At 39.2% G+C, this 122645-nt stretch overlaps 7 protein-coding genes across 11 annotated transcripts; 4 read left to right on the plus strand and 3 right to left on the minus strand.

Moving 5' to 3' along the window:
• Positions 1-2785: 2785 nt before the first annotated feature.
• Positions 2786-11185, minus strand: gtpbp2b (GTP binding protein 2b). The gene is made up of 12 exons (XM_056269669.1): positions 10804-11185; positions 10081-10107; positions 9794-9978; positions 8842-8947; positions 8062-8259; positions 7752-7926; positions 7357-7576; positions 6968-7103; positions 6827-6885; positions 5068-5239; positions 4815-4979; positions 2786-3520 (listed from the first exon to the last, which is right to left on the minus strand). Exons 1-12 carry the CDS (start codon positions 10978-10980, stop codon positions 3332-3334), a joined length of 1809 nt encoding a protein of 602 aa, XP_056125644.1. The 5' UTR covers positions 10981-11185; the 3' UTR covers positions 2786-3331.
• A 4898-nt stretch (positions 11186-16083) lies between these two features.
• On the minus strand, positions 16084-21492 carry cbx6a (chromobox homolog 6a). 2 transcript variants are annotated; one of them, XM_056269673.1, is made up of 6 exons: positions 21293-21484; positions 20642-20685; positions 18865-18930; positions 18426-18492; positions 17262-18272; positions 16084-16777 (listed from the first exon to the last, which is right to left on the minus strand). In XM_056269673.1, exons 1-6 carry the CDS (start codon positions 21365-21367, stop codon positions 16775-16777), a joined length of 1266 nt encoding a protein of 421 aa, XP_056125648.1. In that variant the 5' UTR covers positions 21368-21484; the 3' UTR covers positions 16084-16774. The 2 variants fall into 2 exon arrangements, with proteins under 2 accessions (XP_056125648.1, XP_056125647.1); XM_056269672.1 differs by having other exon boundaries at positions 16084-18272; positions 21293-21492.
• Positions 21493-23623: 2131 nt separating this feature from the next.
• Positions 23624-39747, plus strand: pla2g6 (phospholipase A2, group VI (cytosolic, calcium-independent)). 2 transcript variants are annotated; one of them, XM_056269667.1, is made up of 17 exons: positions 23624-23732; positions 25593-25807; positions 26146-26361; positions 27775-27955; positions 28035-28222; positions 28306-28402; positions 29270-29452; positions 30784-30892; positions 31685-31801; positions 32826-32916; positions 32997-33160; positions 33325-33475; positions 35844-35980; positions 36419-36573; positions 37659-37826; positions 37911-37984; positions 39603-39747. In XM_056269667.1, exons 2-17 carry the CDS (start codon positions 25599-25601, stop codon positions 39745-39747), a joined length of 2385 nt encoding a protein of 794 aa, XP_056125642.1. In that variant the 5' UTR covers positions 23624-23732; positions 25593-25598. The 2 variants fall into 2 exon arrangements, with proteins under 2 accessions (XP_056125642.1, XP_056125643.1); XM_056269668.1 differs by lacking the exons at positions 36419-36573; positions 37659-37826; positions 37911-37984; positions 39603-39747 and adding an exon at positions 36154-36412.
• Positions 39748-41330: 1583 nt separating this feature from the next.
• Positions 41331-52311, plus strand: baiap2l2b (BAR/IMD domain containing adaptor protein 2 like 2b). 2 transcript variants are annotated; one of them, XM_056269670.1, is made up of 15 exons: positions 41331-41422; positions 41540-41600; positions 42045-42120; positions 42643-42729; positions 43873-43934; positions 44014-44085; positions 44166-44255; positions 46641-46772; positions 46896-47000; positions 48798-48879; positions 49482-49689; positions 49771-49833; positions 49907-50309; positions 51697-51743; positions 52061-52311. In XM_056269670.1, exons 2-15 carry the CDS (start codon positions 41544-41546, stop codon positions 52134-52136), a joined length of 1560 nt encoding a protein of 519 aa, XP_056125645.1. In that variant the 5' UTR covers positions 41331-41422; positions 41540-41543; the 3' UTR covers positions 52137-52311. The 2 variants fall into 2 exon arrangements, with proteins under 2 accessions (XP_056125645.1, XP_056125646.1); XM_056269671.1 differs by having other exon boundaries at positions 49910-50309.
• An 806-nt stretch (positions 52312-53117) lies between these two features.
• On the minus strand, positions 53118-99312 carry pvalb7 (parvalbumin 7). 2 transcript variants are annotated; one of them, XM_056269678.1, is made up of 5 exons: positions 99134-99312; positions 60917-60985; positions 55263-55395; positions 53737-53846; positions 53118-53593 (listed from the first exon to the last, which is right to left on the minus strand). In XM_056269678.1, the coding sequence occupies exons 2-5, from the start codon at positions 60975-60977 to the stop codon at positions 53568-53570; spliced, it is 330 nt and encodes a 109-aa protein (XP_056125653.1). In that variant the 5' UTR covers positions 60978-60985; positions 99134-99312; the 3' UTR covers positions 53118-53567. The 2 variants fall into 2 exon arrangements, with proteins under 2 accessions (XP_056125653.1, XP_056125654.1); XM_056269679.1 differs by lacking the exon at positions 99134-99312 and adding an exon at positions 63093-63186.
• ncf4 (neutrophil cytosolic factor 4) lies at positions 76755-105651 on the plus strand. The gene is made up of 10 exons (XM_056269677.1): positions 76755-77001; positions 77921-78005; positions 78346-78499; positions 82831-82901; positions 83333-83460; positions 86469-86517; positions 99241-99339; positions 102203-102378; positions 102558-102623; positions 105280-105651. Exons 1-10 carry the CDS (start codon positions 76970-76972, stop codon positions 105485-105487), a joined length of 1068 nt encoding a protein of 355 aa, XP_056125652.1. The 5' UTR covers positions 76755-76969; the 3' UTR covers positions 105488-105651.
• Positions 105652-109434: 3783 nt separating this feature from the next.
• On the plus strand, positions 109435-115221 carry LOC130103430 (cytokine receptor common subunit beta-like). Its single transcript, XM_056269676.1, has 11 exons — positions 109435-109592; positions 109690-109790; positions 110420-110561; positions 110650-110785; positions 110860-111011; positions 111145-111275; positions 112172-112361; positions 112448-112553; positions 112627-112693; positions 114378-114475; positions 114599-115221. The coding sequence occupies exons 3-11, from the start codon at positions 110492-110494 to the stop codon at positions 115017-115019; spliced, it is 1371 nt and encodes a 456-aa protein (XP_056125651.1). The 5' UTR covers positions 109435-109592; positions 109690-109790; positions 110420-110491; the 3' UTR covers positions 115020-115221.
• Positions 115222-122645: the final 7424 nt, after the last annotated feature.

A 122645-nucleotide genomic window follows, 5' to 3' on the forward strand; every position in this document is an offset into this window, starting at 1 on the left:
CAATATTAATAATTATTTGTGTAAGCACAACATGCACTGTTGACCAATAGCTGAATTTGTGAAAGAAATTGGGCCTCATTTATGAAACGCAAGCAGAACAAATTTGTAAAATGTTCGTAAAACCATTCTTGACATTGTTCGTGTGAAAATCTATGCAATACAGGTAAATTACACTTGCATTCTGCTTAAGTATCATGGATGATGCCAAATGTTCAATATTATTGAATGAAATGAGCTTTTATGCATTAGCGGTCACATTTTTAGTTTAGTAACTTTAAATGGTCACTCATATCTATGATCAATACATTCAATGTTTTAATAATTGCACTGTATATCAAATAGGACGGCACAGGTGAACGAGACGCAAAACACAATCCTTATCTGGGTTCCTGTACATGCTCACGACGAATGCGATCACGCAAATCTGCCTTAAGATTTCAGTTAACCCTCTACGCGGGGCCGTCCCGAGCATGGTCTGCCTATAAGCCATCTGAAATCACCTAAACCTCGCTTATATGCAATATGCACAAATTTGTTTTTGGAGTCATATCAGTGAAGATTAATGTATAATTAGGCACAATGTCATCAGGATTATAAAATCCCAGTCATGCCTCACTGGTCTTACAACACCAGAGCTCCAAAAATCCCCTTTCAGTTAACTCTTCTGTCCTGAAGATGAGGGCGAATCGCATCGCACCTACAAACGCACTGAAAAGAAACTAAATTACGTGAACAGTAACAAGGCTGTGGTCATGTATTCATGAAACGCAAACAAAATCGATGTAAATTGTTCATGAAACCATTTGTGAATTGTTCGATTCATTAAATTAAATCAGTGCATTTTGTTTCGTTATCACTTTAAGTTTGTTACAACACATCAAATGGATTGTACTTTTGTCCCGTTACAACCTTGTTTTCATTGCGACTACGGCAAGCGTCGCACTGTAAAATAAGGGCCACATTTCTTCCATTCAAGACAATTTTGGGGAATCGTTACTAGTTGCCTTTCTGACAAATCTTAGCCTCCGATAAAGTACTGGCGCATCATCACAACTGCTCCTACAAGCAGGAAACAGGACAACCAAACTCTTTGCTACAAAATTGTACAGTCTGACAAGCAACAACCATAAAGGATCATAAAAATCATACAGTGAGAGCTCAAAATCCCTCTGGCCACTGTGAAGGACTTGTACTTGTCATCCCTAAGACGAATTGATGCTGTGTTTGCCGCAAAAGGAGGGCCAACACCATACCAATAAATGATTGTGGTGTTTCATTTTCATTGTCCAACTGTAACAACAAATCAATAGACACCTGTGCTGATGAGCACTTGTGTGAGGGGGTTAAGAGAATAACATTTTTATTGGTCAAAACTTCTGAAGAGAAATAGCACCAGCACACACACTGCCAGTGGGTTCACATCAAAACTGAAGTATACTTTGGGCTTAAAGGATTAGTTCACTTTTAAAAAAACTTTTGCTGATAATTTACTCACCCCCATGTCATCCAAGATGTCCATGTCTTTCTTTCTTCAGTCGAAAAGAAATTAAGGTTTTTGATGAAAACATTCCAGGATTTTTCTCCATATAATGCACTTTGCTGGGCACCAAACGGTTCAAGGTCCAAAAGACAGTTTCAGTGCAAACTGTTCAAATGGCTTTAAACGACACCAGACGATGAATAATGGTCTTATCAAGCGAAACGATCGCTCATTTAAAAAAGAAATAACAAAGTTTAAGTTTTATAAGCTCAAATGTTCGCCTTGCTCTGTTCTGTGTGACTCTCCTGTTCGAACTCGTTCATCAAAATGAACGAATCTTTTTCCGAGTCAATTCGTTCATTTCGTTCGCTAAATGGACCAAATGACTCGAAAAAAGATTTGTTCATTTTGATGAACGAGTTCGAACAGGAGAGTCACGAACGTGCATCACAGAACAGAGCAAGGCGAGCATTTGACATTATTAAACTTAAACTTTGTTATTTATTTTTTAAATGACCGATCGTTTCGCTTGATAAGACCCTTATTCATCGTCTGGAATCGTTTAAAGCCATTTGAACAGTTTGCAGTTTGCACTGAAACTGTCTTTTGGACCTTGAACCGTTTGGTGCCCAGCAAAGTGCATTATATGGAGAAAAATCCTGGAATGTTTTCATCAAAAACCTTAATTTCTTTTCGACTGAAGAAAGAAAGACATGGACATCTTGGATGACATGGGGGTGAGTAAATTATCAGCAAAAGTGTTTTTAAAAGTGAACTAATCCTTTAAGGCCTACACTAAGGAGGCTTTCGCACGTTTGCTGCGGCCCGAGTGCGATTGCGCTGGTCTGGTTTCACACTCGACTTGATTCTATCGAACACTGGTGCATTTGCGTTCACCTTACATCATCACAAACATGCACGCCGCATGATAGAAAATATATTGTGTTTTTTTATTAATTTGATGCTATTATACGCAGCAGAGTAAACGACACTTGGGTTTACTGTATGTGTGTGGCTTTCTGCTGCTTGCAAACTGAATCTTTCGAGGAGACAGCGGTTTTCCATTCGTTTGCCGCCCTGATTGCGCTCGCTATCCGCGAATACACTGCAGGCTTACTTGTATCCAAGGTATATCTTCAACACTAACATCCCTTACATGTGTTTTATTGAACGAAATATATCGTCGAAAGTGCGGACTCGTAGGAAGGTCGCGAGTGTTTAGGTGCCATTTGGGACAGGGGTTCGGTACCCAGGTTCGCACGACAGTTTTCACATTAGCAATTTTTCAGGTGAACCGTGCACCGTTTCGAACTAAACTGCCAGTGTGAACGCACCCTTGCTTTTAGCCTTTCTGTGTGAATCTTTGTAAAAAGAAAAGATCCGAGGTGTGTGCACCAGATTTACTGTACATGTTTAATACTACTGAGGATCTGAAAAAGTAATACTACTGCTGAAAAAAACAAATTTTCTACGATCTACTACGATTGTTTTCTTATCTATAATGCAGTCTGCAGGCAGGAGTTTTTCCTGCAGAAATCTGCTCCACATACCCAACTTAGCGACTGGAGATCCCACATGCTTTCCTCAAGGTCAGCCAGCTTTAAGCTAAGATGTGAAACGCACGTGTGCAAAAATACGAGAGGTTTCCAAGCACCATTACACCCAGCAGACGTAAACCCTAATCGTTAAATCGCTGTCCCACAACCCTCCAAATGTCACAGGAATGAAGAGCATTTACACACAGGCAAATCTGCTTGGAAAGGAAAGGTGTGTGATAAAACTAGGGGATGCGAACTCAAGGCAAGTACAGAAAGTGTCCTCATTTGACGCATGGTCTCACTCCCGCCATGTCTAACTGTGGTTCTGGTTGCGGTTCTGATCAGGCACGTGGTTCTGGGTGGAAGGAAGGAGGTGCGTCACGTGTCCTATGCCTTTGGTCACCCCCTCTCTGAAGAGCAGTTTGGCTCCCACGCGCAAGTACTCGGGGTGCTTCAAGAATCTGAAACACACTACGGCTCTCTCGCCTGTCCGCAGCTCCTCCTAGAAGACAAACACACACACACACGTATATGTGACGATAAGCAAACAGAGCAACACTCTTCAAAACACTGTTTGTGTTCCACAAAAGAACCGGGTTTAAGACATGATTCTTTTAGCATTGTCCACAATCACAAGCACTTTCAGACGTTTCAGTGTGAATGAGAAACTTTTGGAAAATGCTTAAAAAATGCTTGTATGGAAGGAGAGCATTTTGAAACTAAAACGCTGTTTTCAAATGTATGTGGATTAATGCAGACACAGCCTTTAACGCAGAAATGGGCAATGTTGGTCCTGGAGTGGCGATGTCTTGCAGAGTTTGGCTCCAACCCTAATCAAACACACCGGAACAAGCTAATTAATGTTTCAGGATTACTAAGCCTGCTAGGTTTGCACAAAAAAAAAGCCTACTAACGCTGCGGTATGCAGGGAAGGAGTCCGGAGGCAGCATTTTTTTAATGGAGGCTTCACTACTCTGAATAAGCTGCTTTACTGGGAAAACGGCTTATAAATTAATGAATCGATAGCCCATCAGCTAATCTTCAACATGTTTGTTCTTAAACATTTGTTTTGGATTGATCTATTTTTAGACTTTACACTGAAAAAAAATGCTGTTTTATAAGAGAAGTCACGGTCATTTGCGTGATAGGTATGATTCAGTTTAAGGCACTTCTCATTCATTTTAAATGATAATTGCGACTTTTTATCTCACAATTGCAAGTCAGAATTGTGAGATATAAATTCGCAATTGTGAGAAATAAACTCGCAATTCTGCATGTTTTGCAGAACATTTCTCACAATTGCGTGTTATAGTCACAATTGCGAGAAATAAACTCGCAATTCAAACTTTTTTCCTCAGAATTGCAAGTTTATATCTCACATATCTCTCGTGTACTTTATACCACGCAATTGGGAGATATAAAGATATATCACGCAATTTTGTCATAGGTAAAAAAATAGTCCGAATTGTGAGATAAAGTCGCAATTACCTTTTTTTATTTTTTATTCTGTGGCAGAAACAAGCTCCCATAGCAAACAGTGATTGAACTCTCAACGAAATTCAATGACGTCAAGGCTGTAATGTGATTAGGCACATGTGATCCAAGTTAGCCATTACGCTTTCTCCAATAGTAGAGCCAAGGACCCTCCTATCTCCCGATAATAAGACCATCTCTGGTAAGGCTACAGCCAGGTGAGTTTTTTTTTCAAGGTTGGAGCTAAATTCTGTTGGACAGCGGAACTCCAGGACGGACGTTACCCATCCCTGCTTTAATGTCAGGAAGGAAACAATCCACACCTTCCCAAGGAGGCACTCCACCGTGGCGGTCTGCCTCACGTTCCCCACATGCACCGTGACCTGGAAACCACGGCGGAAAGTCTTGGCGTGGAACAGGAGGACAATGGCAGCCTCAAACTGCCAGCAAATTGTAGGGTTCATTTTAGGACTCACCATAACCATGCCCTAAAAACATAAACACTCTTTAAAAGAGATCATCGTAGTGAAAGACAACATTAAGATATGACTATGTAACCTCATTTTGAGATCAGACCTTTCGTAGTAAAGAGCGATCAAAGTTCCCAAGCGCAAGCGTGGCGGCCTGTCCGGCTCTCAGCACGCGGCAGCCGGAGCGATTCCTGTGAATGCTGCACACCTTCAACCTCAGGAACCTCCCATCATCCGTGGGACCAACAACCAGCCGGTCTCCTTCACGACACACACCGCTGCGTATGAATGGAAAGTCAATTAACTAGAAGAGGAAGTTTGTCAAGACAAATTGAATATTGATTGGCTTGAAAAAGCCTTGAAGTGTGAAGGTTATATAGGCCTTAAGTTGCGGTCAAATTGGCTGTCATACGAATCCATGCAATCTGAGATTTCGCATGAGGGAGAAAGATTTCCTCATGTAACAATGAGATCTCCTCATGTGACTTATCTGTGTTTAGCTGTGCTTCACACTTCGCTACACTATTGACAATAGACAATGGACCTTTTTTGCAGGAAAATTTAGCAAATGTGATTGTGATCACACCATTATGGAGTTTAAATAATATAGGAAGAGATATTAAATGTTTACAGATTAAGTTTTGAAGCTCTGTTGTGGCTAGGGTGTTCTAGGAGGTTGCTAGAGTGAGGTTAAGCAGTTGAAAAGATGTTCGGAGTGGTTGCTAAGGTGTTGCTAAGCAGTTGATAGAGTGTTCTGGGTGGTAGTGAGAAAGTTATAAGACTGTTGCTGGGGCGTTGCAAATGTGTTGTAGTGATAGGGCAATGAAATGTAGGTGCAAAGCACATGCTAAAATGGTAAAACATTGTTAGGCAGTAGAAAGTTGTTCTGAGTGGTTGCTAGGGTGTCGCTAAGCAGCTGTTAGAGGGTTCTGGGTAGTGTTTTGAGTGGTTGCTAAGCTGTTGCAAATGTGTTTTGGTGCTAGGGCATTGAAATGTAGGTACAAAGCAGTTGCTACAATGCTAAAACATTGTTAGGCAGTAGATAAGGTTATTAATGGCTGCTAGGGTGTTGCTAAGCAGTTGCGATGGTGTTCTGGGTGGTTGTGAGAGAGTTAAATGACCGTTACAAGAGTGTTATGAGTCGTTTCAAATGTGATTAGAGTATTGTGCTCTAAAGTAGTTGCAAAGATGTTACTATGTGGTTGATAGAGTGTTCTAAGGGGTTGAAAAGATGTTGCTAGGGTGCTAGGGGATTACTATAGTGTCCAGAATGGCTGCTAGGTCATTGATATGAGGGTATTGCTACAATGCTAAAACATTGCTAGTTAGCAGATAACCTGTTCTTAGTGGTTCCAATGGTGTTGCCATGTGGTTGCTAGGGTTTAAGAAGTTGTTCAGAGTTGTTGCTAGAGCATTGTTAATTAATTACTAGGGTGTTCTGGGTGATTGTAAGACAGGTATAAGATGGTTGCAAGAGTGTTCTGGGTGGTTGCTAAGGCTAAGCTGTTGCTACAGAGCTAAGGCATTGCTAAAGTGTTATGAGAGTTTGAAAGGACATTGATAAGTGGTTGCAAATGTGTTCTAGGTGGTTGCTAAGGCATTGATTGGGGTTGCTACGGTGTTCTGAATGGTTGCTAGGGCATTGATATGTGGGTGCCAATTAAGTAGTTGCTACAATGCTAAAACATTGCTATATTGTATATACGTTGTTATAAGTGGTTGCTAGGGTGTTGTTTTGTGGTTACTAAGGTGTTGCTATGGTTTCCTAAAGTGTTCTGAACACTTGCTAGTGCATTGCTAGGTGGTTGTTACACAGTAATTAAACCATCAGACAGACAAGATTGACACAACAGATGTGGACTGACCTGTACAGTGTTCCACCAACCACTGTCCCTACGTCAGGAACACTGTAAATCTCATCCACCTGTAAGAACACATCAATTTGACATCAAAGTGGCATCTAGAGTTCAGACAACATATGCGTGTTGGTTAGAGCAGGAGTGTACCTGGAACTCCGTGAGCTGCTGCATGAGCTCCTCTTGCTCTTTGCTGTTGCTCAGAGGAGGAAGAATGTTGAAAAAGACCTTCAAAAGGTCCAGATTCTCACCAGATACACTGGAGAGGGTGAAGATGGGCGTCACACTGTGGGGAGAGAGATAAGTCATTACACACACACACACACATACACAAACTAGTGTTGAACAGCTGTGGTAGGGTAGATTGTAAGGCACTCATTTTTACATATTTAAATCTTAAAGGTACAGTACTAAAAACAGCCTGTACAATGGTAAGGCTCAGAGAGAAGCAGGAAAGTGGTCAGGAATACGTTTATAAATGGACTAAAGCAATAAACGACGTGTATAAATAACCTCTCTCTTCTCACACACACATGTACCTGGAGGATTGTGCGAACTGCTGTGCCGCAGTGACGGCATCATCAGGGTTGGCCACCACCATGGGGACCTTGTTGCAGCCGGGCTGTTTGAGCACTCGCTCCAGCTGACGGACCGTTTTCTCCACTGTGCTTTTCCCACAGAGGTCCACTTTACTCACCACAATGAATATGGGCACCTTCAGCGCCATCGCCAAACCCAGGTGCTCCCTAGTTGTGCCAGCTGAGAGAATTTTACAGCGTGAGAATAATAAACAACAATATTTTATTGAATTTATTGTAAATATGTCATAGTTTGGTTCCACATATTATGGCTTATTCATCAAACATGTTCTTAAACCTCTTTCAAAACTTCTAAATCAATATAAATATATATATATATATGCATGAATACTAACCAATGCCAGTATTGGCTCCCACCACCAGCATGGCAAAATCTGGACAGTAGCTTGTCAAGCCAAATATGGTGGTCTTCAAGTACTTATAATGACCAGCCAGATCAATAAACGTGATCATCTTAGAAGAGCTCTCACAGATCTCCTCCGCTGTACGGGAGTCACTGTAGTTTACAACCTAAAACGATGAAAATTATTTCTCAAAACAACATGCGTATATGCTGGCAAGAAGGAGGTAGTTGATTTAAATCCCATTTAATGCTCTACTGAAGAAATAAAACGCACCAGAAATGAAAGTGTACTTTTGTCTCACCTCTCCTTTGCTGTTGAAGCCAAGGATCTCAAAACTGATGCTGGACGTGCGTCCGGTCTGGATCTCGTGCAAGTGTCTAAAGAGGTTGAGTCTCGCCCTGCCACGTCCATTATCCAGCTCGCCTTGAGTCAACACTCCCAGCAGAGTAGACTTCCCTGAGTCCACGTTACCCAGAACCGCCACACGAAGATCCAGGAACTACACACACCAATTTGATAATGCATAATACATTAAGGACCGTTTACACATAAACATTTTTCAGTTTTTAGTTGAAAATTGTGTTGTGTTTTGGCCGTTCATTTGCACGACAATGGAGTTTTGGGGGCCCTGAAAACGCAAACTTTTGAAAACGGGTTTCAAAGTCAAGGTTTTAAAAACCACACCATTATCGAATTTGTGAAAACGGTGACGTCATGCATATCCGTATTACGTGTTCAGTCTATAGGAGCGTAGTGTTTCTTTACAAAGTGACATCGCCATCTACTGGCCTGGCATGAATAATACAGCATTTTAGTCGTCTTCGCGGATCCGTGTGAACGGGGATAGTTTTGACAATGCTGTCTCATATACGCGAAAAACGCAAAAGAAAAACTTTTCTTGTTTTAGTAAATGACAAAAAAATGTATTTACTAAAAAAAAAATTATTATAACACAGGTGTATTCGTGAAATCCAGGTCATTGTATGTGCGAGCTACATTTTTGAAATGTCTGACTAAAATTACAACCACAATTCACAATGAAAATTAAATGGAAACTCATTGAGGAGCATCACAAGCTAACCTGCTGGTCATCTGGAACTTTCCTCACGAGAACTTCTGCGATTTTCCGTCGAGCTCTGTCGCAGTCCACCTCCCTCTCTCTCAGAAGTGTGATATCAGCTCCAACCCTGCGCAGAGTCACAGAGTCTTACCAAGACATCACAACACACTTGTAAGCCATTTCTAACACGTTGGCATTAAAGAATTAAAGAGGCCATATTATGCCCTTTTTCAAAGTCTTGATTTTGTGTTTGGACTCTACTAGAATGATTGAATGTTAAAAAACACATTTTTCACATATTTGACATTGTTGCGGCACCTCTCTTCCCAGTCTGTCAGTAACGCTCTGTTTAGTTCCTGTCTTTATGAAGCCCCTCCTTCAGAAAGTGCAGTGTGCTCTGATTGGTCGGCTGGCCCAGTGTGTTGTGATTGGTCAAGTGCTTCAAGCGTGTTTGGGAAATGTCACGCATCTTACCATAACTACGAGTTTCAACAAACTACTTACAAACTCAACCAGGCAACCATTTTATTTTCCGTATGACTTGGGCGGGAATTATTTAAATGAAGAATATTGTGACATGTTTGCAAGTGCTGGGTAGATTACTTACAAATTGTAGTCGGTTACTGACTCCAAATTACATGACAAAAATTGTAGTTAGTAATGTAATCCACCATTACATTACACATTTAAGGTAATATAATCTGACTACTTTTGGATTACTTTTAGATTACTTTTGACCCAACTCATTTACCACATTGATTTGAATAGGATGATATCGTACCATATTGATATAAAAATACAAAAGAGTAAGAAAATATATTACATTCTTTCTTATCAACAACATAAAGTGCATTAAATATTACATGACTGGAGTTTGTTATTAAATAGAAGGGGGTTCGTAAGTAATGAAATCATAAATATTCTAAATTAAAATAAATATTCTTAAAATAAAACCAATCAAAATAAAACATACTTTTCGGCCATTCTGCGAAGAGTCTTAAGTGATGCTTTCATATCTTCTTCTGTAAGTCCAACCAGCAGACCATTATCCTCCACCCCGATCTGATACACCGCCTCCCCCCGGCCCTCCTGCAGTCGCCATTTCAACTGCGTGGCCAAGTGCTCAAAGCGATACTGCGTGGGGTTTACCAGCTTCAACTGGGTGAAAAATTACATGATTGGATGAACTGAGATGATAAAAATCAGAATGAACTTCAATTTCACTTAATCAGATTGTGATTGACTGTAGGGTTTGCATACCTTATATTCAATGTTCCCCTCTTCAGCCTAAAAACATGAAGATATTTTGGGGGGAAAACAATCAATTAAATAAAAATATAAATCAATTCTTGCAAAAAATCAGTTCTTGCACATAACCTTTTTTTTTTTTACTGGCTATAAAAATAAATACCACAAAATAAATAATAACCGCATAAAATGTATTTATTTGAAACTGCATTAACATTAAAAAAGCGTTTTATTATTTACAAACTATTAATAGTTTGGTCAAATAGATTTGATAAACTATTATCTAACATAATTATTATTATAAATCTGTTCTTGCCTAAAAAGTGTACAATTTGGCCTGTTAATTCTGTCAGATGCCTTGGCCTTCTCTAACCAACTAAAATCATACAATTATTAATAATACTGTGGTAAACTAGAACTCACTAGCCAACCTGTCATCAAAAAGCAAACAAAATGTAACAAAACAAAACACACAGAGACTGTGTGAAACTTCTTCCACTTTAAATTGCTCTAATATTAATGTATTGTGATTTTACAGTAGCAATAACTGTACGATTTTGCAGTAGCAATAACTGCACATTTGCAGTTCTAAATATGCTGATTCCCTATAATGTAGAAAAGGCCTATGTTATACACCATATTCTGTCTGATATTGTGTTTATTGATACACGTACAGTAGGAATCATCTCCGCTGGCTAATGTTAGCATGATCCGACACATCTAATGTTGCTTTACCTCCGGTGGGAGAAACGGCGGAGGCTCGTTGGCCTTCTTGCCCCTCCGTCTCTTCCCTCTTCTGCCTCTTCTCGTCCGGGATTTCTTCTTTGGTGCGTTTTCTAGCCCGCATTCAGCTGCACTCTGCGGTTTCGCTGCAGACTTGACGCTGCAGTGGTTTGCAACCTGCACATCCATAGCTCACTCGCATATAAGGGAGATTTAAAAAGCTACGGTGTTAAACTAAAAATTTAAATATATATATATTTTTTTAAATGCACGTCTCTGCTATAAACAGAGGCAATGCTTTTCCTTTCATTGAAGTTATTTAGTATTGCACTGGGATACGCGGTCTGGGAGCCATGAGCGCAGCAACATCCTCCTCTAGAAGCCCCGCCTCCAACACTCGTCAAACATTCGTCATCCAACCTGTCAAGCACAAACTCTCTGTGTGTCTGTTTGTTGGCCCCAGAGCCATGGCTCTGGTTGGCCCTAATATTAGCTAGCAGATTGAAAACTGTTTTTGGATTCTGTAATTGATGAATCACAATCTGAATTAATGAAAAATCGACATATAGGCTAACAAATAATATAAGATTAGTTGTGGATGTTCTGGACTAGCTACTCAGAACTGATTAGTGATAATGGGTTTATATTATTCTTAGATTTGTATTCGACTCGGTAGAGCATAAGTTCATTTTCGACACGCTTAAGAAATTTGATTTTGGTCTTTTTTTTCTGCAGCAATTAAAACCCTCTATAAAAATGGTAACTGTAATGGTGGTAACCAGGGGCGTAGAATTTAGTAGGGACACTAGGGACGTGTCCCTACCAATAACCAGTGACACTGATATATCCCTAGCAATAATTTCGATCAAAACTTAAAATATATTTATATATTGATGTCCCCGTCCCCACCAATTTCAAAATCAAACCTACGCCACTGGTGGTAACTAAATGGTAGGCTACTTCCCCTAGATTCAATATTACTAGGAATTAGGCAGGGGTGTCCTGTCTCCCCATACCTCTTTTTATTAGTAAGTCAGCTTCTTTCTTCTCATATTAAATTAAGTCCAATGAAAGGTACTGTATTACTATCGCTGATAGAGAAATAAAAAATAACCCAATTAGCTGATGACTCTTCATTCAAAACGAAAACCAAATTTCTGTGGCTACTGAATTAATCTGGGAAGTTTTTGGCACATTATAAGATTCCTGTAACACCCGGGGACTATGCAAAAGTTTTTGAAGCAATATCTCCTGAAATCTGTATTCTGTTTAGACATCAGAACATACTTAATTCAACAATGGTCCACACCTATAAGTTCTTATAATATTTGTTTTTCCCCTAACTCCATCCATAAGAGCGCTATTTCAAAGAAGCAATGTGTCTTTGCCTTATATATACTCATACTGGAATCAAATGACAGAGAATATTGTGTGTGGGAAAAGGTTTGGCTTATACCTAATCAATATTTAATTACAAACAAAGTTGAGGAGGTATCATTCAAAATTATACATACAATTTACCCAGTTAAACATTACTATTTAAAAGCGATATTGATTTTAATTGCACTTTTTGTGACAGTTGCCCTGAAACTGTGTAAAACCCATTTGTAAGACCATTTTAGCTAAATATTTGTGATTTTATCACAAAGAACATTGATGACCAATTTGTGTTGTTTTTGGAAACATCTATTATGTGGTCTTTTGGAGAATTATAGAGACAAGCACAGTCAGGTTTATATAATAAATTGTATTCTTTTCTTGGCAAAAATCCATGTTCACAAATGTAAATTTTCCTGTAAAACCCCCTGTTTTACATTATTTAAGAAAAATGGAGCTTTACATTGAAGTCGTTTTTCTATTAAGCAAAAAGCAGTTAAAAAACGTAAATGTTTCAATGTCTTTATAGATCTACATTAATCCCCCTAATGTGCAACTCTTTTACTTTTGTTGTATTTTCTTAAATACTGTACTATTTTGCTCTTCTTTTTGTAAAAATAAAATCTGTCACAGTATGTGGGATGCTGACTGACTGATTCTATCCATCTATAGACATTTTACATTGTTATGTCTGTCTATCTATCTGTCTATCTAGGCCTGTATATATATCCTACACACAGTTTATTTCATTATGTCTATCTAGGCCTATATAGTTTATATCGTCGTTATGTCTGTCTATGTATCTATCCAGGTCTATATAGACAGTTTATATCTTTATGTCTGTCTGTCTGTCTATCTAATATATAGACAGTTTATATCGTTATGTGTATATGTCTTATCTATGTGTATAGTAGTTATATATCCAGGTCCTGCAGGAGGCGCAAGAATATCGTTTTTCATGCCTCTCCAAAATGATGATTAATTATAGAGTTTCTGTGGTCATTCAGAAATCGAACTTTGTGCTCCCATTAAGAATCATATAATGATTATGACATTTCTACAGCCAGAAATAAAGGCATAGTCCAGAAACTTCTCAGCTATTCATAGCATGTGGTTCTTCTGAGTGAAGCCCACAAGAGAGCAGAGGTGCACAGACGGGAAATCTCGCGAGAACTAGACTAGCGGTTGAAAACATGTTGCTTTCATAGCCTTTAGCTTTGTGATGAAAAACAAAACAATTCTTAATTGAGACCCACTTAATTGTGAATTGTTTTGTTTAAAGAGTGTCTCAACAAGAGTGTCTTTAAAGTAATTTTATTAAAAGCCTCTTTCAAGAAACACACAAAGCAACAACAACAGTATGACATTTAAATGACCTGTACAATTAGGGTTCTCAAATCATGCATCCGTTACATTACAATGTCATAACAACAAGTTCATCATTATCATAATCAGCTTCATCGATGGCATTAACCTTACACGTTACCAAAGAGATGACTCATATAAATCACACTTAATTCTGTTTTTGGGTTCTATACTCTCTCAAACCCAAATTAGACTAGTAAAATTGAACAACAATGGCTATAAAATAAAGGCAGCACATATCATTCACTTCTACGGCACGAAAAAAAAAGATAATAATAAAAAATTCTTAAAACAAACAAAAAAAACACATCAGACACTGATATTTGAGGATGTAACCTCCAGTATACCTTCATCCTTACCTTTTTAAACATAATCTCTTGCCTGTGCCGTGATGGTCCCTGGTGGCTACATCCCAGAAAACACAAGCCCTATTGCATGAAATGTAGGCCACATATTATCATAGTGCTACGCTACCTCTTTAGCAGAAACCATCTTGCATTGTTTCACACCATAGCAACATCTATTTTCTAACATTGAGGATATAAAGGTAAACAAAGACTTGGCTGTTTGTGGAACACCTTGTAGGTAAAGGGAACAACATGATGGGGTCGAACAGAGCAGCTAAATGCAACACATGCTTCGATATTAGATATATTACTGTACATATGAACCAAACGTGGCGCCCATCGTGGGGCAGCACCAGGGATAAGTTAACAACATGAATTATTTCAGACCTGGGATAAATGTTTGATGACTTTGATAAACAAAAATAAAGGACTTTGAAAAAGAAAATAAGAGTTCACATTAATGTTTGGAAGCCGGAAAACCAAAGCAGTTTAAAGTTTTTAAAAAAGTTTGTATATAAACACACAGTCACATTCTAAAAATAATAAAAATTGTCAATATTTGTAAATAATTTTGGGAAAAACTATAATAAAAAAAAGCCATATTTTTCTAAGGTTCATTTCTCCCTAAAGGCACAGTGATAGAGTAAAAGTGCTCCATTAGAGGATGGCTATATGACTACAAGTGGAACTTAATTGTGTTCTATAATTAAAACGTGTAATGAGGTTTGCCTTTGTCCTCCGGAAGAGTGTCATCCTTCAGTACAACCAAGTTAGCTGCCATAAACTGTGTGTTAACCTGTTTCTTTAGGCCCGATTCTAATATTGCTTGCTGGATTGCCCCCCACCCCCAAAAAAGCCTGTGAAAAGCTTCCCACAATTTTTAAATAAATTCTAAAATAAAGTTACACCATAACGCAACTAAACCATTTAGCTTTCGTTAAAAGTTTAAAATATTAAATTAATTGCTCTCAAAAATGTTCATCATGTACTCACTTTCTTGTATTTTCAAACCTTTCCTCAGTGAAACATAAAAGAAGGTATTCAGCAGAATGTCCAAGCTGCTCTTTATTTCTTATAATGAGAGTGAATGGGGACCAAGGCAACTTTTCTAAAAACAGATTTTTAAGGAATCCCTTACATTTTAGTCTATTCTTCACACAAAGCTATCGGATGCCTTCATACAACAAGGAATACAGCGCATGAGTCATTTGTTCATTTTGCAGTTTTACAGCTGCTGTTCCCCATCCACTTTCTTTGTATGGAAAATAGCATCAACATTCTGGTACGAGTTTGAAACGACATGATGGTGAGTAAATTATGACAGAATGTAATTTTTTTGGATGAACTATTCCTTTAACCTTTGTAACTCCACTCTACAACCCATGTAAAAGTGGAATAGACATGAGCGGTGTCTCTGCTCATAGATGTATATACGTAGATGCCACATTCGTCCGCTCCAGAGACGGCGCGCCTGCCATCGTGTAACGGTCAGCGTGTCGTTACTCACAGTAAGAATCAATGATGCCACGACATTGTGCAGCTTCTAGTTGCAAGAACCTTTCACAGGTGAGAATATGCTGGTTGTGTTTTTATATGCATTAACTCATATTACAGGTTTTTATTATGGTAACTTTTCAATGTTTTGTTAGCTGACGCCTTCCTCTTGTATTGTGTTAGTTTAGCAAAACCATCGGCTGAAGTCTATTGCAGATATAGATATTCATACATGCTTCTAACTATGGTTGCAGACGCTCAGTTAACTTGCTCTCGAATGTTCACGGACCGGCTTTGACCGCTTCAATATGGCGGACGGCTTAAGTATAGCGGCCCATAGGAACAGCCTCTAATGGGGAGCCTATGTATGTATATATATGTATCTGCTACCGATGCACAGATATCGTTTTCAAAACTAGATCGATATCTAGATTGATGTGATTGGACCAATACCAATATCGACACATCCCAAGCACCTACTAACTAAACAAGCTAGCTTTATCCCAGGTCTGTATTGGCAATTCTAGCACCTGGTCGGACCTGCAGACAAGCTCGCCAGCATAACACTCGCCATAAACATGGTCCCGGACTGTATCGTTTGAGAGTGCGAAAGAGGGTTTCATCAACCAAGGCAATCTGTTATATTTGGTAGGTTTGAGACCCACTTGCTCTAAAAGTCTCTAAAATGGTATTTGAACTCCTTCCTCTGGTTACCAACCCCCAAAAAATACAGTAACTATTCCATGAAACACAAACTATTGTAGTCAGAAGGCAAATGTGAGAAGGAACTTCTCCAATAAGGAAAGCGGGTTGTTGAGTGTGTGGAAGGTTTAACGTACAGTACCACACATTAGATGCAGTCCTCAGCATTCACACTTGAGTCAGTTTAGAGTCTCGGCAGACATCTGGATCAAAGCGTTCAAGTGGAAGGAAATAACTTAACTGTCCTCAGGATTTCGCAGCTTGGTGCATTTAAATACAGTCACGTCTACGCCCAGGTGATCTAGTGAGCGCAATGATGACATGGGTTCTTCATGAGCAATGGTTCTTCGTTAGCAAAGGAGACAGTTGGCGAGATCAATGCATGGGTTGGATGCCTAAATGGGCATTTTGCCACAATAAGTGTTATCTAACAAGTGCGTGTGCGGATACACGATCTTCACCCACACTGGCTGAACTTCCAAAGCAGGAGTGAAGCATCTTGTGGTCGGTATCCTAATAACAATGCACCTCAAAAGATAAAAAAAAACGTCTCGAGTCCAAGAAAGCTGTTGAGATCAACATTTCTTGGGTGGATTCTGAACTTTAGGTCTGGAGATATGGGAATGGCGGTCTCTACAGCACTGGTGGTGACAAGACAAGGTGCAATTACTGGGCAAAAAGGCTGTGGAAAGACAGGATCACTGGGGAAAAAAAAGAGGGGGAAGAAAGGCATGAAGCACTACAAAACCATCATAACATGCTGTTTAAAAAGTATAGGTCAAGGGAAGCAACCCTGCCTTTAAGTATTACTTCAATAATTCTTAATTTCACCAAAAATACATTTTAATTTCAATTACGCAACTATTTTAGGGTGCGTTAATATCATTATGGCAAGTTCTCATGGGGTTAAGTGGGCAGATATTTTGGCTGGGGGCATTTAGGGGGGACTTTTTAAGAGGCAGCTGTGGTGGGAGTGGGTGGGTTGTCAGCCTGGCAAGGGGAGGAGGGTTCAGAACCCGCTCCAGAATGGCAGAATTCCTTGATGGTGACTGTGAGAAGGTTTGTGGTGACGTCAGTCACCACTACATTGGCACAGCTGGGTGCCATTTCAGGGTGCCAATCGGGGTCCCCCTCTTTTGGCACCCTGTTATCTTCATGAAGTGGAGCAGTATTGCGGTCACTAACCTGGCTGACCGAGGCTTGACCCGGCTGGGTTCGATGTTGAAGTTTCCGTTTTCGGCCCCGAGAAGTGGTGAGATTCGGAGAGCCCTGGTCTTCGTCTTCAGGAGAGGATGATGGGTAGGACGAATAGGAGGGTGAGGAAGGGAGGAATGGCGTCAGGCTGGACTTTGGGTGAGGTTTGGAGGCATCTCGGGAACGTGATGAGGCTGGGGAGCCCAATTTAGTTGAAGTAGGAGCTTCAGGTTGGGTCAGTTGTTTCTGAGATGACGGGGAGCTGCCGTTAGACCCACTGGAGCTGGATGGAGAAGGTGGAGGCTGGTACTGAAACTTCTGCGCAGTTGCAGAGGAATGGCAACCACAGGAGCTTCCACCTCTTTGATTGGCTCCAGTATTGGACCCTTCATTAGCCATGGAGGACATTGGCCCACAGGGGTGAAGCCCGAATGGCTGGCCATACATTGGGAAGCCCAACATCTTCATAGGATGTTGGAATGGCCTATAAGGCATGTCCCCATGCTTTTTCCCAATGATGCGATTCCTGGATGGGACTTTCGCCCGCCCCGTGTACGACTGCGCTGACCTTCTACTGGCTACTCCACCATTTTCAGCTTTGTCAATGACCTTCAGGTTCAAGATTATGCGTCCCCGCTTAACCTCCCGAGGTTTGACCCTACGGTTGAGTATGCGGACAGTTTCGGAGAAGGGAGAGATGGGAGGACGGGGTGAAGATGTGGATCCTGTTGGGTCGGCCAGAGGGTCGGGTCGTGGCAAAGGTCGTCGAGACATTCTATGACAACGATGGATGTCTTTCTTCAGTTTATGAGCAGCAGCGAGAGAGTGCACTCTAGGGGTTGGAGCGGTAGAGTAGGAAGAGGATGGTGAAGGCTGAGGAGCAGCTGAACTTGCAGAAGAGGAAGAAGTGGGAGGCTTTGAGGTGGAGTGCGTCTGGGATTTGAGGAGTGGAGTGCGTCTGGGATTTGAGCTTCGAGGTCTATCACCCGCCTGTGCCCGTGCCTAGACAGGCAAAAAGCAAATATGACCGAGAAGTACGAAAGTATCAAACAGGAAGTTGTACATTTTAAAAACACCTAAGGCATAAACTTGTATTAAAAATTTTTAAATAAAAAAAGCATATATTTCTATGAACATTTTTAAGAAAACTCAAACCTTTAGTACAAAGTTTTTTGGTTTAGGTCCACGTTTCTTTGGGCCATGAAGTTCCAACTCCCGCTCCCTATGAAATGTGGGACAGCACCATTTAAGCCAAGGAAAATATGACATCACTTTAGTGTCAAGCCTAAACCATAACAATCTAAATGAAAGCCTTTGAAGTGTAATACAAATCTTCTTTGTTTAAAAATTCATCATAGAGGCTAGTTTCCAGACTGACTGGCAGCAAAAAGCTGCAAAAATAAAGCAAGAAAAGAAAAAGAATGAATGTAAACAATCTTTACATGGCTCTTACACTGAAAATAAGAACTGATGGGACATATATACACACTGTATATAAAATAAATATTTTGGTTCTTTTTATATTTTTATAACTTTACTTAATTTTAGAATTTAGGTTTTAAGAGGAAAAGGCAAGTCTTTAAGTGACACTCACTTTTGCTCAAAGGCCGCGATGAGACGATCATCCAGGATGTTCTCCTCTGGTTCCCATGTGCTGTGTCTATATTGCAAAACATTTGAATCTTTAAAATGGTAATGGGTACAAGGTTTCCCCATCAAGATTTCAGTTAAAATAAACGGATGTATTTATTAGAGATGCACAATACTACATGTCTCTGTCGAAACCGATAGCCGATTATTCAGAATGATCTCTCTACCGATAGTTTGATTTTCCTAAGGAAAAAGAAAAAAAATCTCTCCCAAATAATGCTGCAAAATATAAAGGGAATCCTCTCATTTGGTACATTACTATAATATTAGAGGTGAAAATTAACAACAGAGCTTTTATATTTAACTGGTATTTATTTTCAGATTTAATAATAATCACACTCAAATAAAAACTGAAATGTTTGTATGCAACTCAGTTGCAGATACAGTAGTTTTCATAAACACTTGTCTTCGTGACAAATGTAACCAAGCATACATGTATAATTAACAGTAAATTTAATAATAAGCTCCTGTTTTTATAGCCAACTAACAAACTGTGAACATTGGATAACTTTTCTGAGGTAAGAGCTAGGGCTAGGTATTTTTATGTAAAAAAAAATAGATTTTGAATAGACCACATTTTGAAAAACGATTAATCGGAAATTAGATTTTTTTTTGCCCAGCAAGCCCTAGTAAGTGCAGCCCTAGTAAATGGACAGAATTTAAAAGCTAAGACTTTGTTTCTTATCACAAGTAACAAAGCTCTTTGTGATTATTGGATGGGGGCGAGCTACAAATGATGTTTGGTGCAGGGAACAACTGCAGACCTGGCAACCCAGGCTTGAACAATGGTAATGTATAGGGTCAAATAGAGCCTGCTTTAACATAGCTATTTTTAAACTGTTAATGCGTTAATCTCGTGTTAACCTTCCTTAAATTCAACACGAGATTTCCTTCCCACACAGTATGGGTTGCAGTCTGACTCAGAACACATTTTTTCGCCCCCTTTTGATTGACACGATATAATCCTGATCGGCCGATGGTGAAAATAATTGCTTTTATCGTCCGGTACGGATTATTGGCCAGTACATCGTTCCATCTCTTATATTTATAGGTTTTTTTCTTGTTACAGATCCTTTCAATTGTGCTGTGGTGTGACAATAAATACATTTGTATAGCTCTTAATTTATATCAGTTCATCAATAATGCATGCATTATAATAAAAACTAATACATTTTTTATCTTAAAAAATAGTTTTAGATGTAGTATATCATGTCAAAACACTGCTTGACCTTTTTTAGCTACCCAAATGACACTTCTGCGATGATGAGGCCTATTTCACGATGCATGCAAAAGTGTCATGTAGTAACAGCAGGCACACAAACACTTTCTTTTCATTACACCAGAACTAATTCACAAACTGTTTGCGGATTGGGTCAATTTGTTGTAGTTTACTTACCATTAAAATGTAAATGTAATGTTCCTTATGTAAATTAGATTTGACGCTTAGGTTTAAAATAATTACCATAACCGTTTATAATTATACCAGTTATTAAATAAATTATTCAAAGCCGTAACATAAAAATCCCTTTATTTTCTTTATAGAGCTGCAGCTGTTACACAATACTTGTGCAGAAAATGCAAAAATGTCTCAAAGTAAAACCAAAAAAAGAAAGTCCCTTTGCATTCAAACAACAGAAAAGGTTAAAATACAGTTTGCATTGCAACTCTATGTGAAAGTATAGGCCTATCCATTGAAATATTTATATATTTTACACACTTACTTTAGAGCCCAACCTTTCCATTTCACCAGGTACTCGATTCGACCCTGCAAAGAGAAAGACAACGGAAAATCCTCTTTATTTCACTCTAACTAAAGAATGCATGAGCAATGCATGCTCTATTTCAACCTCATGCCCATTTATTTGATTTTTGGGGGTCAGTAAAGTGTTTATCTAAATATAACCTAATACAAGCACAACCAACGCTTTAAACCATGTGGCATGACACCGTGCAGTATTTAAACTACTCGATCCTCCTGCATTGTTGAGATCTTTGAATCTTGGGTCAGCCAGCATGCATTGATTTTGTCATGGACTTATGCCAGACACTTTGTCCCTTTTTAGCCTCCCCCTGCTGCTCTTTTAGCGGGCTGTTGTCAGTTCCCAGCACAGCACAACCCAATTTTACAACATAAACTCAAGTTGCATATCCAAATGACCCACATTTGACTTGTTATTTCCATTCTGACAATGTAAATAAACGCACTGGGTCGCTAAACGGGGAAACATCTGCAAGTAGGCCTCCCCCTCTTGTCATTGCAGGCGCCTTGAAGCTCCGCATCGCGGAACAAACGAAAGATGACCCCCCTCTGTGTACTTTACGTCGTAAAAAAACACCCCCAGTCACCCTAAACCTAATTGTTTCTTACTTACTTTTCTAACGCGGCTTTTCAGGATGGATTCCGCGGCGAAAACCCGGTCTCCGGTCGCCGACAGCTCCTGCTCCATCTTTTAGTGCGCGCGCTCCAGACGGCTCTGTCTCGCGGCTCTTCACTTTACAAATCTGTGACAGCAACAAAACCCCGCGCTGTCACGTGATCCGGGTCAACTAGCCCCGGTAGTCCTGGAAACGGCTCGAGAGGTAGTCAAATATTAGAACATTTCCTCATAATATATTTCTTGATATATAGGATGGATTAATAAACTCACAATTTTTAAAGATGTAAATCACAATCGTTGGTTTCCTATATCACAATAACAGAGAGTTGAATTATTAAAGTCACCATAAAGTAAAATTGAACAATTCTTGTTTTTAATGAAATATTGTAGTATTTTATATCTTTAATTCACCTCCCACTTGCACCGACGTCTCTTTTCTTCGAGAAGCCGTTTCACACGGATACACGTCACAATAGGGAAGAAAAGACTATCGCAACTTCCGTTTAATGCCTTCCAGCAAAAAAATTTAATAAAAAAATATATCTATGCGAAATGTTAGTCCAGGCTCAAGACCACATCATAGCACAGAAACTGCGCTTGTTAAAATGACAGATTCAAGACTTACTTCTAGCTGTTCTGGCCATGGATGTATCGCAATACTAGCTTTACTTGAGCTCAGTGCTGCTGTGCTGGCAAATTATGGAGTGCCACAGGGGTCTGTGTTAGGCCCTCTGCTATTTTCAATATGCTGCCACTTGGTAATATTATTGACCATGGAAACATGGAATTAGTTTCCACTGTTATGACGATGATACGACCAGAAATCTCTAAATTATTCAAGTTGACTGAATGTGCTAAAGATATAAAATATTGGATGACCAGTCATTTTCTTCAATTAAATTCAGATAAGATTGGACAAAAAACCTGTACAAAGAATCTCTTAAAATACTATTTGCATTTTGAAGGATGTACTGTTACTTCATCTTAGTTCCAGGCCTGGGAGTTATAGACAACAACTTGTCTTTCGAAAATCATATTTCATATGTTACAAAAACTGCTTTCTGTTTCTGATGCAGAAAGGTTAGTTCATTCATGCATTCATGACTTCTAGACTAGATAACTGTAATGCATTGTCCTGCTTCCTCAATAAACAAGCTACAATTAGTCCAAAATGCAGCGGCTAGAGTACTTACTAGATCAAGAAAATATAATCATATAACACCAATTTTATCATCTCTACACTGGCTACAAGTTCTGAATCAATTATAAAGTATTGCTACTGACTTATTAGGCCCTAAATGATTTAGCTCCTGTGTATTTAACTGATCTTCTATCGCCTTACAATCCATCACGCTCTTCAAGGTCACAAAACTCTCTTAGGGTCTAAGTCCACAAAAGGAGGGAGAGTGAAATTGCATTTGGCTCCTAAACTCTGGAATAGCCTTCCTGATAATGTTCTGGGCTCAGACTCACTTTCCCAGTTTAAATTTAGATTAAAGACACATTTCTTTAGCCAAGGATTCATATAATGCATCTCCTAAACTTATACAGTTATATCAGATCAAATGCACATGATTATCTTTTGCTGGAAATGTTATGAAATGTCATTTTCCATTTGCTTTTCTGTTTTATTTTGGGATGCCCATCCTGAGGAAACTGAGTATGTCAGCTCCAGTTTGGATCCAGCTTATGAAGACTTCTAGATTCTGTAAAGAGATGGTGCCAACTCCTGCAAAGACTTGAGGTGACACCAACTCTGAATCAACATACACAACTGCCAAATTTTCTATATCATTATTGTCACAACTAACTGCTTTAATGGATGTTTCTACCTAAATTAATACATGTTAGCTAACTGCATGTTAGCTAACATACATTTTCTGTAAAGCTGCTTTAAAACTATATGTATTGTGAAAAGAGCTTCACAAGTAAATGTGAATTGAATTTAATTATTTTGCTACTTTGGTTTGAGCAGACAAAAAACTAACCTCTCCAAAACTTTGTTGTTGCAGGGAGTTTTTTTTTTTCGTGACAACTTTAAAGGGAACCTCTCCAGAACGATCCCTACAGGTTATTTTTAGGTCTTATTTTTCCAACAATGATATGTGTTACTCCAAATACAGCATACAGGGTAATTAAATAATGGGCTGTTTGATTATTTAAAAAGTCTTGCTCGTATATCCCTTTTTAAATATTTAATATGCGTGAATCCTGAAGGGAGTGCTTTGGTCGACGAAAAACGCCCCCTCCCCCTCATTGGCTGGAATCGCGGTTGCGCGCTGGAAACTCGGATGCTTATTGGCTCTTGCGTCTGTCAGACAATCTTACACAAGGTTGGTTGTCATGTAGTGATTGTTGATGTCCTATCAAAAGTCAACGATCTGCTGCGTCTCAGTACATCAATAACCGTACGGAATAATGAAATAGCGCAAAGGTAAGGCGTTAAGCGTGGGTAACGATTTAATAAATGACTAAGAGGTTTTATATTTTAGTGAGGATTAATGCACACTTGTGGCGTTTAGTTTAAAACGAGTGCTGACTGTTGGTGTGGCTCTGATCAAAGTCTCGTGCACGGATGACACATCATGACAGTCATCTACATTGTTACTTTTGACTGTTAAACTGGTTTGTGGCATGTAGTTTTGACAAGCAAGTTTTGTGGGGGGTTTTTGTCAGTTGCTAGCTACTTGCTAGTGATTGTGAAAAGCCAACGATTAAACTGCGAGCGTCAAATGCTAACAGTTTAGGTGAGAGTTTCGGTTGCGAGATGAATGAATTGACTGCACGCACATAAACCATTAGTTTGTGTTGCCTCTATCAAACCAGTCAATGCAGATGTTCCTGCGGATGCCTGTGTTTGCAGTTTTACTCATAACTAATGTTGTTTCATCTTGCTTTAGTCACGAGTCGACACACACACACACACACACACACACACACACACACACACACACACACACACACACACACACACACACACACACACATATATACACTCACCGGCCGCTTTATTAGGTACCCCATGCTAGTAACGGGTTGGACCCCCTTTTGCCTTCAGAACTGCCTCAATTCTTCGTGGCATAGATTCAACAAGGTGCTGGAAGCATTCCTCAGGGAGTTTGGTCCATATTGACATGATGGCATCACACAGTTGCCGCAGATTTGTCGGCTGCACATCCATGATGCGAATCTCCCGTTCCACCACATCCCAAAGATGCTCTATTGGGTTGAGATCTGGTGACTGTGGAGGCCATTTTAGTACAGTGAACTCATTGTCATGTTCAAGAAACCAATTTGAAATGATTAGAGCTTTGTGACATGGTGGAAGTAGCCATCAGAGGATGGGTACATGGTGGCCATAAAGGGATGGACATGGCCAGAAACAATGCTCAGGTAGGCCGTGGCATTTAAACGATGCCCAATTGGCACTAAGGGGCCTAAAGTGTGCCAGGAAAACATCCCCCACACCATTACACCACCACCACCAGCCTGCACAGTGGTAACAAGGCATGATGGTTCCATGTTCTCATTCTGTTTACGCCAAATTCTGACTCTAACATCTGAATGTCTCAACAGAAATCGAGACTCATCAGACCAGGCAACATTTTTCCAGTCTTCAACTGTTCAATTTTTCATATATATATAAACAAGAAAAATCTGAAAAAGAAAAGAAAAATCCTATGATATAATTACCTTTATATCTTCAAATATAAAGTAAACATAATAATGTTAAAAAAAATATATATATATATAATATGTGTGTGTACATATGTATGTATATGTATTTAACTAAAAAAAACGATAATATTATGACCTCTGAATCTTTAAATATAATGTAAACTTTGCAGATTCTGTACATAAACCAGAGAAATATAAAAAAGGGAAATTAGTTCAATTTTATTTATTTATAAATCCTATGATATAATTACCTTTATATCTTGAAATATAAAGTAAACATAATATTGTAAACATAAAAATAAATAAAAACTATATATATATATATATATATATATATATATATATATATATATATATATAGTCCTTAAACAGTAATCTCAAATGACCAGTGAAAAAGCATGTGAAAAAAATACACAATATTCAGCGTTACCACAATATGCACGAGTGAGAGAAAAACCTTTATTATATACATTTTTAAACCAACCTCCTAGAAAAAAAAATTCTAATATAATATATTCTGTCTGATAATAAACATTAAATCAACCCGTGAAAATTCATTGGTCAGATAAAATGGAGAATCAGAGCATCAACACCCCACTTCCCTCTCTTCCCCCAGCTCACCATGCAGTTCCTGGGCCGTATATTGGACACGGTGAGCTCCGTGTCAAACCTGTTCTCCAACCCGTACCGTGTGAGGGATGTGCAGCTGGCGGAATATAATGGGAAAGTGCTACTGAGACAGGAGGGGCGGCTGGTCCTGTACAGGAACCAACAGAGCCAGTCGTGGGACTGCCTGCTTCTCTGTCCCGAGTCTTCCTCTGTGGCCCTCAGGTGAGACCCTTTAGTCAAGATATTCACAATATACCAGGACCCCACTTCAGTCAATAAATTGATTTCCTGTAAAAGTCTTGTGGTTTCATAGTGGTCTTGCAAAAACTCCCATATTGCTTCAGACTCCCATTCTGTCGAATTGATTTGCATTCCCATCAGCACATGACTGTAACCAGCAGTGGGAAGCCACAAAGAACCATTGTGGATCCAGGCTCTTGTTAAATAACGCCACCCCCCGGAATATAGCGTTTCATTGTCATCAACCACAATTTCATTAGCGCGTCATATGTGGGTTTCAAGAACGAAAGGAATTGGGATTTTGTTGTCTTTGTGTTCAGGTTGTTCCAGGTATCTTCAGAGGCAGATGCCATGAATTGGTTTCCTCAGTACACCCTCAAACTCCGCCCCTTTTATGAGATGCTCCGCCCACCTTTGAAACCCGAGATGCTCCAGCCAATCGTGGACTGTGTGCGGAATCACCCCGACTACAGCTCGGCTCACGTCGCTGTGGATATCGGACTGAGAGACTGTCTCAAGCACAATTACATTTTGAGGTATGATATCAAGAGGAAGACTAAGTTTAAAGGTCACCTACAGTATGGCTGAATCCGAAATCGCATACTTCCTTTATGTGACAAAAATAAGTGTGTCCGAATTCACAGTACTCATAAAACAGCAGGCAAAAGTCCCCGGATGACCTACTACTTCTGGCGAGATACTGAAGTGTGATGCATACGATGGACACTTTACTATCCCATGAGGCCTCGGGAGAGGATTTATGAATGGCAGCGACGCAACTGATGCTGGTAGATCACATGATAATGACAACATGGCGAATGTAGTACGTCCAGATTACATTCATACTATATAGAACGTACTTTTTAGCGGTCGTGAAGAGTAATTACAAGTTCCTACTCGAGAGTATGCGATTTCGGATGCAGCATATATGTGAGAAGTTTCTGCCAATTTTTTATAAAAAATTATTGTATTTAAATAGAAATATATAAGAATATATATTTATTAAAAAACAATAGTATGCTTTAATTCTAAATAGTGTGCTTTATTTCTCAATGAAGAAAATGAGGTCTGTACACAGGTCACAGGTTTCTTTATATTACGTAATAAAAATATATTTTATATTTAATATGTTAATATTATTTATATTTGGCATATTTATATGTATTTAATATGCATTCATTTTTTAAAATCTATTTATTTCTATAATTCACCAAATCACAAATATAAATGTCATCTGATACTGTAGGTAGTAGTGAAAATTATGTGTGCAATTTCAAAATCAGCTTACAGCACCTTTAAATAATGAGCAGTCTGATTATTTCAAACTAAAACTACTGTCATATAGCCCTTATTAATCATTTAATATGCATGAATCCTTAAAAATGCTTTTTTCAACTATAAATGGGAAACCTACAAAAGTCAAAAGCACTGTATCAGAAGTCGACATTCATTTTTTAATAAAAAAATTCTTTTTTTTAATGGAAGTTAAATATGAATACTATCCATTTTATATATGTCTTTATTATCAAAACCTCAAGTGAAAAATCGAATTAATTAATATGGAAAAATGATCATAGATGTGAATCTTTTTGTCACAGTTTATTGGTTCATTTTAAATAGTCCTGTGCTTTAGTCATTTTTAAAAGCAGAAATAGCATTAATAGAGGTCACCGAGCTAAATTAGTGATATAAAACTAATTTAAAATAGTTTCCTACAGTGTTTAGCATGTCTCGCCACACTACATTCCAACTTCCCTTTCCTATTTTGTACAGTTTTCTAAAATGGCATGTGAGAAGCTGCGCAACATGCAGCGTTATCACAACATGCACACGTGAGATAAAAACCTTAAACCAACCTCATGTTAAAAAATCGCTGAATCACTTTTCAGTCCGATGATAAACATTAAATCCAGAAGTTCTGAAATGTGGATTGCTGTGGTCCCTCACAGCCAGATGAACGCCCGCGACGCTCAGGGCCAGACGCCGCTGCACCTGGCCTGCGAGAGAGGAGACGTGGGCTGCGTGCGCGAGCTCCTGGAGGAGTGTCAGGCTCGCACCGACATCAAGGACAAGAACGGGGAGACGCCCATGCACTGCGCCGCTAAACAAGACTCCGCCCTTATTATAGAGGTGAGAGGTCAACTCAGGGCTCGCTTGCTGAATGACTGACTCCCATATTCGATGATTGTGTCTTTCTCGTTTCCGCTAGGTGTTGTGTGCGCAACTGTGCGCGGGTGTGAACGAGCTGAACGCCTCCGGGGAGACGCCGATGCACATCGCGTGCCGCCTCGGGAGGGTGGAGGTGGTCAAGGGTCTGCTTGGGGGCGGAGCCCGCTGTGACATCATGGGAAGTAGTGGCTACCCAATCCACGCCGCCATGAAGTTTAGCGAGAAGAGGTGCGGACCAGGAATCTTTATTGTTTCGTTGATAATTCAGTTTCAGTGAATCGATCTTATTCTTCTCGTTTCCTCTTCTTTAGTTGTGCCGAAGCAATTTTATCGTCTAATCCCAATCAACTTCTAGCGGAGGATCCGGTTTATGGCGGAACGCCTCTCCACTGGGTTAAGACTCCCGAGGTCAGGAATACTTACTTTGCTTTTTTAGGGTGTGTTCAGGCTTGGTTGGATTAAAACTAATTTATGTGTGATTGCTCTGTTAGTGTTAGTGTTCATTTGAGTAAGCGTGAACGCTGCCATCTGAACCCTGGTGCATCAAACAAGAGGACCGAGACGCTGAAAAGATGGGCCTCGCTCCGCTTCCTAACAAACTCTGGTGCGGTTCGACTGAAATATGAACGCATCACGGACCAAAGACATGTGAACGAACCAAACACAGGAAGATGAGACCCTAAAAAGGGCAGAATGCTCAAGCGTATCTGTTTTTTCTCATCATAGTCGTGATGTTACCCATCACAGATCGGTAGAGGCATCAGAACCACATCTCCTCACAGCAGATCTGTGTGTGTGTGTGTGTGTGTGTGTGTGTGTGTGTGTGTGACGGAGGGATTATATGTAGCTACGCACATATAGCGAACGCATTTATCCCAGAACACAGCATTGTGTTGGATGTTCAGTTGCAAAATATACGCTATAAAAGCCGTTTTTTGTTGTTGTTTTGAATCTTTAGACTCCGTTTTAAAGATGACAGTGTGAACGCTAAGCGAACCAGGACTGAATGTATCATTTTCTTTTTTGGTCTGGACCAAAAGAACCAAGAGAACCGAACTACAAGTGTGAACACACCCTTACTTGAGGAATTATCTTACGGTTTGACACGACACGCACGTCTCCCGGAAATCCTGTAGAATTCAACCAATCAGATGACGCCTTCGAAACTCCTGAAGTGTTTCCCATTGTGTGTGCCTTATGCATCAGACGTTCAGCCGACGGTCTGAGGCCGATACTATCTGTGTTCTGACCATCCTGCGTCTTCTCTCTCTCTAGATGAGCCGCGTACTGCTGGACCGAGGATGTAACGTCAACTACCTGAGTAAGACCGGAGAGAGTCCGTTACACATCCTGACCAAGAGGGGGCGCTTTGAGGCCGCAATGACTCTGCTGACACACGGAGCCGACCCCAACATTAAGGGCCAGGACGGAAACACAGCACTGCACCTCGCCATGAAGGTATGAGAGAGAACTCGTTAGGCCTGTCAAGAACATGGCTGGCTCATATTTCACCCCAATATGTGTAATAAAATAAAATAAAAAATATTCAAATAAATGAATTTTAAATTTAAATGAAACATTTATGCATAATAATGTTACTTGTTGTACTTCCTTTAATTTATGCAGTTTTTAATAAAAAAAATTGTTGTTATAAGTATTGATAACTAATAAATAATATTTATTTATTATTAAATTATAACAATTAAAAGTTAAATTAATTTATTGAAAATACCAAAATGAGTTTGTCATAATTTTTTTTTTTTAAATAATGTAGTAAAAAACGTTATTTTAGTATTATTTATTTACTATTATGGTATTTAATCATATTTTGAATTAGCTTTTTTTATATATATATTTTCAGTCTTTGTTATGCTTTTTGTTTTTTAGCTTTCATTTTAGTTTTAACTCTAAATGTAGTACTTCAGTTACTTAGACTAATGCTCATTTAAGTTTTTTAAGCATACACTTGTCATCTAAAATTTCTATTTTATTTTAGCTTTTTCAATTAACGAAAATGATTCATACTTTTTTTAGTGGACAAAAACACTGTGTACAAGAATAAGCAAAATAAAAATTTCATACAAACAATTCAAAGCTCTTATATTTCAAAAGGTAACGCGATCACACTAATCGACAGGATAATTAACAATTTTCCTTCTGAAACAATTTTACAGAAAACGTGGGTACAGTTTTCCTACACAGTCTGATAAAGTATGAAATTTGATTGAAAGTAATTTTCAATTTTGGAAAAGTATGGAAAAATATCAGTGTTTAAAGAATTCAGACTATTGCCCGTGATAATTTCTCTAAAATATAAAATTAAGACTTTCTAATATTAAATGTATCATACGGCAAAGATTGTTTGATTGTTGAACATTTTGAACTTCAAACTGTACTTTGTGGTTGTTGCACGATCACCAATCATCAATTACAGTATCAAACTGATGTTTGAGCGTGAATATATGCAGAATATATATATATATATATATGCAGAATATGGTGAATATATGCAGGTTATAAAGCCTTTTAGGTTTTTTCTCATCATGCAAGAGCATATGATCACTTTAAGAAAACCAAAAATATATATTTACAGATGACTACTATATAACACATATAGACAATCATGTTAAATATGCTCTGAAAAATAGTTTGGAAGGAGGTCTAGATATTTGAGTCTGGAAAAGTATGGAATTTTGAAATGGAAAATGTGTAGGAACCCTGTAGGTAAAGCGGACACCTTTTCTATTTTGTGTCTTTTTTCTTATATGCTGTGTCCTCTGGGCCCACAGTTGGACCACATGGACTTGATCAAAGCTCTCATGGTGTTCGGAGCAGATGTGGAGGTTCACAATGACGTGGGAGAGACACCAGGACTCATCGCCGCCCGTACCAGCAAGGGTGAGAGAGAGAGAGAGAGAGAGAGAGAGATGCTATCAGAGATCATGTATGTGAGATTGAAGGCTAGATTTGTGTTCAAGCTCTTTCAATTTCTAGTTGCACAGTTTTCCAGAGCCTTTTGCATGACATCATTTGGGGTGTTTGCACGCAAGCATAATATTATCTAACTGTAAACTACCATAAATTTTGTTGATATGCATATATATATATATATATACAACTGTGCAACATGTCACAATGCAAGTTTATGTAAAGTTCATTTGTTGACGCACTAATGATTTGCTTTTGTTTTTGCCTTAAAGGTGATGCGTTTTATTTTCAATCAGCCAATCGTTCCACGTTTCATGTTTCTAAATCCGCAAAGACTATATTTTTTTGAGTAGTTATTTATTTAAAATAAAAAAAAAAAGTAGGGGTGTAACTATATATCGTGTAACAATATATCGCAATACAAAAATGCAACAATATGTATCATGGATAGTGGCAATATATATTGTGTATAGTATTAAAATGTGTTCTTCATCATAAGTCTACAGTAGCTATTCTCTGGAAAAACCGGCAGAAGCTATCTGATGGGTCCTGATGTTTTGATTGGCTGTTGTAATTGTTGTGAGATTATCGCCACAAACCATGTGACGCTTGCGTGTCATGATGTTTTTTGCATATCTGTGTTTAACTACACGAATGACTCATGCTCTTGTTTTCTCAGTCAACATGAACTCTTTCTTTCTTTCGTGTGCATGGTGTGGGTGTGGCCGCGTGCATGTGTCTAATCCTGCGCTTGTACTGAAGGGCCCAACCGTAAGGTGCTCTTGAACATGCTGTGTAGTGTAGGGGCCGAACGGTGTCACCCCCCATCCCTCGACAGCCCTATCCCCAGCATCAACAAAGCTCCGCCTCCTGGCATAGGTAAAGCCCCGCCTCAACTTCAGATATCCTGGCAATATCTTTCACCTCTGTCCTTCAGTCTTCTTCTGTAGTTTTTATGTTTTTACTGAAATGGAACCTGATAAGTGGCCGGTTTTGAACATGGGTAGGTAGGCTAAATGTATAACTGTGTTCCTCATATAAAGAGCAGTGAAGACTCGATTTACAATTGATTTCAATAGAGTTTGGCCATAGCATGTTGCTAAGCTAACAATGTGATAGTCTAATAAGTTCTAATACTAATATTTTGTAAAATAATCAGTAAATTATTTTATTTTTTAAAGTAAATAATCGACATTTCTCTTGATTTCATCCACCATCTTGGATGCATATTTTTGCTGAGCTCATTGCAGAGCTTTGTGGGAGTGAATTTTTCCACAAAGGATCAAGGTATATTATAAGGTAGAATAAATATGCTGCATACTCTTTTTAAATATGACAATTCTTAATTATATTTAAATATTAATTAACTTTTTTGCTTTATGTCCTCTTATTTTTCTGCACTCTTTCAGATATCCCCCTAAAGTTGTCTTTGTTCACTTCTGTGCTGCCTGTATTTCTAAACCTAATACGTTTATTTGAAGCTTTCTTATGTCATATAAACTAGAATATCTTGAATATCTAAACGCACCATTTGATTAATCCGGATTTGTCTGCAGCAGCCGTCATCTTGGAAAGGTCAACATTTTGGATTGAACTCGAGCGATCACTTAACAACCTAATATAATTACACCAACATAAATGCCACAAAATTGTGCAGCCTACTGTACAAACCTGTGAGACAAAAGAGCCTAGTCTTTTACAGTTGAGAATGCCAGCGAAGCATGATCTTGTTGCATCATCACTTTAATCTGTTTGCTGGTAGAACTTGACCTTTCCAAAGGGACAGACATGCTTGCATATCACACTTATTAACAGTGGCATTTAGGTATTGCATATCTATGATAGTCAACCTGCCTATAATTTGGTTCACTGCTCTCACATCTTGCTTATAATTGGTCCACAGGGTTTGATGACATCATGTATGTGGCGACAGCTGTCACGGCCATGACTCGTGGATTTGTAGAGGTTGATGGGCTCAAACCAGGAAGCAAGAAGTATGTTATTTAAATTAAGATTGATAGAAAAACAAGCCTACAAATAAGTTAATTACTCATTTGCTTTTATTTTTCTCAAGAATGGACAGATTGTTGTGTCTTGATGGTGGAGGAATTAAAGGCCTGGTTCTGATCCAGATGTTAATCTCTCTCGAGAAAGAGGCAGGACGTCCCATCAGGGAACTCTTTGACTGGGTGTCTGGGACTAGCACCGGTGGCATACTGGCTCTAGCTATTGTACACGGTATTTGATTTAGTATATAATATTTAAGTAGATTTATAAAACTGTATTGACCTATCAGCATCTAGGAACAGAATGATCCATTTTATAATTGTAAAAATATGTTCTTGGTTACTGTAAGCGGGTACATGCATTAGCATAATTTTGTTTATTGTGTACTTGAGCAGGTAAATCGATGGAGTATCTGCGCTGTCTGTACTTCAGGATGAAGGAACAGGTGTTTAAAGGTTCTCGACCGTATGAGTCTGGCCCTCTGGAGGAATTTCTGAAGAACGAGTTTGGAGAAAATACCAAGATGACGGACGTCACACACCCCAGGTACTTATACTTAAGGTTTGGGATTTTAATTAAACCAAACAACAACTTCCCCACCAGAACACCATAGCAACTATTCAGAAATTGTAAGCTGTTGTCTAGCAAAGACCCAGAACATCCTCTCTACTGCCTAGCAATGCCATATCAGCCACCCGAACACCCAAGCAATGCCATATCAACCACCCGAACACCCAAGCAATGCCCTATCAACCACCAGAACACCCAAGCAATGCCCTATCAACCACCCGAACACCCAAGCAATGCCTTATCAACCACCAGAACACCCAAGCAATGCCCTATCAACCACCCGAACACCCAAGCAATGCCCTATCAACCACCCGAACACCCAAGCAATGCCCTATCAGCCACCAGAACACCCAAGCAATGCCCTATCAGCCACCCGAACACCCAAGCAATGCCCTATCAACCACCAGAACACCCAAGCAATGCCCTATCAACCACCCGAACACCCAAGCAATGCCTTATCAACCACCAGAACACCCAAGCAATGCCCTATCAACCACCCGAACACCCAAGCAATGCCCTATCAGCCACCCGAACACCCAAGCAATGCCCTATCAGCCACCAGAACACCCAAGCAATGCCATATCAACCACCCGAAGACCCAAGCAATGCCCTATCAGCCACCAGAACACCCAAGCAATGCCCTATCAGCCACCCCTATCAGCCACCAGAACACCCAAGCAATGCCCTATCAGCCACCCGAACACCCAAGCAATGCCCTATCAGCCACCAGAACACCCAAGCAATGCCCTATCAACCACCCGAACACCCAAACAATGCCCTATCATCCACCCGAACACCCAAGCAATGCCCTATCAGCCACCCGAACACCCAAGCAATGCCCTATCAGCCACCAGAACACCCAAGCAATGCCTTATCAACCACCAGAACACCCAAGCAATGCCCTATCAGCCACCAGAACACCCAAGCAATGCCCTATCAGCCACCAGAACACCCAAGCAATGCCCTATCAGCCACCAGAACACCCAAGCAATGCCTTATCAACCACCAGAACACCCAAGCAATGCCCTATCAGCCACCAGAACACCCAAGCAATGCCCTATCAACCACCAGAACACCCAAGCAATGCCCTATCAACCACCCGAACACCCAAGCAATGCCCTATCAACCACCAGAACACCCAAGCAATGCCCTATCAACCACCCGAACACCCAAGCAATGCCCTATCAACCACCCGAACACCCAAGCAATGCCCTATCAGCCACCAGAACACCCAAGCAATGCCCTATCAACCACCCGAACACCCAAGCAATGCCTTATCAACCACCCGAACACCCAAGCAATGCCCTATCAGCCACCAGAACACCCAAGCAATGCCCTATCAGCCACCAGAACACCCAAGCAATGCCCTATCAGCCACCAGAACACCCAAGCAATGCCCTATCAACCACCAGAACACCCAAGCAATGCCCTATCAACCACCCGAACACCCAAGCAATGCCCTATCAACCACCAGAACACCCAAGCAATGCCCTATCAGCCACCAGAACACCCAAGCAATGCCCTATCAACCACCCGAACACCCAAGCAATGCCTTATCAACCACCCGAACACCCAAGCAATGCCCTATCAGCCACCAGAACACCCAAGCAATGCCCTATCAACCACCAGAACACCCAAGCAATGCCATATCAACCACCCGAACACCCAAGCAATGCCATATCAGCCACCAGAACACCCAAGCAATGCCATATCAACCAACAGAACACCCAAGCAATGCCATATCAGCCACCAGAACACCCAAGCAATGCCCTATCAGCCACCCGAACACCCAAGCAATGCCCTATCAGCCACCAGAACACCCAAGCAATGCCATATCAGCCACCAGAACACCCAAGCAATGCCATATCAGCCACCAGAACACCCAAGCAATGCCATATCAGCCACCAGAACACCCAAGCAATGCAATATCAACCACCAGAGCACCCAAACAATGCCATATCAACCACCCGAACACCCAAGCAATGCCACCCTGGCAATGCCCTACTGTAGCAACCACCCACAACTCCTTAGAAATGTCTTATTGATGACTCTGAACATCCCAACAACTGCCTAGCAACAACCAAGTACCCGCTTGTAGTGTTCTAGCAACCATCCAAAACTTCTTCACAACTCTGAACACCCCAGCAACTATGTAGCAACACCTGAATAATCCTTTTTAATACACTGGCAAACATCCAGAACTCCTAAGCAGTGCATTAGCGATACCTCGGAACACCCCACCAACTGCCTATTAACGCTTTGCAACACCCCTGAACACAAAATGAGCTCACATATTTGTCAGAAAATGCTTGTTTTTAATCCATCTCCTGTCTGTTTCTCTCAGAGTAATGGTGACTAGCGTTCTTGCAGACAGACACCCTGGAGAACTGCATCTGTTTCGTAATTACGACCCACCGGTCCTTCAAAGAGACCCTCCGTACACATCTACTGCCACGTTTCAACCCCTCACTGTGCCACAGGGTAAATCTCTTCTGTACTTTCATTTTCGGGCTATCGTTACGCTAATTATCTTTGTGCCGGTGGAAAACACTCATGTTCCCCTCGTGCTCTTTATGAGCATGTTGACGGGCTCTGGGTTTCTCAGTTATCCTCAATATCAAATGATGCGTGAAGCTTCACTGTCGCTGTTTCAGGGTGGGAGGACGAAGATCTTTTGGTTGTAGGATATACTCGACCTCCTAGAAAGCGTAGGAAGGTGACGGATGAAGGTGTGTGTGAGAAAGAGTGCGTGTGGAATGGAAAGGTCACCGTATGTAAGGTTTTTGGTGTTTTTATTGCGCAATCCTACCTCACGTTGGAAGTAATCGGTCATTAGTTTGTTTGTGGGAGGCTAATCATCTTTTGCACGCTTGGTTCTCTTTTACGCTCTCTCGCTCATTCACGTTCTCTTTCTCTCAGAGCAATTAGTTTGGCGCGCCGCCCGCTCCAGTGGAGCAGCTCCCACTTATTTTCGGCCAATGGGGCGTTTTCTGGATGGAGGGCTGCTGGCCAACAACCCAACGCTAGATGCCATGACAGAAATACACCAATACAGCAAAGCCCTGAAGGCACAGGTCTGATACACAAATATAGCCTTAAAGGAATAGTTCATCCAAAAACTGAAAATGATCCTATAATTTTCTCACCCTCAAACCATCCTAGGTCTATATGACTCTCTTTTTTCACCCCAACACAATCGAAGTTATATAAAATAAAATCCCAGCTCTTTCCAGCTTTGTAATGGCATTGAATAGTGCTTGTGAAGCTCCAAAAAAGTGCATCCACCCATCATAAAAGTAATCCAGTGGGTTAAAGCAGCACTAAGTAGGAATTCCGTTTTTGTCAAACAGCGACCCCTAGAGTCGCTGTGGAGTACTTGTACTGTCGTGAATAGCACTCACGCAGAGATGGCTCGCACTCACGGCCGGATCCCCTCCCCCTGTACACCGGTACCTGTTCAGTAGGATGGACGCTGTAACAAGTGGAAATAAGGCATGGCCCCTTTAAGAGCTGCGCGCGCCCAACACCACATGTATACGGCGCCGGGTTATTTCTGTTTGATGCTCATTTTATCAGAATTTTATCAGATCTGTTTTTTGCCGTAAAGCAATTTGTTACCTCGCGAGACCTGATATCACACGATACTTGCAAAGGTGCAAAGGCCCAAAGTTGCAAGGGTGGTTTTGCGGCTCACAGGCACCAGGGGGGTGCGAGACGACCACCATTCAACACGAAATCAGTAATATAAACATTACAATGACTCCAAAGCTGTTCGGTTAAGGTAAAAAAGTTACTTAGTTCACCTTTAATGAAGGCCTTCTGAAGCAATGGGTTTTTGTAAGAAAAATATCCATATTTAAACCTTTATAAACTATGATCACTGGCGAGTCTAGTTTCGATTGTGTTTGGCTGAAAGAAGAAAGTCATGTACACCTAGGATGGCTTGAGGGTGAGTAAATCATAGGCTAATTTTCATTTTTGTGTAAACTATCCCTTTAAGAATGACCTGTTCAAGACTCACTTTTGGCTAAAAATGTAATTGACTGCAATATATTTGTTTGTAATACCAACACCTTATGGTAGAAGGAGTATACCGTACTTCCCGACTAAGATCCATTGGACATTGGTGAAATGTTGTAAGAGAGTGTGTCTCTGTCAGGGGCGCGAGCCAGACGTGAGCAGGTTAGGGGTGGTCCTGTCGTTGGGGACGGGTAAACCTCCTCAGGTGGCGGTCAACTCTGTGGACGTGTTTAGGCCTTCAAACCCGCTGGAACTGGCCAAGACCTTCGTTGGCGCCAGAGAACTGGGCAAGATGCTCGTGGACTGCGTGAGTTACACACACATCTTCGTTGTAGACGCTTGTTGTGATGTTGGAATGATTGGTGGTGTTATGTCTGTGTTTGTATGTCAGTGTACGGACTCAGACGGCTGTGCAGTGGACCGAGCTCGAGCGTGGTGTGAGATGGCCGACATAAACTATCACAGGTCAGCTGACTCGCACTCATCTCTGCACTCTTTCTGTTCTTTTCCTTCTGCCTCTGCTTTCACTCTCTTCTTTTCTACATTGTTGTGTCCTATCATTTCTTTCTTTGTGTGACTCATCTCCACTGTCCCACCACTTGAATTTCGTTTTGTTTCCTTTCTTCCATCCGCTTCTTCACTTAATTTCTTCCTTCTTTCTTTAATTTCCTTCAATCTTTCATGTAATGAATTTTCTTCCTTTCTTTCTTCCATTCAATTAAGTCTTACCCTCCCTCCTTTTGTTTTTTCTTCTTCTATAATATCTAAATCTTCTTATGTAATTGTATTTCCTTCCTTTCATTTCCCCCCTTAAGTACTTTGAATTGTTCCTTCTTTCCTTACTTTCTTTCATTTCATTTTTCATTTACTCTAATTTTATGTCCTTCTTTATTTTTCCCAGCGTCCTTCCCTCCTTTAATTTCTCTTCATTTATCATTTAATTTCCTTCTAATACCTTTTTATTTCCTTCCTCCCTGCCTGTCTTCTTTCCATTCATCTCTCCTTCATTCCTTCCTTCTCATTTAATTTAATTCCTTTCCACCTTTTATTTACCTACATTTTCCCCCTTTTTCATTTAATTTCCTTCTTAATCATTTTTTAATCCTTCCTTCCTTCCATTTTCCCCCTTCAAAACATTTAATTGTTCGTTCTTTCTTCTCTCATTTTTTTTCCTTTTCTCTCATTTTTTTTCCTTCCTTCCCTCCTTGAATTTATCTTAATTTTTTCATTTATTTATCTTCTTTATTAATTTAATTTCCTTCTAATACCTTTTTATTTCCTTCCTCTCTGTCTTTCTTCTTTCCATTCATCTATTCTTCATTCATTCCTTCCTTCTCATTTAATTTAATTTCTTTCCTCCTTTAATTTACCTACATGTTCCCATCTTTTATCATTGAATTTCCTTCTTAATATCTTTTTAATTTTTCCTTCCTTCAATTCATTTTTCCCTTTTATGATTTTATTTCCTTCCTTTCATTTTATTTTTCATTTTTCCCTTTTCTCGAATTGTATTTTTTTCTTTGCTTTTCCTTCCTCCCCTACTTGAATTTTTCTTTCTTTCTTTCTTTCTTTCTTTCTTTCTTTCTTTCTTTCTTTCTTTCTTTCTTTCTTTCTTTCTTTCTTTCTTTCTTTCTTTCTTTCTTTCTTTCTTTCTTTTATTTTATTAATTTACCCATTTTTGATTCCACTTAATTTCTTGTTTCCTATCATTTGTTCCCTCCCATCCCTATCTTTCTTTCCTTCCTTCCTTCCTTCCTTCCTTCCTTCCTTCCTTCCTTCCTTCCTTCCTTCCTTCCTTCCTTCCTTCCTTCCTTCCTTCCTTCCTTCCTTCCTTCCTACCTACCCTTCCTTCCTTCGTACCCTTCCTTCCTTCCTTCCTTCCTTCCACCCTTCCTTCCTTCCTACCTTTCCTTCCTTCCTTCCTTCCTTCCTGTATGTTCTTTCTGTCCTATATGTGTTTAATTTCTCTTAATTTCTTCCATCATCATTTAGTTTTCTTTTCATTTGTACCTTTCATTCAATTTCTTCTCTCCATCTGTCATCTGCTAACCTGCTTGTGTCGTCCCCCTGGTGTGTGCCTCAGGCTGAGTCCTCAGCTGTCTCAGGAGGTGATGCTGGACGAGGTCAGTGACGCTGTGTTGGTTGACATGCTGTGGGAAACTCAGATGTACCTGTATGAGCACAGAGAGGTCATACGAACACTCTGCCAGCAGCTCCTGCAGCTCTGACACTTAATATGCACAACTCATTCATCCTATACAGAGAAGGATTCTGCTTACATTAGCGTGTGTATGTTGTTGGGACATGTTCAATTAACTTAAAGGAAGAATATTTATAAAAATATATAATTATAACATACTTTCCCCATATATTTTGTATGTGTCTTAAATACCAAATTGGACCAAGGTTAATATAACAAAATACATGAAGGTAGGTTACCACTTCAATCCAATATTTGAACTATGGAGATATTTTTATATTGCATTATATTTTATGTATGCTAAATCTACGTGTGAAATTTGCATTGATCAAAATGACCTATACAGGAAGTGAGTAGTTGCTTCTTTTAAAGCTATAATTTTACTTATTATTTATCATTCTATACATCCTTTGTGTGCATTTTTATCATGTCATTTATAGTGAAACTGATCACTTTTTTTTTGTTTGTTTCCCTGGAAATGTCTTGCACTTGAAGGGTCAAACTGTAACCACTGCATTTCCTTGCATTTCCCATTTATTATGCATTTATCCATTCATTTGGAACTGATCTTCATAGAGTTTCTGTGTGTTTTCTGTCTTGTTTCATTTGCAGTTTTAAGGAAAAGCCTTTTTTTGCAATCTGTCATGTGTAGCCTTGCATACTTGAACATTATAAAGCTGCAACTGGTAATATCTCAGTCTGTGAAGTATAGAAACTATGATCAAAGATGTTGTAGAATATACTGATGTTTACTAACAACAAATATGTATCAAGAATAACTTCAATACCTCCTGCATTAGCCATGTTGTGTTTTTGTTTGGTTTATTGATAACTTGTATTTACAATGCGTTTGTCTTATCATGATGTGGTCATGGCTTATACTTGACACTCTGTTGTTCAGAGACTAAAGTAAGCAATAATTCACTTTATAATTATAACCTGCTGCTGTGGCACTGATTTGAAACCCTTTACTGACGTGATAAAAACCTTGAAATAAAAAAGCACAGACAATTATTTAAACTGGGATTAGTTCTGGCGTGTGATTTGTGAAATAACCTTTTGTATAACATGTGATTTGACTAATAGTAAATGAAAGTACTAATGTAACCTAATATAAAAGTAATAAGCCTATATAGTGTTATAAACAGGCTTTACATGATCATGAAATCAGCTAAAAATGACTGTTAATTTAATGTATTATTATTTGATATACTAAAAACTATCCTGTAAAACTGTAAGAGTCTTATTTTTTTTTTGTATTATTTAAAATTATTCTTATATATCCCAAAAAAACAAGACAAGTAGCATGTCATTTTATTCAATATGAGCATGTAAAAGCTTTTAGTCACATAGTTTCAGGAAACCAGCAATAATTATTGAGCATATGTTGAGTAGCTGTTTTACCTGCTTCTGGCTGTAGTGGAGTGTCTCTTTAGGGCACTTCAAGCAGATGAAGTGTCACTTCTACAGCTGTTCTCTCAGTTAAAGTGTGTATCTCCTGCCCGGCCATCTCCATGTTCTGTCATGGGACAGGTAAATAATTCAAAACTTCAGGCCGTATCAGATGTGGACTCCTCTCTCTCTTACTCGCCCTCTCTCGCCCTATAATAGGCATTAACGAGGACCTGAAAAAAGCCATTACAGACATAAGGACAGTGTCGTCACACAGAATAACTACAGCGTGAAAACTTTCACCGTCACAGGTACGTAAAGCAGTCTCTTCAGTGTTTCTCTGTCAATGTTTTCGCTATTCTCCTCAGGAGTTGATTGTACATGTTCATTGTTGCTTTGCGTCGCGTTACGTGTGTATTTTCCAACAGAAACATGATGTCTGGTGCGAACAGTGACCTTCTGCATAGATCAACTTTGAGTGTTTATAATGTGAGTCTTCTGTTTCTCTCATTTAAGTTGGGATCAAATGAGAATGCTCATTAATTATTAACATTATTACACGGCTCTCTGAAATACTCGATTGTGATTGGTCAGTCGTGACGTTCTGTGGTCGATATTTTGTAAATGAAAAGCACTAAAATGTATAATCAATAATTTTCCCAGGACACCGATTTTAAACGTATGTGAGCTAGTGTCGTGTCTCTCGAATCACTCTTCAGTCTTTTATCACATTATGAAATCATTTTTAATTAAACCTCAATATTTTATGTAACTTATTTATTAGCCGTGTATTGAGCAGGAAACTGTACAGACAGCTGATCATTGATGCTGTTATTTAGAGATATTAATTAACTGTACATCATCACTTACTTATATTTAATAATACCCCAGCACGGATATTGACAGTATGATGGTGTTGTTTGGGTTATTCAGAACCTCATGGATCAGTTTAATCCCGGCTTGCAAAAGCTGGTTACTTTAGGGAACAGCTACATCAACGCTTTTCAAGGTGAGCATATTGTGTGTGTTTTCAAATAGACTCCTGAAAGTGTATTGAACTTTTTATTGAAGGTATTGATGTTTTGATTTGTGTTTTGTTATGGGTTCTTTCTGTTTTCTTTTGGGGTTTTTTGTTTTCTTTTGGGTTGTTTTGTTTTCTTTTGGGGGTTTTTGTTTTCTTTTGGGTTGCTTTGGTTTTTGTTTTTTGTTTTGTTAAATGTTGTGTTTTAAAATACGTTGAAAGACATAATAAAATGGCAACCCTGCTTAAAACCCTGTTTAAACCAGCCTACGGTATAGTGGTTAGCTAGTCTCCCAGTCTGGTTAGGCTACTTCGTTTGTCTGGTCTGTTTTTATGGTTTTAGAGGACACTTTATTAGTTGTGTAGACTAAAGACCAGCCAAAAACCAACTTGACCAGGCTGGAAAACCAGCAAACCACCACAGGCTGGTTTTAGCTGTTATTATCATCAGGGAATGCTGAAAAAACGGTCTAAATTTACTATACTTTTGTGTATGTGTGTACATCGAAGCTTTGACTCTGACAAGTGAGGCCTACTTCAGCGCTCTTGCTAAGATGGGCGAGCAAGCTCTCAACACATTGTCATCCAGATCACTTGGTAAGACTCAAGATGAGTGTGTTTTTGTGTCTCTAAATCAATGCCAGTTGGGCAGATTGTGCAGCAAGATGTCCATAGAGTTTCTATCTGTACTTTCTGGCTGTATCAGAGCTTGTTTGTCCTTCAGACAATAGATGTTTCAGCAAATGGTGTCCAGTGGCAGATGCTTCCTCTCCTCTGTCATAAAACACAAGATTTGGCTCAGCGAAACCCTCGGCTCACTGCCCATGTAATGAGTTTTCATTCGTCGTACACGCAGAGCGCCATGGCATGATGAGCATCAGAACACAAAATGTAGGGGCTTAAAGATGGAACAGCATGAATAAAATAAATAAAGAGTAAATATCTTTCAAAATTACTACAGGCGTATCAACCTGCATGTGACAGGAAAAGACAGGTGTGTGTGCGATTGTGTGTGTGTGTTCGAGATCAGGTGTCTATGTGAGCATTGAGACATACATTATTGATGCATGGTCTCATTCTTTCACCCCTTCAAATTCATTGATTCACCTCAGCACGTTACACTCATCATTACGATGCACGTTAATAAAAAAAAAGACTAAAAAGTATCATGTTTTTTTTGGGACAAGCTACATGATAAATGTTGGGACTTAAAATGAACTAATATAATTAGGTATAATTATACATATTTGTAATAAATAATAAATCATAATTATAATTAACCAAAAATCATAATAAAAGAATGATTCATTAATTAACTTACAAGAATTATAACCAGTTCAATTGAATCACTGTAATATTTAATATATTTCTTTAATAAAGTCATTAAAATCCTTTACTCACCCTCATATCATTATTATTTTTTATTCTGAGGAACACAAAAGAGGATATTTTGAGAAATATTTTAGTGTTTTTATTTTTTGTCCATACATTGAAAGTCAATGGGGTCCAAAACAACATTTTTGGACCCCATTGACTTTCATTTTATGGGCAAAAACAGTTAAAAAACATTCTTCAAAATATCTTCTTTTGTATTTTGCAGCAGAACAAACACAACAGTCTCCAATCAATGATACTGTATGATATTAACATCGTTCACAAAAACCTACTCTTCCATTTCTGCACTTATTAAATATGTATTCTTAATGAATTATTGAATGAATGTATTTGTTTGTTTCTCAGGTGACGTGTTGATTCAGATATCAGAGACCCAGCGGAAGCTGACGGCTGAAGTCGAGGGAGTGGTAAGTTCAAAATTCAAGTCTTTCTGTCTGATTGGATTCAGCAGCCGTCTCCAACTTTACTGTCTGTTTGCTGGTCCAGTTCCGCTGGTTCCATGTGGAGGTTCTGCAGGCCATGGACAAGAACGTGAAACTGGATGAAGAATACATTGAAGTGAGTCTGAACCATCTATTGAGATGTATGTGTGTGTGTGTGTATATTTGAGCTGATGTGTTGTGTGTGTGTGTGTGTAGGGCAGTCGTAGAGTGTATGAATTGGAGGTGAGGAATCAGGCTGCAGCTCTGGAGCGACAGCTGAGACGGGGTGCGTTCAGAGACTCACTGGTAAGACCTCAAGTTTGTGTTCATTTGTGGGTTGATGTTAATTTGGTTTTTGAATTTTTGGTTTAGCTTGTTGCTAAGCTAACAACTTAATGTTCTAACAAACTCTTAACAATCTCAACTGATTCCAATAGTGTGCAGTTAACATGTTGCTAAGCTAAAATCTCAGTACTCTAACAAACTCTAAATCTCAGTTGAGTCCAGAAGAGTCTGACATTAGCATATTGCTAAGCTGACCACTCAATGCTCTAACGAACAATCTCAGTTGAGTCCAAAGGAGTCTGACATTAGCATATCGCTAAGCTGACCACTCAATGCTCTAACGAACAATTTCAGTTGAGTCCAGAAGAGTCCGACATTAGCATATTGCTAAGCTGACCACTCAATGCTCTAACGAACAATCTCAGTTGAGTCCAGAGGAGTCTGACATTAGCATATTGCTAAGCTGACCACTCAATGCTCTAACGAACAATCTCAGTTGAGTCCAGAAGAGTCTGACATTAGCATATTGCTAAGCTGACCACTCAATGCTCTAACGAACAATCTCAGTTGAGTCCAGAAGAGTCCGACATTAGCATATTGCTAAGCTGACCACTCAATGCTCTAACGAACAATCTCAGTTGAGTCCAGAAGAGTCTGACATTAGCATATTGCTAAGCTGACCACTCAATGCTTTAACGAACAATCTCAGTTGAGTCCAGAAGAGTCTGACATTAGCATTTCGCTAAGCTGACCACTCAATGCTTTAACGAACAATCTCAGTTGAGTCCAGAAGAGTCTGACATTAGCATATTGCTAAGCTGACCACTCAATGCTCTAACAAACAATCTCAGTTGAGTCCAGAAGAGTCTGACATTAGCATTTCGCTAAGCTGACCACTCAATGCTTTAACGAACAATCTCAGTTGAGTCCAGAGGAGTCTGACATTAGCATATTGCTAAGCTGACCACTCAATGCTCTAACGAACAATCTCAGTGGAGTCCAGAAGAGTCTGACATTAGCATATTGCTAAGCTGACCACTCAATGCTCTAACGAACAATCTCAGTTGAGTCCAGAGGAGTCTGACATTAGCATTTCGCTAAGCTGACCACTCAATTCTCTAACGAACAATCTCAGTTGAGTCCAGAAGAGTCTGACATTAGCATATTTCTAAGCTGACCACTCAATGCTTTAACGAACAATCTCAGTTGAGTCCAGAGGAGTCTGAAATTAGCATATTGCTAAGCTGACCACTCAATGCTCTAATGAACAATCTCAGTTGAGTCCAGAGGAGTCTGACATTAGCATATTGCTAAGCTGACCACTCAATGCTCTAACGAACAATCTCAGTTGAGTCCAGAAGAGTCTGACATTAGCATATTGCTAAGCTGACCACTCAATGCTCTAACGAACAATCTCAGTTGAGTCCAGAGGAGTCTGACATTAGCATATTGCTAAGCTGACCACTCAATGCTCTAACGAACAATCTCAGTTGAGTCCAGAGGAGTCTGACATTAGCATATTGCTAAGCTGACCACTCAATGCTCTAACGAACAATCTCAGTTGAGTCCAGAAGAGTCTGACATTAGCATATTGCTAAGCTGACCACTCAATGCTCTAACGAACAATCTCAGTTGAGTCCAGAGGAGTCTGACATTAGCATATTGCTAAGCTGACCACTCAATGCTCTAACGAACAATCTCAGTTGAGTCCAGAGGAGTCTGACATTAGCATATTGCTAAGCTGACCACTCAATGCTCTAACGAACAATCTCAGTTGAGTCCAGAAGAGTCTGACATTAGCATATTGCTAAGCTGACCACTCAATGCTCTAACGAACAATCTCAGTTGAGTCCAGAGGAGTCTGACATTAGCATTTCGCTAAGCTGACCACTCAATTCTCTAACGAACAATCTCAGTTGAGTCCAGAGGAGTCTGACATTAGCATATTTCTAAGCTGACCACTCAATGCTTTAACGAACAATCTCAGTTGAGTCCAGAGGAGTCTGAAATTAGCATATTGCTAAGCTGACCACTCAATGCTCTAACGAACAATCTCAGTTGAGTCCAATAGGGAGGTTTTAGGTTAGCAACATTCTAATGTCAAACTCTATTGCTCAGTTGAATCTTGTGTACTTCCTATTTGTGTAGTGTTTGTAAGGTAAAGAGTTAGCAATGAACGAAGTCTGCTTTGTGTTTGGATGTTGTCTTAAGGGTTGTTCACACTGTTTTGTAGCAAAATCAACCGGGAGTCATTGATTTTCAATAACAAATGACGAATTTAGGCAACATGAGCGAAAACTACCTTTGGCAATATGACAAAGTCGAGCTTAACTTTTTCGCAATGCGAGTGAAGGGTAGGTTTTGGAGCTATTCTGTGTCTCAGTTCTTGTGTTTGTGTGTTTGCAGGAGGGCAGCGAGTACATGCAGTACCTGAGGCAGAGCCAGCATGAAATCCTCAAAGAGGAGGAAAGGAGGTATCGTTTTCTGGCTGAAAAGCATTGCGGACTTACACAGTCACTACTATACCTTATCAACAAGGTACAGCTGCTTTCCTCTGGAGTTCATTAGCAGTGTCCACTCAGTCATACAGATCCTCTTTCCAGTTCCTTCCAAAGCTTATCAGCCCACTGACTGCACAACCATTTCTCCATGTGTTGACAGACGGGAGTCTCTCTCCAGCAGAGAGCAGATGGATGGAAAGAAAGAGTCAGTGAGAGCAGAAGCTCCAGACCTCGAACGCCCACTCCATCAGATCAAGAAGCTCAGGTGACACTGGAATGCTGGGAATGAGGAGTAAATACTCCATATTCCCCCACTTTTCGGCTAACTGCCGAGCGCAGACATTTCCACAATCACATAATGAAACAGATGGGTAGCTTTGTGTGGCGTACAGAGTCCAAAATTACCTTTTTTATCACATCTGTTCATTGTGGGTGAATTTACAAGCCATGAAATTGTGTTTTGCATTACTTAAAAGTAATGAAATGCTGTTTGCAGCACACAAATAGAGGTTTTTTTTTTCATTCTACTAAAAGATTATAAAGATAAATAGGCCTATTGTGTTTACTTGGAATAATGGGTTACACTTTATTTTTAGGTGTCATTGTTAGAGTGCAATTATATATTTAAGTAGAGTAATATTAATGAACTACATGTACTTACTATAGGGTTAGGGTAGGATTAGGATTTGGTTTTAGTTGCATGTAATTATGCATAATTAACTGTTTTTGCTATAGTAAGTACATGTAACTAATGTAACAAGGACACTAAAATAAAGTGTTACCTAATGTACATCGATGGATTGAACTTGTAAGTAAATGGTCAATTTTATGTTGATTTTCTGTAAAATGTCAACTCGCAAAAAAATAATCAGAAGAATGTGTCACCTTTTGGGGATTTTTTTTTAATATACTATCAATATTTAATAAAGTATCGTATAATGTATGTTGTTTCCATTGCTAATGGACCATTTACACAGACTGTGATGATGCATTTCCAGTTTTTTTAAAGTAGTTTTATATTTATTTTTTTGTTAAATAATGTTCATATTTATCACTTTTCTGTTATAATACAATTTTTTTCTTCTTTTGGAATGTAAAGAAACCCTAATGTGGATTTTTTTTTTTTTTTTTGCTATTGGAGCAAATGGGAACACAAAAATTATATTTGTTGTAGTTTCTGTTCATCACTATAGAGCTGGTAAGTCCCGCCCATCCGTAAAACTCCAAGTGGACCTCTAGGTTGAAAAAGCGTCAATGCAAGTGAATGAGAGAAAATAATTATTTTCTGATCCCGTTTGAATTGTGCCATGAATGTGAACATATGTTGTCTGTGATTTTTTTTTTTATATATATATAATTTCTCATGTAACGAGTTGGACAGTATATTGTATGATTCTTTGGCTAGCAGTTGTGGAATAGACATAACGAGAAAGACTTCACGTCGCATATGTGACGTCACCGCATAACACATTTTCCCTCCACAAATCACGGTGCGATAATCTAAGGAATTAGATCGAGATGCCTGTGTGTTTTGTACCCAAATGTCACCATTCAAACAAAGGCATGTTTAGCGGGATCCGTGTGCTAGTGGTGGTGACGTATATCAAACGCGTCGAAAGCAGCAAAGAGTTGTAGTCCACAAAGTGCTCTCACACAAAGTCAAACCGTATGAAAATTCTGCCCGGTAAATTGTAGCATTCTTTACACGAAAAATTATATAAAAAATTCACAGACAACATATGTTCACATTCATTGCAAAATTCAAACGGGATTAGAAAATAATTATTTTCTCTCATTCACTTGCATTGACGATTTTTCAACCTAGAGGTCCAGCGGGGTAAGCGGAAGGGGCGGGACTTACCAGCTCTATAGACGTTTACCCATCGATGACAACTTCCACTTCTGAGAACCCCAGAAATGGGGAAAGGGTCCACGAAGGGTCCCATAAATTACTTTCCATTTACTCTGCAAAAACAATTTTTACTCTTATTTTGCGCTTGTTGAGTGTTGTTTAGAAATCTGGCGACACTAAGATCGATGTCTGTCTTGATGTTTCTTGCAGTTGAAGAGTTCTCTGGGCTCTCTGCTGCAGACTGGAGACCGAGAAATGGGCCGTGAGCCGCTGGGCAGAGTGCCCTCTAGAGGTCTGGAGACTCAGTGCTGCTCATGTTAGAACTGTAGCTGCATTTAAGTCCCAATTTTTTTATGCTCTTCCCTCCGTCGTTTGCACGTCATTGCTTACGTTGGACGAGTGCCCACTACTGGCGAAACTATTGAAACGTGTTTAAATAGAACTTGTTCGAATCCGCAATGGAGCCGATTTATTATTTAAAACCTCATTATATAGAGATGCTTAGGCTGAAAATGAAAAATATACTGTATCTGGGTAAAAAAAAAAAAGGTAGCTACAAGTATTACGTGGTTAAAAGTCAAAACAACTCCAACATCATACACTAGCGTTGTGTGGGGTTGGGGCTAAATTAAGCCTCCCAATTGTGTTGTACATATTGAGTATACTGTCCAAATAAACTTCAAAATGGCGGTGGGGAAGTTCAAGAGTGTATGTTTAAAAGTGGAGTTAAATTGGTCCTAATGGTCTGTTGAGATTGACTTGTGTTAATATTTAAGATCCCAGGGACCCCCCAATTACTGTATGTTCAAATAAAATGTATATTTTTCAAGTTATTAAAACCCTTGGGGTCTCAATGAGTGGTTTAAATGTTCTTCTGTCTACACCTCTTCCCAGCCCCGTCTCCTCTCCCCAGTCGTTCCCGCTCCAGCTCTGTAGGAGAGTCTCTGGGTCTGGGAGGCGGGCGCTCCATGAGGGCCATCGTGTCCCACCCCGCTTCATCCAACCCGGTCCTGCTGCCGTTCTCCCGTGGCGACGTGCTGACCGTGCTCATCCCAGAACCACGCAACGGTTGGCTGTACGGCCGCCACGACTCAAGCCTCCGGTGAGAGCGTCTACCGTCAGCACCATGGCTAAGTCAAGTCGCTGGAAACTACTTAGTCTTGTTTTTCTTGTTTCTTTTTAGTCAAGGTTGGTTTCCTGCTGCCTACGTGGCATCCGTTGAAGACTTTGTACCTTTGGGCTCAAGGTAAACTTGAGTATTAAATTGTAACTACTTTATAAATCGTTCAAATTTGAGATTAACGTCTTTACGTTTTCAGTAGTACGTCGCACCGAAGCCACAGCATGAACAACCTCCTGGAGCCAGCCAGCCAATCAGAGCATTCGGACACCCAGAGCTACAGTGACAGCCCGTCCCCATCGGTGCCTATGCGTCGTGCGTCGGCGGATCTTCGCTCAAACTCTCCCCTCCCCGAAAAGAAGGCGGAGTCTAACAACGAGGCCAAGACCAGCCAGAAAACCTACCATGAGATCCCGCCCCCAGCCGCACCACTCCGCCGTGGATCGGCTGACATTCGACCGATATCCCCTCTCCCTGACAGGAGGGCGGAGTCTCATTTTGAGAGCAAAGTAGAGCACAAAAATATGAATGAACTCGCGCTTCCTGCTCCAACCCTTCTGCACTCTCCTCTCCCCGAGAGAAAGACCGAATCAACCTCAGAGGTGATTGCTAGGCCAAATCCACACTGTAGTTTTCCAGATTTTTTTTTTTATGTAATGTCAAAATGTCACCAAAATTTTAAATTCATGACATGAAATTTTTGATGCGTTTAAAACTACCTTCTTTGCATGCTAGGTTAATTTTATGTTAGATAATAGTTCATACAACAGAAACATAGGCATCGGAAACCAAAGTGAATTTTCATGGAATACGCTGTTAGTTAAATTTTTTTTTTTTTTTTTTTTTTATTTTTTTTTTTGCCGATTCATTCAGATTCAGGTTCTTGTTGAAACTCTCAATTGACTTTTTCTTGGTTAAAGTTGGTGATGTCTCAGGGTGTTTCGCACTTGTCAAGTTTGGTTCCACTAAAACTAACTCTTGTGCTCTGTTAGTGCGGTTCATTTGAATAAACGTGAACGCTGCCATCTGAACCCTGGTGCATCAAACAAGAGGACCGAGACACTGAAAAGATGGGCCTCGCTCCGCTTCCTAACAAACTCTGGTGCGGTTCGACTGAAATATGAACGCATCACGGACCAAAGACATGTGAACGAACCAAACACAGGAAGATGAGACCCTAAAAAGGGCAGAATGCTCAAGCGTATCTGTTTTTTCTCATCATAGTCGTGATGTTACCCATCACAGATCGGTACAGGCATCAGAACCACATCTCCTCACAGCAGATCTGTGTGTGTGTGTGTGTGTGTGACGGAGGGATTCCTGTCGCTGTTTTGACTCCTTTACACATTTTATAAGCTCTTCACGAGTTTTCAGCTGGTCAAAATACCATTATATGTATCTACGCACATACAACGCGTGCTTTTATCCCAGAACACAGCAATGTTTTGGATGTTCGGTAAGTTCAGACGCAAAATATACGCCATAAAACATAAATATATGCCTTTTTTGTTTTTGTATGTTATCTTTAAGCTCCGTGTTAAAAATGAAAGTGTGAACGTTAAGCGAACCAGGACTAAATGTATCAGGATGTGTTCACACTTATAGTTTGGTTTGCTTGGTTCACTTGGTCCTGGTCTGCTTAGCATTCACATTGGCATTTTTATCACCGAACCTAAAGGCATTGGGATACATTGATTGGTCGGCTTTTATGACGTATATTTCGCGACAGAACTTACCGAACACCCAAATTAATGCTGTTTGCTGGGATAAATGCACTCGTTGTATGTGCGTAGATACATATAATGGTATTTTGACCAGCTGAGAACTCGTGAAGAGCTTATAAAATGCGTAAAGGAGTCAAAACAGCGTCAGGAATCCCTCCATCTCACACACACACAGACACACGAACCCGAACTACAAGTGTGAACGCACCCTGTCATATTTTGTGTCAATTTGAGTGCCATTGTAAACCCTTTTCCATGTCCGCAGAGGCCAACTACTCATGGACAACCACCAGGGCACCCTCTTTTCCCCAGGTATTACACACGTTTTCATTTTCAACAGAAGAGTATAAAATTTGTGAAATTAGTTTCATGACAAGTAATGTAAATGTATATTATGTATGTGTATTCATACATAGAGGGAGTATTTCAGTAAAATACTGATTAAAATAAAATAGTATTATTAATGTAAAAAAAAAAAACTATGAGAATCACCATGAATTAAGTCACAATTAAGTAGTCTTTTTTTTTTTTTTTTTTACATTACGATCACGAGAATTTTGGTGTAAATGTGATAAATTCGGAATTTAGTGGCAATTAAGTAATGACCTTTTCTTCTTCTTTTATTCTAGAGGATCAAATCCTTTTGCCACCGTGAAGCTCCGGCCCACAGTCACCAACGACAGATCAGGACCACGGATTCACTGAGAACACCGGCCACAAAAAAACATCACTGCACTCTGACTGGTTCAGAGTCTGTACTAACTTGATTTGTTGATAAGTATACAATTTGAGTCAACTTTAATGTTAGAATGAAAAGGATTTTTTTTTAAATTAATTTAAAGGCACTTTTTAAACTAAATTTAGTATTTAATTTGATGGCTATACCCAGTTGTGTAGCGACACTCTCTCAGTGCATTATTCACATTTTCTTTCAGCTAAATCATTTAAAGGGGTTTTATCAGGAGAAATGGAATTACATATATACTATTAAAACATCCTCCAAAAAGGCCAAAAGTTAATGTTTTATATTAGATTGACACATCAACAACACTTACAAACACGTAAAAGAAGGTAAAATGGTCATAAAAACAAAAATTTACTGTTTTTCAAACAAAACATCTTGGCTAACAAAAGTGCTCCATAGAGAGAAAGAAATCGTAGGAAAAAAGTATATGGCCCCTTTAAATTCACAATACTTTCAGATTGTGTTATGCTTTATGGTGTTAAGTCTGATAGGTTTGTTTTCATGTGTGCATCTGTCTGAATGTTGTGTATTTTATAGGTATTATAATACATTTAGAGTGTTTTTTTTAATAGGTTTAGCACAAATTTCAGGTGTTTAGGTGTTTTTCAGCACAATTATTTATTTATTACAAAGGAAGAGATCATGTATTTATTGTGTGTACTTTTGCGTTGGATTGTGCCTCTCAAGGTGAGCATTAATATTTAGTGATTTTAGTCATTTTAGGGCTGTTAATTTAATGTGATTAATTGAAAAAAAAGAAGAAGACTAAATTGGCAGAATTAATGACCCTTGACCCATACATAAAATCTGTAATTCCATGGCCGCAATTTAGTTAAATTAATTGAATTGACAGCCCTACTTTTGTCAAATAATTCAAGATTAAGAGATGGAATGTAATACACTCTGCACTAGTCAATGAAATAAATGAAAACCGCAGTGTTTTTTTTTCTCAACGCATGGCTTTATTTTATCTCTCTTCAATATTTTTTTCTCTCATTTCGTCTAATCCTTCTCTTCATATATTCATCGTGTTCAGTGGCTCTATCACAAGAGAGGAGCGAAACAGGGAAGGGATGACAGATGGAGCAAGATAAGGAGAAGAAAGGAGCATTTTGAGGCATAAACAGAAAGAAACGTGCCAAAGTGAACAAAAAAGAAGAGATGGGTGGTGAAAGCAGTACAGGAATCTCCAGGTTTTTATGAGAGATGTTGTAGCTAACTAAAATCTACAGAGATTGTATATAAAAAAAGAAAAGGTAAATAAATAAATGTGGTAAAAGGAGGCGGTTGTGCTCCTAGCTCGTGGCAGGATGTGTAGAGATGTACAATATGATTGGCTGTAGGTATTCACAGGAGAGTAGTGGTGTAAAGGGTTGCCAAATATTGACGATTTACTCGTGCACCAAAGCTTCAAATTCTGAAAGAAAATAGCAGGAGAGTGGATTAGACTCCTTTTTTTATCATTCTTGACAAGTTCTCGTATGTTCAAGTTCAAGTATGTTGGACAATGTTTTATCATTTTTAGAGGTACTGTTCCTTTAAGAGTGCTTGTTCTCTCACCATCTATGCCAATTTTCCCGTCTCCATCCTTGTCGGCAGCAGCGAGGAATGCTTTGGTCTCCTTATCGGTAAGATCTCTGCCATCTGCAGCAAAGCCCTTCAGCACAAACCTGTCCAAGAGAAGAGATAAAACTCAATCTGGCAACCCAGGTCACAGCTTGAACACAACAGTTAAGTGACTGAATTGAAATACTCCTGAAAACTGTTCTAGTGTGCGAGTTAAGATGATGACTATAACAATAAAGTTAACTATAAAGTTTTAATAATCGTTCTAATTCTATGAGAATAGGTAAATCCACATTACAATTACAATATCGTTAAAATCACTTTCAGAATTAATTCTTCCAGCTGATGAACAATAAAAACATTGACAGCCAATCAGAATCCATCCTGCTTTAAAGAGCTCGACCATTTAAAGTGGCAGACGACAAAGCTTATAATAAACAGAAAGAGTTATGCGTTGTGGACACTAATATAGTTAAGTTTATAGTTATTGTTCTTACTTTAGTGCGGTTTAAACCACCCAAACTGTTTTAATTTGTATCATGAATTGTTCATTAATTTAACTAATGAGATATCAATTAACATTTAAAAATTCAGTTTGGTAGTTGTATAACAAACAAAAAAGGTCTACCCTGATGGCTCTCTGTAGAATTCTTGTCTTAAAGGGACAGTTCACCCAAAAATTTAAAATTAACTACATTGGACCCCATTGACTTCCATAGTATTTTTTTTCCTACTTTAGAAGTCAATGGGGTCCATCAACTGTTTGGTTACCGACATTCTAGAAAATATCTTCTTTTGTGTTCGGCAGAAGAAAAAAACTCATACAGGTTTGGAACAACCTGAGGGTGAGTAAATGTTGACAATTTAACTTTTTTGGTGAACTATCCCTTTAAGGCCCATTCACACCAAGGATGATACTAATAAAAATATAGTTCTAAATATAAAAGAACAGCAGATTCTGTTACGTTACCGGCACAGAGAAATTACATAATTGGAATCACTTTCGGAAACAATTTTCCCAGCTCATGAACGATAAAAAAACATTGACAGCCAAAAATCAGAATCCATCCTGCTTTAAAGAGCTCAAGCATTTAAAGCGGCAGATGCAATAACTGCAGCACGTGCTTATAATAAACAGAAAGATATCGTCCCATAGTGTGGACGCTAATAAAGTTATCCTTATCTTTTATAGTTATCGTTGTTGGTGTGAACGGGCCTTTAATTTCAATCTGGCAACCCTGCACTTCCCTGCTGTTGGCCAATGATGGACAGTCATGTACTGATAATAATAAATAATAGGTGGACAAGGCTGCTGCTAGAGGCGATATATATAGCAAATCAATGCAAACGGGAATCGCTCGCTCTGTGTCCTTGAGGCCAACAGGAGACAGTAATAAAGGTAGAATGAGACACCAACACTGGGCCAAAAGACACAAGAATAAAACTAATTTATGGGTCTTCATTTGGAGAGAGTTGGCACAAACATAACAACACGCAGCCGCCTGTAAAGTGTCTCTCACTTAAGCTCCTCCTCCTCGATGTAGCCGCTGGCGTCCACATCCAGAGCTTGGAAGACCAACTTCACGTTGTCAGCAGACAGAGCCTTCAGCCCCACCACATCAAAGAACTTCTTGTGGTCGAAGCTGTCCGCAGCTGTTTATAAGAAAACACACTTCAGCTGATGACATTCACTGCTATGTAGCACTGTCGACCACAGAAAACAATTTCAACTCGTCCTTCAGTTAAAAAAAAAAAAAAAAAACATACGTACAGTGGAAGTCTTACACCTACACCTAGTCTTACACCTACACCTAGACCTACACCTAGTCTTACACCTACACCTAGACCTACACCTAGTCTTACACCTACACCTAGACCTACACCTAGTCTTACACCTACACCTAGACCTACACCTAGTCTTACACCTACACCTAGACCTACACCTAGTCTTACACCTACACCTAGACCTACACCTAGTCTTACACCTACACCTAGTCTTACACCTACACCTAGACCTACACCTAGTCTTACACCTACACCTAGACCTACACCTAGTCTTACACCTACACCTAGACCTACACCTAGTCTTACACCTACACCTAGACCTACACCTAGTCTTACACCTACACCTAGTCTTACACCTACACCTAGAAGACCTACACCTAGTCTTACACCTACACCTAGTCTTACACCTACACCTAGACCTACACCTAGTCTTACACCTACACCTAGACCTACACCTAGTCTTACACCTACACCTAGACCTACACCTAGTTTTACACCTACACCTAGTCTTAAGCCCCGTACACACCGGGACGAATATCGGCGCGCGTTATTCGTCAGCGTTTTTCAACGCGTTTTTTGTGTTCACACCCAAGCGATTTTCGCTGACGATGAGCCGAGTGAACATGCAAATTCATTCCCTGACTTTAGATGGCGCTTAATGTAAAACAGGAATAGTCCTATTTTTGTAGTCGCTGTCGCGTTTGTCATAGTTCTTTATGTTCCGACACCAACGAGACCTGGGCCCGTATGTATAAAACTTCTAAGAAATGATCTTAAGAATAGTCTTAAGCTTTGACTTAAGTGTAAAAAAATACTTAGTAAAGAGTAGGACTTTTCTAAGAGTAGGAGACTTTTATAAAGCAGCTAAAAGCAACTTTCAGTAAAGTATAAGACTGATTCTTAAGTGCTGACTGAAGTGGGACTTAAGTGCTGCAAACTAAGGACTACAATGATGTTAACCCAAAATGGCCGTCCTCAACCTCTGAATCAGCCAATAGTGAGCCTGCAAGGGTGAGGTCACAGCACCATGACACCAATTATTTAATGTAATTTTAATAAAATAATTTAATTAAGACACTGAAACTTTAATGTTTAAATTTATTTTTTTAAATGGCTTTGCATTGTACAAAATTATCACAACTTAGTATTGCAGGAAAATTGTCAGATTCACTCTTTATTCAAATAGTATTAAAAATGTGTTCAATATTTTGTAAGCGTATTGTGTAGTTGTGCCTGGAGTCAATTGTTTATTTGTGATAACACAATGAAACATCCCAAATTGACATAATTTTTAGCTAAGCTGTCATACAAATAAATTATGAACAGGTGAAAAAACAAGAGAGGAAAATCAAATATTAATAAATGATTATGTTGCAGACAATCTATGTTTTTTTTTTCTCCTGTGAGCTTTTTAATTGTAATATCTTTATTGTCCACCAAGGTGGAAAATTGTCTTTGGCTCACCAGCCATTAAAATAAATATATCATCACAGGTGCACTGCTGCATTTCTGCAGTCGCCAAAAATATAATTATTACTTTGATTTCATTGCTATGAAACTTTTTAAAGGTAAGTTACAAAAAGAATACCTTGATGATTAAACTTTTTTTTTTATTGTTTGATCAACTCATTTAACTACAATACATCATATTTTCATTGAAAAGTGCATGGCCTAACCTCTCTGCTGCCATCTTGTTACTCCTAACTAGGTTAGGAGACCTCTCCAGCTCTCTTAAATAATTTAGGAGCTGAGACCAAGTCTTAGCACTTAGGAACTTTTATGAATCACACTTATTCTTAAGTTTAGGAATAAGAGTAAAATTATGTAATTCTTAGAATTTTGACAGACTTGAGACTAAAATTTTACTCTGAGTGGCTTTATACATACGGGCCCAGGAGCTCTACTTTCATCTTGCCTTGCATCTTCCTCGTCATATTTCTCCTCGGCACTCGGCAGTGTAGACGCTACTTGGCGTATATCTTCTTCGCCGTTACGTATGTGTGCTCGTTTTGTGTTTGAGCGCCCCCAAGTTGTGTTTTACTGTAACTTCAGAAGCTCCAGACACGTGAGCAAAAGCGCCAATCTCATTGGTCGGATAGTTTTTGACGCGGCGCGTCAAACCAAAAAAACGAACCCGAGGCGTTTTTAAAAAATTGACGCTTTTACGCGTGGCGTTTTTCGTGTCGGTGTGCACACTCACATTGGCGCCCTTTGTTTAGTCACGAGGCGTTAAACGTCGGCGAATATCGCGCGCGAAATTCGTCCCGGTGTGAACAGGCCTTTACACCTACACCTAGTCTTACACCTACACCTAGACCTACACCTAGTCTTACACTTACACCTACACCTAGTCTTACACCTACACCTAGACCTACACCTAGTCTTACACCTACACCTAGTCTTACACCTACACCTAGACCTACACCTAGTCTTACACTTACACCTACACCTAGTCTTACACCTACACCTAGTCTTACACCTACACCTAGTCTTACACCTACACCTAGTCTTACACCTACACCTAGACCTACACCTAGTCTTACACCTACACCTAGACCTACACCTAGTCTTACACTTACACCTAGTCTTACACCTACACCTAGTCTTACACTTACACCTACACCTAGTCTTACACCTACACCTACACCTAGACCTACACCTAGTCTTACACTTACACCTACACCTAGTCTTACACCTACACCTAGTCTTCCACCTACACCTACACCTACACCTAGTCTTACACCTAGACCTACACCTAGTCTTACACTTACACCTACACCTAGTCTTACACCTACACCTAGACCTACACCTAGTCTTACACTTACACCTAGTCTTACACCTACACCTAGTCTTACACCTACACCTAGTCTTACACCTACACCTAGTCTTACACCTACACCTAGTCTTACACCTAGTCTTACACTTACACTTACACCTAGTCTTACACCTACACCTAGACCTACACCTAGACTTACACCTACACCTTTTCTTACAAATAATTGTTTTAGTACACACTGTTTGGAAAGTAGGCTATAGCCACAAAATGAAAACATTATACATGTAGGCATGAGGCTATTGTGCTAAAACACTTACAAAGCTGTCAATGCAAAGTTTTTAAGTTCATAAACATTAGAACTTTCGCATGATATGCACAAGGATACCAACGCTTTTGCATTCTCTTTCAAAAATATTGTGTTTTTGCAAAGTTCACAAAGAACTCAAAAGTTTTGCGAGCGAACGCAAGGTTTCTCGGGGAACGCAAACAAACGCAAAAGCATTGAACTATAATTTTTCACATCATCTAAAAAAGAATGTCCATCTCCATAGGCGCTTTCGCACCGGGTAGTTGTTCTAGGAACTAGCCACCAGGATGGTTCCCCGAGAACTAATGGTTCCCCTAGGGACATTTTCCTGATTGCATTCGCACCGCCAGTAGGAACTCTGAAGTGGCGTAAGTGGCGCTTGTTGTTGTGACTTTTATTTTGACTGCGCGGCGGACCTTTATTTTGACTGCGCTGAGAACGCCTGCCTGAGCACACAGTGCTCGCATTCTCCGTGTTCATTAGTTTACGATCTGTCTAACAGTCGATCACAGAAAACAATTTTAACTCGTCCTTCACAAAAAACAAAAACAGATATGTACAGTGGAATACGTTAATAGATATAACTGTTACACAAAGAAATTAGACAGTGTTTGAAAAGTTATTAGCATATGCCATGTGGTTGATGACCAGTGTTGCTAGCTGAGCAGAAATACATAATCATGTTTCGCTTGGTCCCCTCAAAGTTGCGTTGGATTTTCTCCTCAGCGTAAGGGTTAAGAGGCCCGTCTATCACTGTTTTCCATGTTCGTAGAGTTAGTTTCTGGAGTAAATATATAGGCTATAATCTGTGTGTTTAACACAGCTTTTTTTAAAAAGGCGGGTACTGGTTTTTCGTGTGGTTTCGGCCAATAAGCATATACTAACATCACGGATAGTGACTATAGTGCAGGTTTAGACCCTAATCTGAAGTAGGAGTTAAATTAGTTCCTCCAAAAGGAGCTCCTAGAACTAAAATCATTCCTAGTTCCTGCGGTGTGAACACGCCAAAATCCGGGTACTTACGCCAATAGTTCTAGGAACTATGAAAAGGCTGTGACATATTTTAACTGTTTACGTTAGGAATTACATCTCATAACCAATGTCTATCCGCCTAAAAAAGTAGTCCCGTTTAAAGGATGACTTGGACTTTACTGCTCAAATAACAAACATTTATGAGCTTCACGTTTTTACTTTAAACCTCCCAGAATGTCTTACTCCACAGACTTCCATTGCGAGTGCATCGATTTAAATATGAATTTTTGCTGTTTTTAAAAAACTGAGGCACTGATTTAATTTTCTGTGGTAATTGACTCCATATCCTGTGCCATTCCTGGAACATTATTATTCTTAAGAAAGTATAATTATTACATTTGTTTTATTATTATAATACAAATGTTATATAAGTATGATGACACTTTACAATAAGGTCCTATTAGTTAACGTACAGTAGATTATTTATGAGCAATACATTTGGTACAGTATTTATTAATGTTTTTTAACATTAGTACAACTGTTAAATGTTAACTTGGGTCCATTAAATTATATTAACATACAACTTCTGATTTTATGAAATTAACATTAAAGTCGGGATTTAAAAAAAAGTGCGATTAGCTTTTCTTTCCTATTGTGACGTATATCTGAGTGAAATGGCTTCTGGAATAAGAAAAAAGTTAATTTCATCCTCAGGAGAAGATCGGAAATTATTAGTAAGTTGGGTGTTGTTGCTAACTAAACGGACGCCTTATTGTAATGCCTGGTTCAGATTACACCATTTTAGCCCGATTCGTTTGACGTAGGGTGTCGTGGGGATTCGTAAACGTCAACGGGCATCGGGACGCAAGATTCGATCGTTTCATCTCATATAGTGTGTCATAGTGGACGACAACTGACATGCTTCACGACATCACGATAAAAAGACTAGCATGTTTCATTTTTTTTCCGGTCCTCCACGACGGGTTCCGTCAAGAGTGAGCGAGTGTGTGTGTGTGCGCGAGTGAGTGAGTGTGTATGTATGTGTGCGAGTGTGTGAGCGAGTGAGTTTGAGTGAGTGTGTGCGAGTGAATGTGTGCGTATGTGTGAGACGGCACGCAATGACTGGTCGGGAAGCAACGTGTGGTCTGACATGTTTCTTGTCCACGACACGACAAGATTTTAGGAGTCAAAATCGCGTAATCTGACACAGTGACTATCGTAACCGACAAAAAAAAATCAAATAATAAAGGCATAAAGTGTTACCAATATATCTATATATATATATATATATATATATATATATATATATATATATATATATTTTTTAAACTCACCTTTGAATTGATCAAGGGCTTTTTTGATATCATCATCTTTCAGAAGGTTTTTCATGGCCATCTTGACAGCTAGAGGAGCGAGAGAGAGAGAAAATATTAGGCACTAATAACTGATATAAACAGAATGGGTGCCAAAATATGTGTGAATCAAGACTACAGGATTTCCCAGCAGACTTTGATCAGCACAGGGACACATTTAGTCTTTTTTCATTTACAGTTAAATGCCAAAAAAAAAAAAAAAACTTAATTCATTACATTCTGTTTTTCCATATATGCATGTGAAATACATCACATACACTTATGCAATTGTAGTCTTATGAAATGGAAGTAGGTTTTGTTTATTTTTATTGGCAGGGATTTAACAGTCAAGTCTCTAATCCAGTGCTAAATTTATTGTGTTGTCTCTGTTTATCTGTTAGATTAGTCATGCCTTTCTCTAAGAGTTTAACAACTACATGCAGGTTTTCTATCACTTTAGGTTACATCTGTATCACCTTCTCTAAGACCTGAAACATACTTTTGCGTAAGTACATGAACACAAACCCTAGCAGTGATTTCAAGCAGTTCGATGTGTCAAATGGCAGTTTCTATCCAAAGGTACTGATGTTGAACAAAACCCTCCTCCTGCTGTATCAGCTTACTATTAGATCCATTAGTGTCCGATGTTCAGGCAACTGCTGTAAGGAACACTAACCAACAATGAGATCCGCTGCCAAGAGAACAGATTCGATTGCTCTCATCTTGGCCTCTTACGATTGCAAGAGTTCCTGTCGCCCGCAAATAACTTTACAGCATTCATACGCTGCAAAGGTGGCATGCATAAGGCATGACAGCTGTGTATGTGTTTGTATGTTTGTCTATTTAAGTTAAGGTATGTTTCATCCAAGTGTGTTGGGTTGGGCGGACAGGCCTTCGGAGAAGAATGTGTTTGCCCTCTTGAGAAACTCTATCCTTCTGTAGTTTGAACTATATATGTGTGTGAGATCACAGATTATAAAGTGAAGTGACATTTGAGGTGTCTCCCTTGTAACGCTAAGAGATCTGACTGCTTAACCTCATCTAACAATTCACAACTGCAGCAGCCAATCAGAGCTCGTGTCTAACACCAGATGTTGAACCAGGCTTTCCAATTCAAAAGTGTAACTTTACACTTTACAAGGAAATGACAAAAAACATACCCTAAAACTCCAGTGCTAAAATCACAAGAAATGACAGACTGCTACGAGAAATCGCTGGCTAGCGATAGCACAACAAACGAGGAGAATTCAATTTCAAATGTAAAAATACATGGCATGACAGATGAGATGGTGTTTTCTTAACGGTTCTTACTTGCGCAGCAGGTGTTTACAGGCTCTATGCAACTATTTGTGCAGCTGCTACAGTAACTTCGCCAGAGAAAACTACTTAGACATATAGATATAAATCATGCAGAACGTTCTGATGCATGACTGTCAAGAAAGATTGTAAGGTCTTTTGACAAATAACCTTCTGACGAATTACAAGTGGTTTAAAAAGTCACAAGCTAACTTTACACAGTAGAAATAAAGATAATTGAAGCAGCATTTGGGGTCACACCAGTGCAAACCTCTGGAGAACCTCTAGACACCTTTGTATGAATCAAAGAATTGACCTTTGACTTGAGGAACTAAAAAACCCACAAGTTCTTGCAAGAACTTTCAGCAGTCAATTGAAATATACAGAGTACAAAGTATACAAGTTCCTCAAAAACACAATTAGGACATTTGAGGCAGAGGCACCTTACAAAATGTGTCTAGAGGTTCTCCCGAGGGTTCAGCCAGTTTGGAGATCTGAGGAACCCCTAATAGTCCCTAAAGTATCTTTCAAGTTTACAGTGGTTGGCTGCTCTTGGTTATATGGTGAGCCAGATTATGCAAACAACCCAATAGAAAGATAGAAATGATAATAAAATGTTACTCCTCGACAGGAATGAGATTAAATTGTGATCAAGTCCTGAAGAAAAAGACCCCGATAATCTGTTTCTCCTCTCACATGGATTTCCCAAGATAATTGTCTGGAATCAAAATTCTCAAATTTTCTCATCAGATTATTTCAAGACCAAATGATTTACTCTTCCTTTATGTTAGCTATTGTTTCATTAATGTCTGTTTTTTAGGGAATTATCCAAGAAAACGATATGCCTAAACTCTATCCATACCTGTATGAAGGGAAAGCTGGCGGGAGGAGAGACTTGGAGAGAGTAAAAGAGCCCAAGGTGAGAGATGGGGGTCCACTGGGTGTCTTATATACTCTGGCTTACCCTATGTCTATTTCAGGATAGACCGGGTCATAATGCAACACGCAGGAGAATGAAGAATTGTATGTGTGTCTCTGTGTGTGTGTGTTTGAGAGAGATCACTTTCTTGGTGGCCTAACGAATCAAATGCTACTATTAATAATCGGGTCTCATTTGACTTCTTGTGTCCTCTCAGTAAATCACTGTCCACTTCTCTCTCTTCAGTATAAAGCTCTGTTCTAAACCCTAGTGAAGTGCCTTGCTGTCGACTGCCTACATCCTGACTGAACCAAGTGACTGATTTGAAAATTGAAATGCTCCTCCTATACTACACACAGCAACTCTACATGCCACAGGAGACTCGATTTTCTTCTCGGTAGATTCAAATTGACTCACAATTGATTCCAATGGAGCTCTAGTGAGCGAGCGCCCACTTATTCAGCAAACCTGGCTCTTGTAAAAAGCATGTCAGAAAATGTTTCCGTCAACACTTCTGGACATTGAACCAAACCAACCATGCATTTTTCAAAGGCAGATCGTAGAACCAGTGGCACCATGGGTCTCTAGGATCAACTTTACTCTCAATGCTTTTGAGAAACACAGACCAGATTAAAACATTTGATTTGAGGCAAAAATTATTCAAACATTAAAGGAAAATGATTGTGAATTAACTACTTATCCCACAAAGCATTGCATATGACAATGGTTAAAATATCAACTTCAAAAACGATCAAGTCAGTGATCATAAGTATAAAATACAATATGAACATTAAGTTTTGATCTGCATGCAATTTGTCTGTTCAGACCAAGCGTGCCGCACAAGCCCTCAAAAGTGAAGCCAAAACGTCTCGATCGCCCCCCGGTGACCGGTCCTAGTATAGCTCATAAGCCCAGCCTCCCCATGTTATTCAACGGGACGTGAGACCAACAAAAATAATTAAATTACACTTCACATATCTTTTTTCTAAAGATAGTTTCTGTCATTTACTGTTGTTTCTATCACGTTGATGTAATTTCAAGTGTTTGTTTTTAAACGGTGCTGTGACATCATGATTGACAGCTGTGATTGACAGGTTCTCTGTGCGAAGTAGTCACTGAAGCACCAACGGACTTTTTTTCATAATGTTGACTATGTGGTTAGTAGTTGTATTTACCTTATTTTAACGAGGTACTGCAATCAGCAGACATCATTGGAGAGGAACGGAGCAGACAAGGCCACTTAAGAAAAGTGCAGGGCGTGTGCTTGCGATTGATTCAACGAGCGCGAGGGCGGGGCCTTGATTTCGCGGCTTTACTTCCTGCTCACGACTGCGCATGACTGGTCCCGAAAACGCTACTGCGCAGACTCAAGTTCCAATATGTCAGCGCCATATCGGGACTCTGGCGGCTTCAGTTCTCTCCAAGGGGGTAATCCATCGACCGGAAGTTGAAGCCGGCCGGGTGCCGCCATGTTGTAGCAGAACTTCACTTGCGTTAGCATTTCCATTGACTCCCATTCATTTTTGCGTCACTTTGACAGCGAATAACTTTACATCTGAGGCGTTTAAAGACTCCATTTGTCCATTATTTATTTCTAAAGAAACACGACAATGTATAAAGGGCTCCATTACCTTCTATGTTACACTATGGCCCCGTAGAAACAGATTTTGTAAAAAATAGGCTAACGATTGCGTCATAACCACTCGACTCTCTGTCGCGCTGTACAGAAATTACCGTACAGACAGGAGGAGAAGCTCGCAGGCGATCGGGGGGACGTCCCGTCAAGGGAGAAGCCCATAGATAATGAGTCCATAAAAGCAACGGAATACATACTCCTGCTCACTCACGATAAAGGACTCTTTGCTCAAGTTCCCCGTCTCTGCAAGATTAACGTTGGCAGTTTTCACGCACAGCTACTAGAAGATTAACGTCTGTCAGACAGGTTGCTCACGTCATCAAGCTTAGTTTGAGTCGGTTTGAGTCTGCGCGTCAGGAACGGAAGTTCTCAAAAATCGCTAAAAGTGGGCTTCAACTGTCTCAACTGAGTTCCAATGAGATGGCTCTGTCCATTTCTTTTACTGTCTATGGTTCTCTCCAATGGAAAAGAGCGAAGGGGCGTCGTCCATCTTTTTTTACAGTCTATGGTTCAGACCAAGCGTGCCGCACAAGCCCTGAAAAGTGAAGCCAAAACGTCTCGATCGCCCCCCGGTGACTGGTCCTAGTATAGGTCATAAACCCCGCCTCCCTGTGTTATTCAACGGTACATGACACCAACTAAACAATTAAATTACACTTCAAATATTTTTTTTCCAAAGGTGGTTTCGGTCATTTGCTGTCGTTTTTATCACGCTGATGTAAGTTCAAGAGTCTGTTTTTAAAATAAGTTTGTTTTTACTTAGTTACGTGATGCTATAAAACGGTGGTGTAACGTCATGATTGACAGGTTCTCTGTCACTGAAGCACCAACGGACTTTTTTTCGGGATCTTCGGAGGACTGAGGAGATCGTATTTACTTTATTTTAACAAGCCTCTTGTCGTACTGCAATCAACAGACATCAAAATTGGAGCAGAACGGAGGAACGGAGCAGACATAGGCCACTTAAAATAAGTGCAAGGAGAGTGCATTCTGCGAGAGTGAGGGCGGAGCGTTGATTTCGCGGCTTTACTTCCTGCTCACTACTGCGCAGGTCTGGTCCCGAGATCGTTACTGCGCAGACTCAAGTCCCAAGATGTCAGCGCCATATCGGGACATTGGCGGCTTCAGTTCTCACCAATGGAAGAGAGCGAAGGGGCGTCGTCCATCTTTTTTTTACTGTCTATGGTTCAGACTAATGTGTAAAAAAATGCCAGATGGCCTGAATGAAAATGACATTTCACCCTCTGACAGTAGGTGGCACTTATAATTTTTTTTAAAAAAAAGCAGAAATACACCCAGTACGCAAAGAGCTGCAAGACTTTCTGTTTCTGACACCTGCTTGTCAAACTGTATTTACATGGTTTCAAAAAGCCATTCAGATTTTTTGTTGTACTTTTATGTAACAGCAACAGCTCTGGGCATGTCACCAAAAGCACAAATCTATTTTGGCCAGTTTTTGTTGTTGTTTTTTTTTGCAGTGTGATGGAAGAACAGTCTCTGTAAAAAAATAAAAATCAGTCTCTCAATGATGGCATGCAAGAATGGCTACGTCTTTGGAATTCGCCTTTGGCTAAGCCACACCCTGGAATGTAGATTGACCAATCACAGCGCAGCCAAGAACGCGCTCCCACAGAGGTCCGACACTTTTTCACAGCGCTCCATTGACTTTAACACAGGCGTCTCATATTTTTGGTCTCGGCCGGCTACTACCGTCGTAGTTTTATCAAAAATATGGTTAAACGTTGTGCCTGGGGCATTTGTAACACAGTTACGCGTTTCCCAGAGAGGTTGGAGGGGGGTGTGCGTTTTTTTCCCTTCCCAAAACCGAAGTCAAATCCTGACAAGTGTCGTCTAGCACACGCTGCTAATAAATACAACGTTATACTCGCGTAGTCCGTTTGCTGTGTAATGACGATTATAGAAGTGAATAGAGACCTACCCAGCTTTGCGCTCCTTGATATTGTTAGTCCCAGCCTCCGTCTCGATTAGTAGGATATGCGGTGGTTCATTTTTTGACTGTGACCGGTATGCTTTTGCCTCTGTTTGGATGCCTTGTTGTTCCTTGCGTTTCACCTGTATGTCGTGAATATAGCCTTCGAACGTATATCGCAGTCCCTTTTGCCTACTTCTATCGGACACTTTATTTGCTGCTTTATAAAAGTTTGATAAAATTTCAGCAGGAAGAGCTGTCACAGCATAACCCATGTTGATACCAGAGCCCAGATGAAGTTTGTTTGTCGGACGTAGCAACAGTAACTAAGGGGGGCGGGGCTTAGCCAAAGGCGAATTGCCATCAATCGAGAAAGATTCTTTTTGCCCTTAGAATGCCGTAGAACGCTTTAGAATGTTTCAAATGCGTAACGTCACATCATACACTACATCTCAGTGACGTCAGAGTTCTAGTGTGACATGAAGTGACTTTCAACTGAATTTTTATCAAGTAGGGAGTTGCGTATTCAGACTTTCAGACTCGAATGGAACATGCCGTTAATCATATTTCCAGGCGCTTGTCGTCGCCATTCAAGCCCTGGTGTTAAATTATCTTTGTCCGATATATTTACGGTGATTGAGCCATGTGCCCCCACCGAAAAAAAAGACCCAGGATGGGTTTCACTCATACTTAACGCATACTTAAGACGCCTGGCGAAAGACAGGGAGAACTTCTTTACACATGTTTACACACAACACAAGTCCATGGTGGGTATACATAGCCCTACGTGATCCCTGTAATGTGAGACTGTATTAATAAGTGCAACTATATATCAAACCAGCTGGGTTTCAGATTTCCCTCGTCCTGTAAATCACGTTCTATAGCTATTCTTACATTCCTCCATCAGCTTCTTTAGTATGAACTTGCACTTTAACCATATCTTCATCGCTCCACTTCTCTTTCTTAGTGGAACTAAATGTATTGGTTTTCCTCATGTTGGTGGCAGTCAAGATGACCATCTACACACTCTATGACAGTGTCAGAGGGCTGTGGACAGTCTCTATGTTGGTGTGAGCATGAGTTTAGTTGATTATTATTATATATATTTTATGTATTGTGACTTTTACAGTGTTAGTCACAGCGCAGCCTTTTAAATCGAGATTAATGTGAATGACTGTGAGCGTGTCAACTCTCAGCAGTTTCTCTTTGGCACCTCGGAAAGTGGCACTCAATCCTGTCATCTCGGCTAGATGGGAAATACCTACTGCATAAACACTCACACACATATGCCAACGGCACAGTGATTTTCAGTGTTTCCCCATGCAGTCTGTATGTGTTTATTTATATGTTTTATTATATTTTATACTGGACATTGCTTCCATTGAATTCTAGCTATTAAATACGGGACATTCTGGTAGGAGCCCTGACGAGTCAAAAATCTGTCTTCCTCTCAGGGATTCCCTTTTAACACAGCACTTCCCATCTGTCAGAAATCGAAATATTGTAGCTTGATCCTGCCCACATGACTAATAAAGGGTCTCTCTCTCTCTCTCTGTACTGTTTGACCCTCTGTTCTCTCACCGTGCAAGGGTGTTTCACTATGTCTACCGGCCCTATTACATTACCTTGCCTCAGCATTACGAAGACTAAAAGACAGAGAGACAGAAATAGAAAGAAAACAGATACGCAAATGGACTGTCTTTCTCTTAATAAATAAGGAGTGATGAGAGGCCAGAAAAGGGAGGATGAACATGGTGATTGGTGAGAAAGAACAGTCAGTCTCACAGAACGCATTTTACTGCGCTGATTTTTCATTAATTTTCAATGTAAACATGCACTAGACGGACGTGTTGGATCATTAAGCTTGCGTCTTTTAAGCTTTTTGCACTAAGGGCGTGTGTCCACCAAAGCATTTTTATCCAGCTGAAAACGCCTAGCTGTGGCGCTTGAGAAGGCTTCGGCAGCGCAGCGTTTTTTCAGTTGAGATGCTTTGCTCGCTATGATACGGATTATCCATGGAAGTGTTACTAGTATCTCATTTCACAGATAGTTTGTTTCTGTGTTGTTTCTATATCGAAAGCTAAATGGTTCAGAATTCGCGTGCATTTGATCGCCGTATAAATATTAAAACGCCGTCTTCATAACGCCGCCAGGCGTTAAATAAGCGCCGTGAGGCGATAAGTTAACGTCACACGCCGCCACGCGTTAAAATAACGCCACTCGCCGATAGATTTGTTTATATAAAAAATTAAAAATAAATTTACGCCACACGCCACTCAAAATGCAGATTTGTGAGCTCATCTACATGGCCCCTCCTCTTCTGAGTTTGAGGACTCTACGGCAAGTCGGAGAAGACAATCCAGTTTGAAAGAGCACGAAAATGGCAAGAATTTGTTTTGCGGTGTAAACACACTGTAAATGACTATGATGTAAATGAATTTTGTTCAAGAAAAAATAAAAACAAGAGCTTAAGATCCGGCGCAGCACCAGATCTAGTCTGGCTCGCCCCTCCCGTTATCAGAGACAAGAAAAATGTCTGTAGAGTCTAATTTCACGTATAATTTCAGACGTCTAACTGCGATTAGGGATAGCATAAATGCCCAGCTCATTTGCGCATAAATGTCCCTAGATTTCCCTTTATGCGATCCCTTAAATTCATTAATTAAATTATTTTTAAATTATATATTACAAAGTTCGGGAGGAGCACGTTCAGATAATCAACCAAATCAACACAGGATGAGTTAATCAACTCATTGAGTGAGATAGGATTGAGTAAGCCGTTTGGCTTATTACTATTAATGTCGCTGTCTTCACGAAGTGCTGAAATGTCAATCACTATACAGTATCATCATGACACGGCCTAGTCAGGAAAAGAAGACCCAAAAGTGGGAATTTGAAGCAAATCAAACTTTATTTTTATGGGTTGCCTGTCTGAGTGTGCGACTCCCGGCCTAATGGTGTCCCGCATTAGCCTAAATAATTCGTAACATTAAGCATTTAAGTTAACTGAAATAAAGCTAAAATTAGGCTAAATAAAATGGGCCTTTAAATTATGGGCATATACAGTATATTAATTAAAAAAATTAACGAAAATTAAAAATGTTGCCTTGCAGACTGAAATAAGCTGAATTTGAAGCTCTAAAATTATGAACTGGAAAGAAATAAAAACTTAAACTAAACTTATATATATCTAAATTATATATAGGCCTAAATAATTAAATATAACCTAAATTAAACGTAAATAGCAATTTAAAAAAAAAAATTTTTAAATGACAAAAGCACATAACGAAACTGCTTCAAATTAAACTAAAATTACCACGAAAAATAAAACAAACTAATTCAAAATCAAGATATAAATAAGATATAAATAAATAAATAAAAATAAATTAAAAATAAAAATAACTGCAGGTCTCCGCAGTCACGTAGCCTAAATGAAAACTATGAAAGCCGTGTGACCGGCCAACTGATAAAAAAAAAAAAAAAATAGAAAAAAAAAATAAAGAAATTATTATTCCCTCTGATCTTCTGTTTCGTTAATAAAGTTTGATTTGGAACATATTCCTTCTTCATTTCCTGACTATGGCCATGTCATAATGATACAGCCTACATTTCAGCACTTCGTGAAGACAGCGAGTTATAATAAAGCGCTTAGAGATCGTGTGAATTGCACGTTCAGTTGAATTTGAGAACTTATATGCTAAAATTTACACTTACAGCTCTGATGTGAAAACCTGTCAAATAAAAATCTGAAATTGAATGTTGAGATTTGCACTTGCAGAATCACAAACCTGCATTTCTGAATTTGAAATTATTGTAAAATGTAAACTGCAAATTCCAAAAGCAGGTCATTGTGCTATAAAAGTAAAAAAAATTCCGGAACATTTTTGCCTTGTGCTGCGAAGTGCATTTGTTTATATATCTGAGTTGATTTGGGCTCAAAACACGAAATGGGCAGAGAGTTAATGATGAAAGACATCAGGCCCGGATTATCAGAGTAAAAGGCGAGTGCAGTCATTTACAGTGTGTTTACACCGCAAAACAAATCCTCTCCTTGCCATTTTCGTGCGCTTCCAAACAGGATTGTCTTCTCCGACTTGCCGTAGAGTCCTCAAACTCAGAAGAGGAAGGGCCATGTAGATGAGCTCACAAATCTGCATTTTGAGTGGCGTGTGGCATCAATTTAACAGTGGCGTTATTTTAACGCGTGGCGGCATGTGACGTTAACTTATCGCCTTACGGCGCTTATTTAACGCCTGGCGGCGTTATGGAGACGGCGTTTTAATATTTAGACGGCGATCAAATCCACGCGAATTCTGAACCATTTGGCTTTCGATATTTCTAATACAATGTAAAGTATTTGCTCTGGCTCTTGTTGCAGTTTGTAACATCTTTCCCTCGCGGGTCAAAATGACCCGAAGCCCTAAAATTATACTCAATTTTTGTTTGTCCAGAAAGCTTATTTTATTTCATTTTGATAATATTTTTTCTATTTTTTAATGCAATTTTTTGTTATTTTTTATTTTATTTACCTTTAAATTACTAGATTTGATCAATAAATAGTAATTTATGCACATTCCTCACATTCTTTCAACTTAAATTCAAAATAACTCACAATTTCATGCATAACCCTTTAAATTCAGCTCAACATATATTACATTGGGTGTCTTTGCCGACCTCTTGTGAAAATATATATATATATATACAGTGTTTCCCCTACAATGTATTTTGCAGCGGCGCAGCGCCGCCACTGGATTTTCAGCCACTGGAAGAATTGTTTTTTTTAAATAACCCCTTAAACCATGACTTCTGGCAAGTTTTGTGGATAGAAATGGACATTTTGAGACATACAAATATGATATACCATCAACAGATTCAAGGCATGATTATTGCAGCACGTACCTTGAACTGGTCACAAACAGAAACCTTCATTTTATAATTTTAGACAGGATTTTTCACGCTTTTGTTTTCTGTTAATTTTCTTGATAGGGGGAAAATGAAATGGCACAACCCAGGAAAAGATTATTTAGAATTTATTGAAAATTTTATCTTAATGGCAAAGGCCACACCCAATCTGTGAGCACTGGAATTTTCTAACATTTTTTAAATCAAAAGTTTTATGTTAACATTATTTAATGCACAATGAATGAAGTGAACAAACATGAACAATCAAGTGTTTGTATTAAATAACATTCACAAACATTAATTCATGTTGTATAAATATATTGTTCACTCAATGTGTTTGTTAGATAATGCATTAAGTAATGTTAATGAATTGTGTCTTATTGTAGTGTTACCAAACGATACAGGAGACAAAACGTGTTTTATTTGACTTGACTGTACTTTTATTTAATCCAAAACTGTTCTTATTTAATTTTAAAAGGCTTTTTAAACCTGCTAAGAGTTATCCAGCCAAGAATAAGCCTAGAACTGCTTTTCTGACGAACTAATAATGACATAAACAGTACTCGGGTGTCGGTCCGATACTGTGCTCATGTAACTTACTCCTACTCGTAAAACTACCCCGATACAACCGCACCTGAGTCCACTTTAGGGGCCGTTCACATATCGCGTTTTTTGCGCGCAAATTCGTTGTTTCAATTGTAGATGCGAGATGAAAACATCGTAACATCTCATCTCAACAGGCCATGTGACAAAAACCAACCGATCAGCTTCGGCCTTTCCATAACATCGAAAGCTCGGCCGAACAGCTGTACAGTGCGGCTTTTTATTTCTCATCTCCATAATACATCTAGTAGTAAAGCTTCCCGCGCGCCTACATTTGAAATAACGAATTTGCACACGCAGAAAAACGCGCTATGTGAACGGACCCTTATGGCAACGTGACATTAGCCTAATCGAAAATATTTCCATATGTGACTCTTTCCTCCTTTCTTGTCAACAAGTGGAATCAGAGCCACCGCATTAGCAGCACCGGCGGTCGCCATGTCTCAGTGTTTTTAGGTGTCTAAGTGAATGTCGTGATATTACTAATCATGTGAAGATTTTGCAGCGGCGCTGAAAATCCAGTGGCGGCGCTGCGCCGCTGCAAAATACATTGTAGGGGAAACACTGCACATACAGTCAGCTCAGGCCGACGGTGTTTTCAGTGCAGTAAATGTGCCCGCTGTCCCGCGCCCACATTCACTCACAGACATAAGCCCCACGGGGCTCACCCCACTCGCTCTCTCTCAGCTGACTGCTATAAGGCAATCGAGCGCGGCAAGGCTGCCCGGCCCGCCTCAAACACTGCAAGCACACACAATCTAAAGACACGGGAGGCTGACCGGTTGACTGTTTGTTGACTTTAATTTGCGACAGTGCTGCGGAGCTTGTGGCCTCTAGGGACGCTAGACGTGAAAGTTACAGGTCGAGCGCCACTAGTGGCCAAAAGTTCCACAGTGTGGCTTTAAAATAGCCACAATATAAAGTTATGAAACTTCACTTTGCCGTCAGCCAAAACGATTTGCCAGGGAACAAGATTAATGAGACCAAAGATCGCCCGTTAGATATACACAAGACGAATTATATGTCATGTTTAACCACAAACGTCAGAAGCACTAACCGAGTAAAGGCTGTTCCAGGCGGGGTGCAGAGCGCTGAGACCCCGGTAGGATATCACAACTCCGAAAACGTCAGATCAAATTTTTAAATAAGCGCTATCTTTATAAATAAACCACATATTTGAGCTTTCAACAACTACATTGTCGACTGAAAAACTATTAAAACTACATTTCGTGACACAATAACAGTAGTATTTTTAAATTTCGCGGCTTCTCTAGTCTGTCTATGCGCGAAAGCACCAGTGACTGAAGGATTGCCGTAAAGCAGGTCTCTGGTCGTACGATGTGTATGACGTCATTGACATTTTAAAAGACTTTTTAAAGCAAATAAGTGACTCTAAAAAATCTAACACCCAGCAATGTGTAATTTCTTTGCATCTTCTTTCGAATACAACATTCGAATTACTATACAAAAAATTATATCCTGAGAAAAGTGGATTTTTAGGGGTACTGCTCCATAGACCTCCATTCATTCTGCACTCCGCCTGTGAGCGCCCTCATATGGACCCAGAGTGGAACTGCAACAGTTCAGAACCCGGAGGTTTAATGTGAGTGGGAGTTCTCCCCATATTAGACTTTCTCTGACGTTACTCAAAGTTGAACACTCTTTCAACTCATTCTTCAAACTAACGTTTTCACTCGGCGCGACGGCCATTTTAATAAACCTCACGAAAGTACAGCTCCTAAGTTATCTCTTTGAACGAGGAGACATCAAATTCTCCAAAGCTGTTTACCAAGCTTACGATATAATTTAATATCGCCAATGAAATCTGACAACAATGTTATTTCTAAATGCTCAGATCATGACGAAAACTGCATTTTTCTGGCTTCTAACCAATGCGCATGATGTGGCACATACTTGCAATCTAATGGTAAAGGTAAAGGTCTACGGTTAAAAAAATAAGCCTTTAAATAAAAGGGTTATTGGGCTGTTTACACTGTAATATACAATACAAAGGACATTAAAATGAATACAAAAAACCTGCCTACCTTATACACAACACCGAAGGTGGACTTGAGTTTAGGAGTAACTAACGTTACGAGCACGCAAATTTGAACTGCAACGGTCACAAAATATCACGTCAAACTCCGCGCATATGTTAAAAAAAACCTAATTCAACGTTTAAATAACACGTTTTAATGACCAACTTAAAGTGTTTACAATAAATAAATTACTAAATAAATATAAATAAATGTAAATAAATAAAAAATTGCGCTGCATTTACAATCCTGTGAAAACAGGGGGTGCTGCTTCCTCCCTACATCCCGCGCCCTGCACACATGAAGCAAACAAAAATACAAACCGTATTTCCAGCACTTTATGAACATGTGTAGGCAACGTCCTCTGACCTACCTATTAATACAAGGACGTACCACTGTCTGGAAGTGGAAAACTGGATTCAAAGAAGCCCTATCAAATATGTACACTCTCCTCCTCTCATTCTGTGAGAACATGCGCGCGAGCAGTAAACACAGGCATGTGTGTAACATGTAGTATGGCCTTGAATTGAGATCATGACAGTCGCCATTTATCGCTGAAGTGGCAATGTGAAACACACACACACGATCCCTGGAGCTGAAAGGAAACATCACAGCTGCCAATGACCTTGGACTTATTGTAGCGCTTATGTGCTCTACGTATGATTGCAATTTTGAATTTTGTAAGGTTCCTCTTGAATTAAAACTGCCAGGACGTTGTTGGCATTCCCAGGTTCAAGGGACCCTAGAAGAATGAGTGATAGTAATACGTACAGAACAGTAAATAGTATATTACAAGAGTCAGATCAGAATAGTCTGGACAAAATTTTGCTTTATTAAATATATTTGGACAATATCTAAAAAAATATATTAATATAAATATTTATTATTTTATATTTGACTGTTATATACAAGAGAACATCTTGAGTAATATATCTATTTAAGATCGTTAAATCATTACTTTGCATTGTCTGTTCTGTATGCTGCCACCTAGCGGTCACTGATTATAACTGCATCTCAATCCTTCACAAGCCTTTAATTGCTGTTCTTTAGGCTAGGAATAGTTCGGCCAAATATTAAATAAAAATTCCCCTCACCCTCATGCCATTTTAAAACCCCTTGCTGCTATTTATCATAGACTTAAATTTTATTTATGACAAAAGTAGTTTTTCCCAAATAGGTAGTATGGTATTTTAACAATATATTCTGTTAAAACAATAGTGAACATAGTTTTTAACACAGATAAACATTACAGTGGCCCTATCAAAATTCTGTTTGTTTGAACGACCCGACGTAGAAACATTGGTTTAACCAATAGCGTGAGTTGTCTGTTTGGCTGGCCAATGACAGATGGGAGAGCAACATTCAATATTTTTACAACTCCATGGTGGTATAATTCAACTTGAAAGGGGTGGTATAATGCCCTTTTCACAAGATGTAAAATAAATCTTTGATGTCCCCAGAGTCTGTATGTTAAGTTTTAGCTCAAAATACCCCACAGATATTTCTAGCATGTTAAAGTTGTCACTTTTTGAGGGTGAGTCCCTTTAAATGCAAATGAGCTGTTGCTCTCGGCACAGAGGGCGGAGCTACAACAGCTTGGATTACCACACACACACACACACTGAAATTTTTAAAAACGTTTAGCCTTTTATGTTCAAACCGGAGTCAGAAAGATGGAGAGACTGAAGAAGAAGTGACAACATGTAGACAAAAATATTTCTGAATGGTAATAGTTGAGGAATTTATGTTGCTTATGTGTAGTTATCTTCTAGTCATTGATTAGCATATTCTGCCTTGATTTCAATAAATCTGTTCCGGGGGTGGGGTTTATGTAAATTTATGGGTAGTGTCACTAACCCGGGAGGAATGTCCTGTAGTCCCTACCAGCCATTTGTTGTAGTCCTTAAAAAGCAATCTCTGTGAAATAATATATCTCGCAATTGCTTTGAACTTTGAACGTCATAACTTTGCAGATGTTGTTTATTCTCAAACAGCAACATTACACACTAACTAAAGTTAGAAAAGTGAAATCATAATCAACCACCCCTTTAAAGGCTTATTGCCGAAATGGGTTGAGACCTGTGGAAGAAATTAAATGATTTATTGTGTTCACGTAGCCGAGTAATGCAACCATGCAGTGACAGTCTTATCTGTTGACGTGAATTCCTCGCATACTCGAGCAACTACTGATCTGAAAGAGATTCAACTACTCACGACGAGAATGAATCAACGACATGTAATAATAATATAATTGTTATTAATATATAATAATAGGCCTATAGCTATTATTATTATACAGGTTGGTTTCTTTCTCTTTCTTTCTTTCTTTCTTTCTTTCTTTCTTTCTTTCTTTCTTTCTTTCTTTCTTTCTCTTTCTCTTGTCAGGTAAGTGGGCGTTACAGGATCCGTTCTTAATGCACTTTGCACTGGTTGAGTTTATTTATTTAAAAAAAGTAAAATTTTAGTTTGTTTCCACTTGAAACATTTCAAGCGCGTCTTCATACCTTTGAGCTCCGTCGTGCTGTTTCTGAACCCACTAAAAACGCTTGAACTCGTTATACTAAAGACTCTTTCAGTTCCCGTTGGATGTACGTGCAACTGTAAACCCGCCTCAGAAAACCACCAGCAGCTTCACTTCCACTTTACTGAGCAGTCTCTCTGTCTGCCTCTCTCTGTGAGGGTTTGAAGAACTCTGAATCTACCGTCATCCAGCATGTCTCTCCCTCAACAGCTGCGCGATGAAAGGTGAGCGGAATCATGTCTTTATTACTATTTACTCATGAATATTCATGAAATCATAGAAGAGACACTTTCAGGGCGTAGTATTTGTGTACTATTCGGTTCATGGTAGCACTTTATGTTTACAGTCCTGTTCCCCTTGTACGTACTACTTATTATAGTAATTACAATAACTGGGTAATATATAACCCAGTCCCAGTTAAACCTAACCTTACCTCTTAACCCAGTCCCAGTTAAACCTAACCTTACCTCTTAAACCTAACCTTAACCCATGTTACATGTAACACCTCATATTATTACCCAGTACTTTCTAAGTACACTGACTGTAAGAGCACATACTGTAAAATAAAGTGCAACCCAGTTAATCTTGTAGCTATATTTTATGCCTAGCTACTACACTATTATCTATTATATTACTGTATTGCACCTTTGAGTATTCTATGAAACAACTACTCAGTCTAGTTTAGTACACTAAAACTATACTAGTACAGTACTAATCACATGCAAATTTAAATAGATGAACCTCCAAAGTGGGGTAAATTAATGTTTTCAGTATAAGCTAATTTGTGGCATAATGTTAATGTAAAAAATTACAATTGTGTTGAAGAAACTGATTTATCCACCTAGTAAAGTATTCCCATCTCAAAATGTATATTCAGACAACTTTAATATAATCTTAAATCATAAACAAATTTTACTTAATAATAATATAATAATAATAAAAAATGTAAGTGTCTCGACAAAGAATATATAAATTATAAGTTACACAGTATGTGTGCACAAAAAAATATCTGCTTTTAAGGCTGGAACAGATTACTTTATTGTAAATGCATTAACGTACCTTTGATAATAAAAAATAAAAAAACAGCAACAACAACATTTTCTGTGATAATCAAAATGTTTGTAACATTTGTTCACCCCACAGTGATTTCGACCAGCTTCCGGACAACATTCCAGTCACTGCAACCATTGCTGATATTGAAGAGAAGAAAGGTTTCATTGTTTATTTTGTGAGTTCCCTGAACCCTGTAGTTAATCTTTCTTCTACTCTACTTGTCTTCTATAATTTATCTGCCTTATAGTCTGCCTAACTGAACCTATGGCTTATGTTTAACCAACAGCATACACCTGCTACAAACGATTAGTAGTTTAAAGATATCTACAGTATAAAATGGCAATCTTAAATTTTGTCCTAAGGGGATGGAATTATTTTTTAATTGTTTGCCTACATGTACATGTGTCAGACTGATGTCTTATGCCATTGTATTGCATCTCAATGTTTTTTTTTAACTGATCACGCTACTACAGACCTAGTCTTTGACTTGTTTGTTCTTTATCATCTTCTTGCAGGTGTTCGTGATTGAGGTGAAGACCAAAGGCAACAGTAAGTACCTGATCTACAGAAGGTATCGACAGTTCTTCGCTCTGCACCAGAGTTTGGAGCTGAAGTACTCATCTGAAGGCCAGACGGGATACTACACCTGCCAACTACCTGTCCTGCCAGGTCTGTGACCAAGCAGCTGCACAGCCTCCACTAAATAACAGTGTGATAGAGATCTGAGTAAATCTAGGTTCACTAGCACATGCCCACATACACACTGAAGCTAAATACGGTTTTCACTTCTGTTCTATACTACTGTAAGTGCTTAGTCCCATTCAGAATGACAGACACATTCTATACCTGAATTCAACTCCTGAAAAGCTCAGTTTGTAACAACCAACATGTCAATTTATTTGTGCAGTGTGTACAGAACTGAATTGAACAACTAGTTAGTTATATGTATTGGTTAATTTCCATAGTCCATGAAAGTTATTGCTTGAAGGGGTCATATGATGCTATTTTAAATGTTTATTTGGTCTAATAGAACAGGGTTACATGCTTTAATGGTTCAAAATCATAATTGTTCATAATTGTTCACATACTGTACATTATTGCAGCTCCTCTATTCCCAGTCTGTCTGAAACACGCTGATTTCTACAAAGTCCCTCCTTCTGAAAAGCTCAGAGCGCTCTGATTGGCAAGCTGACCCAGTGCATTGTGATTAGCCAAACACCTCAAGTGTGTGTTGGAAATGTAACGCCCCTTACCATTAACACGACCTTCAGCTTCCAAGGCTTTAAAGTCCCGTGTAGTCAATAATTGTATCCCTTAAAACTCAACTTTGATCACCATAATGACATATTTAAACGTTTTTTCCTTGAAAAAAAATTCTTCACGCCTTAAAATAGCTTGAATTTACAGTAACTCTACACGCCTGACACTCACTCACACCAGAGATCCACTCATTGAAGATCACACGTGGATGTGAACTCAGAAACACCAGCGATTTCAAATCCTTTGTTCACTGCAGTTTTAAAGAGAAAATACTCAGCAATGCTGTTGACTTATGAATTTGCACATGGTTTGTCTTAAAGCATATTGAAAACACCACATATACTGTACAAATAAACTAAGAGTATCAAATCGAAATCGACCGAAATTAATTCACAATCTCGAACTTCGAATTAAAAAATGGAATCGTCGATGCTGCCACGCCCCTATGTCACGTCCGGTCGGCGTGCCAAGCGGGAAAAAACACGCGTGTTGAAAAGCTGCGAGTCTATGGTCAACCTCCTCTAACTTAGCTACAGCCATTCAAAAGATAGCATGGCAACTGCAGATGCAGGAGACCCATCGACAGAACTTGAACCCCCTCCTCTTTCATTGAAGTCGCAGGTGTGTACGTTTTTTGGATTTCCAATGAGTTATGTTGACAACGTTTGCGCTTTAAAAAAGCCACAGTTTACTTTGCAGACATCCCAAGTCTCGCGGAAGTTCCTGGAGTCTCCCGCATATTGATAGCGGCTCTGATGCCCGCAAATTAGTTAAAATCTCCCGGAATCTAGAGTGAGCGAGCAAGAGCGCGCATGCGAGACAGAAAAACTGTGCTCCAAACCGTATAGCGCGCACGGCAGAGAGGGAGAGAGCGAGAGACCTTGCGTGTGTGCCTCATGAAGCGCATGTAAGACAGAGAGCATCCTGATTGGCCGGTTTCGGCTTTAAAAAAAATAAATGTAAAAATCGAGAATCGAATCGAACCATGACCTTAGAATCGAAAATTTAATCGAATCGAGGATTTGGAGAATCGTGACACCCCTAATATAAACAACATTAAAAGCTTGATTTTCACCACAGGGGGACTTTAAGCAATTGTAAACACACGTCGGTTTTATCATATCGGTTCGAGCCAGAGTCAGATTCTGAAAATGCGGCTGATCAAGCAAGCCGATCGATCGGAACCAACTTTGCAAGCACACTTTGAGCAGAACATTTCACAGTGGTCGTTTTTATATAGCCGGTGTTGTGCTCTTACAGGTTAATGAAGCTGCCCTCTGTAAAATGCACTGAGCACAAGTTCATTTTTGGGTCGTGCTGCTCAGGAACAGCTTTATAAATAAATCTTAACCACTGATTCCCAACAAAGGGAATCCAAACACAGTCTCCGCAACATTACAACAACACTACAATGCACTGAAGCTGCCTCGTCTTTCGTTGTGTATGCCTTTGTGCACATTGTGACGTAGACATTTGATGAAGTAATATCTGGACCTCAATCAAGGCGTTTTAGGCAGGTCTGGATCATCGTTCTCTGTTAGAATAAATCCCTTTGTGGGAGAGTATGAGTTTTGTAACTGCAGATCTTATACAGTATATGCACAAACAGATACATTACACACTAAAGGAAGAGGAAAACATTAACAAACCAAATCATATTACCCTTTTAAGGTTCATTGTAAAACAACACCATAAACTTATTACAGGAGCAGTCCACATTAAGCAGGGGTGTCCAATCCTGCTCCTAGAGGACTACCCTTCTACACCTGCCTGGAAGTGTATATATTATCCCGAAGGCCTTGATTTGCTGGTTAAGGTGTGTTTGCTTACGATTGGTGCTAAACTAAAGTGCAGAAATGTGGCCCTCTAGGATCAGGATTGGACACGCAAATCCTTGAACATCCTAAATAAATTCAGGAATGTGACCAAACTGATGTCATCTCTCTGAATATATGACCCAAGTCCCAAAAATTGACATTCACCTTTCGAATTACGGTCGACATGGATGGGGGGGCACAGGTTCTGACAAGATGAAAGCAGAAGAGACTAGTACCACCTGAGAGATAAAAAATTTGTAACTTTTTCCTGCAGTGTCTAGCTTCAACCTCAATTAAACAAACCCTTAATCAAGGTAATGAAGGTCTTCAGGATTACTGAATCTTGACAAGTTGGAGCTAAACTCTGCATGATTGTTGGCTGTCCTGGACCAGGAGTGGAAACTCTTGGGCTAGAGGAAGGAACCAGTTGTAGGGTTGGAAGAAAGACCTCAAAACACCAGATCATGGATCACTCCTTGTGGCCTAACCACTACTACTGTCCCACAACCCACTGTGATCAGTTGCCAGTTATCCCGATTCTCTCCAATGCTGTTCCTTCAGAGTCAAAGTTCACTCCTTAGGTGGACTTTGTTCTTTGAATACTTGAAGTGTTTCCCACAAAGTTACTGATTAACCAGAAGATTGGGAGGGGGAACAGCAAAGACAGAAGAAAGGGATAGCATTGCTTTGTTAGGAAAATGAGATGGGTAGCATCCTTTTGACTGTCCTCATATCCTTCTGCTTTATCTATCCTCACAGAAAGAAAAACAGAAGTTTTCAAACTTGTTTGAATTGGTTTGAAAGGTCACAAATGTCTGAAACCTCATGGGAAATGATAGAACCCAAGGTCATCATCAGTCATTGTTTTAAAATGGAACTGTCTGATTAAAAACCAGTACTTGATTCAACACCAACCCAACAGAAGAAGTAGTAACGTCATCTGCATCATCGTAGTAGTGTTATCTATTCTAGTCTCTAATGTCTTTAACTTCTTCTCTGATCCCTTTTTAATCAGCCTTATGTCTCAGCTCTCTCGCTGTCTCTTTGTTTCATGTTCTTTTTCCCTGTCTGTCCCTTTCTCTGTCTTTGACCAAACAAATATGTAAATAATTGAATTGAGCAGGTCGTTCTTTGGCACACTACACACTGTTTCATTAAGGTCACCTAAAAGACCTTGAATTTCCACCGAAGCTTCTTCAAAGCTCCCTACCAGCTAAACCTGAACCCAACGGAGCCATATTAATCAAGCCCAATTATATTACAAATTAGCCCTGGATGTTACTGTCCTCATGACTTTTGATTGCGCGAGTCAATGAGTAATATGATTATGTAGTATTATGCAAATTAAAGATAACTGGCAAGTTTAAATGAGGACATTAGCAGTGTCTGCTCTGATGTGGTATAAAGGGACGTCTCTTTGCTTGCACTCAGATCTCATTGATGCTTATTTAACGTGCATTTATAATAAAGAAGTGTATTAGAAAAGACAGGACAGCTTGTGAGACCGCAATGAGAATTAGAAGGAGATTTATTTAGGATGAAAGGGAATTATTGCATAGCCATTAAAATGGTATTAAAATTTGATTCAAACTAGTTTGTATGAATGGATCCCCTTTCATTTTTTCCCCTCCCAATCAGATCCCATAAAGTGCATTTGAGAATGACCCTCTGGTGCTACTCGCAGACCTCGCATCATTGTCCAACACGCACATTATTAACATTTCCATTGGGTGAAATCAAAAATAGAAATGAGAAAGTAATTTAGCGTAATATTTGGGGCGCACATTACGTTAAGTGCTAATTAGCTTTAGCAGTAAAGAGATTCAGATGCACCCTTCGGCTAGCTTTTGATTGTTTAGTTTACAAACTAATTTGTTTTGAGACTTAAATACTTATTTATTCCGCTTGTATGTTTCGCCTCAGGTAAGGTATTTATGGGAAACAAAAAGGAGATTGCAGAAAGCAGAATCCCAGAGCTCAACAATTACATGAAGGTGAGTCAGTCTTGAAATTTTGTAGATGTTTACAGTTGTATCCTGGTTATGTTGTATTGGTGGGAGTTGTGTTTGGTAATTGTTGCACTCATTTGCTTCGTTGGTTGTAAAACAGCACTGTTGAATTACCAGAGGGGGAAAAACTGTTCCCTTTTTCATTACTTCTCTTTTTTTAATATATATCCAGTCACTGTCTGTCAGCTTAACTTGTCAGTTCTCATGTACACTTCAAGATAAATACTCTTTTGTGAAAAATCATGGGAATTTCCTAGCACTGTGTCATTTTCACCACATCTCAAATGACGTTTTGTGTTCAATAGCATTCATTACTGGATTTAAATATGACATTCATCTGAAACAAACATGACTCATTTAATTTCCACGAAAAACTATCCTACTATACATGCCGTTTAACTCTCTCTCTTTGTTAGAGGTTGCTTTGTCTGCCTACCTGGGTACTTTTGGATGATCTGATACGGATGTTTTTCTACCAGACCGAGTTGGACAGCCAACAGGTCCCCCGGGCCCTGCGCCGCCTGCGCCCCCCCACACGCAGAGTGTAGGAGCCTTCCCACAATCCCTCATTTCTCCTTCCAGCACTGCTTACTTTACAAGATACTGCTCTTCTGCTAACTTTTCCTACTGCCATTATTTAAAAGAAAAGTTCTGTGGCTTTGTCAGTCAGCTCTTTACATAAGGAAGGAAAACCACAAAGGAGAATGTAATTTCTTATTTGTTTCTCCCAGACAGTAATGTGATTTAGTGGAGACTTTTGCTTAAAGTCCCCCTGTAGTTAAACCAAGTTTATGTTTATGTCTATGTGTTTTAATGTGCTTTAAGACAAACCATATGCAAATTCATGTCAACACCATTGCTGAGTATTTTCTCCTTAAAACTGCAGTGAAAAAAATTGTCTCAAAAACGCAGTTTGAAATCGCTGGTGTTTCTGACGTCACAAACTACCTTGTAACCAATCACGTCAATGTGCCGGTGGGCTTTATCATATCATTAACAGTGAACTAGCAGGGGAGTCTCGAGTGATGCCAGGTTATCCCGGTATATTTTTCTGTTGATATAAAAAATCGGTTAGTTTTAGAAATATAACGGGTGTATGAAGTATATTACGATGTTATGACTCTGAGATGGGGAATCATATTAATTACCGTTATGTGTCCAACGTTGTAAAGAGTGATACAATTGTGCAGCATTTACCTCAGTAAGTTGGCGGAGTGAATCTGTGAGCTTGCGTGAGTGGAGGCGGGGCTAATTAGCATATTCATGTATCTGTGTATACTAAATGAAGCATAATTTTCCTAACATAACTTTGGTGATCAAAGATGAGTTTTAAAGGGATAGTTCGGCCAAAAATGATATTTAACACATGCATTACTCACCCTCAAGCCGTTCGAGATGCATATGTCAATCTTGTTACAGACGAACACATTTTCAGTTATTTTAGAAAATGTCTTAGACCTTCACATTATATAGTGGATATAATGTGAAGCAATGGGGTCCACCTCCTTCAAGTCCCAAAATGTGCATACATCCTTCACAAAAGTAATCCATCCGGCTCCAGGGGGATAAACGAAGGCCTTCTGAGGGTAATCCGTGCGGTTTTGTCGTAAAAATATACATATTTAAAACTTTATAAATGAAAATATCTGACTTCCGGCAACGATCGACGCGTGTTCACGGGTGAATTGAGTGGAGTTTTGTTTTGCTCTGCTCTATGGCTGCGCAGGCGCGTTCGTTCTACGTCACGACGGTTCCTACGCTACGTCCTACCTCATACGCCGACTTCCATCACCCATGAACGCGCGTCGATCGTTGTCGGAAGTCAGATATTTTCATTCATAAAGTTTTAAATATGTATATTTTTACGACAAAACCGCACGGATTACCCTCATAAGGCCTTCGTTTATCCCCCTGGAGCCGGATGGATTACTTTTGTGAAGGATGTATGCACATTTTGGGACTTGAAGGAGGTGGACCCCATTGCTTCACATTATATCCACTGAAGGGTCTAAGACATTTTCTAAAATAACTGAAAACGTGTTCGTCTGAAACAAGATTGAGATATGCATCTCGAACGGCTTGAGGGTGAGTAATGCATGTGTTAAATATCATTTTTGGCCGAACTATCCCTTTAAGGGATAAAATGATTGACTACAGGCCAGGAGGACTTTAAGTCATCTGCTTCTGTGTCTATAGTATTTTGAGATCTGGATATTGTCTCAAACTATGTGGTTTGACAAGATTCAAATCGAAAGTCTCGAAGATTTCTCATCATATTATTCTAAGGGTGTACTCACACTAGGCACGGTTGCCATGAACCGGGCCCGAGTACGATTGTCCCCCCTCCCCACTCCCCCTCTGGCCTGCACTCACATAGGGTTTCAGCATTCGTGCCGGAGCACGCTTACGTCATTATGGTGCGTGCGACGGTTTCGGGATAAACAAGAAGAGCGGCGCTCTCTGAACACAATGGAGTCCATCGCTCTGTTTTCTTTGTGGATAATTTTGTGTCGTTTGGTCCACGGTGGTCCACAGCCCTCTCACAGCCTGTTGTTAAACAGATGCGTCGCCTTAGTGGCGCGAAAATTTTCAAGTAATCGTGCTGCTCGTATGAGGAGGTTTGCAAGGTACCAGCTGAAGTGCAGCAAGGACTTTGCAGCTTTGATTACGGACTGTGTTGGTTTTGGAGCGTCGAAAACCATGACGCCACGCGTCCTGTTCCGTGCTCCAGCACGGTTAGCGCTCACACTGCATGCGAACCGCGCCCGAGTCCAACTGAACCGTGCTCTGGCCCACCTCTTCCAAGCGGGCCAGGGCCGGCTAATCGAGCCGCGCCCGGGCACGGTTCGGAGCACTCACACTAGTCAAACGAACCGCGCTTTGGTGGTCAAACGCACTCGGGCACGGTTCAAACTGGCTAGTGTGAGTACACCCTAAGACCAAATTATCTGAGTGTAACAGATGCCAATGACTGACACTAGCGACTGCGGTCTTTAGCATCCATGTTAGCACGCCTGCCTCCCACGCCGGAGACACCGGTTCGAATCCCGGAGTGAGTAGGACCAGTTACATTTGGTGCCGTGACCCGGATGGGAGTGAGATTTAGGGGGGTGAGTGTAACGGAGGCCAGCTAGTAAGAGCTGTGCATGTAAACCTCACTCCCCTGATCTCAAGATGTGCATTAGCGACTGACGCTAGCGGCTCCGGTCTTTAGCGTTCTTGTTAGCGCACCTGCCTCCCATGCTAGAGACACCGGTTCAAATGCTGCTCGGAGCGGGTCGAGTAGGACCGGAGGGGTTACATGAGTTAAGGCGTTTTAGGAGAACCATTTGAGACGCAGTGGATATTTAAACAACTTTTTTGTAGCTTTGTAGTCTTTGTAGCTATGATAGATCAACTTCAGAGCAATACATTTCTTCTTTGGTTTGTCAGCCTTTCACATTGACTGTCTTGTCTTTAAAAACCGTAATAAAATGTTGTAGAAACCACTTCTTCTTCTTATATTCATCTGAAGTTCACAATGCTCTTTCTTTTCTCTCTCTCTCTCACTAGAAAAACCGTGAAGTCCAAAACAGACCTTTTCTCCGCACCCAGAGCAGAGGTACATCAGCGTTTCCTTGGAAACACTTTCAGTAACAGCCTACACACACTACATACTACACATACTGACAGTACATACTCAAGTGTGCAGGCACCACACAAAGCTTTGACATTTGATCCTGAGGTTATTACACAACGCACGCACACACAAACAACTCAAACTTTTGTTACAAAACTCTCGCATTTTGTCAGAAGATTATGACAAAACTCTGTGAAGGCTGAGACTCACAGCATCGCTTACACACACTTTGCGTTTCGTGATTCCAAGTGCTCTATTTATGGAGGAATTTGAATATGTATATATAATTCACACAGACTGATGTAGAAAATATTGATAGTACTTATGGTAAGGGATTTGACCAAAGTACTAACTTGTCCCACATAGTTTGTGTTACGAAAAGGAAATTATACCTCAAATTATGCAGTTTGTTGAGAAGTGTGCTGTTACTTTTCTACACAATTTTCTGTTTTGTCTAAAAAATCTCATATGCTGCATCCCAGTTTGTCTACTTAACTATGCCCTAAAAGTATGTACTGTTTTTGTGAAGAAAAAGTACATACTTTTGAGTGTGTATAGCTAAAGAGTAGGCAAGCTTTGGGAAACACTAAAGGCGCTACTTCATCTTTAACGGACAGCTCTGTCACTTAGTCACACGCATCCGGTCACAGTTTAAACTGCCCTGTCAATCATCTTATTAATGTTAAAATCATCCACATTCAATTTAATTTAATTTCCTACCATTTCGGAGAGAAAATAGTAGCATGTTGATCTGCCAGTCGTGGGTCTTTCATGCGAGACTCTCCTCATGTGTTTGCAATTTGCATAATGATGTATTTAAAAGTTAAACGTAAATTTACAAAAGTTCACAATGCTGTTGCAGATCAAATATAATGTGGACAACATTGAATAAATATCTTTTCGTCAGGTCAGATACTGATTATTAATCACTCAAACCCCTTTATCAAAACCGCTCTACTTAACCATCTGACTCGCACATCCGCAATGTTTGTAGTTTTTTAACACTTTTTATGCGTGTTTGTAGTTCTCATCGAATCGTCATCCAACGCGCAATGGGTTGTGGGCAATATTAGCCGTTAGAGTGCGCACGGATCTGCACTTCGGATTCTGACCGGTAAAAGTAGACCATCCGGGTCTCTTTGGGACACTCGTTTCAACATACCACGCATACACACTAATTATAATTTCGAATACTATTTAGGACGGATAGTATGCGAATTGGGATGCAGAAATAGGCTTAGATTGAAGGAAGGAAGGACCCAATCTATATTTAGAGACCAGAAAGAGGCTTGAGGGTGAAATCTTTTGACTTAGGCCAGTAAGAAACCACCCACAACACCCTGTGCTGAACACCGTAGCAACCGCACAGCAGTCCACTAAAATCCACTCTGAACACCCCAGCAACCACACAGCAAGCCCTGGCAACCACCCAAAACACCCCACCACCACAGCAGCGAGTTTCGTATCGGCAAACACCACACATTTTCTTCAGAAGATGTCGAAATCTAGAGGCACTGTAGTGACACAACTGTAGTTGTGATTTTGATTACTCGTCCTGTGATATTTACAGTGAGGACACTAAATCTGTAACATTCCTCTAATACAGACAAAAAGAGACCTGTGCATCTCTGTTTTCTGGGTCAAATCTTTGCCCCATTAATGGTTGCTGCCCTGTTCCACTTTTGCTAATTTCTTTATTCATCGTCACCTTATTTTCCTGAGCTGCTTTTTAAAGGGGTAGTTCACCTGAAAATTGAAAATCTATGATAATTTACACACCCTCATGTCATTATCAATCCGTATGACTTTATTGTGTATGGAAGACAATAGTAGATATTTTTCATTAAAGCTGGGTAAATTGAGAATCACATTTTTTTTAAACCGATATCATGATTCTGAACAGACAACTACATAAAAATAAAATCATGTAAATTATTAGAGGTTCTGACAAAATATTAATTGCTGCAGTCTATTTAAAAATGTTCAAATCAATTAGAATATATATATTTTTAAATAGTTTGAATGAATGATTCAGTAACTCACTTATAAAGACTTGTTTCATTACTGTATGAATCAGCGTTTTTGAACTAGTCTCTTAAATGAATGATTCAATGACTATCATAAATACTTCTCTTGTTTCATTACTGGATGAATCAGCGTTTTTGAATGATTCAATGACAAATACATTTTTAACAGTCACTTGTCGTCACCTACTGGTGTAACAATGTAATGGACACAATTGTTATTTGAAGCACTATGTTTCTTTCAAAAGGGTACAAAAAATGTTGCTCTATTTTGATCACTACCGTAGACATAAGTGTTTATATCTGTAAACTATATGTACTCGTATACCACCAGTACTTCTGTGTTAATTTGAATTACTGTAAGACAGAAATAACGATACTGCGAGGTTGAAAAGAGGCTGTTTAATAACTCCTCTCTCTGGATCAGCAGCAGCGCGAACACAGATGCGAATGTTCTGGTGTGATTTTGTCAAAAGTTTTAATAAACACAGGCGAATCATTGTCATTTAGGAATAAGATGGTGTGGGTGTTTAAATCAAGATCTTAAAGATTAATTGTGCAACTCTTTTCCATGCAATCAATGTTTATTTTCAATTTTCAAAAGTACACAAATGTGTTGAAATAGTACAGATGACACATATAGTGCATTATATATCTGAATCATTGAATCAGCGAGTTGAACTTGTGAACTAGATCTGTTCGATTCATGAACGAATCATTCATACTGGGTTTGTGAAACAGCCGAACTGATTCTTTGAAAAATTTGACTCAAAAACAGTGATTTGTACAATAATTCATATGAACAATTTGTTCACACGTCGGAATGATCAAGTTCAGTTTACTGATTAATCATAATGAACAAGTCATGTGTACCATGATACTTTTAGGGTGCTTTTGCATCCTTTTTAAAGCATGAAAACTTCAAACTTCGTTAAAGTCCCACTCCGATCATATTTTGAGCTATTTTTAAACATTCCCAGTGGTCTTTAAATTATGATTATGCCATTTTTAGCCAAAATCACAAAACCTGTGCCGTTTTCTGGGACTTCGCTTCAGCAGAGCGGCAGTTGCTCATTAGCAATTCGCCTCTGCGTTGTGGGCGGAGCCGTTGGCACGGAGACGACCCTCCCCCTGCCTGTTGCTGAGAGCTCTGTCTCTCCTGCTAGCTTACACCCCCAATACCGGTGGGGCAACAGTATTATATACACGTTAATTATTATTATCCGAAGTTAATCAAAGTTATCACCGATCACCGATCATTATTTCACTCCAAGACGTCGCGTGTGGAGACGCCCAGTGGAGTTACTACGTCACAACTCCAGTCTATTTTAGCCGGCATTTTAGCGTCTGCTACTGATTCACAGCCATTTGAATGTAGAAATACTCAGAAATACAACTTTGAGCTTATTTTTCTCAAGATATGTCCTCTAACATCAGAAAAATGCCACAAGAACATGTTAACACCTAGAAAAACATTATTTTCATCGGAGTGGGTCTTTAATGGGCTCTATGGACGGCGGTATTTCCGGTGAAGGTCTAAGGATGCTGGATTACTTCCGCCGATCGTAGAGTCCAATGCTATACCGAGAATTTATATTGGTTTGTATACTCTATTGCTATACTAAAGAAACGTTAGTCACAAAAACAGACAAAACAGACACCCCTCATTTTGTTTATGCTTCTTTGTTTATTATATTAAATAAACATAACTATATATAAAATTACATCTAAACGTATTAAAGTTTCGTTTCAAAGACGAGAAGACAGTAAATTTTGAAGACTCTGCCATAATCCCGTTTTCCTCGGTTTAAATCTCCCCAACCGGAAACGCAAGAGCATCCTTGCGTCATACGGGGAAGTTATGCGTGCATATCATATATAGCCCATTGTAAATTGACTCTTCGCAGGGAGCTTGATTGACAGGTGATCTGACCAATCATACTTCGCCACCCGCCATTTTGTCCGACAAAGCAGTCAGGAGAGTTAGTAGATTAACATCATAGACAGTATAAGAAGTGGACAGAGCCATCTCATTGGAACTCAGTTGAGACAGTTGAAGCCCATTTTTAGCGATTTTTGAGCACTTCCGTTCCTGACGCGCAGACTCAAACCGACTCAAACTAAGCTTGATGACGTGAGCAACCTGTCTGACAGACGTTAATCTTCTAGTAGCTGTGCGTGAAATTGCCAACGTTAATCTTGCAGAGACGGGGAACTTGAGCAAAGAGTCCTTTATCGTGAGTGAGCAGGAGTAAGTATTCCGTTGCTTTTATGGACTCATTATCTATGGGCTTCTCCCTTGACGGGACGTCCCCCCGATCGCCTGCGAGCTTCTCCTCCTGTCTGTACGGTAACTTCTGTACAGCGCGACAGAGAGTCGAGTGGTTATGACGCAATCGTTAGCCTATATTTTACAAAATCTGTTTCTACGGGGCCATAATGTAACATAGAAGGTAATGGAGCCCTTTATACATTGTCGTGTTTCTTTAGAAATAAATAATGGACAAATGGAGTCTTTAAACGCCTCAGATGTAAAGTTATTCGCTGTCAAAGTGACACAAAATGAATGGGAGTCAATGGAAATGCTAACGCAAGTGAAGTTCTGCTACAACATGGCGGCACCCGGCCGGCTTCAACTTCCGGTCGATGGATTACCCCCTTGATTAATATTGAGGATTTGAACTTGAAAAACGGAGTGTACTGATGCCTTTCTGCGGTTAAAACAACATTCCTTATGTTCATTCATGTTTATTTGATGCTATAAATGAACTAGAAGGAAGAGATGATCGGATCACGAGCAGCTTTAACTGACACGACACATTAAAGAGCCACAAAACGGTATTTATTGTTTAAATTTCTCCTTTTTTTTAAAAACCACATTTGAAAGTTGAGACTTTGTTTAATATGTTTAATATCAAAAGTAGCCGAAAATTAACCTGGTCTGTCAGCGTGTTGTCAGTCCGCAATGTATTTTTCACTGTGTGAGAACATGGTGTGTGTGTGTGAGAGCAGCGTAGCTTGTCGGACATAGCGACAGTAACTAAGGGGGGCGGGTCTTTGCGAACGGTCAATTGCATGGAAAAGAGCAAACAGGACATTCTTCACAATTTTTCCTTTTGAGTTTCATGGAAGAAAGAGACAGTTTTGAATAAATGAAGTTTGGGCGAACAATCTCTTTAATGCGTTCCTTTCACCCTCTCTTCCACCTACATCTCAGTCACGTTCCTTCAGCCTCTCTCTCTTATCTTTCTCCTTGTCTTAATATATTCTCTGCTCTTTTTTTTCCACTGTTCACTTTATCCTCCAATCCTCCTTTAATCTCTCCCACTCTTCCCTTTGAGTTCACCCATCAGTCTCGCTTCCTTCTTTCGCTTTCTCACGCCATCCCTTAATGCATCTCTCCCTCTTTGTCCCGTGGAGTGCTTGCTCTCTTTCAAGACCGTTTCATTTCTGTCTTTGTGTTTCCTGATGCTGTCAGACCAGATCGCTATTCTGTCTTTCACACAAATTTGAATGTGTGTGAGTCAGTTTAAAGGCCAACAATTTAAAAGAGAATTTTTAAGTTTTACGTTTTGGTGAATTGGTATGAATCTCATTTGTAACGCCCCACTGAAAGTACAAATTCACACGAAATTTCCACGATACAATAGTTACCTCTCAGGAAATCGGGTTGATTGATTTCTATAGTAATTTCAATTCCTATTCTCTCTTTCTCTTCTATTATTCGGACAAACAGCTAATCGCGAATTTTTCGAAATGCCATTGGTTGAGCCAAAAGGTTATATTCGGTCCCATTTTTTGACCTTGATACACACGCCGATCTTTTATTATCTCCTGAAAACATTTCTCCCATCATGTCTCGTCTGGTCCTGATGAAGATCGATGTAGCAGGTGTGTTGATAAATCTCACACAGTGCTGGGCATTTGTCTTCATATGCTCATGTGAGAGCACATGATTCAAAGCACGCTGCTCTCCACATGAAGATCACAGTGGAAGAGACTCCTGCCTTATTCTGGTGTGTATGTGTGGCCGAGAGAGAGAAAGAAAGTGACAGATTACACTTCTCATAACACTAGATAGAGCAGAGAGATCTGGAAAGCAAGACCAGGAAAGATAGATATGTGGGTGGTGTCGCTTTGCGGTTAAATATCTGGGAAAGGTTGCAGGTTCGAACTTCAAAAGGGGTGATTCATGTTCTGTCGTTATTGCAGCCTTGAGAAATACGCTGTTATTTAGAAGAATTCACCCAAAAAGGGTGCCATCACTTTTGCACGCTTATATGTCATTCTAGTCCTTTCTTCCATAGAGCACAAAAGGAGATGTTCATGCTGCTCGTTTCAACACAAAGCATACAGGCTATAACTAAATGAAACCATGAGAGCGGTCCGTATGTAATGTGTTTCAGAACTTCTGAACACCAGATTTGACATCAGTGGCAGAATCCAAATCCAAAATTGAATATATGAAAGTGAATGTCAAATTCAAGAGCTGGATTTTCAGGATTTTGGCACAGAATTATCATATTGCTTCAGAAGACTTGTAGTACACAAGTCATGTTGACTACTTTTATGTTTCTTCTTTGTCGTTTCTGGAGCTGGTCCCCATCCGCTTTTGTTGGAAAAGAGCAGCGTGAACACTCTGTAAAATCTCTTCAAGTCAAAGGGGTTTGGGATGGCATGAGGGTGAGTAAGGCCCCGTCAACACTACTGCGTTTTGGTTTAAAAACGGAGACCTTTTGCTACGTTTGCACCTCCCGTCCAGACTAAAACGGAAAAAACGAAGACCTAAAACGGCGAAGTTTAGAAACGCTGCAGCTCCGTTTTGCGTTTTGAATCTCCGGAGGGCGTTTTAGTGAAGACGGGACAAAACGGAGGACGCAGAGGCTCACGCTCGGCTCTATGATTGGGTGTCATCAGTCATGACGTATCCTTTCCTGATTCGTCAGCCACCCATCACATGTCAATCCGTTTCCTGTTTACACCGGCACGCGCAGGCCCACTGTTGGTGAATGGTCACGTGATCCGCGTTTTCAGGCGTTTTAATGTGGACGGAGATCAATTCTAATACGCAGATAAAACGCTGGTGTGGACGGAGATCGTATTCGTTTTAATTCTCCGTATTTAAACGAAAACGCAGTAGTGTGGACGGGGCGTAAATGAATTAGTTTCTCAAGTGGGACTGAAACTGTTGTACAAATGCATGTCAAGTCACTTCGGATAAACGTGTCATTTAGATTATCACCAAATCTATTGGTTCATTTGCTGTGTGACGGCTCCCGAGAAGAATATGGCCATTTCCTGTGACCCATAAGATATAAGACAGCGAGCTTGATTGAAAATCAAAGCTTTTTCTTTCTTCTGTATCACTGATTCACTGTAAGGAGTTTAGACTGTAAGAGAGAGCCATTATAGAGAGATTGGAGATACTGTTTCAAGTCCTGCACTTCGGTGTTACCGGTGTGAACAATCTGAGAGAAGATATTTTAAGCACTATATAGTCACATATAATAACATTTACGCATTAAAGTCAGTTATGACTGATTATATGCATTCACACTTACACATTATTGCACTTTCATGGTCTGTTTCACAAAGGGACAGCTATTTCACACCTGAGCTTGGCTGAAAGCTTGAGGCGAGAGTCCCAGAGCTCTTGTTTTGGATGGTTATCGGTCTGAAATAAGAGAGGTATTAGCATATTCTTGTAGATTCAATTACAATTTTTTTGGTATTTCTCCCATTACATTCGCAAGTTAAGGACTTGAGTTCATTTATAAGCACTGATAAGCAGGTTAATAACTGACGCCCCTCCTTGGTTAAACTCCTTTGTCATGTGTCATGGCCCCAGAGACCGATCTCTTCTCTTTATATCCCGCTCTGTTCCCCCAGTTGAGAAGAGCCAATCTGGGTCACTCATTTAGGTAGGAAAAAACACCTCCTTCTCCTCCCTTTTGGCTGGCCATGTGCTAATGAGCTCATTTCAGAGGTCATTGACTCCTTAATTGAAATCAGAGTGCTTTGTGACCCCCAGAGTCACTCTATAATTAGATATGTTCTCCAACCCCTTGATCCCGAGCAGAAATAACTCTCAGAATATGGCCAAACAGGAAAGACCCCTTCAATAGAGCGCAGCTAAATGAAAGAGATTGATAGCCATTTGAGTATTATTGTGTTTGAATGTGTTTAAATAGTTGCTTTTGTTGTCTTTTTAGGGTTCATATAACTCGTTGACATAATTGGCCAACATAGCTCACACTTCCTTCTTCACAAACTTCTTTTTAGACCTTTTTAGTCGATCTATCTCGGTTTGTTCTCGACCTACTTCTCTTCGATATCGAGTGCAGCGCAAGCCCTGAGGTCTTCATATCACTTAATGCGTAAGTTTCAGCCAGTGTGCCGACTAGATTGCCTGATAGCACACATCCAGGTGTCTATTTAATGTGTGCGTTTTCATCTGGAAGAGGTGATCTCTAAAATGTTACCTGTTCTTCCAGATGAAAAAAGGAAATTTATTTTTAGATGTTAATGATGTAGAATGTAAATCTGCTCTTTTAAGAACATTTATCAGATGTAATGTGTTGCTTTCCAGAGGAAGTGCTCTTTAATAGATGTCTTGGAGATATGTACTAGTGCTTCCAAGTCAAATTAATAGTAGGGCTGTCAAGCAATTCAAAATTGTAATCTAATTCATTACATGATGTGCCGATTAATTAGGAATCATCACAAATTATAATCGCACACCAAATTCGGCTGAGAAGTTATCCCCGAAAGATCATTTAAAGTCATTGTTGTGGAAAATGAGAAAAGCATCAAATAGACATTACAAAAAGTAGCTTTGGAAAGAAATATTTTATTTTATTCAACATGGAATTTAGTACACATGAACTTTTAGGGTTCAACGGCCATGATTTTTTTCAGAAGTTGCATCTGAATTGGTATTTAGATATATTTGCAGACTTTTTGTTGCAGGCTCAAAGGGTATTAAAGCGACAGGTCACCCAAAAATGCAAATTCTGTCATCATTTACTCGTGTAGTTTCAAACCTGTATGAGTTTCCTTCTTGTGTAGGACATAAAAGAAGATAATTTCTGAGAAATGTCTCAGTATTTTTTTTTTACCAGTGGTAACCAAAAGTTTGGTAACCAACAGTCTTCAGCATATCCTCTTTTAGGTTCCACAAAAGAAAGTCAGTCATACAGTTTTGTAATGACGTAAGGGTGAGTAAATGATGACAGAATTCTCATTTGTGGGTGAACTATCCCTTTAATGTTTGTTTTTTTATTAATATAGAAATATGATATATTTTTTTATTGAATGATTCTCCCTAAACTAAATTAGACTAAACTAAAACTGCCTGTATGTGGCAGTAAATTCATTCATTAGCTTCATTCAAACTATTGATTCATGCAGGAATTAAGTAAATGGCTCTCTTTATGAATGGGCCATTGGATCATTGGTTCACTCGATTGATTCGCTCAAAACCCGGATTCATTCAGAAACGAAACACCACTGTGTTGCTCGGAGACGCACAACTGTCCAGCTCTGGCTTTATTGGTAATATTTTTGTTGGCAAAATTGAGCAAAAACAGACAATATTTTGTCTAAAATACAACACAATATTAACTTATTTATTGAACTATTGTATAAAATCAATATCACATTTGCACTCGTGCTATTCGGAACAAAAATATCACTCGTGTGATATCACGCTCGTTACTTGTGTCATATTGCGTAACTATATCATATTATATTTACATATGAGACAAAATGCCCTGCATCATGTTAGTCACCAATCAATTTAAGATGGGCGGGTGCGTTAAAAGCATTGTTTTTTCCACAAATAATTAATCAAATTAATGACAGCCCTAATTAATAGTTACATTTTTAGGAAAGCTTGGTTTTATGCGTTGCTTCTTTGTAAAAGAATTACAAAATTGCTGTTGTCGTGACATTCAGCGGACATCTTGTTTTTTCGTTTGGCTTGATAATGCGACACCATTTTTTCTGTACAAGATAGACTATAGAAGATAAAATAAATAAAAGACCAATCACAATTCAGTATGTAAATGAGTGCAGGAAAGAAGACCAGTCAGTGTTCAGTATGGACATATTACATTTGCATCATCGCTGTAGGGTAGATTTTAGGTAGTGAACAAAGTCAGTCAAATTTTCAATGTAAATGGTTAAAAAAAACTGTTTTTGGACCCCATTGACGTCCATTATATAGAGAAAAACATTCATTTGCGTTTAGAAGAAAGTAAGTCATACAGGTTTGGAGTGACATGAGGGAGACTGAATGAATACTGAGTTTTAATTTTAGGACGAACTGTTCCTTTAAGTATAATGTTTACCAAACTCGCAAGCAGAGCTAAGATGGAAATTATCTACAAAGTTTGAATGTAGTCTGTGCGTTTAGTGCTTCGGATCATTTCCAGAAGACTATAAAACACATAAAAACAGAAGAAAAAGATACCTTGCAAGGTGTCGTGGCAATGCTAATGCTACTGAGAGCTTTTCCCAGCGCTAGGCTAATTAGCACATATATTGCATTGGGTAAATGGGGGGGAAGGAAATTGCTTTGTCACATTTCCACACAGCAGATTGTGTTTGTTGCACATTCTCACACATTTCCCAGTCTTGTTTAATTTCCAGTGTGGTTTAAGCATGTAATAAAAAGACAAGAGACAAGGCGCAAAAAAAAAAAAACGCAGTCCAATATGAGGAGGACTCGCTCAACAAGGTGTTATTTTGTTGTTAGTTTTTTATATTGGTTTGACATCATGCTGTGTGTGTTGGTCATAACAGGAATTTTCTAGTTTTGTTCAGCCGTGTCACATATCTAGGTGTTAATTTGTATGGTCCTCTTTTGTAAGGAATATCAAAGTCGCCTAAAATAGTTCAGCTTTACCGTAGTGTGGCTGAAGAAGCCAATTATTGTACCGAGTTACTTTCCTGCACTATATAACAAAGTTAGCCCACACAAATGACCCAAAAGCCATTTTTAGGGTTTCACAGCAGCAGTGCTACTGAAATAGTTCCTTCATCTGATGTTACTGACTGCCTGCACTCAGATACTTGCTCTGTACCGTTGACTTTGTGGAGAATTTCACATCGAGTTTTGGCACAAATTGTGTCTTTCTGTTCAGATGCTGCCTACGAGCGCGCACGGACATAAACACATGCGTGCTCACACTTAAAGCAACTGCCAAGATGTAATTAGCTGGTAACATCTAACACGTCTCACCTACACACTCCTACTCATGCAAACAAACCAAGCAACCCACAGCTCAGCAGATTTACAGCATTATCTAAACATACAGAGATGGTGGTGTGAGAACAGATGCCCACTCATGCCCATCACACACACACGCACGCACTCATACACTTGTGTTTAGCGTACGGTTACACACAGAGCTTTAAAACACCAGTATACCCTGCAGTGATCCGTGGCCATAGTGGATCTAGTGTGTATATATATATGTCAGGGGTCTCAAACATTTCTCAAACATAGAGTAATTATCAGAGCTGTACTATAATTTTATAGCTCTATATTCTTATGTGTCTGTTTCTCTAAAGAAATCTTAGGAGACACACATGTGTACTTGAGCGATAATCAAGAGCTCTTGAGCTACGAACTGACCTTGGTTTCTTTTGATTTAACTACACTTGAAGGATAAATGATATTGGAGGATTATCCTTTTTCTTTTTGTTCTCTCCTTTTGTCTTAGTTTATATTCCCTTTAACTGCGTCATTGATATTTGGTCCTCTTAATGCAGGCATATTTGGCAATATACCAGTGTGTGTGTGTGTGTGTGTGTGAAGAGAATGAATGAAATAAAATAGGATGAAAGGATACTGGTAAGAAAAAAAAAAACTAGAGAAAGTGACTGTAAGAGAGATTCAGGTGTGTGTGTGTGTGTGTGTGTGTGTCTGTGTGTGTGATATTTGGATGTTTTTTTAGACATGGTGTACTTTTCAAAGAATACCACGGTAATACCATGGAATTGCCGTTATACATATCCAAAAGTACTTTGACCATGGTAAATGTTTAAGAATACCATGATGTATGTCCAGAATATGTGATTTTTCATAGTACATATGCAACACATGTTTCATAGTACATTTACTTTGGTAAAACTATGGTATTTTGTTAAGTACATGTTCACAAGAGATTATGCAATTGCACATGTTCGACAAAACATGGCATTACCGTCTGTTACTAAGTCCAAAGCCAGATTTAGGACATATATTTTGAGACAGTTTACTTAGAAGAATACCGTGGTATTCATTAAAATGAACATAGTGCAAGTACAAAAACTTAGACTAGGCGAAATAATAAAAAGTATGAGAAAAAACTGTTATTACCACAGTACGTTTTGGCAAGTGTTAGAAAAGAAAAGTACAATTAAAACATCTCTCCCACTTTTCTGAATAGCATTTTCACTCCCGAATCTCTCTTATAGTCACTTTCTCTAGTTTCTTTCTTTTTTTTCTTCTTACCAGTATCCTTTCATCCTATTTGATTAATCTCATTCATTCTCTTCAAAGTACTTAAAGCACGAGGATATCTTACCTGCAGCTCGGTCTCACTCAGGATGTGTTTCTCTCTCTTTCTCTCCGTCGGTGTGTGTGTGTGTGTGTTTCCCGCTTGCGTGTCTTTGCTGTGTGTGTGTGTGTTAGGCGGTGTTTGACTTCAGCAGCAGCGGACGCTTGGAGCTCAGTCTGAAGGCTGGAGACGTGATCTTCCTCTTGCGGAGAGTCAACGCTGACTGGCTGGAGGTGGGAGAGAGATGGAGAGAGAGAAGGATAACAGGATAGAAGCAGAGAGAAAGGTAGAAGAGGATAGGTAGGCAGGAGGAGAGGAGAGAGAGAGGGAGAGGGAGGAGGGTTTGTAAGATAAGGGAGGGAGAGAGAAAAAGGATGAAGCAATGTGACCACATTTATGTTTGGAGGTATTTGTGAGTAAGTGTGATTGTAGCACACAAGGGCCAGATTTACTAACAGCTTGCGCCGACGCAAACCCTCTTTTGGCGTTAAAAACTACTGTCAGGATTTACTAAAGACACGCAGTGAAAAATTAGCGCTGAAAAGGCTTGACGGTTATTTTTGCGGCTGATCTTATTGCAAATGCATTTGTAGGAGTTTCCCTTTCAGACGCAGGAAAGTATTTAAACCAATCATGCAAGGGGAATTTACTAAGGTTTGCGCTAGTCAATTTACTGTTTTTTGCGCTAATATGTTAACGTCCAAACAAGCACGTCTTAAATCAGATGCTAATTTGCGTTGCTCTTGGTAGATTGTGTTGGTCATTATGGAAATGATCCGGCTGCGTCTGTGTTCTTTAATTTGCACGTCATCAGGAGATCACTTGAAGAACTTTCCACTCCCATCGGCGCTTTTATAGGATTGCGCTCTCACGCTAATGTACCCTGATTAGTAACTCTGGCCCATAGATACGTGTATACGTGTGATGTCTACACTGAAAATATGTTGATCTTAAAATGTGCTTTTTGTGGTAACATCTAAATTAATTCATTTTAAGTCAAAAATATAATTTAACATCACCGAATCAACCATAAACACATTTTGTTACACCAACAAAACTAAATGTAAGTGTTATATCAGGTAAAGAGCTCCTTAAAGTCAGCATGAAACAGAAATTGTGAAAGCGATAGTCTTTTTTCCCCCCTATTGTGATGTTTATTTGGTATATTATGTATATTATGCCCTGCCCTTCAGAGACATAAAAATGTTCATTGTATATTGTATTCAAAGGGTTATTTTATTGTCTTTATAATATGAGATTATCGTCATCACATTTATTGAATGCTTTAACCTCATTTTAATTATTATTCTTTTTCTTTTTTCTTTTTCTTTTTTTTACACAAGGCAGATGCTTTTATTCAAAGCAACTTACTTTGTATTAAAGGTAGCCTGGGAAAACCCAGACAACTTCCGGCAAATTTAGATTTGCTCTGAAAGTTAGTCTGGCAAAGAGCTCATTCAAGCCCATTGAGTACAATTAAGGCACAATTAATTGCTCATTGGTGCTCATTCGAGGCACCAATCAGAGACGTTGGGGCGGGCTTTACATGATGACGACAGCGCTGGGATTTTGAAGCAGATTTTGTAGCCTACATTACAAAGATGGATGCCGCCGTTGAACATCACTCGTTCGAATCAGCTATCGCGTCTGTTTTAAGCGATTTGAACGTTTCCTTTTTGTTAAAAACCGAGCAAAGAACAACACTCGGAGATGTTTCTCCGCCGCTCTGCATACGTCATCTCCTTCATCGCTCTGATTGGGTTTAGGTCTATCCGCGACGTCCGTTGGTGACGCCCCTCTGGAAATGATTTGTCTATGACGCTTTGCCAGACCATAACTCAGTTACAACTCAGAATGGTCTGGTTTTAACCAGGCTACATTAAAGGTGTAATCAGTTCATAAATTCCCTGAAGATTATGACCTTGAACTCTACTGTGAGCTATAGGAATGTCCTTTATGTAACATAAACACAAATAAGTAAATGAGTAAAACACATTAATATGACATGGCCAGTGTGTTTTACATACATTTCATACTCGCATATGACTTTTAATAGGCCCATCTGGATTTCATTGGAAAATTTGCCATAAAAAGGTTAATAAAAGAGTTTTCGACAATTTCAGTTATCAATATCAAAATATTTAAAAGTAAACAATACATTGATATTACACATATCAAAGCGTCAACGTCTATCCGAACAAAAATGTGTGTCCACTTTACATACTAATACCTTCAAACACACACCTCTCTGGGTGGGGATACGGCATCAGGAGAGCATGATGGATGGAGGGATTCACTAAAGAAAGGGAGAAGGGAAAACATTTTAAGGATAAAGTGATTGAGGGACGGAACACTAAAAAGATTCACTTATGAACGAAAGATGATGGTGGGAGAGAAGGAAGGACATGTATTAGAGTGTGTGTGTGAAGGAGTGGGACATTGAGAGTGAGCTGGTCTGATCTGATATGAACAGACACACACTCACACATACTTTTTATGAGTTAGATATCTGCAATCTTTCGGCCCGTGACAATAAAGGAGAAAGATATGACCTGAATTGAATTGCAGAGAGAGAGAGAGAAAATTGGATATTGCATAGACATGCAATGGACCCTCAAATAACATTATCGAGATTAGAGTGGGTGAAAGAGAAAGATCAGGCTGTAACTCGCTAGTTCATTGCCACTGAAACTCTTTTTTTTTTTTTTTGCTTGAATGCACTTAATGTGTCTGAAGATCAGGGGCGTAGCAATCATTATTCCTCTCCCTTCTGTGGACATTAATGCCCTGCTTTATTGTGTCCCCTCCACTTATCCTATCAGCTCTCCCCACTATACAGATACAAGAACCCATGCCACTGAAACACTTCAGCTCTGAGATGATAGATAGATAGATAGATAGATAGATAGATAGATAGATAGATAGATAGATAGATAGATAGATAGATAGATAGATAGATAGATAGATAGATAGATAGATAGATAGATAGATAGATAGATAGATAGATAGATAGATAGATAGATAGATAGATAGATAGATGATAGATAGATAGATAGTGTAGTCTTCATCTGCTTATACCGTGTGTCCTCTCTGTAGGGCACAGTGAGGGACAAAACCGGAATCTTTCCCGAGTCGTTCGTGAATATCATTAAAGCTCTTCCCGAGAGTGACTCTGACGAGGAGGGCGGAGCTTCCAGGAATGGGAAGCGTGCTCAGGGTTCCTACAGCTGCCTGCGCTGCTACCTCCTGCAGCCAGAGGGCATCGAAACAAGGTCAGAGACTCCTGAAGAGAGCATGCGCATCTAAACATATTATCTTTTTAACCAATAATTAACCACTGTCACGCCTAGCAACTATATTGCAAAACCCCGGCAACCACCCTAGCTTTTGAATATGCATATTCTCCTGCTAGTGATGCTTCTGAATGTGTATTTATTATTGTCTGTTGTAGGGACATCTGCGTTGAGGAAGATCTCTCGATTCGACCGTCTCATGAAGATCTGCTCTCCCGAATGAGGTACCTTTATCCCTGTCCCAATCAGGTTCTCCTGCTTGACATACAATGCGTCCTGAATAAAAGAAAGCCTCATTACTTAAATATTCTGCCATTTAATACTGTCAAACAACCTAATCAGGTTATGTTTGCATTTATTTCCTCACACCCATCATTGGCATCTTTAATTTTGTTGTTCTTTTCACTGTGTGTGAGGAGAGCTGGTGTCTCTCTTGAATATTCACACCATGTTTCGTGCCTTATTTCAAATAGGGGGTGAAAAAGATGCAGTAGAAAAGAAAGAAACAAGAGAAAAACATCTAGGAGGGAAAGACACAGTATTTTAAAGTGTAATCATTAAGAATGACTTCTCAAATTTCCCACCGAGAGAACATCTAGCAAAAATCTCGGTTTCAATTTTTTTTGATGGTCCCTTTAATACATTCTATTTACTATAAGTAACTTTGTAACTACATTTCAACTAACTCTCATTAGATTATTAGCTTAATATCTGCTAACTCTTTATTGTGATGCTCCTTCAACAGACATTCCACTCACTATAATTAACTTTCCAACTACATGTCAACTTATTAACCTGAACCCTAACCCTAACCTAACAGTCTAGTCTACTAATACTCTAATGACTGGTTGCTGACATGCAGTTTCAAAGTTACTTATAGTTATTCGCAGGGCTTGACATTTACTTGTTTGCTCACCAGCCACTGTGGTTAGTGGTTTTCCAAAGTAAAAAACCCACACCGCATTTTCACTGGCCACAATTTTGTGACATTGATACAATTATGGAATTACTTTTGTGCCAATAATAATGAACGTAACTTTTCAAGAAACTAATGTAAATATGATTTGAAACTGAATATCTTTGAAACTGGAAAAAAATAAAATCGCAGGCAATCTTCGTGACTTTGTTTTTTAAAGGGATACTCCACTTTTTTTGGAAATAGGCTTATTTTACAACTCCCCCAGAGTTAAACTGTTCAGTTTTACCGTTTTTGAATCCATTCAGCCGATCTCTGGTTCTGGCGGCACCACTTTTAGTGGTACTTTTAGCCACTTTTTTAATAATCAAGAAACTTTACTGCCGTACCATGAGTGCAGCAGGCGTAATGATATGACGCAGCGTCTGAAAATAGGCCACCTTCCGTCAACACAACGGAACTATTTTCAGGCGCTGCGTCATATCATTACGCCTGCTGCTCTCATGGTACGGCATTGAAGTTTCTTGATTATTACGCAGGAATGAGAGTATAGTTCCTAGCCATATCAGCCTAGAAAATCGCAACTTTACATTTTCCGTCGGTCTTAGTGCACGATGTAACTACAGAAGAGTCAAGTTTTAAATAGGAAAAATATCGAAACTCTTTGGTCATTTTTTTTTTTGAGAAATGCTAATGGTCTTGTCCACTTCAAAGAAGAATGCTAAGCTATGCTAAAAGTGGTGCCGCCAGAACCAGAGATCGGCTGAATGGATTCAAAAACGGTAAAACTCAACAGTTTAACTCTGGGGGAGTTGTAAAATGAGCCTATTTCCAAAAAAAGTGGAGTATCCCTTTAATACACTGCATGTTTTGCTAACTGTTTTCTCATCTTTCTTTCGCTGATCTGAACTAACAAACACGCTTCCAGAGTTTTCATGTACACTTTTATGCCCGTTCACGCTCTGATTAGTAGAATGTCTAAAGTGGACCGTCAAACTAAAGTGTAAGCCAGTATTTTTCAAATAAAAGCCTTGATCAAAAATAAATATTAGCAACATGCTAATGTCATTCTGAACAGTTCAGATTGTTTTTACAGAGCAAAATGAATCACTCTAGCCATGTTTCCATCCACTTGTCAATCGAATTATCTGAAGTTCGGTAAAAAAACCTCATGCGAATAAAGCTGGTGAAAGTGTGTTTCCATCAAACGGCTTTAAAGCGGATAAAAACCTGTGCGTAATGACGTCACATGCTGTTTTGCGATCAAATTGGTATATCGAATTGATTTGAGACATGTTAAGGTGTTTCCATTCATTCCATTCGATTGACAAGTTTTACTAGGCAAAATGGATCGCACCATAATAACGTTTCCATCCGCGTTTATCGCATAAGCCGTATATCGATCAAGATAAAATCCGATGAGACCGATCGTATTTCATTTGAGTCGATATTCATGAAATTCAATCGAATTTTACTGTTTCCATAAGGCATTTTTCATTCGATATCACTTAATGCGGATAAAAACGTGTGGATGGAAACATACTGTCAACATTTACTGCGGTATATAAAAAATGAAATCTTCAAAAACAAGAGATTGATCCATACTACTTCAATGAGGAATCATTAGATTCAACCTAGATTAGACTAGAATCAACCAGATTTTTTTTTTCTGAAATTTTATTCTCTCAACAAACAAGCATGACACAAAAGGTCTCGAGGCCCATTTGTTGAGCAGCGCTGGATTAATGTTTAATAATAAACCTCATTTGCATGATTATGTTGAATATGCATCTGTTATTTGAATGCCGCATGCACAGTGTTAAATAATTAGCATATAAGTCACATGACTGCTGATACAACATAGAGGCCTCAAATTACATTATACTAATTATATTTGCCCTTGTTATGACCTCTAAACTATTGTGCAATTTGTTTTCCTCTCTTCTCTTCTGTTTTCCCCTCAGGGACGTCTTTCATGTGGAAGAAATTGCTTTGAACTACAGGGACCCCAAGGGCGACCTGATACGGATATTAGACGATGAAGACGTCGCTCTCATGGTGCAAGAGAGCAAACACACAGGGTCAAAGGTCAAACGACCCGTGAATCAGTATCCTTGGGAGCTGCTGGTCACACATGCCAAAGACATGACGGTCTACAACACAGAGTATTAAGACGAGCGTGCTTTTCTACCACCGCTTCCTCCTTTTTTGTTTTTTTAAAGGGATAGTCCACCCAAAAAGGATTATTCTAGCATTATTTACTTGCTCTTGAACAGTGTTAGGGGCAACACATTACAAAAAAACTATTTATATTGGGGGGCAACAAGACTTGGCAACACGATGAGGTTTTGTTGAGTTGCGCCCTCTTCTACATGCGTGTATTTGAATTTACTTTTGCATTTGTACGTTTGTTTTTTTAATGGGCCTTTACATTTGTAAAAAAATAAAACATTTGCCAGGTGAGAAAAAGTATCGCAATTGTATTGTCAATATTTCCCAATACTGCCCTTGAATCATTCTTTTGAGTCAGAATCAGTTGATCCAGTTCACAAAATTGGTCTGAATGATTCATTCATGAATCAGACTGATTCGGTTCTCAATTTACTGATTCACTGATACGATTGCAACGGTTCACAGCTCACTGGAAGGAAAGATTATTTGTCAGTAATAACTACTACAGTAAATCGGCATATGGTCCGTTTTTATGGTGCATTTGTGTCTTTTTGAAGTTTAAAAGTTTAAGTTTCTGTTTATTGGTTTATGGAAATGTGCAACCAGCAGAAAGTGGATAAGAGGGTAAGAAAATAGTGCCAAAATGTTCATTTCTGGGTGTCTAATTCTATAACACAACCAGTATTTCACAGTGGAATCTAATGCTGAATATATTTTATACAGTGCATATTTTCAGTGCTAATAAATACAGATTTTCTTCTGCATTATAAGCAGTAATGGTGGTGTGACATCTGTGGCGTTTCACTTTTTTGGTTTTTGAAGTGTTTAGCCAACTTCCTCTTTCAATTCCTTTCTTTGCAGGAAAAGTATTTTCATAAATCATGGGTGACTTGATGTGTGGCGCATCTTGACTTTAATGACATGTTTGCACTTCTGAATATGCAAATTTTATTCATTAAAGTAAAACAGGGAATGGTGCTGATATCTCACACACGTATGTATATTTACATCACACACACAAACACATAAAGTAACACGTGATTACTCTTTATGCTATAGTCTTGAGTTTGAAACATTGATGTGTGGAAGGAGTCTGATCGGACAGATAAATCAGTGTGAGAAATGTCCTGAAACCAAATAAGCTGCAGTTAATCATTAGCTGTGTTTGCTAAGGCAAGCTTCACTAACACATTAGTCAGGCTTTGTGATTTCAACAAACCTCTAGCTCTAGGTATTCAACTTGACCACAAAACTGGGTTACACTTTATTTTACAGTGTCCATGTTACATGTAGTTTCTGTAGTAATTCAACTATGCATAATTACATGCAACTAACCCTAAACCAAACCTAATCCTATTCCTAACCCTATAGTAAGTACATGTAGTTAATTATTATTACTCCGTACTTAAATATGCAAGGACACCTTAAAATAAAGAGTAACCCAAAACTGTACAACAAAATGATGCTTCAAAATGTTTGTTTATTACTTTTCATCTGGTAGTAAACTAGGCCTCTAATTTCATAAATGATCTAATATCTCTAATATCATCCCATTCTATTTTTAATGTAATATTGACCAATATAATTAATCATTTAATAATTAATAATTGTAATATTATAATTAAGATAACAAATATAGGCAGTTAAATTAACAATAGAACATAATATATTTATATACAGTATATAAATATATAAAATATTTATTTTCCATTTAATATTTCAATGTTTATTTTTTTTCCAAAAATATACTATGATTTCATTAATTTAGAAAAAAACATTATAAACAGAAATTCTGATATATTATATATTAAATCAGTGATATAATACTAATTATTTATTTAATACTCAATCATTTTCATAATTAAAACATTTAATCTATTAAATAATTAATGTTAACATACTATTGATTTAGTATGTCAATATTTTTCAAATAACTATTAAACAAGTAGGATAGAAAATAAGATCTATTATATAATTAAATTAGTTATATAAATGAAAAGTATCTCATTCATTTAATATTTTATTATTTTAATAATGTTTTTATATAAATCTAAAAATAGCATAAATGAAATATATTACATTTACAATATAATGTATAATATAATGGGTTATATATGTATATATATATATATATATTAGATATAAAAGATTAAAAGACTAGCATATTATATTTTTTATGTAGTTTTAAATTTGGGGAAGGAATCATATGGCACATTGAAATCTGCAAGCCAAGCAGTTTTGACAAGTTTGTGGCAAAGTAAACACATTTGCGGTCATGTTGGCACAGGCTGAAATAAGTTCACAACACTTGAGGATGTCGGCGTGACCAGCCGGAGTTCAACACAGCCGTGAAGACCAGCGCCGCACTGACTCCTGAGACAGCGTTTGAGCGTTTGATGGTGAGCCTCTGTTTCTGCTGCTGTCCATTCACAGAGGATTCAGACTCATCTTTCATTATTTCCTCTCAATGTTTTTCTTGTTTGTTAGGGAATATCAAACATTTCCTCCTCACCTGCAGTCGTACAGAGTTTTCCATGAGTCCAGACGTCTCTCTCTTCTTGACTCTGACTGCACTGTGGACGTCAACCCTCACAGGATGTCCTCAACATGGCACATTTGCTCCAGGTGAGAGTTGTTTTACTGTATTGTTCTGCTGCATGCATCACACAAATGAGTGTTGATGGTGTTGCAATAGAAAGGGATAATTCCCAGTCCGAGGACGTGAACTGCTCTGAGTCGAGCATCATGTGTTGTCATCTCAAAATTACGGCAATTACGACATGGCGTGAACGCAGCATAAGCACATTTTCAGCTTTTTCTATGTCTTCTATTCCCAGAATCCTCTGCTCTGGAGTCTTTGGAGTGCCGTAATGACTACCGCTCCCATATCCACTGCAGCTGGAGGCACGATCCTCAAATCCCACTGTCTCTGATCCACATGGACCCGGATGACCACCGGTGAGACCCAAACATCAGATAGCACAACACACTGTATGATACAGTGATGTTATAGCAGTAATAGTCAGTCAACTCAAGTCACCTTTATTTATATAGCGCTTTTTACAATACAGATTGTTTCAAAGCAGCTTTACAATAATGAACAGGAAAATAATACAACCAAGTTTGTTTCTGTCCTAAATATTCTTTAGTTCATGTATCTATACTATTTTAATAGTAAAATAATAATAATTTGGTGGTAGAAGAGTAATAATAGTAAAACAATAATTAATTCAGTAGTAGCTAAATATAATGGTAATTATTAGTAATAGTAGTATTATCGTAGGGATAATAGTGAATCAATCATAATTCAGTAGTAGTATACACTAAAATGTTAGTAATTCAATCAGAAAAATCATTTAAAATGGTTAAAAATAAGCTACCATATACAGTATGTGGTAAAGAAAAAAAGGTAATGCATGTCATTTTACTGTAATTAAAAAAAAAACTTAGTGTTCAGAATTTTATATGGTTTTACTTTATATTCATATTTTTAGATTTTTCATTTATATTCACTGAGCCAGTGGATAAACCTTTACTTACTGTAAACTTGAGTTTACAGTAAGTAACTTTTTAAAAAGTAGCCTACAGTTAAAATTATTGTAAATTATTTTATTTATATTTACTTACTTTTCTATGTAAAAAGTATGAATCAGCTTACAATTTATGGGGGAAAAGGCATTCCCAGAATGCTTTCCACTAATATATTTTACAGTAAAAAAAAAAAAAAAAAATGTTTTTACATTTCTTATTTTTTTTAAAGATCAGTGTTTTTACTTACTGGCACTGCTATGATTTAGGCCCAAGTTTTTGATTAAAGATGTGCTGGATTTTCTAACTGAGTAAAAATGAATGCATGACATGTACAAAAAATACACTAACGCATAAGTTATAACTGTGAAATATGTGTATCATTGCTTATTTTTGCTTTATTCCAGAGTATCTCCCTGTGTTCAGACTCCTAAGCCTTCCCTGAATCCTACTGGGCAGGAGAGAGTTTGTTGTCGGTATAACACATCTCTGTTTGCCATCGGCTTCGATGACGTGTTCTTCTTCCACACGCCGCACTCTTCCGGCATTTCCAAAACCTTCAGACTCACAACATTTGGTACAATTAGTCCAGTAAACGTAAACCATAGACATACTTAAGCACTGGCTATTTGTGTTACACAAGCTCAAACTATGTCTACTATTAACTTCCCTAGAAGATGCGGATCCAGACTGTAACTTTGACCAGCTAGACGACACCCCCCCTCCCTCACGTCTGACCTCTGACCCCTTCAGACTGCATGAACAAGAGCGCTCAGTGAGTGTCAAAATGACCACGCTTTCAGTCAGAAGTCACTCTAAACTTATGTGAAAAACTGGGAAAAAGTGCTCCTCATGTTTGTCAAAAAGACCAACCCTGTTCTTACGAGAAAACGTAACTATTTTACGAGGCGGCAATTCCGTATGATGTGGATCGTACGAAAACATAATTTTTAAGAAAAAAGTAAGCATGAACACTGTAAAAAAAAAAAGTGATCAATAAGTTATGACAACATAAGTTAAGCAATTTTCAACTTTTTTTTATGTTATTCAAGATTCAACTCATTCAGTTCACTCAAGTCAGTTTAATGTAATTTAAGTTGAAATGACTTAAACATCCAAGTTGATTGCACTTAAAAATTTAAGGCAGCAACCTTTTTTTTACAGTGAAGATATACACCCCTAATCCTAACCATCAATGGGAAGTAAACAGATTGTATGAAAACGTACGAATGATATTGTACAAATTCATACAAATTAGCCACTAATTCTGAAAAAACGTAAACTAGTTACGAATCTCCACGAGCGTGTTGAAAATAAATTTGAGTTCTTTGTGATTTAATCTCAACAAAAATCGCTTTTGTTGTTTTGCTAAAGCTAACCGACTTGTATGTTGCTCTTCTGGAGGTGGAGATTAATCACGAAATTGTCAAGGATCAGAAAGGCGGGAAAATTCACACCAAATCAACACAAAAAGACATGGAAGGCAGCGAGAATAAAACCGAGGTCGGCGAGGTGTGGTTTGAAGGGCAAGAACTGATACCCGAGTGTGAGTATAAAGAGAAACCCAGTCAAAGTCTGTGATCAAGTGGAGCCCCCTGGTGTCCTGGAGTACTATAGACCCTTATTTATTTCAGACGCTCTCCCTGGTCCATCTAACCTACACTGTGTGCTCAATGGCGGGAAGAATTTGAGCTGTAGCTGGGATCTCAAAACAGATCTGACCCGGTACATCATCTACACGCTGTCCTACCGGACACACTCCACTGCGCTGTGAGTGTTTGAGAGCGTTATGGATGGTGTGAAAGATGTCTTTAACTCTGACAGGTGTAATCTCTCTCTTTCAGGGCTGAGTGGTACTGCGTTGAGAAGGTGCAGGTCACAAATGAAGGAGGCTTTTTGAGGACGGTTGGTGTTTTCAGCATCTTTGAGCCGGGAGTGCTGCAGGTGCGACTCACGCCAACGCCGGTGACCAAAGTGATCCGCGCTTACCAACACAGTTAGTACAAATAACCCCTCCTCTTGAGAAATACTTGCATGCTGAATGCTGCAATTGACCAATCACAGTCAAGTATTCCAGAAAGCTGTATTGATTCAATTGTTATTGATCCGGGTCTGTGTCCGTGGTCTAGTCCAGCCCGCGTGTCCCACGGGTCTGAGCGTTGAACTGAGAGGAGAAGGCTGGATCCTGAACTGGACTCTGACTAAGTACCGTACTGTACCTCTCACTACTGAACTCAAGTACTGGAGCATACTAACTCCTGTGAGTATTTGACTACTTTTCTAGGCAATATTTATTCATTATTATTTATTTATTTATTTTTGTAATGGTGTTTCTTCGACTTTTAAACCGGTAATTTTATGTCCTAGGAGTTGATTTTTAATTTATAATTAAAATGTAAGTTTTTTTTGATGGTCACATTCTTTCATATACTTTTTATCATGCCTTAATATGTTTTATTTTGCTACTTTTATTTACTGTTAACATAAATATAACAAAAAGGATTACAGTGTTTTTACATACTGTTCTGATTTAGGCATTTATATACATATGATAAAATACAAGCTATAACACAAAATACTATTTGTCTATGCAATATTTATTAATTACGATACTTGATAGCAATGTAATTAGCCTTAGCTAGAAAAAGTAGTCAGCCTTTTTATGCCAGAAATGTTCAAAACTTTCCATCACAGAATTTTATTAACTCCCATTTAAAAAAAAAAATGTTGTCAGCCAGTTTTGATTTATATGCTGTTGAATGTTTGATGATCACATTAGATTATATATGCGAAGGCAATGCTTCTATCGATTGTTTCTGCTTCTTCTTCACTTGTTTTTGGACCCAGAGATTCAGTACTCTTTCAGAAGCGCGTAATAGCGCCCTCTACCGTATAACAGTGAAAACATGGATTGACAGAAAATTCCGTCAATGGCGGGGAAAGAGTTAAACAATACATCATTTGAGATGTCTGAAAAAGACACAATTATGTGTGTGTATATATATATATATACACTTTTGGACATTATTAGCAGAAGTGTGTAAAAAGTGTTTTTAAAAGAGAGTCTATCTTCTAAAAGGTCAAAAGTGCTGTAGCTGAATAAACACCCACTTTCATTATCTAGTGCATGTATGTTAACTTCCTCTTTGTCTGCAGGAGGATGTAAAGAGCATCTTTCTCTCTGATGGAGAGATGGCGTTTGCTATATCAGAGCGTTCTCTCAAGGGTTCCTCAGAGTACCAGGCTCAGGTTCGCTGTAATGTGAGCTCAACCAGACGTTCAGGATGGCGTTACACTGGATATCCCTCAGAGTGGACCGACCCCGTCTACTGGACCACACAGCCTGGTCTCTACATATCTACAGTGTTTTACAGTACAAGAAACCATGATAAATTACACAAACCTTATCATCAATGTATGTTTTTGCTTCAGAGCCTCTTGCGGCCAATCTAGTTGCATTTCTCCTGTATGTCCTCATCGCGACCCTCGCGTCAGCCGTCTCCATCGTAGTTTTCATCATTCTGGTTGTTCTTCAGAGGTAAATAAAATTAGATTCCTTTCAATTTATGAATTGCAAAGACAGAAATTGGGAGTCTTTCTTCTCTCTTTAGAAGACTGAGAGAATGGGACGTGTCTCTTCCCTCTCCTGTCCACAGCAAAGTCTCAGAGGTGTCACAGGTAGGTTGACCTGGTAACTTAGACCACATGGTTTTTTTTATCCGAGTGTTCATCCGGTGGAAACTATCGGTTGTTGATTTTTTGCAAAAGATTTCGACTTGTCGCATTAGAATTTACGCTAAAAATGGTGCCAGGTGCGACGCAAGTGTTTTTTGCTAGTTTCAGCCCAACGCACTTATCATTTTCACGTCCTGTGCCACGTTGTTTAAATAGCATTTGCGCCCATTTGTGCGCCCATGGGCTGCTGGTCTGACACGAGGACGAGGTGTGTTCAGGCGCATTGTTGGCGCGTTGCTATTTTGAGGCAACTGAAATAGACTGCGCCATTGACCAACTGAAACCTGGTCTAAAGTCAATGACGCAGAATTTGTTATATTCTAACTGACCCCCCAGCGTGAGTTTTTCAAGGCGACCGTTATTTAGAACTTGTCACTTTAATGTTTCCATGGTGTCGCGTCATTGCGTGTCACGTGACACAGCGCAACCACAACACAGCGCTGAATGAATGATCTGCTTTTATGTCATTTTTCCTTTTTTATTAAAAATATTCACAAATGTATTAGCTATAACATGAAACACTGATATTCCGATTGTCAAATATGTGCAAGTGGATGGGTTTTGTTGTTTAAACATCTTTATAACGATCACGTTAGTTGAGCTGTATGCACAATGGGCGGCGCCATTTTAGTTTGTTTCACAGTTCAGAGAATCGGATCTGTTGGATTTACAACACATCAATTCCTCCACTTCTCACGAAATACATGAAAGTAAGTGGCCGGTGAACTGGGAGAAGAATAGGGTCAAATGTAAAGCTATTTACACAATGTGTATCTGATATGAATAAAACGTGTCATCTTATTATAATGGAAAGGATTATTATTGCCGCGTCCATAGACATCAGTGTGTATTTTACAAACTCAAAATCATTGTTTTGCTAGTACTTATGTGTATTTAAATGTCTGAAACCTAAAATAAGCATTATGTGGTTGAAAACACTCAATAGTTGTGATATATGACAGGACTGAGTGCGTCCGTCTCTGGCTCAGCGCCAGCCAACGCGCGAAAGCACGTTTGAATTTAGCAGTTGATCACGTGATGCACTTACCGTTCTAATCACACCGGTGTGATCGTACGCGTGAAAGGGTTAAAAGAGCGCGTTAGTAATATGCCCCTATAGGCGGGTGTACAACACTCACACTGTGGAGTGCAACAGCACACAAACAATCATGCTAGTCCTGTAGATGGTCTGCTTGCGCGCTTTAACCTCGTGCACAAGCAGATCCGTTTTCGCTCTGGAGACGCGCGTGTTCAGTCTTTCCGCTTGCAAATTCCATCATGTAAATAGCGAATCCGCCATGGCGCGAGCGCAACTGGCTTTTAAAGGAAAAGGGAGATGAGACTCTGATCTGAAAATGGCCGACCATTTTTCCCGTTGTTAAAGTAGCGAATGTGCGCTTGCGCCGTGGGCTTTAGACCATGCACTGTCTTAGATCGCTAAAATAGGGCCCAATGTCTGACTACCTCCGAATACAATCGACTGAGCAAGATTTTTTTGGGGACTCTTGAATTTGTTGATTTCCAATTCTTGGCAAATCAATAATACCAGGTGTAAACGATCCCTATAATCTTTTAAACCCACTACTCAATCATAAGATAACTGAGCGAACATCTTGTTTTCTTCTAGCATCCTCAGATGGACCACTTACCCTGCTGTACCGATATGAAGGATCCAGAAATCAGCAACGCTCAGATTGTAGATGTCCGTCCGCAGTTTTCCTCATTGTAAGTCAACTATAGGCTTCATTCCTGGAATGCTCTGTAATTTTGGGAATGGGAAGTCCTAAGATTCTTAAGTAACAGATAAAAAGGGAAGTTCACAACATGAATATGACTTCTTCCATGCAGCGACTCAGAAAATACCTTGACCTCCGATAGAAACAACCGCTGCCGTGAAATCGATGGTGATCGAGTGGTTTTGCATGTTGATGATCCATGCCTTCAGTCCTCTGGGAATGTGATGGGAATAGATGGTACATTCCAGCCCAACTTCCATGTCCCAGTCCTTCCATGTTCAGAGGGATACTTGCCGAATCCTGCAACTTCTGTCAGCACTACCCAGAAAGCTTGGCAAGAAGATTGCTCTCTGAATGTAGAAATGGATGATGGGTACATGAACTGCCCTGAGCCTGATTTGAACAGAAGCCCAAATCTCCATTTTCTCCATTCACAAGATTTAAACACAAATGTTTTCCATCCACCCTCAGCAGGAAGTGTTCCAGGAAGAATATTAGTGGTTTATTATTCAGCAAACATAGAAGGACACTGAATAACAAAAGGAAACTCTGGGCTGCTGTTTCCACAGTGACCACCAGAGGGTGGTGTAGTACTACATTATCTACTGTATTTTGAGACTTTGGATGACGCCAGGGGTGTCCAATCCTGCTCACGGAAGGCCACTGTTCTGCAGAGTAAACACACCGGGACCAGCTAGTCAAGATCTTCAGGATTACGAGGAACCTCAAGGCAAGTGTGTAAGTGCACCCTGGAGCTAAAGACATTGGCCCTCGAGGAGCAGGATTGGACACCCCATAAGCCTTGGTGCGCATTACTGTTTCACTCGGTGAAAAGTCTTTTTAATCTTTGATATGGTGTCTTATATAACTACTAAATATTTCCCTCAGTACCTGTAACTGGAAAAATAACTTTATTCTAGAGCTGCCATAAAGCCAAAACAATCTGTTACTTTAATTAATTTCCTATTATCACTGTAAAGCCGCTTTGGAACAATCTAGATTGTTAAAAGCGCTATATAAATGAAGATAACTGTATAACAGGAAAATTATTAATTATTTCTCATAGACAGCTATGATAGTAAATAAAGAGCACATGACATCTCCTGTTTCTCAGATTTTTTCCCCTGAGCAAACTACTTTGCTTATTCTTAATTGTGTCTCCTCTAAAGCAGCAGTTCTCAACCTTTATGAATCCCCCCATTTGTCCACAACACAATTCGAAGTCTCCTCAACGTTTGACAGTTGTTTAAATCCGTAATCCGTTAGGTAGTTTATTTACAGGATAAGTATTAAGGAAAAGGGTTTTTTAAATATATTTTTACTCACAATTTCTAGCTTGGTATATTCATCATAAAAATGCCCATGCAGTTTTACCATTTTGTTTAATTTTCCATGACTTTTCCGGTACTAAAATTCAAACTAATAATTAATCTGCCTCAAATATCCTCAAGACTGTGGGAAACAGGTTCTTCACAGGAGAAAAAGTTGTTGAGGGGTGAATTCAAATAAGAAATATCGTGATGTTTAGTTGTTTTAGTTTATTTTAATGCTGGTTTTATCTTACCATAAAAAAAAATTAAGCGGACCTATTAGGCCCAGTTTCAAAGTCTTGATTTTGTTTTTGGGTTTGGATGCTTGAATGTTCAAAAAACACATTATTTTCCCCATATTTGACATTGTTTCAGCACCTCTCTTCCCAGTCTGTCAGTAACTCTCTGTTTGGTTCCTGTCTCTATGAAGCCCCTCCTTCAGAAAGCACAGTGTGCTCTGATTGGTCGGCTGGATCAGTGTGCTGTGATTGGTCAAGTGTTTTAAGCGTGTTTGGGAAATGCCACACCCCTTTACCATAACCACAAGTTTCAACACACTATTAATGCAACTCAACTAGACCTCTTACCTTTATTTTGCATATCACTTGGGCAGGAATTATTTAAATGAGGAATATTGTGACGTGTTTGTTCCCGGAAGAAAACTCAAGACTACAATGAAGGCGTTTCATAGGGTTGAGAAACAGTGCGCACTGATATAGAGAATAACTCCCGCTGGAGGGACTTTGTGCTTTTGTAACTTTACAGACCCTTTTCATGCTCAAACCACAACGTTACACATTAAAGAAAGCTGAACATGTAAAAAAGCATCATAGGTCCTCTGCACCTTGAGAACCACTGAGTTTCAGAAGAGATCTCAACATTGTCTCAAAGTGTGGTTAGTTTTTTTTTATTCAAATGTCATTGATTTCAATATGAACTCGAAAATGTCTCGTTGAAAATGTTGGTGTAGCTGTTTTTGTTTCTTTAGCTCAACTGTAATGCCAAGGAGTTTGATTCTTGGATAAAATTTGATGTGTTTGTATTCTCTTAACTCGTTTGATTTCTAAACATCTCACTCTGCCACTGTAAAGAGCACACTTTGTGTTGTCACCCTCGCAGCTGTTTTCATTGTGTGTTTTCTGAATGACTCTAGACGCGTGCAGCAAACAGCTGTTTGACTCTAAAGAATGAGTAATTACCATTCACTCTCTTATTTCAAGACGTTATGTGCGAGTGTATGTGTTTCTCCAGGCAGTGATGGTCTGCTTGTCAAAGAAACAGCTGTCATTTGAGCAACGGGGCGACTGAAAATAAAGAGGTAGAGATATGGAAAAATGTACCGTCACGCTCCTTAAAAATGAACGACAGAACAGAGATTCACTTTCAAAACTAGGGTGAGTTCAATCCAAATAATCTTTAAATGTGATGTTTGTGTGTCATCTAATCTGATGGATGGATATCTCACCTGTATCTTCCACACCTGGCTGTGGGCTGAAGGCCAAAACACACAAATACACACTTTTTTTTTCACTAGTTGCATGTGTGTTTTTCTCAATATGCTGCATGATTTGTGGTCAATGGCAGGAGAAGTTACTTGCCGAAGTTCAAATCCCTCTTGTACTTCTTTCACATCTGGCTCGTACAGAAACAGCTGTGTCTGCCACGTCCTCCTGAGGATTTATGGCCCACCTCTCTACACCTTCACTCATCCCTCGTTCCTCTACATCAGGTGCATCCTCTTCCCAGCTATTTCGCTTCCTACACTTACACCTTCACCTTTTCATGCACCTCTTCGTCTTTAATCTCTGTCTCTTGATCTCCCGAAGTCTCGACCCTCATCGTACCTTCCTTTAATTTCCACCCGTCCCCCTATATGCCTCTCACGACCCGTTTCAGATCTGTCACTCACAACTGCCTCTTGAACTCTACTACCACCATCATCCCATCTGTTTTGCCCTCTCCCATCTTTCCTTTTGCACTTTCATTCACACCCTTTCCCTCTCACCCTGTTTTCATCAACCACCATCCATTTAGCCTTTTTTCCATTTCTGTCTTTGTTCTGTGCCACCTTAAGCTTGTTACAGCGATATCATGAAAAACAGGATTTCCACAATGTAAAGATCTCAGCAGTTCACTATTTAATTGAAAATACACTGCAGAAATGGACCAATTAGAAATGGCTGTGGTTATGAGGTCACAACCACAAGGATAATAGACCCCCTCTATGATTGACTCGATTAGAGGCACTACTTGATTTGAAATCTTAAAAAGGCCGTTTCCTTAAGCCCAAAGTATACTTCGGCCGACCACGTTTCGCAACACTCCGCGCGACGTAATATTCGTCATCAGGAAGGTCCGTGGAAATGGTGCAAAAAACCTTGTTTAACATTATACTGTAAATGAACCTCACTGGGTTGCTACAAAAAACAAAAGTCTAGCACATGGAGTGACTGTTTGCTAATAAACAAAATTAGTTGTTCTTCAGTCTCGCCCTCCATCCCTGGCTTGAGCTGGCCATCAGAAGACAAGATGAGTGTAAGATCCCCTTCAGCAATACATTCCTCCATGCTCTATCTTTTTAAGTTTGGCTAACCTCCAAACTCAAGCAAGTAGTGACAGTCAGAAAATCTTCTGATGTACCTTTACGGGCCTCGGTTCAACTCACTTTGCATTCCTTTCGCTGTTTCTGAGAGCCTGCTTTTGTTTTAGTGATGACTGGTTGACATCAGGGTGGGAGTTTAACAACCACCGCTGTAACGCCTAGGTGGTTGCCAAGGTGTCATGCTGTTGCTAACATGTCCTAAGTGTTTTTAGCACATTGCACTGTGGTTGCTAGAGTATTAGCTGGTTGCCATGGTGTTGTTAGGTATTCTAAGTAGTTTATATATATTGAATGAAGACATGTAAATTATAAAATGTACAATGTAATAGAGTATTCTGGTTAGTTTCCAGGGTGTTGCTAAGTTTTTCTGAGTGTTTTTTTATCATGGTGCTATGCAGTGTCAAGGTTTTTTAGGTGGTTGCCATGGTGTTATGTGGTTGCAAAGGTGTTCTATGTGTTTTTCACCATTGTTATATAGGTGCCAGAATATTCCAGTTGGTTACCAGGGTGGTCTAAGTTGTTCTGACTGAATTTTATCGTGGTGTTATGCAGTTGCAACAGGCTTTTGGGTGGTTGCCAAGGTGTTATGTGGTTGCAGAGGTGTTCTGAGTGTTTTTTTTCCATTGTAATATAGGTGCCAGAATGTTCCAGTTGGTTACCAGGGTGGTCTAAGTTGTTCTGACTGAATTTTATCGTGGTGTTATGCAGTTGCAACAGGGTTTTGGGTGTTTGCCAAGGTATTATGTGGTTGCAAAGGTGTTCTAAGTCCTTTTCTCCATTGCTATACAGGTGGCATAATGTTCCAGTTGGTTGCCAGGGTGTTGCTAAGTTGTTCTAAATGTATTTTTTATTATGGTACTATGCAGTTGCAATGGAGTTTTAGGTGGTTGCCAAGGTGTTATGTGGTTGCAGAGGTGTTCTGAGTGTTTTTTTTCTTCTTCCCATTGCTATGCAGGTGCCAGAGTGTTCCAGTTGGTTACCAGGGTGTTGCTAAGTTATTCTAAATGTGGTTTTTATCATGTTGCTATGCAGTTACAACAGGGTTTTCGGTGGTTGCTAGGGTGTCATTATGCGGTAACTAAGGTATTCTATGGTGTTTTTTTAGCATGTTACTATGCAGTTGCTAGGGTGTTGCAGGTGGTTTAAGGTGTCATTGATATTATTATTACTTGTTTTATCATGTGACCATTTTGAAAAGTAATAGCACACCTTCTCAACAAACTGCACAAACTGAGGTTCATGTCTGTACAACAAGTTAACATTAGCCACTTAGCATCAGTCTCGGATTGGCCCTTAGACATGAAAGGCTACATTCATGAAAATATACTATATATCTATATAAAAAATATATATCTGTTGTTTTGTCTGCGATTCTTGTTAATGGTTTTGTTGTGCTTGATGTTGTTCTGCTTTTAGCCAAATTTGAGGTCGGACTCTCCTTATAGCTGCGCTCAGTGCTAAAGTTAGGGTGTGCATGCAGTATTCATGAATGCCCGCTTTCCATCATGGTGATGGACTACAGCTCTTTATATAGCTGCAGAACGACTGATGAGGGTCGTCTGGTGCTGCAAGACCTCCTCACTGTGAGTGTGTTCATGTGATTCATCATGTAAATGGGTCCATTTGCCACGGAAAGACACAATTAGCCATGAGACTAATGACTTAATGATCTTTCCAGCTAGTGTTATCATGATGTCAGGCTCTGTGCAAAAACTCTATATGTAAAATACACTTCACTGGTAGGGTTTTTGGGTTGTTGCCAGGGTGTTGCTATGTGGTTGCTAGGGTATTCTATTTGTTTGTTTGGTTTCCAGAATTGTTATGTGGTTGCTAGGAAGTTCAATGTGTTTGCCAGAGTATTATGCCATTGGGAATGTGTTTCGAATGGTTCTTAGCTCTTGGTGGTTGCTAAGGTATTAAGTGTTTTTTAGAACATTGCTCTGTGGTTACTAGGGTGTTCATGGTGGTTGCCAGGGTATTGATATGAGAATGCTAAGGTATTCTAAATGTTTTTTTTTTAGCACATTGCTATGCAGTTGCTAGGGTGTTGATATGTGGTTGCTAAAGTATGCTAAGTGTTTTTTAGCACACTGCTTTTCAGTATGGTCTTCTGGGTGGTTTCCAAGGTTTGTTATGTGATTGATAAGGTGTTTTAATAGTTTTTAGCATGTTGCTATGCAGTTCCAAGGGTCTACTAAGTGGTTTTAAGCACATTGCTCTGTGGTTGCTAGAGTGTTATGGGTGGTTGTCAGGGTATAATGTGTTTTTTTAACAAATTCTGAGTGATTTTTAGCATGTTGAAAAGCAGTTGCTAAGGTGTTCTTGGGGATTGACAGGGTGTCATGCAGCTGTTAAGGTGTTATAGGTGATTTTTTAGCCCATTGCTATGCAGTTTCTTTATTGTGATATTGTATACGTGTTGCAGTATTTGCAGTTACAAATATGTTCTGACTGGTTTTGAGCACATTACTATGTGGTTTCCAGGTTGTTCTGGATAGTTGCCAGGGTGTTATGCAGTCGCCAAGGTTCTTCTAAGCGTTTTTTAGCTTATTGCTGTGCTGTAAAAGTATGCCATGAAGTGATTTTTAGTTGCTATGTTATTCTGGTTGGTTGCTAAGTTGTTGCTACTGTTGGTAAGGGAAAGTTTCACACTTGTAATTTAAAAGCGGGGTTTGCACTGCTTTTTTCCTGGGGTAATCTAACCCTAATGTAATGTACCTCTAATGTATTGTTAACCCCACATTGCAGTGGCAAATGTGTACAGTGTGAAACGATGCGGTGTTAGAATATTATGACTAGACGATTAGCAAATGACAACCAATCACGAGCCTCATATTTACATCACATGCTTTGGACAGTCATGGAAACACATTAGTTTCACCATTTGATATGAAGAATGCCAAACGGCGATGGGAAACATTTAAATTGGACATGTTTCATTTTAAGCTTTTAGTTTGAAAAAGTCTATTCAGGATAAACTTGATAGTACAGTCGGCAATGTGTAATATGAGGATGACGGTGACATCACAAATATGAAAATAAGAGCGCTAACGAAGGGTTTAGGAATGTACAGTGTGAAACAGCAGCGTATGGATTAATTGTTAACCCGGGTAAATTATGAGCAATGTGAAACAAGACTCAGAATTCCGTTTAGAATTCTAGAATTGGTTTAGAATGACCCAGTGTTAACAGTTTCAAGTGTGAAAAGCCCTTTAGTGTTTTTTTAGTATGATGGAATGCAGGTGTAACAGACGTAGGTCAGTAAGATCTGTGCATGTAAACCTCACTCCTCTGATCTCAAGAGGTGCATTAACGACTGAAGCTAGCGGCTTCGGTCTTTAGCATCCTTGTTAGTGCACCCGCCTTCCATGGCGCAGACCCTGGTTCCAATCCCACTCAGAGTGGGTCGGGTAGCACCGGCAACACAGGTGCAAAGACTGTTTTTTTTATCACATGCTTCAGTTTCTAGGTTGTTCTGGCCACACGATTTGATCTAACACACATATCCATAGAGCAAACGGTGCAGGACAAGCTGTGCTGAAGCTTTAATACTTAGCGTTAGTAGTTTGTTCAAATCACTAACACTAAGTATGAACATATAGTATTAGTGATACTGACCTTAGGCAATCCAAGTACACTGATCCTTCTTAAAAAGTTTTTATAATGGTTATCAACATATAAACAACCCAAAGGCATCCTGATTTGAATGTCCTTTGCAAAATTTATGATGAATTACTGTAAGTCACAGAAATAAAAGGTGAAATTAATGAGGAGAGAACAGATGCTTCACTGGGGGCTTTCTAAGAAAATAACATCACTCACAGTACTCAGAAGAGAGAGAGAGAGAGAGAGAGAGAGAGAGAGAGAGAGAGAGAGAGAGAGAGAGAGAGATCAGAGGCTTATGCAAGTCCACAGAGATTTGCTCTCCATTAAAATGAGTTAAAACACATGAGTGTATGTGTGTGTGTGTTTGTGTGGCAAGACAGACTCAGGGTCAACTTCATTAAAAAGGTTTAAACGTGACATCATCTGTTCGTTATGCAGATGACCTGACTGCATTAACAGAAAGATCTAAGGGATTATTATAATAAGGACTGTATGCTAATACTGTGTCAATGATATGCAAATTTAAGGATTCGAGTAGAGTATCATTGGTTCACATATAAGCGAATTAGAGATGCTGATATATATATATATATATATATATATATATAATATTATTAATACAATGTTGTCAATTATATCCA

This window comes from Rhinichthys klamathensis, unplaced genomic scaffold, assembly GCF_029890125.1.
Source record: "Rhinichthys klamathensis goyatoka isolate OS25496 unplaced genomic scaffold, OSU_Roscu_1.1 h1tg000289l_1, whole genome shotgun sequence".
Classification (NCBI taxonomy): Eukaryota; Metazoa; Chordata; class Actinopteri; order Cypriniformes; family Leuciscidae; genus Rhinichthys; species Rhinichthys klamathensis.

Bases quoted from the DNA above. Each gene is read 5' to 3' on its own strand.
- LOC130103430 (XM_056269676.1), top strand. From the start codon at position 110,492: ATGGAAGGCAGCGAGAATAAAACCGAGGTCGGCGAGGTGTGGTTTGAA. The intron at 110,786-110,859 runs GTGAGTGTTTGA...TCTCTCTTTCAG, and splicing joins CGGACACACTCCACTGCGCT to GGCTGAGTGGTACTGCGTTG. The intron at 112,554-112,626 runs GTAAATAAAATT...TTCTCTCTTTAG, and splicing joins ATTCTGGTTGTTCTTCAGAG to AAGACTGAGAGAATGGGACG.
- gtpbp2b (XM_056269669.1), bottom strand. From the start codon at position 10,980: ATGGATGTGCAGGTTGCAAACCACTGCAGCGTCAAGTCTGCAGCGAAA. The intron at 9,979-10,080 runs GTATGCAAACCC...TTTTTCACCCAG, and splicing joins AGGGGAACATTGAATATAAG to TTGAAGCTGGTAAACCCCAC. The intron at 8,948-9,793 runs GTATGTTTTATT...GACTCTGCGCAG, and splicing joins CTTCGCAGAATGGCCGAAAA to GGTTGGAGCTGATATCACAC.
- cbx6a (XM_056269672.1), bottom strand. From the start codon at position 21,367: ATGGAGCAGGAGCTGTCGGCGACCGGAGACCGGGTTTTCGCCGCGGAA. The intron at 20,686-21,292 runs GTAAGTAAGAAA...TTCTCTTTGCAG, and splicing joins TGAAAAGCCGCGTTAGAAAA to GGTCGAATCGAGTACCTGGT. The intron at 18,273-18,425 runs GTTTGAGTTTTC...TTGCCTGTCTAG, and splicing joins CAAAAAACTTTGTACTAAAG to GCACGGGCACAGGCGGGTGA.
- pla2g6 (XM_056269667.1), top strand. From the start codon at position 25,599: ATGCAGTTCCTGGGCCGTATATTGGACACGGTGAGCTCCGTGTCAAAC. The intron at 35,981-36,418 runs GTAAATCTCTTC...TCTTTCTCTCAG, and splicing joins ACCCCTCACTGTGCCACAGG to AGCAATTAGTTTGGCGCGCC. The intron at 36,574-37,658 runs GTCTGATACACA...TGTCTCTGTCAG, and splicing joins GCAAAGCCCTGAAGGCACAG to GGGCGCGAGCCAGACGTGAG.
- pvalb7 (XM_056269678.1), bottom strand. From the start codon at position 60,977: ATGGCCATGAAAAACCTTCTGAAAGATGATGATATCAAAAAAGCCCTT. The intron at 53,847-55,262 runs GTGAGAGACACT...TCTCTTGGACAG, and splicing joins ATCGAGGAGGAGGAGCTTAA to GTTTGTGCTGAAGGGCTTTG. The intron at 53,594-53,736 runs GTGAGAGAACAA...ATTTTCTTTCAG, and splicing joins CGGGAAAATTGGCATAGATG to AATTTGAAGCTTTGGTGCAC.
- ncf4 (XM_056269677.1), top strand. From the start codon at position 76,970: ATGTCTCTCCCTCAACAGCTGCGCGATGAAAG. The intron at 77,002-77,920 runs GTGAGCGGAATC...TTCACCCCACAG, and splicing joins CAACAGCTGCGCGATGAAAG to TGATTTCGACCAGCTTCCGG. The intron at 102,379-102,557 runs GTCAGAGACTCC...TGTCTGTTGTAG, and splicing joins CCAGAGGGCATCGAAACAAG to GGACATCTGCGTTGAGGAAG.
- baiap2l2b (XM_056269670.1), top strand. From the start codon at position 41,544: ATGATGTCTGGTGCGAACAGTGACCTTCTGCATAGATCAACTTTGAGT. The intron at 43,935-44,013 runs GTAAGTTCAAAA...TTGCTGGTCCAG, and splicing joins CGGCTGAAGTCGAGGGAGTG to TTCCGCTGGTTCCATGTGGA. The intron at 49,690-49,770 runs GTGAGAGCGTCT...GTTTCTTTTTAG, and splicing joins CGCCACGACTCAAGCCTCCG to TCAAGGTTGGTTTCCTGCTG.